The sequence below is a fragment of the Pieris napi genome, chromosome 22 (genome assembly GCF_905475465.1).
Source record: "Pieris napi chromosome 22, ilPieNapi1.2, whole genome shotgun sequence".
Lineage (NCBI taxonomy): Eukaryota > Metazoa > Arthropoda > Insecta > Lepidoptera > Pieridae > Pieris > Pieris napi.
The window spans coordinates 3656462-3800640 of NC_062255.1; the positions used below are offsets into that span (position 1 = coordinate 3656462).

At 33.2% G+C, this 144179-nt stretch overlaps 2 protein-coding genes across 2 annotated transcripts; one reads left to right on the forward strand and one right to left on the reverse strand.

Annotated features, from left to right (window-relative positions):
* Window positions 1–12449: 12449 nt before the first annotated feature.
* Window positions 12450–118497, reverse strand: LOC125060684 (transcription factor hamlet-like). The gene is made up of 3 exons (XM_047665679.1): window positions 118260–118497; window positions 80703–80775; window positions 12450–14162 (listed from the first exon to the last, which is right to left on the reverse strand). The coding sequence occupies exon 3, from the start codon at window positions 14140–14142 to the stop codon at window positions 13354–13356; it is 789 nt and encodes a 262-aa protein (XP_047521635.1). The 5' UTR covers window positions 14143–14162; window positions 80703–80775; window positions 118260–118497; the 3' UTR covers window positions 12450–13353.
* On the forward strand, window positions 41671–43567 carry LOC125060683. The gene has a single exon (XM_047665678.1). The coding sequence runs from the start codon at window positions 41868–41870 to the stop codon at window positions 43557–43559; it is 1692 nt and encodes a 563-aa protein (XP_047521634.1). The 5' UTR covers window positions 41671–41867; the 3' UTR covers window positions 43560–43567.
* Window positions 118498–144179: the final 25682 nt, after the last annotated feature.

The window sequence follows — 144179 nt, forward strand, 5'->3', positions numbered from 1 at the left end:
AATCGTCAGATTATATATTTTTAACTATTCTTGAATTATTTCCTTCAAAATAAAAAAAAAATTAGCTACGCTCGAGAATGTCGAGATGACGTTTTTTTTTTACAACTTTGTTGCCCTCTCCTTTTTTTCCGTCACTCTCAAATTGTCAGATTAGTGGAATATACACTTTTTAGGATGTAATTAACTCACCCTACCTTAATCTGACGCGCTCGGGAATTTCTGATGGTCAATTTTTTTTTACTAATCTGATCCTGTCTCCTTCACGGGCGGCCTTATATATGGGCCTCATATTTTGTGGAGGTACTTAACCGGGTACAAGGTATCCCCCTATATATTAATCTGCCGCGCTTTAGTAAACCCCGAAATCCCCTCTTGGGCTCCCCTACCATAGGTTATAATTGTAAAATAGAACAAAATTAGCTCAGGATATTTATAAAAATAAACCATAATCAAATTAGCTAGCATATTACAATAACTAAAATTAATCTAATAATTAATTTAAATAAACAAAGGCGGGCGCCAGGAGGATTTTAGTTTATCAAATCTATTATATGTGGTAATGTTTACCATATAAAACAAATTGTTATTTTATTATTCTATAATTGGACACCCAATTTGAGAGCATTTTCCAAAGCTATAGAGAAAGAAAAACATTTCAAATAGCTTCACAACAAAATAAAACTATACATTAAAATAATCATTAAAGAAAATATACCAGTGACAAAGTAATTACAAAAATCCAAATATAACAAGGAATAATTTATAACTCAAAAGCGTCCAATACACAGCAATCACCGTGCGCGTCAGTCGTTTTGCCTCTACCCTCATCCTATTATATTTATAAATATTAAAATAACTAGATCAGTCTTCTTTTTCGTTGTATTCATTTGATTCTCACTAACCTTGTGTAATTTCTGAATAGTAAATGACTTCTTTTTAAGAATAAGAAAAATGCAGGAGACTTACCTGATGTTCAGATGTGAACATGGTTTCTCAATGCGAGAGGGCTCTCGGGTGCGTTGCCGGTCTTTTGAGATGGTACGGTGGTAAGATCCTTTCTTGAAGGTCTGATTTATCTAGTTTAGCCTAGAGGTATATAAGGACCAAAGTGGCTGGAATACTTTTGAAATTCGAACACATGGTGCCGCTTCATTATGATTTAGATTTAGTTAAAACAATGCTTTTAACTAGTAGAGCAGTGTTGGCCTAGTGGCTTCAGCGGGCGACTCTCATGCTTGAGGTCGTAGGTTCGATCCCCGGCTGTGTACCAATGGGCTTTCTCTCTATGTGTGCATTTAACATTTGGCTTTTGGTTTGAGGCAAACTCTCAAAAGTCGAGTCAAGTCAGGCGCAGGAGGCTAAACACTGTCAATCTAACGACAAATGATCATGAAACTGATACCGAAATCTGACGGACAGACCTAAAAAGGTTTTTGAAGTGAAACTTCTTTATCGGGGTTGGAAAAAAATTTAGTGTAAAATTTTTTCGTTACGCGTCACATTTTTCCGTTACGCGCCATCTTTTGAAGTGAAACTTCTTTATCGGCGTATGGGAGAAATTTTGGAGCAGGTTACGCGCCATGTTGCTTTTTGAAGTCAAATTCTTTATCGGTGTTGGAAAAAAATTTACACACATTTGTCACATTTTTCGGTTACGCGCCATCTTTTTCTTGTCCCTACCACGGTTGATCCGAAGAGATTCGAAGCCATTAGTAACAAAAATATATAATAACGATAACAATGATAGTAATACTAATAATTCTATTACAATTAATGAAATTCTGTAATAATCTTAGTACTACATAGTAGTACAGTAATAAGTTAAAATGAAATAATTGTATTTGTATTCATGTCTATGATAATAAAAGCCTTTTGTTAAACTTTATCTAATTTAACTTTATTTAATCAATTTCTGTAAGGTTGCATATAGTAGATCAGTTTTCCAAAAATAAGGTCATAAAGAAGTTTCACTTCTTACGTGTGTACACCTAGTACACGCACACATTTTTTTAAATGCCCACAAACCTTATATAGCAAACCATTTAGACAATGGCTGAGCTTAGTTTTACCGTCAAAGTGGTTCGTGTTAAAAGACAGTTCGTAGATGGCTCTCGATATATAAGGTGAATTGAAATGCGGGTGCGCATTTCGTGCATACATCGCACTAATTAATCGCGACCGCATCCGGTGAGCGATTTAAAATATTCGTGTCTTCGTTCGGAGCTCATTATTACGGAATTTGCTCTTGTTTCAATTTTCGACGTTTTTTTACTTGATGTGTGTAAAAATGCTGTTTGTGTGAAAACCAAGTTTGGTTTTGGCAAATGTTAAGTGATACCGCCGTGGACAGATAGCGGGAACACTTGCGCGGTTGCCGGCCTTTAGAATTGGTACGCTCTTTCCTGAGGACTCTTCGGAAATACATTGGGTAGGTGGTTCCCCATAACAGTGGTGACAAAAAAAGCTTTAAACAACGCTCAGTTGTGTATCTTATATGGAGGTATAGATACCGGCAAACATCTTGAACAAATATCCTTGCCTGCCCAGAAGCGAATTTTAGGTATCACTGGGCGGCGGGAGAGTGACGTGTCGATCGCGTTATTGGTAAATCAGTTGACGTTTGTGTGTGTGTATGTGTACGATGCGCAAACTTTCCCCCACTCCCTTGTCTAATGCTCAAGAAGTTTGCCGGTATCTGTAGGTAACAGCAAACTGTATGTCATTAAGGTACTGGATATTGACATACAGGAGTCAGTGCTCCCTAAAAATAAGATTCATAAACGAAACTTAAAGCTAAGTCCGACTCCCGTACGTCACAAATGTATTGGATTTTGACATACGGGAGTCATGACTCACTAAGGATAAGATTCATAAACGAGACTTAACGCTAAGTGCGACTCCCGTACGTCACAAATGTATTGGATTTTGACATACAGGATTCATGACTCACTAAGGATAAGATTCATAAACGAGACTTAACGCTAAGTCCGACTCCCGTACGTCACAAATGTATTGGATTTTGACATACGGGAGTCATAGCAGCTGCATCTCGTGTCTAAATATCATCCTAAGTCTGGACTATGACTTACGCTAATAATTATATTTCAATTTAAAAGCAAGTTTCGAAATGCTTTAAAGATTTCTTAAATAATATCAGGGCGGTGCAGATTAATTTGAAGCGGCAAAAGTATGTGAATAAATCGAGTGCGATCGAGTTTATTACGAAAAACTCGACCAGAATTAGTCGTTGATTTACATCTGGTTTATTCCATTTTGCACTTTTAACACTATACGTATGTAAGTACTGTTTTAAAATCACAAAACTCAAAATTAAAATTCGACCTTCAAGAAATGATCATAACATATTTAAAAGGCCGGCAACGTACGTAGAAATGTGTATCCATGGACGGCGGTTATTCTTAACATCAGATGAGCCTCCTGCCCGTTACCCCCCTTGCCAAAAAATCTCTCAATATCCGTAGCGCTGATGTCGCATCCAGCAATCGCGGTGAACAAATCTTATTTTTAGGATCGGGATTGCCGTCAATTTTCAAATCAAATCAAAATCATTTATTTATATAGGTATCACAATGTATACTTATAATCGTCAAAAAATAAATACATATTAAATAATTATTATAAATAATTTTACATTTACCTACTGCCAGTTCTCAAATCAAGGGCGTAGAACGGAAGTGAAGAACTGGCAAAAAACTCTCCGCCATTCTTTTTAATCGCCAAGTGTTAGGGTTTACACAATGTTTGTAAGGAGCTGCAACCATTACAGCATTTTCCCCACTACATCTTAAGTAATTAATAATAATAAAATTTAAAAACAAAGATTTATCCTCTATCAGGATATACATTCTCGTGGGAACAACACGCAATTGTTGCTATTAGAAGTTACAGAGAAAGAAAGAGATTAGTGACCGAGGTATATAAAACCTGTGCCAGCGAGTTATTATTAATCCATGATAAATATATAAAAATCTATTGGAGACCCAAGTGAAATAAATCTATTCGGTCGGTTGAATTTATAATGTGACAAGCTGACGGGCGACGTCGACCCGTCAAGCCATCTAGATTGCGTCTTTTGAGTTCAGTACACTCTTTCGCTTAACGAAAAATTCGTAAGTATGAACTGCCATAATTCTTTAAGGCACAGTATTTTTTAGAACATTTGCGACATTACCCTCATGAATACCATCTCCGTGAAACCACTTCGAATATCTATGTACGGATACCAACGCTGGATCCTGGAGTATGTATATATAGCAGTCGTTAATATACAGGGTGGTCCAACTAGTGACGTCAATTTTTTTTTTATGCATTTGTTTTTGTGCATTTTTGATATTTAGGAATAGGTAGGTAATAATTTTGCACGAATTGCTTTAATTATCATTATGAAAGTACTATCATTTATGTGGTAGAATAGAATATTTATTTATTGCGCTATCGTACACAAACATGACAATTTATATTACATTAAATACGCCGCGCCAGCTGTCTACTCTCCATCCGTCTTACGAGTTTTCGATCAGATCACGTGTCCTGACGCGAGTTTAACATTTTTTACCCATTCCAAAAAAAGTGTAGCCGCTAAAGAAGTTTTCACTTCAAAAAAAATCTCAGCTTCCTAAAATTAGTTAAAGCTACTCAAAAAAGGTTTTAAAGTTAGAAGTTTAGTTTTTAATAGAGATAGAATATATTTGATATACTTTTGATTTTGTTATAGATTTTTATAGGGTTTTTTTTAGTCACGCAACACGCTTATGCATGGTCAGGGCAACGATAATCATGGACTCAATAACAATTCAAAACCAAAAAGTGATAACAAGGGAGAGTTTCTTACCAGCTATTCTCGCCCTACACGCTTGATTTGGGAACTGGTAGTAAATGTAAATCATAGCTACAATATAAAAAAAAATCGTGTGTACACGCGCTAGAAGTTATACTTCTTTGGCATAACAAGATAAAAATCTTTTCAAAAATTTTAGCTTTCGCCTTATAGAATACGGAAGTTTATTTCACTTGTAGAAAAACGACACTAACAATAGAAAAAAATTACTCTCATCACTTTTCCCTATCGCGCGAAAAGAAGTATTGACTAAAGTGTAAAAAGACCAAAAACTAAAGTGTTGACTATAGCTAACTTCAGGGTGTCGGAATTTTGTGACGGTGTGCGCGCGCATCATAAAAATTTACTCTCATCATTTTTCCCTAACGCGCCCTAATTGTCAACTGTTTCCGTGTACGTTCCCTACACAGTAAAACGTTTACAGTAACTTTTAAAAGCTTTACGAAACGTCCAAAATATCATGTTTGTGCATAATTATAGTCTTCGATACTTCGAGTTGTTTGTTCGTGATCATGTTTTGATTAAATTACCACCGGATGTTATTTATATTATAGTAATGAAAGCAATTTAGAAAACACATAAACAAGAGAAAATGGATTGTAAAATATTATCGTCTCATCATATAGAAAGTAAGCGTCTAGGGTTTTTCATATTCATTGAATTAATCTTTATTCTCACTAACAAAACAGTGAATTTTGTCAATTTAGGCCCAGAATCTTTAAAATTAATTGAATAATAAAATACCCTCATTGAATTAATAATAAAATTCCAACTCCCATTCTTAAGAACTAAATTAGCCTTATTACTGTTTGAACACTATCTGTGTATTTCTGTCAAATTGTTTTGATGGTGCTATGAAAAATATATTATTTTTATAGGTTATTATTTCCTTATACACATTTAATTTTAATGACAATGTTCAAACAACCTCCTCCAGATCCTTCCATTTCTCTCTCTCTCTTCACTCTTGACCGAACCTTGCCTGCAACCAGTTCTATATCGTCTTCTCATATCTTGGACTGTCTGCTTTCATCTTATTATATTTTGCTCCACTTCTCAGGTTGCCTGTGTGTCATGTCCATCTCCTTGTCCTTTTTTTTATCTAACTCTTGGATAACCAACGACAATTCGTTTACTTCATTGGATAGTAGGAATATGTCGTCCGAGAATCTGAGATATATAAGTTTTTTTTATATTTATTCTAATTATTCCTGGGATCTCCTTGTCATACACCTCGACTGTTACTTCTCCCTTTCTTCTTTCTTTTTCCTATCATAGATTTACTACAATTTATCCCCCCTCCCTTCCAGCTTTCAGCTTTCTCTAAAATAATAGTAGGTACATAAACGTATTAATTTTTCTAGGAATCCTCGAAAATGCATTTCGTTTTAAAGCATAGACACACTGTCTAGTGTGTCTGTGAGTAATATGTGTAAAAAAATAAACAATTACTGTTGATACATAAAAAAAGAAAATCAAAGACCCCCCTCCCCCCTAGAGTGCTTACGTAATACTTGAACGGGCCCAAATACATGGCTCTCGTGTCAATATTTTCGTAAAAAAATAATCTAAAATGTGTAAATGATGAAGCTATAACGAACATACCTGTCGTATCATATGTGACTTAAAATGGAGTCGTGTTAACCAAAATAAGTAGTAATTAAATTGAAGTTCTTCGTTGGCATACCGATTCTAAAAGGTAGTGTTAAACCTTCAGGTTTATTGATTTGCATTTGATTAATAATTAAATTCTATCCTTTTCATATATCAATTCTATGCTTGAGACCAAACGTCAATGGCGTGTCTCAAGGCTGATCCCCTCTTGTCTATCTTAATATATATAAATTACGCGTCACGTTGTTCGTCCACTTGGACTCATAAACTACTAAACCGATTTCAATAAAATTTGCCCACCGTGTGCAGTTTGATCTAACTTAAAAGATAGAATAGCTTACATATCAATTTATACCTGCGATATAATTTGATTGCAAATTATTTGTTTATTATTTGACAATAACAATTCTAACAGATGGCGATGTGTTGAAAGTACCAACTTTTCACATAAGCTACAATTTAATAACATAACCACCAAGCATGGTGGCCCTCATGACTGGTGTTCTCCTACCGTTTCCCTTGAATAGTTTACTACTATGTAATATAACAAAAAACTAAGCCACAGCAACGCTTGGCCGAGTCTGCTAGTTTATTATAAAAAAAACATGTAATCTGACGCCACCAATTAAATTGAAATATTTCTTGGTATTTAGAGAAAGTTGCTTAAAAGGCGTCTTCAAACACTGAGGATGTTGAACATCTTAATCAAAAATTATTTACGTAATGACAACATTGAATTAGACACGACCTTATTAATTACTTGATTGATCGATCTCTTATGAGTTGACGATATGTTGATTAATTAAATTTATATACATTTGCAAAAGTGATGCTTTTAACAGCCTCTATATATTCCTGATTGACACGCGAATAACATAAAGGCCTGGTTACATCAATATTGTATAGCACCGTGTACAGTTCTCTGCCTTGCGATTCTGTAACTCACTTTTCGAACTCACACAGCGGTTTTCGCATCAGCAGTCGCTCTCAAATCAGTCGTGAAGCAGTCATTTTATGATTTGGCATTCTGATTAGGTGGGAACTTGTAGTTTATTGTTTATCAGAATACCAAATCATAAAATGACTGCTGTGTGAGTTCGAAAAGTGAGTTACAGAATCGCAAGGCAGATCTCAAGAGAATGCTCGCTGATGAAGTGGTTATCGCCGAAACTGAACCCTATTTTGAGCGTAAAGACAAATCGTAGTATAAGAATGGCATCGAAAAGTTGTATGACCGATATAATTGGTGTATCACTTGAAGGCACATAAAATGATCAAATCAAATTATTAAAAAAATATTTTTTCTATGTTAGCCTACGAACTTTTTAGCCCAGTTATTATAGTTAGGTTATTAGTAAAGTAAGTTAAAGGAAATTATTTTTATATGCATTTGTCGCGCTCCTAAACAAGACTCTAACTGTTACATTAATACAAACCGCAGTGGTTTTCAAAACATAATAATTTAGATTACATTATTCTGTAAATAAAAAGTGCATGCGTACAAAGTACACATGTCAGAAGTGAAACTTCTTTGGCAAACTAATTTTTAAGTCCTGTTCATATTTATACAAATCTAAAACTTTAGATTTCCGGAAAAAGGAAGATATGTTTGGAATTTAATTGTAATTAAAATATTAAAAGTGTCGAAAATTAATACAAATTATAATTTTTTTTTCGATAATAAAAACACTTGGCAATTTAATTTACAATTCGTCATTTGAGATTTCAATAAACTATTTTGCATGAAATAAAAAAATACTAATATTTCATAAATTCTCTTTACGAAATTTTAAAAATAGAATTTCTAAAAGGTTCCTGCCGCCCTGTTCACTCTCTCTCAATCGGTCTTAATCTCTCTCTCCCTTTTCTTCGACAAAACGCTGCACATCGTGACGCTTTTATTATTATTGCTTTTCATCCGTAAAAATACTACCCTCATGCGCCGAGAGTTTGCCGAGAGTTATGCAAGAAGTTTGACTTCAAAAAATATTTTTACAAAACAAGAGTTTCTGCCCCAATAGTAGTGCTTTCGACAAAAATACACGTATTAACCTTCAAAAATTTATTTATTTAAACTGTTACCGCTTTAAAAACTTCCCACCTTATCAGTGTTTATAGTCAGTCTCATTAAATTAATGTAAACAGTTTCATAACCTTTAAAATAAATGTCATTAAACATTACAATATGCGTACTTTCATTTCAGAAGATTTCTTAGAAACGCTATTACCAAACAATGTAAAAAATAGATTGACCACAATAATCATAATTGTGCGAAAGTGAGCGCGGTTTTTCAATAAGCAATAAATAATGTAACGCAACCCAACAGTGGCGCGCACGCGCCGACCGCTAACAAGCGCCCGGCCGTGTCATCGTGGTGCAATCTGCCCCACCCAGCATTGGAACTCAATTCGCCGCTAGTCACTAGCTGTAGCGGTGTCTAGTTAGACCAGAGTTCCCGAAACTTTTTTGTGTCGTAGACCCCTTAACATGTTTTTCCGTGTTGGGTAGACCCCCTACTTACCTGATTGATTTCTTGTATATTTCTAACTGTAGTGAAGTTTAGTGTTAAAAACTTAAAGTAAAAACACATGTTAATCTATACGTTTATTAATTGAATTTAAATTAAAACCATACAAAATAATTTTTTTTATCTGATATGTAGGTACTTTTATAAATAATGTATATGTTTTGATATTATAAGATAGTATGATGTAAGTAAATAGGTACAATCAGTGTATGTGTTGAGATCCACTACCGTGGACCCCATTTTCATTTCATGGACCCCCAAATTTTTTTTCGCTGACGTAGACCCCTTTCAGGTTGTCATAGACCCCTAGGGGTCGATATAGACCACTTTAGGAATCACTGAGTTAGACCTACTCTTCCGCAGGGTTCTTTAACTTACAACACAGGGAATCCTAGTGTGGGAGCTTGTGTACTTTCTCTTTTAACTAAACATCCTTTTTTTATTATGTATAATAAAGTTTTGCCTTTATTTCTTTTTGTATTGACGTTGACAAGTTTTACTGCAATCTAAAGAACGAATCTAATACTACTAACCCTAAATAAAAATTAATCAATTTCACCGTTTTAACAACTTCTATCTCTTTTTATAGCAGCATAACACAATTTGACAAAAAGAGACGAATGTATGCTTTTTTTTTAATTGGCCGTATATTTCCCCAACTATGGGCTAAACGAACCAGTAATTAAAAAAAAATAGTTTGTACCATTGGAGCTGATTTTCCTACGCTCTTTGTTCACGTGAATGATACTGTTTAAAATACCTTTACTCAAAAATGGACCACTTACACGCTATTCATAACACCGTTTATTATATAACAGATCGCTTTCGCTCATAACTTAATAGTTTCATTAGAGTCAGGTAGGTATAACAGATACTTATACATAATGGAATTTAGTCTTAGTTGCTCGATATGAACGAGAAAGGATCGTTTAAATGTTTAATCGTATCTTACTTATATAATAATATTAAATGTATGTATTTAATTTCATCTACAGAAGCTACTTTTTCTAATATGCCATCTTTGTACTAGATTTCCTAAAAATATTTTGTATAATTGTTCGCTTCACTTTTAATAAAATTTAGTTATTTTTTTCTTTGAAATATTTATAGTCAAATAACTATGTATATTAAATCTATTTGAACTACTTTCTTATTTATATTAATCAATAATCTATAATAATTCTGATCGGATGTTTTAATTAAGCTTCAGAAGTTAATTATAAAATATAGGATACTGAAACTATTAATTGGTTTTATAATCTATCTAATATAGCAACATGGCTGCCTGTTGGGCGGTTTCGTTTGTCGCAAATTAATGGCTATGAAATGTAATCATATCCTAAGCTCGCTGGTGAGGCGGGCCTCACGACATCGGTCCAACCTGCCCTTCGGTTAAAATGGCTATAGCTTTTAATTATCTAAATACAAACGCTTGTTCAACCACAGATAAAGATACTGCGCTAGTCTATTATCTGTATAACACATTGAGAAATAAAAAATAAAAAGGAGACATTTATAAATATAGTAACCATAACCAATACTGTATTAATATTCTATTTTAGTATAACAAATATAGTCTGTGTATTGTAGATATTTGTCTTGATTGTCTATGCTTCCTTTATGTTCAATTAAGTCGAAATGACAGGACGCCATAGGTATTTTAGAAATGGCGGGAAAGTGGAAATAATTCAATTATAAAGAAGGCGTTTTTGTTAACACTTTTCGTTAAAGTTAATAGAATATAATTGTATATTAAATGCACTTTTTATTCTCATTAAATCACATTAAAAATATCCATGTTGTTCAACAATAATTAGTGAAGTGTTTTGTAGAATCTGATAAGCTGTCTCAAGGTGTGACTAGCTGCACACGACCGCGACGTAGGGATTTCTAGTGTTAGGTTAGCATAAATTATTTTTTATTTAATATGAAGTTATTTTATTTCTTCCTAAAAATAATTAAATAATCTGCTCTGGGTAGCTTGGCTCTTTAAGCTCTAGTGGCGGTTAAAATAAATACACAAATAAATTTAAAATTATTTATTTCATTTTGACAAGGTAATTGGTGACCTTTGAACGACTAATAGGTATGAAAAGTACAAAATGAAGTAATCTCTATTTCTTATACTACATAAGTTAAATAGCATCTCATAAAAAAATAATTTTGGTACGAGTATTAACATAGTAAGGCACACGTATTCTATATTACAGGGTAACGTCTTGTTAAGGAAAATGCGGTTATTATATTTTACTTACGGATGATAGTCGGTAGGCTTATATGTATGTGGGATTGTAAAACAGAAGATAAGTCGGTTTCGTTTGATTGTGATTGGTCAGCGGTATCTCTAGACCAATCACAGAGTCGCGTCATGCGTCTTGCCATTTGACCAATCATAATCAATCGCAGCATCGCTTCGATTTTTGTTTTACATTCCCAATCCTATGTTTTGTGACAGAAAGAATTATAAACTGTGTTATTTGAAACAAAAGAACTTCGAAAAATTATGTATTTTTAAAATATGTATCGAGACTTTTTTACTGAATTAAGAATAAATTTGTTTTTAATCAACAGTAAGGAATTTCAAATATATTAGAAGAAATTATTCTTATTACAATATAGAATTTCATACTCGTAACATTTAATAGAGATCTATCTATACTTAGAGGAACGTTTAAATTAGTTCTTCGAGAGGCATCGTCCTAAAATTGTTCCGAATAAATCAAAAATTTCAAAAGTAAATAAATAAAATCACAGATTCATATTACTTAATTTAGTAAAATTTGGATAATAAACGTTACAACAGTTTTTATATAGAATTTTATATACAATGTGATTTTGAATAATAATTTGAAACTTAACAACGTTGGGCTCTGTAACATTTGTATCGATTGTCTAGACTCTTCAAACTTAAGGTGACATTCAGAACGGAGACTTAGCGTTAAGTGTAACTTCTGCATGTCTGTATTATTGAATTTTGAGTTCGCTCTAAGTCTCGTTTCTGAATCTTACTCAGATGGGATTTATTTACACGAAGATGACTAAAACTGTCGCCTTTATAGGTACACGTAAATAGTAGAAAACAAGACCTTGTATACCAAAATTTACGGCAGAAATTAGCAAAGTGTTAAAGGGAATCAAACCGTTAAGATACTCACAATTTAACTTTTTTTTTATTGAACTTTTTTTTATACTTCTTTAGGCGCGTTATGAAAAATTGATGAGAGTGAAATTTAACGATGCGCGCGCACCGTGACATAATTAACAGAATGAAGTTGTCCACGGAAGATGCTATGGCATTGGACATAATTTAAAAACAACATTTGAATAATAGTAGAATTTATGTTACACTGAATGTAAGAGAATAATAATAAATATTTATTTATTTAATTTTTCAAATGCAAACTGAACTTTATTGACTCCTTTTCCAGTCTTTGATTATTTACTTGTAATTAATTATTTGCATGCAATCAAAAACTATTTTTAATAATGCCAAAGAAGTATAGCTTCTTACGCGCGTACATAAGTACACGCACCCTTTTTTTTTCGTTTAGTGTGTATATTCGATATAACGTACAGTTGAAGAAGTAAACAATAACAATCTTAATATATTTTTGACAACTCGATACAAATGCTTTAATTATCAGACCCTTCCGTGACATCTGCAATTAAATACAGATATAAAATAATTTATCCAACGTAAAGATAAAATTCCCTGATTACATTTTCTAACACACAATAAAAATATTTATAATATCTTCAATAAGCAACAAGTTATAATGTTTATTGGTAACCGGCGTTTTCTCTCAGACTAAATTATTAATATAACATCATACAAAGCAAAATTTACAAAATAATACAAAAGAACTACTTACACATACAATACTAAATTTATACTAACATAGCGAACACTCTGAACACGTAGAATATTTGATTGTCTTGCTAGGTATAACCAAGCTCATAAAAATTTATTACATCACTATCTAAAGAACTATATTCAATAGCTATATTTACAATAAGTACATCAAAGTTTATGATAAGATACGATATCACGTCTTGCAACTTATTACCTTAAACGACCTACTTTTTATGTGTCTTATCTGCGCCGAAGGGTACAGAACAATAGCGGTAACAGCTGTTAGGAATTATCTTACAACTAAATATATAGAGAATCAGTTAAAATTTTAACATGACACAAATAAAGTAAGAACAGAAAAATGAGGCAAGGGATACCTTGGCGCTAATACTAATCGATCACAAGTCATGAAGCCCGAGGCAGAGAATATACAACACTATTGAGTCATTTGGAAGCATCGACCAGATTTTTGTAGCGATGATTGATTTAGCAAATCACTATCAAGTGTGATCTGCAGCGCTCGCAGCAGCGGCGGCTGTCGTTCGCCGTGCGGGTGCAACTCTACCCATAAACGATCTAATCTCTTCGAAGTACGTCTCTTCTGGGGATCTCCTGCGACTGTCGTCCCCGTTCTCGGCCTCATGTTTCTTCAGATGCCTGTCTAAATTCGTCTGTTGGCCGAAACATCTGTCACAGTGACGACAGCGAAACGGTCTCTCCTTATTGTGGATATTTCTCACATGCCGTTGTAAGTTTGACGATATTGAAAACGACCTTTCACAGTATTTGCACCGGTACGGCTGTTCACCAGTATGCGTCCGTAAGTGTCTGGTTAGGTTAGCACTACGAGGGAATGCTTTGCCACAGTAAGAGCACGTGTAGCGGTCCCGCGCTCTGTTCACACCAGGGTTTTGGGGCAACGGAGGCGGTCTAGGGGCTCCAGGGGTGAGGAGTGTCGCAGCTGCTGCTGGAAGAAAGGGGTAACGTCCGAATGACGCTGGCAATGCTAGGGGTAGCCTTCTGCAGAATTGCAGGAGCGCTGGGTGCGCTGGATGAGCTGGATGTGCTGGGTGTGTGGGGTGTGGTGGCGGTGACGGTGTAATCAGGTTGCAGTTTTCATCTTCGAGTCGCTGGGGGCGCTTGTGAGTGACTCTGAGGTCGAGCGGCTCGTCGGCCCGTGGTGAGCCAAGTGGGCTGGGGTGGTGATCTAGAGGCGATGATGGCGGGGATGCCAGGCGGCGCGGTGCCGCGTGCTTTTCGCGCATGGCGGCCACTGCGCACGCGCTCATCGGGCTCGTGCGCCACCGACCTGTAACAAAGAATCCCATTTTTAACAAATTCAAAGTTGTCTTTAAAATTTAACGACGTAGATACTTTATCACAAATGTAAAGTAGTCCAAAACAATAGGAAATTGATTCGAATGTAGAGAAACTAAGCAGTGGCTGTCTAGAATATATTAAAACAATTACAAAGATATAAAAAAGAACCTAAAATAGCCATAGAAGAGGAATAACTTTTTTACGTGTTTTAAGGTAAGATACAACTCATCATCATTAAGTTGTCATTAATTGAAAATTGTCTAACATTTAAGGTCACATCGTTAATTTATTTCATCACCCGAGCTTTCGTTCAGCAAACTTCCATATTCGCAACAAAATACATAAATCCGCTCAAACGAACTCGTTATACCAATTAAAGTGTACCAATTTGATATGCGAATAACAACTTTTACATACTCCAATTCGAATGATAGGTAACACTAATGATGAATATCCTAGAAACGTCAGTATGGTAAAATATTGCGAAATGTTGGTGGGGTTGCCATCTGATCGATGCGACCTACGCGAGTACTTGCCTTCCCGCCCACCGGCTTGCGACATCGAAACTGGAGCATTTGAAATTTTAATAACCATACGTAATATCAATGCTATGACAAAAATATAAAATCCGAGCGATTTATACGAATTGTCTTGGGCTCAATTTGCGTAACGATTTTTTAGTCCCCTTTAGATTAAAACGTTGTCGTGAGTTGTGCTTTCAAAAATAAATCTTGTATTAAGTAAAAAAACATGTGTTTGTACTTATGTACACGCGTTAGAAGTTATACTTCTTTGGCGTAACAAGATAAAAATCTTTTTAAAAATTTATTCTACGTTTGTAGAAAAACGACACTAACAATAGAAAAAAGGTATTTAATACTAGTTAATAACGTTTATTGAAATATCACAAAAAATAATTCTACATAATTAAAGAAATGGACATTTTTATTTTAAAATGTTGACTATGCTTACTTCAGGGTGTCAGTTTTTTGTGACGGTGTTCGTGCGCATCGTAAAAATTTACTCTCAAAACTTCAAAAATATTCAGGAATTAAATTTATAGTCTTTAAACATAAATTCATCGTTCTTCTCTGACATAGATATTTATAGTTGAGTGCAAAAGTCCCTTTATACAATGACACATCAGACAATCTTTCCATTGAGGGGTGCCGGGTGAACAAATTTGTTAGCTCACGCCTACGTACTGACACGTTGCTAATTTGCACCAAAAGCAGCCGACATAAATCCTTTGTACACGCCGGGCATCGACATCCGGATCCTTATTAGGTGAGCTCGTGAGCAACGCGGCTAGCTTATGATTTGTTACTGGACACTGATTGTATTGCGAGAGTTTCCTTTATGGCGTTTGGAGCAAAATTCGAAATTCGAATTGCTAAGTTCTTATTCACTTAATACTTTTGGTAACAGAAGTTTCTTTCATTTTTGATTTATTTGAAGATACGATAAATTAGGCAGATGATTCTTTGAGGGTTTTTCTACAAAGCTACTTGACTGAACTTTTCATCTTGAAAAATATGCCCTAGCTTATCAAGACTATAATTTAAATACACTCATATCATTGAGACGATATAAATTTTATTCATAACTTATTATTGATATTATCCTATGTGGTTCATGTATAAAACATAGGAACAGCTACAGCGAGATTCCACCAAGCCTTGATCTCTACTTCCTCGATGCCTATTTCTGTAGATCCCACAGCTTATTACAACCAATAAGATTAAGAAAATTATCTAACTGACTACTACTCTACGTAAAGTTATGATAAACGTCGCAATTTGTTCTAGAAAATTTTAGTTTTCTGATTATTTCTCGTTGCAAAGCAATTATTAACCGATTAGCGCTTTGGCACGTTGCCGTGTCAATATTTTCACGTAGACGATAAAAGGTGCTTAGAAATTAATTAGTCGGCGATTTATAAAGAATCTCGAGCGTTCTCTATGAAGTTAGTACATCACGATTCGTGCAATTATCACGTAATTAACGTGAGACATGATGTGTTACGTGGTAGGCGGGGCGACAGCGTTTATGTATGTTAATCTAAAGACCGTGGCCAATGAGCGCTATGACGCCGCGCCGCCTTGTGATATATTAGCATTTGAAGCGGTATTTATGCCGCTACCAAGCCATTCCGAAGCGACTTTTGTGGGCTTTGTGTCGAATTCTATAATAGTATAAGAGCTATTTATTATCGCTATTTATGTGGGTCATATAAATTGGTATCTAGGTAATAATGTAAGCAGGATATTGGGCGCGAGGCGCGAATTGAAATAAGACGTTATTTTATCTCAGATCGTTTTATATAGAATTGATTATAGTTTCATAATAGAGTTTATGTTTGCATACGATTCTGAATTGCATATATTAATAGAACATAAGTTGTATTACTTTATGTAATGCTTCGTCGTAAATGGTCACGAATCAACGCCAAGTATATAATGATTATGGTATATATATGAAGATTATGTATGCTATTATAACACTTATTTGAATACGATAAATGCTAAAATGGCGTGTTATAGTCCAGTCATCGTGCATGCTTTGTTCTGTAAGATAGTTGTGCTTGGTTTGTAGTGCGTAACAAATATATGTAAGGTTCATTTTGGCGTTTTACTTTATATTTTGTAGATGTAAAGTATTACTTTTAGTAACTTTAATCACAATATTTATCTATCTTATACCTACCTTTCTATCTTTTATCTTATATATATCTTAAGACACTTTACGCTAATAAATACACAATTATAAATTCATATAATATGTGTATTAACGTTATTAAAACACAACAGATTAATTAGAGCTCAGAACTATGTAATACATAAAGCAATAAATCATATACAAAAACATAAAACGCTTTAAATCACTTCATTTCTGATATAGTATCCTAAAAAGGATGTATGAATTATCCATTTAATATCTTGCAATATGACATTCCGATAAAGTCTCATAGAAACTCGGTCGGAGGAGATTCACACAGGTTTTTTAGATTTATTTAATGCTGTTTTAGGAAAAGAGTCGCGACGATTGCCAAGTTATGATATCGAACGTCAGTGGGGAAAAACTATAGTACGCATGTGTTGGGAAGTAGGATTATAATCTGTGGCAGACGCTGTGACAGATGTATCATTAAGAAATAGAAATAATAAATTTGACTTAGAAAATTCTTTCAAGCTAATTTTGCTGTCAATGTTTTTTTTTAGTTAGAGCTGTACTTTCGACAAGCGAATAATAGAAAAAAAAAGATTAAAAATTGTATGCAGTTTTTATATAGTTTCGTTTGAAATTGCAAATTCTATGTATGGTCTATACAAGTCTGTGTTTAAATATTAACAGATTATTAGACAACTTTGAACAAACCCATGACAGTTGAAGGTCAAAGATTATGAGTAGTACATTATACTCGTATATTAATATACAGTTAAATGTTCAATGTCTCTAACGTTCCATTAAAAATATTCAAATGAACATATTTTTGTATATAACGGGGCAAACGAGCAAGAGGCTCATCTGATGTTATGTACATGGACACTCATTGCAGAAGATTCGCAAGTTTTTATCTTGTTGTTTATTTGATTTTATTGTATACATATATATTGTATCTATGAAGCCATTACTAAAAAGCAACATTATATTAAATTTTAGGGTTTATCTTATAGTTGGAGATCGAAAATCCATTTTAGGAAATTAATGCGATGATAATATTTCTTTTTACTAAAGTACTTGAAGAAGAATGTAAGAAATGTATAGGGCCGGCCAAGTTAGGGCGCGCATTCCGGCCAATTGCAAGTGATTTGTCACGCAGGCGCATTACGTACCTATATAAAGTATAAAATGTACTGAATGTGAGAATCAGGTTGACGTTCATCGTGAGAAAATACAGAAATCGGGATCTTTTTTTGTCAAAGTTAGCCCATAGCATTGCAGTGATCTTTTTCTGTATATTTTGTAATATACCGATGGGAAAACGATCTTTCTCATTTGGATTTTGTTGTTACAGATAGACTATTGAAAATTTTCTCACCATGCTAATAGATACATATATGTCAAATACGGATTGGTAAACATTGTTTTTTCTATGCCTTCATAATTTTCCAGATTAATTTTGTGTAAGTATTCTTTTTGCATTGCAGAGCAGTGTTGGCCTAGTGGCTTAAGCGTGCGACTCTCATACCATCAGGTCGTAGGTTCGATCCCCGGCTGACATTCGCTCGAACATTGCACGAAAACATCGTGAGGAAACCGACATGTCTTAGACCCATAAAGTCGACGGCGTGTGTCAGGCACTGGAGGCTGATCACCTACTTGCCTATTAGATTTAAAAATGATCATGAAACAGATTCAGAAATCTGAGGCCAATAAATAAAGAGGTTGTAGCGCCACTGATTTATTTTTTATTTAAGTATTCTTTGTAAGTCCGTTGAACTATTTTAAAGCCGCATTTATCATGTGCCTTGTTATAATTTAAATAATAAAAACTTGATATAAACTCAATTCGTTGCACAATTTTGTAATGTAATGTTTCTTTTTTAAGATCATTTATTTTAAATAAATAATTGTGAGAGATTGAACAGTGTTGGCCTAGTGGCTTCCGCATGCGACTCATCTCGATGGTTCGATCTCCGGCTGTGCACCGACTTTCTTTCTATGTGCGCATTTAAAATTCGCGCGACCGGTCAAAACATGGTCAGGAAACCGGCCTGCTTTAGATCCAAATAGTCGGCGTGTGTCACGGGAGGCTGATCATCTACTTGTCTATTAGATTGACAAAAGATCATGAAAAATTTACAGAAATCTGAGGCCCAGACCTTAGAGTTGCAGTGCCACTGATTTACTTTTATTTCTTGATAGATAATTGAACGCATTTTCAAAGATATGAATCAACTGTATTAAAATATGTGAACTCAAACTGATGCCGATCTTGTAATAAATACGATCCAAGTTTTATAATATAACCACAGGTGTTTAGAATCCTTTATGAATCGTTGGATTACCACTTTATGATGGAAAATGGTGCCGTTTCCTCGTTTTACGGGCATTTATCTAGTTATGACCGGTTCAGATCTAATTACAAACCTCTATCTAAGCACACGCCAAATTGCGACATTTTGAAAACTGGTTGTTTGCAAATCGCGTGATGTTCTAGGTGCCTGGTACTTGCGAATAAATTAGTGTAGGCTTCGATTTGATTAAATATTTACATAGCCTATGAATTATTAATGTTTCAAATGCCTTTGATGTTAGAACCGTGGTCAAGCTCTGCCCTGCGATTCTGTAACTCACTTTTCGAACTCACACAGCGGTTTTCGCGTCGACGGTCGCTCTCAAGTCAGTCGTGAAGCAGTCATTTTATGATTTGGCATTCTGAAAAGGTGGGAGCTTGTAGTTTATTGTTTATTAGAATGCCAAATCATAAAATGACTGCTTCATGACTGATTTGAGAGCGACCGCCGATGCGAAAACCGCTGTGTGAGTTCGAAAAGTGAGTAACAGAATCGCAGGGCTGTGTTTGATACCCGGCGAATATAATATTTTTGCATATTCGTAATAAAATGTGCTACGTAAATATATATGCATAGCTTTCTAAAGACGAAAAGTATTATTTCGTTATTAAGTCTTATTTCTAGAAACTGTCTTAAATCAAATATCTTTACAACATCTGCCTGATTGCGTGCCTGATAGGCTATGATGTAGTGGTCCCTGTTTTATTTAAAAAAAAAGTGTGTGCTTATGTACACACATTAGAAGTTTTACTTCTTTGGCGTAAATAAAAATATGTTAAATTTTTTTATTTTTCGCCTTATTCTACATTTTTAGAAAAAACTACACTAAAAATAGAAAAAAAAATACTCTCATCATTTGTCCTTTGTCATCATCTCTCATTTTGTGTTTGTATATGGGAACATCAAAAGATACTAAATTTGTAAGATAATGTTTTGTCACGTTTTTAATTTCACATTTACACGAGAGCGATAGGGACAAAACATTCCATAGTTGAGGATATAAGGAGTTGGTGTTTATATTTAATGTCTAAACTATGTACAAGGATAGATAACAGAGTATGTTGTTGTATAATTTATGGGGCACCATTAGGTCGAACTTGGCAAACTTGCATTTCATTTACATTGCTGGTGACAAGTCGGTATTAAAATGATGTATTGCCCGCTGATTGGGGTATTTATATTTCAAAAACCTATTAAAATCCCTTTTTCAATTACTGATAGTTGGCGAAAATGCTAGATTTAAATCTATGAACACGAAAAGTTGAGGCGTTATCTACAAAGAGACAAACATATATCTGTAGGACTGAACGTGTAAAAGAATGAGATGGAATACATTACACAGACTTTTCTATTTTGAATTCACGTTTTGACAGCCACGTTACAACATTGTCAGTGTTGACAGGTGTAAAAAATAAAAGTAGATTGTCTAGCGTGCCATAGAGTTTTGTCAATAGTAATGGTGCAATTAAAACTAGGTAACTTTGGTCACAGAAAGAAAATCATATTTGGGCATAAATGATGTCGGTACGTTTTATTACTACTACAAACATTTATATTATAAAAACATATATTCTTACCACCTTTAGTATGAAAATATGGTCGACAGCCATAGAACATTATCGCCATTTTATCGTTCGTAAGGAGTAAACTCCAATCGTGCGTCGTAGCTGACACACACACACTTTTTTTTAATTTAAGATGATCAGCCATGGACCAACCATTGCCCTCATAGTCTGATGGTTCTATAATGTTTTAATAAATAAGAAACCATTATTATCCGGGAACGGACCATTAAACAGTAATTAATATTCAGAAATTAATTAAGGACCCTCTCAGTTTGTACGTAATTAATTCATTGTAACGGTACAATAGCATACCAAAGCACAGTGAAAACCTAACACGACATTGCGCCAACGCATACGTAGGTGGCCTTTATCACTCGGCGTTTTATTATAGGAATCCCTAATAAATTATGGGGACTCAAGCATCATATTTCACTGTTGTTTTAAGTTGTTTGACTGCGAAATACAGCTCTTGGGAGTTAAGAAGTGATTCACTGAAAATAAATTAAATTTATTCATATATTTCCCGAATGCCCGTACGTCGTTTCCGTGATTTTTTGAATTTCGAATAGAGATTCATTACGACTGTTTAATACCCGAAATTTGAAAAACAATTTTTTAAATTTCGAATAGAGATTTTTTTGAGTTTTATTGACATAATATGAAGATATGATATTACAATCGTGTCATCATCGGACGTCAAGGCAAAATATAAAATACCATCCGTATCACCTCGAGGTCCGTCGTTCTACAACTGAGCGTTTTCTAAGGCAGTTTTTGCCGCGCACTACCACTATGTGGAACCAGCTGCCCACTATTTCCGAACCAATTCGACTTAGGGTCCTTCAAAACAAGAGCGTACCAAAGCGTTGAAAGGCCGGCAACGCACTTGCGAGCCTTCTGGCATTGTGAGTGTCCATGGGCGGTGGTATCACTTAACACCAGGTGAGCCTCCTGCCCGTTTGCCTCCTATTACATAAAAAAAGTGTATCATGCGCTAGACTAAGCAATGTTAATTAGTAATTTTAAACAGTATGTGGGTAAAATACAGTCAATATATAAATATTTACTATACTTGATTTTATTTACCTTCTGGAATGTGTTTAGAAATACAGAATGTAAACATAACTGTCTTTAAATATATTTAGGCGGCAAACAAAACTGAAAGAACGGGTCTCGCGAGGAATTGCGCCCCGGCTCGCCCATGAATATTGTAAACAAAAATATTACCGATGTAGCCGGGGCGTATTTCGCGAGACGTGTGACATGAAGTTTAGAGATAGAAAAAGTCCCTGGACACAATGGCAGGGGAGTAGAAGTTTAGAGATAGAAAAAGTCCCTGGACACAATGGCAGGGGAGTAGAAGTTTAGAGATAGAAAAAGTCCCTGGACACAATGGCTGGGGAGTAGAAGTTTAGAGATAGAAAAAGTCCCTGGACACAATGACAGGGGAGTAGAAGTTTAGAGATAGAAAAAGTCCCTGGACACAATGGCAGGGGAGTAGAAGTTTAGAGATAGAAAAAGTCCCTGGACACAATGGCTGGGGATTAGAATAGGTATTATTTATAAAAATAAAAAAACATAAACAAGTGTCTTTCCCACTTACACTTTCAATTTAAACACATTTATTTAATGACAATTATAAAAACGCGGTTACATAATAAACAATCTAATTACAACGGTGTTTATTGGTATGGACAAAAATTAAATTGCCTCGAAGCCTTAGGCGACCGGATGTAGTTGGTGTCACAGATTATCACATACTCTACTAAACCAAATAGATCTAATACATGTTTAAGACTTTATAATTTGAAACCTTACGACTTTAATTTAAGATGTATTTTAATGTGCCGGGTTCGATTAAGTAATATATATCGTACAAAGTTCTTAAAAGTTTTTGATTGGTGAAAGTGGTCGCTGTCATATCGATTTTAGTGTAAAAATTTAATAGTGATGGGTGTTACAATTATTTGGTCATGTCACATAGACGTTTCTATGAGAGAAATTAATTTTTTAATACATCTTAGTTTGGATGATCTAGAAATTTCGGATGTGTCAGTTGGCAAGTTTGGCTCGATGATAAAAAAAGATTGTGTGTTCTTATGTACACGCGTTAGAAGTTATACTTCTTTGGCGTATGGAAAAAAAATAACTAAAATTCAGTAGTGATTAACGATAAATATTAAAATTAATCAATAAATTTATTATTAGTAAATACACCGTCGTATATGATTTAATAAAAACACCAAAGTAATATTTATTTATTCACACTGTTTAATTGTACTGTTACGAAACACGTGTTTGATCGATTTTCATCCCACCTACGCGCATCGTAAAATTTCTCTCTCATCAATTTTTCATAACGCGCCTAAAGAAGTAAAACTTCAAAAATTACCTGTGTAGCTTATAAGTAATAAGCAGGTAATCAGTACTTGAACCGGCAGAATTTGAATGCAAATCATTCGAAGATCAACGCGTATATTAGGTATGTACCGGTTTTCTGAGACTTTTCTGCATATTTTCTAATTTTCCTTACCTACTTTTAGGTGGTCTGTTTGCTTTAATTACAAAATTGCTACCCAAGACTAGTATGCCTATAAACTTTTATTATTTTTAAATTACAAACAGATACACAGTATACATTACCATAATAGAAACAGAATTAAACATAAAATATTAAGTTAAAATATTGGATGTATAAGATATCACACGAACATGACGAAATTTTTAACAATTCAAAAAGTTGATATTTTTCATAACTAAATTTTCATAATTTTTCACAAATTATACAATTGTTAAAATAAAAGTATAACAATTCTTTAACTTATGTTTAAGTTATTAAGTTTTGAAAGTTAATAGTAAGTTAATAATGATCACTCTATCTATGGTAGGTAATCAAAGCTGTGATTGTTATCTAAATGTATTTCTATCTCTTTATTGACGTTCATAAGTGTTTATTGTGTTATGTAAATGAATAAATGATTTTGAATTGGAATTAGAATTTTATTCACAGGGCCGGATTTCTACAGCCCTCGTTCCAACACAATAGAGACTTCGGAAAAAATTTTTTTGAATTCCGACTACTAAACAATAGTAAACATCTTTTCTTTTGATATATTTTTATATGTTTGTTAAATAATAATACTGGTTTCACAATAATTACTAAATAATTGAAAAACTCTGCTGATTTTTTTTTTATTTGGAAATTAAATTGGGACTCCAGACCTCTAAATCCGGACCTCTAATTCAAACTAATCCTCGTAAGCTTGACGGAAATCCACTTTTTCTAACAAAGCAATGAAACCATATAAAGCTAAAGATTATTAAAAAATTACATTAACTTTCCGGTCGTTTTTATTGTGTGATGCATTATCGACCTTCTGATTGTTCTAGATCTATTATGTTAATAAACCAGTTGGCATTGTCATAGAGGATGGTATGACCCCGTATATTATGTATGTAATGGTTTTTATAACATGTCGATTGATAACTGGTATTTAGATGAATAAAATATAGACTTTGAACGTATTTCAACATTCTTGGAGTCTGTTCTACGACTGAAAGATTCTAAAAAAAACCAGTGACGCTACCTTTTAAGTCTGGGCCTCAGATTTGTGTATCTGTTTCGTGTTTATTGGTTTTTCTAATAGGCAAGTAGGTAGCTTCTGTGCCTGACACGACCTCATATGGTTTTTTTATAGTTGGAGCGAGAGCACGTTTATACACAACGCATTATGCATATTATAATATTAATTAGCTAAAAATTTGTTTTTTATGTTACAGACAGGAGGCTCATCTGATCTTAAGGTATATCGCCGCTTATAGATATTCACACAGCAAGAGGCCGCAAGTGAGTTGCCGGCCTTTTGAGAATTGGTACTCTCTTCTCTTGAAGGACCCTAAGTAGAATTGAGGTCGATTATAGATATTTTAACAGTATTAAAATAGTTTTGTGTATATCTAGAGATACAAAACGCGTAATCGAATCCTAAACAATCGACATATATTGTATATTTACACTAAAACGTGTTTATACAGAATGTATTAAACTAATTGCGTATCAATAAAACTGATCCAGTAATGAGGACTGGAAAATAGCGAGGCGAATCGATCTCGTATGCAAATTATTGATTTCTTGTCACAAGTCATTCCTACAATGTAATTATATTGAATTAACCATCGGTTAATTCGTGAGATTATGTAAACTAGTATCGTTTTTATCAACGAAAATAAAATGCTATGCGTCCGTAACTTTAACGCTATATTTTTTTTTTACAGAATAATATAATCTAATTAACATTGTATATTATATTTGAAAACCATTGTGGTTTGTATTAATGTAACATAGTCTAGTCGACAAGTTGAAAATGGAACAAAATAGAGATACTACTCCTAAAATTATGTGCGATAGCTCATTGGATCCGGAATGACGTCTAGAAAAATGTGCTAAAAGCGTGTATTAGCACATAAAAAATTGCAAAAGTTATAGACCATTAAAGATGAAAAAATAATGGCATTTAGTTTTTTGCCAATATTTAATAAACTATTAATATTTAAGAAATTTCAAATAAAGATTCTGAAAGAAGGGGAAATTTCCAATAAAAAACTCCTGACTCCCAGAACTCTATCTCCATTATTTATAATGTTAATTTAACGCTGAAAATAGGTCTGCGGGTGACATTTTTAGGATTCGCGCGTGGCGTCAAAAGCGACTACGGCACATTAATTAATTTATTTAAGGTATTGAATATTTTTTTTTAAATTTGAAAAAATTATGGTGTGTTCTGAACACTATAATTAATTTATTCCCGTTGAAAATTTTACTTAAAGTTAATTTTTCAACAAGTTAAATAATTGTTAACTAACGAAATTTTCTCGAACGACCGTCTTAATTGTAAGTGAAAAAAAATGTTTAAATAATGGTCGTAAAAATATTTCGCTTCGTAGAGCCTTTCTTACATACATACTTGACAAGATCGTGCCATAAAAGTTAAAAAAATATTTATACTTTGTTTATAACAATTTTTTTACTTAAACAAAAACTTAAAAATCCATGTAATGATGTTAAAAAAAAATTTTTTTTTCTCAATCATCATATAATCGTTTTTTTATTAATACAAGATATTTATTAATTTGCAAAAAAAAAAATTCCCGCCATTTGTTGATAATTTTTTTTTAAACAAATTGATTAAATCAATATTCTTTAAAAAAATTTTAACACAACTTTATTACATTAAAATTTTTATGATTTTTAAAAAAAAAAATTTTCCTTAATAACAATTTTTAATTGTTTATAATCGTTTTTTTTAATTTTCTATTGTTTAAATAATTAGTTAAGAATTTTTTTTTTCTTAAAAATCATAATTGACAGTCTTCTATAAAGTAACAGAAAAAAAAATTTTTTTTATCAACAATTCTATTGTTTATTAACTTACCAATTTGTTATAAACAAATATTCAACTTTTGTTTATTTTTTTTCTAAAACTTCTAAAATTAACAAAAACAACCATATATAACAAAGTATAGAAAAATTTTTTTTTTTAATTTTTTGATTATCATGAATATTACTTTTATTTAAAATTAAAATTTTTTTTTTCTATGCTTTGTTATATATGGTTGTTTTTGTTAATTTTAGAAGTTTTAGAAAAAAAATAAACAAAAGTTGAATATTTGTTTATAACAAATTGGTAAGTTAATAAACAAAAGAATTGTTGATTAAAAAAAAATTTTTTTCTGTTACTTTATAGAAGACTGTCAATTATGATTTTTAGGAAAAAAAAAATTTCTTAACTAATTATTTAAACAATAGAAAATTAAAAAAAAACGATTATAAACAATTAAAAATTGTTATTAAGGAAATTTTTTTTTTTTTAAAATCATAAAAATTTTAATGTAATAAAGTTGTGTTAAAATTTTTTTAAAAAATATTGATTTAATCAATTTGTTTAAAAAAAAATTATCAACAAATGGCGGGAATTTTTTTTTTTGCAAATCAATAAATATCTTGTATTAATAAAAAAACGATTATATGATGATTGAGAAAAAAAAATTTTTTTTTAACATCATTACATGGATTTTTAAGTTTTTGTTTAAGTAAAAAAATTGTTATAAACAAAGTATAAATATTTTTTTAACTTTTATGGCACGATCTTGTCAAGTATGTATGTAAGAAAGGCTCTACGAAGCGAAATATTTTTACGACCATTATTTAAACATTTTTTTTCACTTACAATTAAGACGGTCGTTCGAGAAAATTTCGTTAGTTAACAATTATTTAACTTGTTGAAAAATTAACTTTAAGTAAAATTTTCAACGGGAATAAATTAATTATAGTGTTCAGAACACACCATAATTTTTTCAAATTTAAAAAAAAATATTCAATACCTTAAATAAATTAATTAATGTGCCGTAGTCGCTTTTGACGCCACGCGCGAATCCTAAAAATGTCACCCGCAGACCTATTTTCAGCGTTAAATTAACATTATAAATAATGGAGATAGAGTTCTGGGAGTCAGGAGTTTTTTATTGGAAATTTCCTCTTCTTTCAGAATCTTTATTTGAAATTTCTTAAATATTAATAGTTTATTAAATATTGGCAAAAAACTAAATGCCATTATTTTTTCATCTTTAATGGTCTATAACTTTTGCAATTTTTTATGTGCTAATACACGCTTTTAGCACATTTTTCTAGACGTCATTCCGGATCCAATGAGCTATCGCACATAATTTTAGGAGTAGTATCTCTATTTTGTTCCATTTTCAACTTGTCGACTAGACTAACAATAGCGATCTTGTTAGCGCGATAAATGCACATAAACTCTTCTATAGATGGGGCTATTAAAAGATTCTTCCGTGCTGCTTCTCCAACTTCGAGGATCAGGCCTTAGGGAGCGTTCAAGTATTACGTAACGCAATTTGGGGGGAGGGGGGAGTCTTTTGAAACGTTACAGCGCGTTTAATGGGCGGGAGGGGTGTTATTTAAACAACGCGTTACGTAACATTTTTTTATTTCAATAAAAAAACTGGGGGATTAATTGGCAACCCTTTTTTTTATGTTGTACATGATTGTGTCTTTAACGGTCACTTAAATGTTACGTAACGTTAAGGGAGAGGAGGGGGAGGGGTACAGAAAAACGTTATGGTGTGATAAATGGGGGGAAGGAGCTTCTAAAATCTTTAAAATTGCGTTACGTAATACTTGAACGCTCCCTTAACGAATCAAGAGACTCCCGGAACTACTAAAGGCATACATGTATAAAACGACAGATAATTTCTTCATTGATTGTTAATACAAAACACGAACACCCTTTTGGGTAGGCTTTTCAACGAAAAGTATGGGACTAGCAAAAAAAACATTCTAGCATCGTCAACATCTAATCCATTAATAATTACCGCAAATAATACACAAACAGAACTCAAATACACGGTAATATTAAGCATAAGTAATATCAGAGCAGACCTCTATTATAAATAATAACAAGATGCGAACCTTGATTTACGATGTCATTAGGAAACAACGTACAAGTTGACGCGCAAGGTCTAGTCGATGCTACATGTGACCTAAATATTAATTGAATATGATTTACTTTTTTAATTATTCAAAACCGGTATATAATGATATGTAATGAATTTCGTTACTGGTACAAGTTTTAGATCAATTAAAACTTGAATTTAGATAAATAAGATTAATTTATTATTCTATGTGGAGTTATGTTAATGTTGGTTTTGATTAAAGTAGCGATCTGTCTTTTTCCTTTATTATAGTATAATATGTATGTACTATAATATATATGTAATAGTAATTATATATGTACAGACAACTTAAATAGTAAACATACACAGGGCTACAATGCTTTATATGTGTGTGTGGAGTAGCTTGGATCATTTATCTTTTTAGACGTGAAGTGATCAGCTTTTAAGACCTAAATTGGTTGATTTTTGGGTTGGAAACATGCCAATTTCCTTCTACCTTTTCCAAATAACTTCACGTACTAAATGTAAGGTCTGAACTAACAATCTATTAGTTAAGAGTTCCATCACATTCTCTGTGAAAAATCTAGTTTTTCATCGTCAAATGAGGAAAATCCTGACACTTATCTGGCTTAAAGTTCGTATGACTGTTATTTAACGTAATTATTTCAAAACTACCAAGTATTTATAACTAAAAGCCACTGAGGAAAACCCAGAATTATGTCTATTAATTTTTTTTATTATACATACAGTTAAAAATCAGTCATTATCTCTCTCATTATTAACAAACACGGAAAAAATAGTGTTATTATGATTTAACTATGGAAAATGAAGCTATTTTAATAATTTCGTTTATAAATTGCGTGAACATACATTATATAATCTCACCTGTTCTTTGATTTGACCTGTGTATGACAGAATATAACAAGTCATTATGTATGAATGCGATAGATAATTGCTAGCAGCGGGTTGATTCATTATAACTTAGGGTTCTCAATGGCATTTAATACTTACTTATTGTATGGCGTTATATTTAAAAAAAAACAGAAAAAAATGTTTCATTAATAGACATTTTATCGATAAAATAAAATGGTCCATTGCAGGTTTTAGTTTTGAAATTATACTTCTTTAGGCTCGTTATGAAAAATTGATGAGAGTGAAACTTTACGATGCGCGCGCAACGTTACACAAAATTAACAGAATGAAGTTAGTTCTAGGTGGCATGAAATCGATAATAACTAAGATCAAGTTGTATATTCTAGTATTTTTTATATTTAGAACACGTGTTTCGTAACAGTACAATTAAACAGTGTGAATAAATAAATATTATTTTGGTGTTTTTATTAAATCATATAACTTAACTGTTATATATAACTTTAACTACTAATAAAGCGCGAACTACACCACGCTACTACCAAGATTCATAGTTTGAAATATAAAGTGCACTCGTATAAATCATCCTTGCGTGATACCGATCAGGTTTTGTAACGGATATCATGGATGAGGCAACAGTAACCGAAGTATCAATGGGCGAACAATGCTGCCCACTTAAGGCTTGACTGATTCCTAAAGATGATATTTGGTGCTAAATGCCAATGCTTTTCACAGGCTATGTATTGTGTAACTGTTTTTGCATTATTAATTTGTAAGCTGTAATATAGATACATGCGGGTGGGCTACTGAATGGATAATCTGTTTTGTTCGCTGTCTTTTCGTCTTCTTTCAGTACCATTTTTTTTTCGTGGGTAAATGCGTTACGCATACCCTCCCGCGGCATGGTTGACCTGGTGGGGGAGGGTTATGTGGGACTCGGTGTTGTGCATACCCACTAAAACCCCACGGCGCCACCAGCAATCGCCCGGGGCAAGACACGGTAACAGCGTAGCCTTTTCCGCATCCAGCCAAAAGTACCATACCTCTCGGCCGTACGGTAGGTGGTGGTAGAAGGAGGTCGTTATTTCCGCAATAAGAAAATTCCATGATTGAGGTGTCATGGCCAATTTTTTTAAATTTCTTATTGTTATTAGTTTAACGGCACATCACTCAACGAACATGAAATATATTTTTATAGAACAGGGGGCAAACTAGCAGGAGGCTAACCTGATGAATATGCCGCTAATGGAGAAGCGAAGAGAAAGAGAAAGAACTGCAAGAAAAAGAAGAAGGACACACACTGCCAGAAGGCTCGTTCGCCAATTCAACTTTAGGTCCTTCAAGAAAAGAGCGGGCCATTTCTTAAAAGGCTGGCACTCCTGGCACTGGCAATACTCATGGGCGGCGGAATCACTTAACATCAGATAAGCCTCTGTGCCCATTAGTCTGTTCTATAAAAAAGTGCATTACGGGCATTTCATTGTAATGTTTGATTTGGATTTGGTGGACATCAGATATTTCGATTCGAGTCTGGAATTGGCTTCACTAAAATAATATTCAAATCAACAGACATTGTGTATGTGACAAATATGAATAAGATTGTGTAAGTTTTGGCATTATGCGGCCCACGTGCTTAGATGTTGACGTGTTTATTGCTTTTGATCTCGTGAAAGTATCGCGTGAATTATTAGCTTAGACAAAAATATGTAAATACCTTTTTTGAATAAGTATCAATAAGTATTAATTCTACATTTTATCATAATAGATTGAACGGTGGTTATTTGACTTTCTTAATTAAAAAATTGTTTACTTTTTAATGAACTGAAACTACTGAAAATATATCAAACAGTTTATTTCAGTAATTAATCATTGTGTTGTTTTTTTATAAATATCTTTTACTCATTTGTTTTATTGTACATAAATTATCTATAATGTTCAACTCCCTTTTTAATAGATTTTATTGTTTGGACGCAGAGTATATTAATACACAGATCAATGTGAAAACAATTAAATGTCTGAAACTCGTGATATTTATATAAATGAGAAATAATTTTACACGTATTTTAATTGATACACTATATTTAAATTAGTGGTGTTTAATTGACGTTCCTAATTAAATATCGAGAAAAATTTTCCTTTTCAACTTGATTGCCTTAATATATTCAAGGTCTGCTAATTAACATATCAAAATAATATTATTAAAATTTATTACCTATATTAAGATTATATATAACAAATGACACAGGTTACCGCAAAAAACCCCGTTCGATTATCGGAAAAGTAGTTGGTAGTCACAAAAAGGCACACATTTTAATCGGTGTTATTAAATAAAGATAAAGCAGGCTAGGGGTGCCAGCACAAAAGCAATAAAAAAAAAATCTCGACTATAGCCCGCAATATATTTTTTATTTATCTTGTTATTAATTTTAGTTTTCCCGACTCCTTTCGACCTATGTGTGAATCGTATGTGATACTGTACATATGTAAATATGTTGCACCATGTATATACATAATGATTAAGTTATTTGCTGCATTGTTTTTTATAAAATAATGTGCCTTTTTTTAGTATAGTAGTATTTTGTTCAAGGTACAGGGTCTTCACATATAATCAAATCAAATCAATGTATACAAAATATTGTACAAACTATTTTAAAAGAGTAAGTATGGAGATTCCTGCCTATTCTTCTCCATATGAAACTACCTTTTAAAGGGGCAACTAGAGTCATTTTTTAAAAATATTTTATATGATTTGACTTAAAGCGAAAAAAATATTTTATAAATTTGACTAAACTACTATATTTAAAAACGAACTTGTACAAGTTGAAAACAAGAACTTTTTTCCTTATTCTTTCTCAAATATTATTTATTGAGATTTGGCGTAGATATGTTGCAAATAAATAAATGATAATACAACACTATGGCACGCATCCCGAAGACCGTTACATCGTTTAATTTCACATACAAAATCGAAAACCGGTGTTTTTCAGGCACCGATTATGAAGATCGATGCAAATACTGGAGCATTCATATATGGGCTTCATTAAAACATAATTGTCTTTTTAATTTATATAATCGGTCACATTGTAAAAAGCATTCAATACCTTAGAACGATAAAGAAAATCAGATTTTAATTAATTAATTTAATTGCAGCATACATGCCAAACAATAATTAAAGACTACTAACAAATTAGTTCTACTTCAGTCTTTCCAAACCAAATATATTCAGTTCTGCACCAGAACGGAACAAGCTAGATCATGAGGGGATCATCGGTAACTGCTAGTAGAGGACAGTCGGTAAAGTTAATAAAGTAACTGACGTATATCTGGGGACCATCTTTATTAGGGAACTTTGATAAACGTACCGGTCTAGATGGTTGCGCATTTAAATAAGCATAAAGTTATTCTTTACAGTATAAAAATGAGCTGAAAAATTATGGTAATGATGATGTTTTTGTCTCGTCATATCGTCAATACATTATGGGCCAAGCATTTCTTCGCTTTAATAATTGTGTTACAGATAATTCTATTCCGCTACAACCACAGAAATGAACAGAATCACCTGCTCTGTTTGAATAACTATGTATATAAACTATGTTATATGATATAGACACATAGTAGCTATAGTTTTATTAGGATTTCCAAAAATTTGATAGTCCATTTATCGAGGAAGGCTTACGTATATATAACTTTGTAATTGTTTGTGGATAAAAGTTTTTTTTAATTAGAGAAAATGCGATACCACTTTATCATACAATCGGTTTCGTAATCAAAATTACCAAGTACCACGCAACGCTTATTATGGAAATAATTCAAAATCAACATATTATAAAAATTATTGGGTTCGATAAAATGATTGTTACTTACGATCGAGTTTTATACGGATCGTTTATTAAGTGGATTCACCTTTTCCGTGACATTTTTGGAATAGCGAAATATGATGATGTTTATACTTAGACAAACGTAAAATTGTATTGAAATAACTAAAGGTTAGATTGACGTGGTAGCCTAAGTTGGTGGACTTTCTTGTATTTTTTAATTTCTTCGTCGACGTGTTTAGGGCCTTATGGATGTCGAAATTTCGGACGTTTATGTCTCAAAGTACCTCATTCTGGAATGTTTGTATAATTTTAATGTTACTTTTGCTGCACAAAAGTTCTTCCGTGTAATTCAAGCTCACCGATGTCCAGATTGAGATATAGTTGCTTCCCTCACACTTTCAAATCGGTTTTTGTTTAGTTTTTGTAATTTTAATTGTTTTGCTTAGTATTTGTTTTGTTAAATATTTGTATTATCTCTTCGTGTATATAATGTTTGCCTATAAGTGCTTGTCACATTAAAAATTGTGGTTCTTTTACCAATCAGTGTGCTGAACGTTGTCAACAATGCAGTTGAGTGTACCTGTGTTGTACACTCGACTGTTACACAACCAACATTGGGTTCCGTGAGCCTCTTCACAGGATGTGTTCCACCTTGGATTCCATCACTAACATCGACCCTTTTTCGCACTCCTCTACTGCTTCATTTAAGAATAATTTAAAACTCTTAGGGTCTGTTTCACAATTTTTTTTTTTTTTTATAAAACAGGGGGCAAACGGGCAGGAGGCTCACCTGATGTTAAGTGATACCGCCGCCCATGGACACTCCCAATGCCAGAGGGCTCGCGAGTGCGTTGCCGGCCTTTCAGGAATCGGTACGCTCTTTCGGTACACAATGTATGGATAAAGTACCAAATACCTATGCAACACATAAAATATTTGGAAGATAAATAGTGCTATTTGACACTTCATCGGACTCATAACTTATGATGGACTTTATGTGACGAATAGCGCTATCTGACAGTCGTGAAACACAACAATAGTGTTTATCCTACCAATAAGTAATAAATAACTAATTTGGAACTTATGTAGAACTTATCCGTACATTGTGAAACAGACCGTTAATGTCTTAAGCTTTGTGTCTTCCTTGTTTTTTTTATAGCTAGTTTAGTGTTAAATTTTGTGCAGTCTTGTTTTACTTTGTATTGTATTTTTATTAGTGAAACTTTTTTTGTGGATATGTCCAATGTGTCTATTTATTTTATGTTTTACATTTATTTTATTTTTTCTGTATAGTGATGTATCTGTTTAGTTTCCTAAATAAATAGATATGCAGGGGCCTCATATTATAGGTCGTGTATTTCGTTATAAAATATCTCTAATTACTGACCACGTGTTAGGGAAATTGAGTAATTAAAGCATGTCCATTAATGTCGACACATAAAACAGTTGGATATAGTCTGTAATCAATAATTTCCGCTTCTAGATCACGATCAGTATTAAATTTAGATTCACGTTGGACCGGCTCGTTTCCTGTATCACTTATAACTAAAAACAAGTAGCCTAGAATTATCTGAGTATTTAATAGGTATGAATAAAGTTTCTTACATGCCTCTTTTCTTTAAAAGACATTCGCTCATTACGCATCTGTTTTTTGAAGTTATACTTCTTTTGGCGCGTTAGGGAATATTGATGAGAGTAAATTTTTACGATGCGCGCGCACACCGTCACAAGAGACACCCTGAAGTTAGCTATAGTCAACATTTTAGTTTTTTTTTGTGATATTTTAACTTTATTTAACTAGATAAAGCGTTATAATAAAAAATTTGAAAAGATTTTTATCTTGTTACGCCAAAGAGGTATAACTTCTAATGCGTGTACAAAGTACATACACGTTTTTTATTTATCGAATATATTTATAGAACAATAAGCAAAAGGGCACAGGGCTTACTCGATGTAAAGTGGCATGCCTATGTGACGCTCTCAATGCCAGAGGGCTCGCAATGAGTTGCCGGTCTTTTAAGAATTGCTCATTTATTGATGGAAAAATTAAATTTAAGCGCAGTGTGCGGGGGGGCCCGGAATGGAAAAAGTCAGCCTGTGCATTCTCCACCGAATGCTGAATGTTCTGACGGTGGACGCCCAGAGGGGCTTCTCCACATCAGAAGCATGTGGTACCCCCTAGTTTAATCTCTGTTCAACCTGCTCCTTCATTTTGTGGTGGGTCTGGGAGTATCTGGGCGATAACTAAGTAACTGTTTTTACTCCTTACACAGTATTATCTATCACATCTGTATTACATATTAGTATAGATAAAGATTTCGTTATTGTAAGAAGAAAAGCAGAACACCTCCTCCAACTTACAATACACACACACACAGTATGAATTATGACAAACATGCCTCAACCACTTACGCCTGAGACAAGACTAGTTTGAAACAGATAAAACAGTAATATAAATGATTAATTGTTTATAAATGTTAATTTATTTGTTAAAAGACGACTAACAATGACGTCAGTTATGTTTGGACGGAATTTATATCCATTTTATTAGCGAGAACTCTTACAAAAACTAAAATAGTTCAATTATACTGTTGCTTATTAGAGCATTCAGCTGTCTCATTTCATCACAGGGTAAGAATTAGAAAGAAAGAGATATCATGTTATAACAATGTTCGAAACTTGATTTTTTTATATACATTGATAACTAACTACACTTACATTAAGGATATAGAGAAATTTTTAGAAAAAAAATAAAACTGAAATGTACCTTCAAATAGGCACATATTTCATCACTAAATAACATCCTGATTACACACAATTTCTAAACCAATAGAGAATGAACAATGGCCACAATATTGAATAGCATTTCATAATGCAACGAAAATGGGCTACTGCTTAATTAAGCGAGCGGCTTTCTCTTCCAAAGCTCCTGAAACGTCAAGCTATTATGCCTTGTATGGCACATGCCGACATATCTGCTTTACATACTCATCTTGCTATGTGAACTAATTAAATGACCGCAAGTTGTATCCTTTTAATATATTAGATGGGTTTCCTTCGGAGTACAAAGCAAATATGGTATTAAATCTGAAGAGTGATATTCTAGATCCTTGTAAAGATGAAGATACTATCTGCTGTTCAGCAAAACAAATTCAACTTAGGGTCCTTCTTAAAAGAGCGTAACAATTCCTAATAGGCCGGCAACGCACTCGCACCCGCACTCCTACCCGTTTGCCCCTTGTTATAAATAAAAAAAGCTCTACTTCCACACTCAGAGGCATTTAGATTTACTTTTACATTTTCCCGGGGCTATTTCAAGTGATTTGGTGTGATTGGCTAAAAGTCCAATCGGACCCCATGCACCAATGGATTTTAAATTCTATAGAACGGTGTCAAGTCTTAAAAAATAAATGACCTTATTATTTTTCCCACCAATATTCAAATAGCTAATAAATACTTGTCACACGCACGGCAGCCCATTCAAGCTGCGTAAAATTCAAATAATATAAATTAAATTTGTGAATATTATCATTATCATATCACTCAAGAACTAGATTTAGTAGATCACTTTACAAGTCCGATGATGGATTTGCACATCATTCCAACATTTTTGGCGCGTTTACGTAAATTGTTGATAGGAAATTAGATCGTTTAGATGCAAATGGATCTCTTTTGCTAATTTTATGCATAAGAATGCTAAATAGCATACGTATGTTAAGCAGATCCATAGTTGACTACATAACTTAAACTTAGGCTAGGACTTAGAGACCAGTTTAAGACCTAATTATATGTTAAAATTTAATGAGTTCTCCACAGATTGGATGTACAGCGTAAGTGTTTTGGTTATGAAGGTTAATTGTCAAAGTGACAAGTGACGTATCACGCAAGTTTGAAGAACACACATCAACCTGGTAAAAACAATAATGAAGTTATCTACCGCAGTAATTTTTAGATAACCAGGTAACTTGGACACGCTGGATGTGGGCAAGGAAGGCAAAACGCCACCCTTCTGGGAACCAAGTCAGTTCTCTCGGGCCTGCCCATAATAGCTGCGCTAAGGGAAGCTATGCACCAAATAAAGTGGAGAGATATCTCTAGCAGGGCAGCAGGCACCTTCAGCAATCTTGAAATTGAAAATAATTTTATCAATTGAACATACTTCTTCATAATCGCAATCGCAACATGAAAATAGCCATGAATTGGAGTAAAATAACATCGATATTAATTTCTGACCGCCTAAGCAATTTATTTACGCTTAAGAACAAAAATTATTTGGCAAATAACATAGATATAGTATACCACTGTATATAGATAACTATGTGTTATAATACTAATAAATTTACGAATAGAAAATTAACAAAAATTTAAAAAGTTTGGTCTCTGTGGCAGTGTATCTTTGACGCTGGAAGCATTTCTTCGCTGTAAATAACATACGTCATACATACATAAATTATGTCTTGTTTTCATCGAACTTCTTCAAGATTCGAAGCAACAATATTTAATCAAAGCAAGTTACGATCTTAATAATTCAAATACACTAATAATAAAACCATTTATCAAACGTTCGTTTTATGTCAACATAAAGTAATAACTTCATAAATTCAATCAATATTAAACTTGAGTGATGATTGCGAAATGATTTGTAGACATAATTCGATTTCACGGTTTAGTATCGTTAATTATGTTTATCGTATCGTCTTCTGGTTATGGTGAAACTGATGTGGTTGACAACAATTTAGAACAGGTGTAAAATATATATAAATACATATATTTACTGTAAAATACTGAAGGCCGTTAAAGCTTCTAGACGAATGAAGGTCAAATATACTATTTTGACACTCAAATCCCAATAAGTTCAACCTACATAAAAAGCTAATTAATTTTAACCTATTTTTTTACCATCACAGTAACCTATCATTTCAATTAGTATTCGATAGAAAATAAATTCTAACCCAAACCTTTTGATAACAAATAATAGATAATGTGACACTTCTCAATTCTGTCAATGTCAAGACTGAATATGTCACTCTGTCAACAGTAAATATTGATAGAACTCTCACATGAAAAAGCGCGGGAAACTTCGTTCATGGTAGACGTATTTTTCACGGTGTTGAATATTTAATTTAATTTTACTAGTTAAAACGCAGAGGATAAGCTGGTAGTTTTAATTTTTGTATTATATGTAATCTTTATATCATATTTGTGTATAGTGTCATCGTGTAGTCGGTAAGTTTTTGTAATTTCTGTAAATATTGTATGAACAAGCCCCCCGATCTAGGTCGGGGGGATGATGGCCTTGTTGGCTTGAATCTCCCTGTGGGATCAAATGTATCTGTTGGTTCACAAGATGAATTTGACAAAATGGATACCGATTGTTCGGTATCATCTCAAACAGGTGAAGGAAGTCGTAAACGAACACGTTATTTGCGCCTTTGTCGCCAATGTACGAAAATTAAGAAAAAGAAAGGTAGTGGTTCTAGCGGTGATTACTGTCAGTGCGAAAGCTTATGCAATGTAGAAGATGAGTCAATTTTAATTAAAAAGGTTACTTCAAAACCTATATCTCAATCCACGTCATCTCCACACTTGCAAAATAATAATAATTCACATAGCACATCCTCTCGACCATCAACATCTTACACGGAAAATTCAAATATCTCTCAAGACTCTAACGCGGGAAATTTAAACAACACCACAACTTCAGTAACCAATACGGACCCCCGTTCGATTGGCCGTGCTGAATATGTTTCTACCGATGTTTCCCCTTATTTTTTACATGTTCAACGTATTCAAAGTTCACCTGACGATGGGACTATTCTCCATCCAATAACATTTGGCAATTTTTTAAAGCAGAACAAATTTAATAATATTATTCCCGGAAGTGTAAAGCGTATAGGAAGAAACAGGTGCGTAGTTGGCTTTTCCGATTATAAAGACGCCAATAATTTTCTTAACTGCAATCTTTTGGAAACGAAAAAGTTAAAAGCCTTCATTCCCACTTTCAGCGTAACAAGAATGGGTCTAGTTCGCGGGGTCCCTGTAGATTGGAGTGTAGAGGAAGTTCAACAAAATGTATCCGTACCTATAGGCTGCGGCAAAATACTTAAAATAAGACGTTTGAATCGCAAGGTAAAAATTAATGACTCGGTTTCTTGGAAACCCTCTGAATCAGTTGTATTAACATTTGATGGGCAAGTTTTACCAAAAAGGATTTTCATGTGTTATAATGCTCTTCCAGTAGAAATATATATTTATCCTACCATACAATGCTATAAATGCTGCCGTTATGGTCATACCAAAGTTCAATGTCGTTCTAAGACTCCAATATGTTATAACTGTGGAGGTCAACATGCAGGTGTATCATGTGACAGGTCAGATAAAGATCCTCTGTACTGTGTAATGTGTGAAGTCGAAGGGTCCCATTCAGCGATAGATAAGTCATGTCCAGAATTTGTGAGACAGACAGAAATCAAAGTTAAAATGGCTCAGAGCTGCATGTCTTATGCCGAAGCCAGTAAATATTTTTCTTCTATTAAGCCTTCATACGCAGATGCATTAAGTTCAACAATTCCGGAAGTACCAAAACCCGTATATTCTTCCGCATCGAAGTCTGTATCTCGTGATAATTCTACTAATGCCTCAAATAAAAAGACAATATTCTTAAAACCTCGCTCTCCTCGTAAACCACAACATGGTTATGATCGTGTTGCTCATTATAATGTTTTAAAAGATTTCCAAGTTCCAGAGCCTAAAAATGGCAGTGCTCTGGTTGGACACAAAAATAAAGAAGAAGAAAAATCTGATGTATTAGAAATGATACTAGCATTATTAACTAGTTTAATAAACTCAAACTTATTGAAACCGTCCCACGTTGCCTCTATTAATGAAAAAATTAAATCAGTTAATGTTATTAAAAATAATGGATTCCAAGATAATTCAATGGAATTGCAGGAGTGTTGTTCCAAAGAAACATGATTTGATATATTTGATAAATAAACATTCTCCCGTTGTTGTTGCGTTATCTGAAACGTGGTTGAAGCCAGGGTACCTATTAAGGATCCCAGGATATACCTGCTTGCGTGATGATAGATTTGATGGCCATGGTGGCGTAGCGTTACTTGTCAGGAACTCAATTAATTTTTCTGAAATAGCGTTTTCTTCATTAATCTCTAATGATGCCATTAATATTGTCGGCATAAAAATTGATAATATTTCTATAGTTTCCATTTACCTAGCTCGTTCCTCTTTTGTTATTCTCAATAGCGTTAATAATTTACTTTCTTCACTTAGTCGTCCATTCCTTCTATTGGGTGACTTTAACTCTCATCACCAAATGTTTGGTTGTGGCACTACTGACTCCAATGGTGTACGTTTAGTTGAAATATTAGATTTACATAATTTGTGTTTACTTAATACTGGCTCACCAACCAGACGTACAAAGCCTAATGAAAAGCTTAGCGCGGTTGACTTATCAATTTGTACTCCAGATCTTGCTTCTTCTCGTTCTTGGTACACTTCATCATCTACTTTTGGCAGTGATCATTTCCCGATTATCATATCCTCACCTATTAGACGCTCTCCTTATCAAAAACGACAACCTCGTGTGAAATATAAATTAAATAATGCTGATTGGCTTGCATTTAAAATCCTTGTCGAATCTAAAATAAATGATTTGCCTGAATTAGTTAGCGGTGGTGAGACCAATTCCTCTAAAGCTTTGGCTACATGTTTAATAGAATCTGCCGATCAGATTTTTTCTGTCAAACGAAATCCGTCTAATAAGATTCCTTTTCCTCCATGGTGGGATAGAGAATGTATGGTTGCTGTAAGCAGAAGAAAGGAAGCTGAGAGAGTCTATGCTGAGGACATGTCCAATGAAAATTTAGATATTCTCAATGAAGTTATTAGTACCACACGTAAATTCCTCAGAGATAAAAAGCAGGCAGGCTGGAAAAATTTTTGTACTTCTTTATCTCCTTCTACGTGCCCTTCAGAAGTTTGGACAAGTATTAAACGTTTTCGATCTGCTTTCAAAGAATCTTTATCATCGTCTTCACTTCCCCCTTTTTTAACAAATGCCTTTTTAGACAGATTAGCTCCTCCATCAGCTGCTGAATCGATCTACTTTCCTTTGGAATCGTCTTTGATAGATGACACTTCCTCTTTAAACTCTCCTTTTTCATTACATGAATTGAAAGGTGTGCTTTCACATGTTAAAGATTCATCTCCTGGTCAGGATGGTATTATGTACTCATTTTTATCTCATCTTGGTGATACTGCCTTAATGTATTTTTTAAATTTAATAAACTCCGTCATGGTCACAGGTAATATTCCTGAAACATGGAAGTCTCAAGAAGTTATAGCGATTAAAAAACCTAACAAACCTACCAATGATGTTGCCTCATATAGGCCTATTGCGTTGTCCTCCGTTTTAACTAAAATTGCTGAACATCTTGTGAAGAATCGTTTGGAATGGTTTATAGAAAACAATAATTTAATAGCCAATAGTCAATACGGTTTTCGGAAGTCAAAATCTACAATAGACAATTTAGCTATATTGACCACAGATATTCGCATAGCTTTTTCGCGTGATGAAGATATTGTTGCTGCCTTTTTGGACATCTCTGCCGCCTATGATAATGTGAACATTTCTATTCTACAACGCAAATTATTAGAGCTACAGGTTCCTACGTTATTAATACGTTTTATCATCAATTTACTATCATGCAGATACATATCATTAATCATTCAGAAAGATGGTAATATTACCGAGTTAAAGCGTACAGTTTTTAAAGGCCTTCCCCAAGGTTCGGTACTAAGCCCACTTTTATATAATATTTACACGTATGATTTAGAATTATCTATAAATTCCCATATAAATGTGCTACAATATGCAGATGATCTTCTTTTTTATTCCGTTGATAAATCTGTGGTTAAGGCTTGCAATTCCATGTCTAGTTCACTTAATTGTCTTAATATCTGGTTAGTTAAAAATGGCCTAGATCTATCAGTTTCCAAAAGTTCTATAGTCGTATTTTCCAAAAAACGCACAACTCCTATAATAAATGTGACCTTCAATGGTCAATCTTTGCCACTCCAAACAAAAATTAAATTTTTAGGAGTTATATTGGATTCAAAATTGTCTGGACTTGCCCATTATGAACATGTTGTTATGAAATGTGCACAGCTGCTTAACATCATGAAATGCCTTTCAGGTGTATGGTGGGGTGCTCATCCGTTTTCTATGAAACTTGTGTATAACGCGCTTATAAGATCTGTTTTAGATTATGGCACATTTCTCTTAGATGGAGGAAGTGTCTTGGGAAGTAAAAAACTTGATGTCATTCAGTCAAAAGCTTTGAGAATTGTGACAGGAGTAATGAAATCAAGCCCATCCAATGCTTTACAAGTAGAATGCTGCGATCCTCCTTTAAAATTAAGAAGGCAATTTTTAAGTGATCGATTCTTGTTCAAATCTATGCAGTTTTCTAACCACCCTCTACATGGAAGGCTGCATGAATTGAACAATATTATTTATACATCCCGTTACTGGCGTCACAAATCATTACCATGTCTAATAATAAGCTTTCGTAAATTTTTAACATTACACAGCCGCATTCATCGATCTCCATCATTACCCATATTTATGACACAATTCAATTCTTTAATTCTTGATCCGGATATAAGATATAATATAGGCGTCCGTAAGCAAGATATTCTGGAAACAAATATTCGTTTCATGAGTAGCGTTGAGGAACAAAATTGGGAAGGTTGGGATTATATTTTTACAGATGCCTCTAAAATCTCTGTTGATGATTGTGTTGGAGTTGGTCTAATTCATTGGCAACATAAAATAATTCAAAAGATTAAACTTCCTCCTGAATCCTCGGTTTTTACTGGAGAGTGTTTTGCTCTTTTAAAAGCTTTAGAACTAGTTATTTTATTAAAATCTAAAAGTACAATCATATTTTCAGACTCAAAAAGTGCACTACAATCTCTTGAAAAATTTCCTTTCCAAATGAAACTTTGTTATCCTATTATTTGCGAAATACGTGATAAGCTTTTAATATGTTCTCAAAGAAATTACACCGTTATCTTTGCATGGATTCCAAGTCACAGTGGAATTAAAGGAAACGAGAAAGCCGATGAGCTTGCTAAAGAAGCTATAAAGGATGGAGACATAGTCCCATACATTAATTATTGTCATGATTTAGCTGCTCTCCCGAAAACCCATCTTTGGGAGTCATGGAATGATGTTTGGTTGAGAAGCAGCAAGTTCAAAGGCAAACATTATGCTGAAATTCAACCCAGGATCCCCAGTAGACCATGGTTCTTTGAGATTAAAAGTTCTAAAACTGTCACTTCTATCATTTCCAGAATGCGTTTAGGACATGTTTGTACACCTCATCATTTAGCAAGGCTTCGTATTATTGATAGTAATATTTGTGAGTGTGGAGAAGATATTGGTGACCTTGACCATATTTTCTTTTCTTGTTCCCAATATGACCGTACCTCCTTTCTGAATTCTTTACAATCACTTCATGTTCCGTTTCCGACTAAAATCTCCTGCCTTTTGCTTTATCCTTTATTGTATTATAATGTATTATCTTCTTTCATAATCTATAATAATATTAAGATGTAATATGTTTATGTACATATTTTATTTTTAACCAGCTTATCCCTTTATTTCCTTCTGATGTCTTTGTTTATTTTTTTTTCGCGTGTAGTTTCCCAACCTTTTACTTGAAACTGGCATAAAGTTGAAGCTGTTGCCATAATATTAAAAAAAAAAAAAAAAAAAAAAACTCTCACATAAAAGAAGTGGCTTTGACGTCCATATGATCTTTATAATATTATATAAGAATTAAGTCTTAAGTGTGCGTAGTATAAATTTAATTAAAAACTAGATTTAATTTATCTCGATTGAAATTTGAACGGAAAGGGAAGACGACATATTATATGTCACTTGATCGTTGAGTGGTTTGATTAGTTATTAAAAGATATTTTATGATACTGAATTTAAATAGATAACAGTTAATAATTAAAAAGGGCAACACAGCGAAATGTCCGTAAACATAATCACAATTTGACAGCTGACAGTTTTGACATTTATACAGATGTGTTAGTGAATGCACAATATAATTTTCGAATAATTATTAATTCATTCGCTTTAAAACGATGGCATAATGATAAAATTCACAATTTACTAATGAAAGTTAATTGTCACAGTGACAAATGACGGCTGATGTTTGACGAACTGACATTGAAGTTTGTGTATAGACCTACCATCGCGGGAAAAACAATTATGAGGTTTAAATATATTTATTAACTTCTTAATTATTTAGCTACACTTGTAATAATGCTAACAAGTTCTCTAAAATATAATTTAATTATTTATTAAAAAAACATATTGTGAGTATCGCAATAGATTGACAATAGCTGTAATTTCTCCGATGGACGTTGTCGTGTTTTTGCTAGCCGACAACTGACGGCTGATGTTTGACGAACTGACATTGAAGTTTGTCTATAGACCTACCAACGCGGGAAAAACAATTATGAGGATTAAATATATTTATTAACTTCTTAATTATTTAGCTACACTTGTAATAATGCTAACTAGTTCTCTAAAATATAATTTATTTATTTATTAAAAAAACATATTGTGAGTATCGCAATAGATTGACAATAGCTGTAATTTCTCCGATGGACGTTGTCGTGTTCTTGCTCAATATATTCTATATTCCCTTGTTAGCCGACATTTTACGCGTTTACAGTTTGCTCAATCTGATATAGTTTTACATAAACGCTTCTATAACCATGAGGAAGTGTATGAAAACGAGTTGGAAGTTTTTATTAGCGTATTCACTGCTGAATTTTATAGTCATGCTAAGGAGAAAAAATACATTTATTCATAATTTAAAGGTTTGTTTTTCACATTGCCATATTTTGTATTTTTAGCTTGTTTGGGCCTGTTTACAGCCTCTGAAGTGTATGTAACTTATATAAGCTGTTATAAAAATTAAAACATAAATATGAAATTATATTATTCCATATAATTAATATTTATTTAGAAAATATGAATCTATTGCCATATCGGGCAATTGCTTAATAGATCTTTTTTTAAAGCTTTTTCTGCCTAATTCGTGACGTCATTTTTGTACGAGACATTCAATTTCCGACGATGTCTATTTATTAAGAGGTAATTTTGCATATAGAAAATTGATTAAACACATAACTTTAGGAAGTTTTCTTGCGTACTGCCACTATGTGGAACCAACTTTTCTCTGTATTTCCGAATCAATTTTACTTACGATTCTTCCAGAAAAGAGCGTTCTAATTCTCAAAAAGCAACATTTAGGCGTTATTAACGTCCATGGGCAGCGGTATGAATTGATATTAGGTCCTACGAAAGTAATTAATTGAAACTAGATACGGTTTAACATATTATATCTATATATATAAAAAATTTATATTGGTTTGAGTACGCTTCAAAAACTCAAAAAGTTCTGCACCGATCGAGAAAATTTTAGCATGATATATACTCCACACCGAGGATTGTTTTTATAATATTTTTTTCTTGATTTTTTTTTATTTTTTCATTTTTGTTCCACAAGTATTGCAAAATTAAACTTATATGAGATGTATTCTTTGTTTTGTTTCGCATTTCTCAACCATTCAATCACAATGTGCCATAGAAAGCGTGGCAGGGAACAGCTTATATATTATAAATACGGTAATTTACGGTATGCAAGTGTCTTAAAAGTGTAATGTAAAACTTTCGTTGGCGCAAGATTGCGATTTTGTTTATAGCTGGATTATAATTAGAACAATTTTCCGAGTTAGATTATTATGTTTCAGGTGTCCACATTAATGGGCTTATAAATGAAGCAAAACGTGGCCGGTAGATAACGACGTAATTGCGCTCCCCGAACGTATATTTATATAGTCGGCTAATGCACTATGAATTACCATGATTAACTTATTTTATGGTGGTTATGCTTGTATCAAAATTAATTTTGAGTTGCGCGATATCAAATGACACACTGGATAGACGATATCTATTGATTCTGTAACACTTTTAAGCATATTAAAGCATGGAATCAAGTGGATCATTTGCATAGCATGGGTCTCTTAGGCCAAAAAAATGAATATGCCATATTATTATCCGTCTTTACCGACCCGGGATTTCTAGGTTCTACTATGACCTTGAGCAGCTTTTAAACTCCTTGCTTTGCTCAATGCTTGCTTGTTTTTTGAAGTATGGTACAGTATGGCATGGTATCCAAATTAAATATAAATGATATAAAACCCTTATCTATGTGCTAGATAATACATTGATGGATAAGCAGGCGAATCAATTCGTTTTCTAACCCCCCGATTACGTAAACACAATTAAATAATGTAGGGTAAGTAAACAAGTTTGGTAATTAGCATAATTGATGCGAGATGTCAATTAAATTGAAATGTTCATCTCTAATAAACCTTGTTAAGACGATTATAAAGAGGCACTCATTGCCGTTGGGTATAATATATTTTTCTTCAAGGATAATAATTGATAACGTAACGTAATGATGGTTTAAATTAGGCTACAAATATTGTTTTCGTGAAAATGATGAACTTTTATAGGGCAAACGGACAATAACTTAGCCAGAAGGCAAGTTACCCGCCATTTAAGAATTGGTACGCTTTTTTCTGGAAAGATCGTAAGTTGAATTGCTTCGCTAAAATACCTTGACAGGCAGCTGGTGCCACATAGTGGTGGTACGCAGCAGTAACTTCCTAAAGTTGTAAAGATACGGGCGGTCTTATCGCTTATGAGCGATATCTTCCAAGCAACAGTTAAAGTGCAAGAAATACATAACTTAATAACCAAAATAAAACTACAAATAACAATGAAAAATTAAGTACAAAACTAAAGTCCAAAATAATAATTTACCTTTCAGTATAATGCCTGCAAAAAAACGTCTTAAAACCATTGATTTACTAAATAAAACCGCAAAGTAGTCCCATTACAGCACGATAATTTAATTAATCGTAAACATAACGGTTTCTTTGCACTTGGCACATGTTGATTAAAAGGGAGAATGTGATTTAAAAGGGCAATTATGTCTACGTGCATAATATGCAATTAAACTGGTTGTGATGCGGAGGTGAAATTCGCAGAGCCCTGATCGCATAACTGGTCCCATCAATATAGATACATCCGGAGACCAGTCATCGTCACCGGATGAATTCAAGATCGGAAACCATTGCGGTAAAAACGCAGTTCAATGATTTGTGTGTTTGTCATTTGTTTTAGTGGAGGGTTATTCATAATTTACAGTCTACATATATATCCTATTCTCTCTCTTCAGTTGGTAGCTCATGTCGTGGTCAGCAAGGAAACACATGGAGTGGACAATCTGTTTCCATCGGTTTCTGTCCAGCGCCTCTCATATAACCTGATTCTAAACTATCAAAATACTCCTCCAGGCAAATTCTTGTACATATAATCAACTATTTTTACTTATTTTTTATATATATAATGTATTCACAAATGTATTACAGAATGTTAATTTATAAGGACTAAACTTAAAATTTTATATTATAAAAGGAACTATATGTAGTTACTAATTTGTTTGTCCGACATTCTTTTAAATACAAATTTAAAAATCATTTAATCATTTAGGTAACACAATGTACACTTATGATCGTCAAAAAAAATTAATGTATATGAAATGCTTCTAACATTACATTTAGTGCCAGTTCTCAAATCAAGGGCGTAGAACGGAAGAGAAGAACTGGCAATAAACTCTCCGCCACTCTTTTTAATCGCCATGTTTTTTTACGCAACGTTTGTAAGGAATATTCAGCACCAAACATCTGTATACTTCGTTTTAAATCTCGGCGAAGATTCATTTGATATTGAGTGTTCGTTACATCTCGACACTAAAAGTGATTAATATCAAAATGGATATAAATAAAAGCAATCATATTTTAAATAAACACTCACAGGTGACTTACACTGATGTACATACAGTTAATTGCTATACACGATAATGATCAACATTGTATTTAATGTGCAGCCGAGCATCTGACGATTAATTAACAAATGGGAATACATTTCCAGTTCAATAAAGTATAAAATCAATACATCATCAATCATGTTCAGCGAATTTTGAAGTTAAAACTCGAATAAGGGCATGAATGAAAGGTTAATTTATATTTTGAAAGACTTTCTGTGGTCTTGAAGTTCAAAGTTCAAATTTATAGAAATAAAAAAAGCCTTTAAGGCTTTATATAGTTGTGCTAAATTAAACGAATTTAGTTGTAACAAATTTGTGTTTAAGTTATAAATGTAAAAGGGGTAATTAAATATGTTTATATATGTGTATATCTTCCTCTATTACTATTATTTAAATAACTTTGATTTTTAAAGTGTTTTCCAACTCTCGACGCTGGATATTGCAAAATTAGAGGCCGTTTCTATTTTAAAAGTTAGAATCAGTATGTATGTTTCGGTAAACATATATATATTGCATTTTAATATAATGTTCAAATAAATTTTGCATTAATAGCGCCGGAAGTCATATCTAGTTTCTATTTGAGAAGCATAAATCAATAAATAAAGTTGTAAGATTGATTGACGTATAGCGTCTTGTTCGAATTGAAATATATTTGCTGATAAGTCATAAAAACACCAATAAAACACTTTTTTAAATTTGCATATGCAATCGTAGTCTAATGAACGTCGGTATTCTTTTTATTTACAATTAATAAATAATGACTGATTTTGCTATTTATGTTATGAAATACTTTCGAAGCTTTACTAGCGTATTAATTATATTGATTGATTTGACAAGACTTTTCACAATATTTGTTTAAACCATATTGAAACCTAAACCTCTTGTTCTCTGTAAACACATTTCCTACTTTGGTAGCTTTTGCGGCTAGAGATAGTCGTGGCCGAGGACTTCTTTTGATATGGAAGCTATGGTACTATATAGAAACAGCAGAAGTATTTCCGAACCAATTCGACATTGGGTCCATCAAGAAAAGAGCGTACCAACTTTAAAATTCGGCAAGGCACTCTGGCATTGAGTGTGTCCATAGGCTCACTCATCACTTAATCCTGCTTGTTTGCTCCGTATAAAAAAAAAACAAAACACTATTAGGCTATTAAATTTAAAAATTAACCGTCGCCCTTGTTCATTAAAATTTAATGTATATATGTATCTATACTATGACGAAACGATATAGTGTGATTGGAGATTTTATGGATGGATTTTTTTAAATCATAAATCTGTTTGGTAAAGATGTAATTTAGCTACTGGCTTAGTGCCTTATTATTCGTAAATCATATAATCGTATTTATTTATTTATACAAAAACATACATTTAAAAAAAAAACGTAATGGACCATCAATTGCAAAAGTATAAAAAAATAACTACTGTTTTTTATTCTACGTTGTAAATATAAATAAAATATCAACAATAATATACGAAACTTATTGAATTTAAGACTATGAATTGAACGCAACAATTAAAAATACAATTTATTTGATATCGAACGAAGTGACTTTCGAAGTACGAACATCGAGCTGTCAATGAATTTAAAATAATTATTTCCAAAATTGCGATAACCATAATAATGAAAGCAAATGATAATGGCCGGTAAGAAGGAATTTAACGACAGTGATAAGATAAATACAGTAAAAAGTTTATCAATTTACAAATTTTGTGACAAATACGCTTCCGTTATATGTATCCCGTGACTCCTAACAGGTCCGTGTATTTTTTTTTTTTTATTTTTTTTTTATGGATTTTATTTGTGCCAACTGGGCACAAGGTACTTCGCCAGTGTCGTGTAGATGGAGAATGCATGGAGATTGATCGGTGAAAATAATAATTAAGTTAATTTTGAATATGCACCTAAACAAAAAAAAATAGTTGCAATTCCTAGATTGTTAGTTTTAAGACGGCGCAGACAACATGAGTGAGTAATAATAACATTATTAAATACTGTTTCCTATTTATTTTTATATGACGCTTTAATTTTATTGCTTTCTATATATTTAAATAAAAATCTACAATATGGACTAAACACAAACATTAACAAACATTTAACACTTAAAGGACGGGGGATTTTACGGGGAAGAACGTCATAGAGAGGATAGCTTAGTTTGGGACAATTAAATAGAATGTGAGATACAATGCCTTCATCCAGTGTATTTGTTTATAAGATGTCATGTGGAACATGGTGTAATGGTTGCAGCTCCTTACAAACGTTGTGTAAAAAAAAAAAAAACATGGCGATTAAAAAGAGTGGCGGAGAGTTTATTGCCAGTTCTTCTCTTCCGTTCTACGCCCTTGATCTGAGAACTGGCAGTAAATGTAAAATTAGAAGCATTAATATGTATTTCTTAAATGACGCATCACAAGTGTACATTGTGTTACCTACGTGAATTTGATGATTTTTAATTTTTTTTTTTTTATAGGTAGCCTTTAATGCTATAAACTGACAACTTTTTGATCTACACTTGACAGTTTCTCAGGTATCTTCGAGCATTAATCACGTACAATAAAACTGTTGTACTACCCTCACCCTCTTTTCTAATGTTTTAATAATAATTACGAAAACAACAAATTATTATACACAGCTTAGATTATTTTACATTTTTTTTCTTTTACTTGTTATTCTATATTCTAGCTTCCTTCAGTACCGTCGATCGGAAGCCCTTCACGGGTAAAGGCCTCCTCCAGCTTTTTCCAACTGACTCTGTCAATTGCTCTCTTTCTCCATTCGTTTCCTGCTACCGTTTCTATTCCTTCTATCCACCTTTTTTTTGAGCGACCTCTCCTCCTTCTTCCTCTTGGTCCTTTCCATATAGTTGTCTTTAAGGTCATTTAATTGTTTTAATATAAGCAGTTAGTTGGAGACATAGAAGAGACCAGGGCATCCTCTGGCTTGAGGCTAAACAGTAGGTTACTTATGATAATGTGTATTGTGTAATACATTAAAGTTCTGATTTAAGTTTAAATTTTATTGAAATTTTGAACGTTTTTTGTATTTTGCTTAATTATAACAATTATAAGTAACATTACCATACATTTTTCGTATATTGTAAATATGTTTATCATTTTTGTAGTATCTATATATATCTTACGTTTAAAAACAAAAATCGTTTTATTTGTCGAGCTATATATAGCAGTATATTTGGCATTGAGTATGTTTTTAATAAATCAGGTTCATATATATCTGTGTCACTTAAATAATTATGTAATTAAAAATGTTTTTTTTTATTCTTTAATGTATTATCATATATACAAAAATTAATTGCAAAATATGTTGTAAGCGCAAACCTCGAAACGGCTGGATCGATTCGATTAATTTCTTTTTGATTTGTTTATTGAACTCTGTGGTTTATGGTAAATTTAGTACTCTCGGACACACGAACATAGTGTCAAAACCTTATAGAACACTAAGATTGTTAATGAACATTACTTTAGTTTAAAGTAATCACTAGTATTGTAGAAAATTAAGTCAACATAATATTACTTGTTCGCCATAAAGGCTAGAATTACATTCATGAAAACTCGCACTCTCTTTTGTGAACTTTATTGTTAGGAACAAAAATGGAGTAGGTGCTTAGGTTTTATTTCGGAAAAGCGAAGTTTCTATGCTTAGCAAAATGTTCCATATTGTATGTAAGATCTTAAAGAGTAGGCTTCCTGGGGGCTAGTTGATAATTAATTTGTGCAATACAGTTTCATAATGACAATTAATGGTGGTTAACCGGCTTTATAGTTAACATGACGTTGATTTGAACTCGTATTACTTGCCCGACTGGCGATTGTCCGAAGTGAACGTTTTAATACTGTCATAAACTGTAATGAAAGCGAAAAAAATAACGAGAATCGAGATATTTTCGAGGTTCCGTTGTGATTTACATATTTTTTTGCAAGAATGTTTTTAAGAGTACATTTTTTTATCTCAGCCCTGCGATTCTGTAACTCACTTTTCGAACTCACACAGCGGTTTTCGGCGGCATCGGCGGTCGCTCTCAAATCAGTCGTGAAGCAGAATCGCAGGGCTGTTTTTCTATTCGAAAGTCTGTTGATTCAAATTGTATACTCCAAAGAGTTCCTGTTACAGTATAAGGCTTTAACATTAACTTTACCTACTATTAGAATAATTTAATTCTAGAAACCGCTTATATATATGTATTTTTTTTAATGGCTCTGGCACGATTTGTGCATTAGCCAGCGTCAAGTATAGGATTTTTTATAATTCGTGCTTGTCGAAATTCGACCATGTCCTCCATGTACGGTTTGGGCACTCGCCCGGTACCGCACAACCCTCCCAAAGGCCGAGAACAAATTTAAATTAAATTAAAACTTGCCCTCGAACCGGGAATCGAACCCGGTACCCCTCACCTAGATGCCACTTAATAAGACCGCTAGGCTATGAGGCCCTTCTGCTTATATATTACAGAATACAATATATTATAAACACAACTATTTGATCGGGATTCTATCCAGAGTAAATATAAAAACGTTCTTAATTTAAAATGAGCGTATTTTGTTTATAACAAACGTATAACCGGCTGTTCTATATTTAAAATTCAGTTCATTTTTTACCGAAAAGGTTTTAAGTCGAACGGCGTAAAACATACGTTTTACAGTACTGCGATGATATTATTTTTGAATTTTACGGATAATGTCGAAATTGTTTACGTAACTTGACCTGTCCAACGTCCTGACAGATTACATCGCATGAAACGTTTACAGTTCAGTAATGAAATATGACGCTTGCGCAACAACCTGCTCTGGAAATGTCGTATTATAATTAATGAGTATAAAATAATTATAGATCTTATTGAGAAACGATTGGACTATACAATGAATGTCATTGAATAAGGATCTTTTTGTATGTGTGTAACACCAAGCGATGGTGGGATGACCAGAAGAAGCCATAATAATGATAATCATATTTTTTTTGTTAGAATATGGTACAAATATATTACGTTGGTACAATCTTAACTTCGTATATTTTGCCACACATAATGGCGTGCAAATTTGTTTTACATAATTAAAATGTAGAATTTTACACAGTTACATGCTACATTATCAATCATACTATCATAGTAAATTTTTGTACTATTTTATCACTACATATCAGAATATATTTTATATATTATAACATTATCAAATTAATATTAATTATAATGTTTCACTAATATTGCATTTCGCTCAGGGCAGAAATTACTGTAGACCGTCTTTTGTTTTTTGAAACGTAGCTTATCACGAGTTTGTCAAGATTTACCTTAAGGTCAAAAAAAAATCTTATAGCGATCTCGAACCCAGAGATGCATGTGATAATAATCAATAATAATATTTGAAAACTTGAATTAATACATTATCGAAATGGTAAAAAATCTCTCCCACAAAGTATTTGTATAGTAAAACTACAATTTATAAAAAATTGAAATTCTTATATACCAGCCCTTTGTTACGCAAATTAAATAAATAAAATTCGCGGTTTGAACGCGTTTTATTCAAAGGAATAAGCTATATAAAACAGATTACACGTACAAACATTATACACAGTCATAAAATATTAAAAACAAATGAGGAAACAATTTGCTATCGGAGATTTGTGATCTAGTTTGAGTAAATTGGCTCGAGAGAAAATAAAGATACCTCGGAGGCATTTGTATTCCATCAATAAGTGTTACATGGAGCGTTTACACACACTTGCTTTATATAGTAATCATACATCTAGTATATTATACTATACATCTAGTATATGTATATAATTATTTTGTACGTGTGTATATCACTGAACTCCTATTAAACGGCTGGACCGATTTAATTGATTTTTTTTTGTATGCGCCCTGGATGGTTTAGATTCACAAAACAGCCCGGCAGATGGCGCTGCAGTCGGTACTTCCATACTTTGTTTAATATCCTAATCGCTTGAAATATCATACAGTACGTCTGTCGGGTCCGCAAGTGATATATATGTCTTTGTATTTAGTGATAGCTAAAGTTTCTTTCAATTTAAACGTTAATAATATTGGTGCAAAGGGTTTTTGAATGTGTGTTTAGAACCGCATTGCGCTAAACAAGTGGCCTGGTAATTAATTTATTTTTAGTTACGTTGCATAACAAAAACAGCAACAACAAGTGGCCTTACACTTACAACAGATATCTTCCACGCAAAGCCTTATAACTATACATTAGATTGTAATTGAATGTTTTATTAGCGGAAATTTCTAAATTATTATTAGCACTCCATTAGATTGTTTATACTACAATACTTTCGAAAATATTAAATTAATAATTACAATTAACTATTAATTAAGTGTTGGAGTTAGTAGTTTTATTTATTATTTATCCTAGTAGCGTAAAAATGTGTTTAATTAAAACTTTAAAAGACTTAACCACTAAATATCATATCATATAAAATGTGTTCCCAAATTAAATAAATGCTAGCCGTGAATTATTAATATCGACCACAAATGCACCGAACGTTTTTCATTCAATTTATTTACAATAAAGTTAAATGGACATATAAAAGGAAGCGAGCGGTGAAAGTATGCAAACAGGGCACGAAGCTGCGACACTGCCCTCTGTCCACTCCACTTACCGTACTTCCTTGTTCTCTATTGTCTATGCTATTTATGCCCTCAATATTGTGTTCTTTTTAATTGGGACGCAAGTTATCTGTGAAATGTTTAAATTTAGAACATTCTTCGATACTAGATAAAAGCATTTACGAGTTTTCATAATAATGATTGTTCTGAATTTGAAAATCGTATGTTATCGTTTTTGTAAGTTGAAAAACAATTGAATAATTTTAGATCGATCTAGAATAGAAGTAATAATTAAATCGAAATGAATAATTTTGTATTTCTATCATTTTCATTTTCTTATCAAAAATAAAACTTTCGCATACATTTACTTAGTGGCTGTTGTTATCGTTTTTTTATAGTAACGGCAAACGGGCACTCTTAATGCCAGAGGGCTCAAGAGTGCGTTGCCGGCCTTTTAAGAATTGGTACGCACGTTATCGTAAAATATATAAGTTGTCCTAATTTCAAGTTTCTAAGTATGTTATTAACAGTCAACGTTGAATTAAGATTTAAGTAAAAACACTAAAATCTCCCTCAAAAAGTTTAAGTAAAATACACTTATCATTAAATTACTTTAATCAATCAAACAACACAAATTTAGATATTAAAACGTGTAAGTACTTAATTTTATTACCTTAAAGTAAGTTAAAAATCCGAATATAAAAATGATATAACAAAAATGTTTTCGGTAATTTCGCACCCAATATGCAAATCCAACGGTACACTTATTTCTCAATATTGCAACGTGTGAAAAGATTCACTCTGACCGTAATGATGGCCGAATGCACTTCAAAAGAATATGATATATTACATGAACTCTTTTGTACAAAATTCGGACACCCACTCACGATCAGCCTGGAGGTGGATGAAGATATTCTTCCATAAATCAACTCATGAGTTCTAGTTGAAATATCGCCCAGATTACTGTTTTGGTAATTTACTATCGGGTTTATAATGACATCAGCGGATAGGGCTGCCTCTAATTTAATAAATCAACCTACAACTTTTTTAGGCCTCAGATTTCTGTGTCTGTGTCATGATCATTTGTCAATCTAATAGGCGAGTAGGTGATCAGCCTCCTGTGTCTGACACACGCCGGGACTGTTTGCTAGACCCAAACTTGTCTAAAGGCAAGCCGGTTTCCTCACGATGACTTCTTTCACCGTAAATACGCACTTATAAAAGTGCTGTGTAGACCAAAATCACGCGTTAGAAATTTTACTTCTTTAGCGTTATAAAGATAAAAATCTTTTCAAAAAATTTATTCTACGTTTGTAGAAATAACGATACTAACAATTTAAAAAAATAAAATGTTGACTATACCTAACTTCAGGGTGTCGGTTTTTTGTGACGGTGTGCGTGCATAAAAATTTACTCTCATCATTTTTCCCTAACGCGTGTGCAGAAGGAAGATCACCTACTCGCCTGTTAGCAAAGAATTTTTTTTTTAAAGACAATTCACACCAATTGACCTAGCCCCATGCTAAGCTGGTGAAGCTTGTGTTATGGGTACTAGGCAACATATATACATACATATTATAGATAGATAGACATATAAATACATATTTAAACACCCAAGACCTAAGCACAACACCAAATGCTCATCACATCGATGTTCGTCTCAGCCGGGGATCGAACCCGGGACCCATAGATTCGCAGTCAGGGGTACTAACCACTAGACCAATGAGTCGTCAAATGACCAGATACAGACTGTGGCTAAGACCAAGGCGTTTAGTGGGTTTTATTTATGACTTTGGGCAACTTTCAGAATGTCACAGCCCTATCCCGGACAATCAAATTAAGATATAACTGGTGATATTCATGGTTGCATCTTGCCCGAGGCACTGTAAAATGCCACCATTACATCAACATCAATTATTCGGCGACACATTTGGGACGATGATAACTTTTTTATCCATACATCTGTATAAAACATGACACGCCAAGGATGATGGGATTCGCGAGAATTGACGTCGTTAATCGATTTTTGGTTTGATGGATTAATGTATGGAATATTGCTTTAAACTGGCTTTTAATACTTCTGGTTAAATAAAGGAATGTTAAGGTATACATTGAAATTTAAGATAGATATTTAGATATAGATAGATAGTTATATTAGTATATATAAGGTATAATAACGTTTTTCTTTTCTCTGTTTGTTGTCATGTTTTCAATTCGTTTTTGTATTATTTGTTCTTTTTTAAACTATTTTGTTCATAAGGAATTTAAAATTGTACTGTGATGTAGCCCTTCATGCACCAAGGATAAACTGTATATATATATATATATATATATATATATATATATGAAGCTATAAAAAAAGCTTAAATCGTTGGAAGTTCGATTTTGTATACTATAAAAGGGAGATTTTTGGGGTTAATAAATTGGTTACTTTTTTTTAAATACTTACAGGTCACCCCAATGCGGCATATACGATTATTATATAAGCTATACAATATATAAATTTCTTAGGTCTTAGTGTTTGTAATAATTATTAATGTAATTCATCTGTAATGGCTTGATCGATTTTTTGTATTGTTTTGTCTACTTTTCTCTTAATAGGGCAACTATTTTCTTTATTATTTATAATGGCCCGTAACAGTCAATTGACATAATTTTCACAAATCGAACCCAGAGCTTTATAACCACTAAATAAGAGGATAACCACTGAGCTAAAACACATCTAAATATTGCGTAAATTTACAATGTGGTGTTTACGATAACATTGGTCAGGGAGGTTACCATGAGCGTCAAAGCAAGACAAATATTTAAATATTCATTCATTCTAAAATACACCTTATTTTAAAGAAATAAAGACGATATTAGAAGTCATGAGAAATTAAACATACAATGAAACAATTTAGCTAATAGTGTTCTATAGGTCACAGGACGGAATGATGCCTCCCGCCCACACAGGACTTTTAGAGTTTACGATAAATACCAGCTTTGGCAGTATTTAGTTTCAAATTGTACATGGCTAGACGATGCCAATGAGATTTTACGAGGTCCAGATGAAAAGTTATTATGCTGTAGAGAAATAAACGTTTATAATCTCATAAATTGTTATATGTACAATGACCATGCTTTTGAATTAATACTTCGATTCACATTCCTACACTTTTACAAGGCGGTCTTTCGATTTAGGTCTAAACTTTTAGCGTTAACACTGTACTGGTAACAATAGCGTATATGATATAATTCCCTCAATTTGATGACAAGCTGATGTCTTGGAATCGTGCGTAGCAAAAACTTAACTTCGGCATCGTAATTACATTTGGTAGTGACGCCGTGTCTTATTTACTTTAAAATAAACGAAACTACGACTGTTTATTCGCATCATGATCTATATATTTATTAAAGTTCACCACATCATATATATTGGTTTATCTACAGTATATGTTACAAGCTGTCTATTCTTAAATATACGTATATGACAATTATGGTAAATAAATGATAAAAAAAAACAAATTAAGATTTTGCTTAACAACGTGGATTAGGTATCAGATAGATAATGTTTTTTTTTTAAATTCATCAGCCTACTACCGAGTATATAGGTAAAGCTTTGGATAAGTAGTGTTTATAATTTTATATTTGCGAAGAATTCGAATGAGTGGTGTCTGAACTCCTAGGTTGGTTTTTTGAAACCGAAAATTCTGCTGATTTCGAATGATTGACCTTGGGAATGAATAATGAACGATAATTTTAATGTTCTGTAAGAGGTTACTTATATTAAGATACCTATAACTTAATCTACAGAATTATAATTTCTCAATAAAAATCATATTGTTTTTTATGTAAAGAATTTTTCAGCCTTTTTCCGTTACACAATAGAAACAAAAACAGACAATTTTAATTTTAATTTATGTCAAACAATTCTTTGACATAAAATAAAAATATAACAAATTTAAATACACAAAGGTCATATAACTATGGAATTTTACTAACTTAGATAAGCGTTACGTGTTTAAAGTTAGCGTCGAGAATAGGATTTACATAATGGTCTCTCAATCGAAACTTAGCCGGTTATTATCTGCACGATCCTATCATACATCACAATCAGCTACATAGCACAAGTACTCTTTAGAATCGTCACAAGCGGCCTTTGGGGCGTGGAACAGGTTGTAAGATATGGCGTTATAATTATAATTTTAGAACACCTACGCGTATGCTTTAGCGAAGATCCTAGATTTTAAAAAAATATTTTAATGGTAAGACCTACTTGCTTAAGATCTATGAAGTAGACAAAATATCTATGACATATCATGAGTTCAATTCTAGAAGAATCCAGACTATCTGAAGTGTCAAAAAACTTCATTGCAATAACACGTTAAGTTCACCGCTGTGCTTGTTTTTCTTTTTTATGGAATAGGAGGTGAACTGGCAGGATATTTGATGTTAAGTGATACCGTCGCCCATGGACACTATCAATGCCAGGGGGCTCAGGACTGTGTTGTAGTATTACTTTTGAGCAGGCCAATGGTACGCTCTTTTCTTGAAGGACCCTAAGTCGGATTGGAAATACTTCAGTGAGTAGCTGGTTTCACATAAGGGTGCGCAGCAAAAACTCAGTTATCCGACGGACCGAGGTGATACAGGGGGAATTCCGTATTTCGCCTCATCGTCCGCTGTAAAGCTGCAGGTATTATTTATTGCTTGTTTAAAATGTCATTCTTTCCATTTTTTTCATTATTTATTTATTTATTATATACATGATATTCAGTAGAAAATAAGTTGGTATAGTGGAAACACAAACTGGACACAGTTTAACAAAGACAAAAATTATAACAATTAAAAAAACGCAACCTCTCCCACCTTAAGCCGTTAAAATCAAGCGCATGTCTTGCAAAACAGTAAATCTTGGTTTTGCGGCTAAGCTGAAACTGATGCGGTACTACATCAATGCGGTAAACGTCTTAGTGTCCACTAGAACGCTCGTTTTATTGCCCGCTTGCATTTCGTTGCGTGCGCGCAAGTTAAATATGATCTTGGCGGGTTTATAAAATAGTCTGTCATAGACTATTTCATATTTGAACTATGATGATCATGTATGTAGAAAGTCAGTACAGGCATGAAGCACGTAGATTAAAAATGGATTTATTTCATTTATAAATATATTCCGTCAGTTCAAAAGTTGTTAAAGCTAAGCTATAAGATAAATGATTATATATTTTTTTAATTAATAGTATTAATAGATAAATGAAAATATAAATTAATGAGACGAATTTAAAATTACTCGGATTTTTTAGCATAGAATATTATTTATATTCACAAAAATCACCTCGACAAACAAAACAAAACGTAATTAAAACGAGTCGTTTTCTAAAGAATAGATTGGCTGTCAACAGTCACAACTCGTGTCAAGAATTTGTTTTATATTTAGAAACTAAAAAAATACTTACGATGAAAAAATACTATTGTCATAAAACTAAAACAAAATAAGTCAAACGTCATTTTCTCTATGATTAAAGCCGTCAAAAATGTAGAAGCATTATTTGTGAGTCACGCGAGCCGCAGGCGCAGTTCTTAATTACATAGCTTCTTCAGATGTATGCATTAGTATTTATTAAGCACTCTAGGAGCGCTCAAACAAGATCGTTATCTCTATGTGGCCGTGGCAAAAAGTTTTTGAAATTGGATTCTTAATTTAATAGTATTTTGGAACTAGTAACATATGAGGTATTTTTTGTTGCACATTTTGTAATTATAGAAGTAAATTAATCCCAAAATATCGTTAAACAGTAAAAATAATAATTACACCTCTTCGTCGGTACGTATAACCTGGTACATTATTAATGAAAGTTTGAATATGCGCTTCAAATATAATGTGAGTTTCTTCTTCTTTTACTGCCTCTCCATCACTGGAGGTTGCCTGTCAGTTGTGTGCTGTGACAGATGCAGCAACTCTTCCAGTACCACCACATAATTGTTTCCTTCTATACGCCGTTTACTCTGGATTTTACTCATTATAAGTAATTGAAGGTAGTTGCGGGCAACACGTGGCCCAGGCATGTGTGATAAAAGTGTTTATTTCAAATTTCGAATTCACTTACCTACTAGCACCAACGACTGTATAACCAATAATGTTTGAAACAAAAGACGCAGAAATATATAAGTGTTGTTAAAATAAAATTGCTTTAAGGCTAAATTCTCGTTTGACTAAGCTCTGATTTAAATATTTGATATTGAGACCACAAATGAAAGCAAACAGCGATTAAAGATTATTAAAAAGATTGATGGGCGTGCGAGGCCTTCAGTACTTAATGATATCGACATAGTCCAACTATTTATTTAAGATAATAGTTTGTATGATGAAACTGGATTCAATTTTAGATATATTACCTACAGCGAAGATTGAGATGAGACACACTGTGATTAATTTTTATGAAACTTTTGTCGATTAATTGGGTAAAATTTGAAAATAGAATACACTTGTTGATACACCTTTTGGATTGCACGTAATATTTTTTTATTAAACACGAGAAATATTTGTTGCAGTAATTGCCCAGCTTAAACGACTCTCATCCCTGAGGTCCTAGTTTCGAATCACGGCTGTTCACTAATGGAATTTTCTTTCTTTGTACGCAATTGCTACTACAATGAAGGCAAACATCGTGGGGAAACTGACATATATCACACCCAAAAATTGATGACATGTGTCAGACACAGGCACCTACTTGTTTATAAAATAAAAATGATCGATCGGATGTAAAGCCAAGGCCCATTTAGTGTTGTGGGCTGTAGCACCATTTCATTATTATTAATCAAATATTCCAATAAACAACGATATATTAAATGCTTCAGAAATATCCGACAAAAATCTATAGAACAAGGTTAAATAACCATCCAGTTACAATGTTTAATATGAGTGGCGTAACTAACAGCGGAATCGGCCCGTGGATCATTAGAGACGCGTGCGCAGCGCGTGCGATGCGCCATTAAATTCAAAACAGTACAAGCAACACAAGATTAACGCTTCATACATTTGTTTAAAATTTAATTGAGCAATGTTTTTGGTTTCACCGGTAATAAATTACTCTGCCGTTGTATGTTAGGTGCTTTGTTACTGGACCTAAAATGTTATTCGTATGAAATTTATTTTGTAAGTAGAGCATGATTTTTAGACTTTTAGTAAAGGACTACAAAATCATTGTTCTTGGCCTAGATTTTATATGGTTCATTGATTTTAGGTGATACGATTCTACAGGACATGCCATTGATTTTTTGTCTTTGATCGGTGGTTTCCTAACAATGTTTTTCTTCTGAACAAGAACAAGCTGGTTCGAACACACGACCTCAGGGTTGAACTACTAACTAAAATTGTACATAGTTTCAAGAAATCATGGCTCCTATTTTGTTTACACACATGCATACTTAAGCCATGCAAGTATCTAAGTAATATTATTCAATCACAATTGACACAGCACTGTAATTTCGTGATTATTTTCAGCGAACGCGTGGGCGTATACGCGTCCTAACACCATCAATCACTTCGCAAGCCATTCTTTATCACATGACATACTAATGTACATTTCGCAATAGGGCTAGCATTTGACCGTACATTGTCTAAGATTATGCACAACTCTTTGTTTTCGTTGCGTGGCTACTTGTTTCGTAATATTGCTTAATTGTACCGGTTCAGTGCGCTTTTTAGCTCTCGATAATTAAACTAAAAAGAAGAGTTTCACGAAATTTGTATCCCGGGGTTTACAATGATTGGAAATATAATATTCTATCACTGCTCCTTTACGGTGCTCCTGCTGTGGAACTTCTCTTGATATCAGACGAGCTCTGTCTTTAAATTTATTAAAGAATCTTCTTTTTGAGTATTTATTTTCTACCTCGTAGCTACTTATATGACGGCGCATTCCTAGCGCCATGTTAAGAAATACTGCAAATATTGGAACGAGATTTGACAGTTGTCAAGTCTGGCGGAGCGTCGTATCGATGGTCAGCGCGGCCATGTTGAATCGTTTGGAGTTTTTTCGAACGTCAACGGCGAGCGCACCACGTCTGCGACGAATCGCTTTTGTTCTAAATAATCTGGTGTCTTTTTGTTACAAAACTAATTGAAAGTGCTTGTTTAAGAGATTTCCTAATTAATAGTAAATAGATTTTGAGTTTGGTGACCAACATTAAAATTATTAAGATATGGCTGATTCTAATAATGAAGGGCATCCGCCCATATCAGAAGTGGGATCCCATGCGCTACTGACCGTGCAAAAACAACCACCTGACTAAAATTGCGCCTTGAAGTTGTTAAGTAATATGGAAATTTTACTTACTCGGATGTTAGCGACAACGCAACCACCGGTGGCAACTGCTAACGCCCAGTATATTTCAGTGAAATTTGTAGAGTTTAATCCGGTAGACGCAGACGCGGATATAGAAGGTTGGTCTTAATTACAGAGCTTAAAGTACTGACTAAACATTTAGAGGGCGTAGATTTCTCTAGCTCTTAGCAGTGTACTGAAAGGGCGCGCAGCTTTCTTGAGCAAGTTAAATTTGTATGAGCAGACATGGGAGAATGTAAAACAAAGTTTAATGGCTAGATTTTGTAAACCAAAATTATTTCAAGACTTCTTTGATGAAATATTGCGTTTTCAAATTGGAACAAAATAAACTGCAGCAGAGAGGCCTGCGCTTATGGAATATGATCGAAACTATACCTAAAACCCGAATGTCAAGATTTTATAACTGGATACGTCATATCGGTCTTATGTCAGAAGGATGATTTGATATGCCGTGAGCTAAACGCATATACTGTCACTATTAAACCTCAGTTGTTTAGAATCTTAAGAGGCATTTCCCTAAAGCGAAGATCGGGTGTTACTGAAATCCAAGAGCCTGATTTCAAGCGACCTAGAATTGTGGACGCAAGATTTCCTGGTAAATATCATTTTTGTGGAATCCTCGGACACCGGCAAGCGTCTTCGAGAAGATTCTTCTTGGATGACTAAGCAGCAAGATCCGTCAACTGCAACACGTGCCCCCGAGAAAACTTCTACCGTAACCTGTTATATATGCGGTCAAGTTGGACATAGCAACAAGTTGACACATAGCAACAATTTGTAAAGAAAAGGAAAAAGGTGGTGGATCTACTGCAAGGTAATAGGTCAATATCTGCGAACAGTGGCTGTCGAGGGGCACCTTGAGGATGTCATCTGGTGAGTCAGTCTCCTTTCTTTTTGTTTGATAGCGGATCGTCTTGCTCGTTGATAAAAGAGAGCTATTATACTAAGTTCCCAAGTACTGTGCTCAATGATCTTGTGTATCTTGCGGGCATTGGTGGTGATGAAATAAAATCTACGTCACAGATTTCGAGTGAGGTTAATTTTGAAAATTTTATAAAACTCTTGACATTTCATGTAGTACCAGACTCATGTCTTACGGACCCTGTTATAATAGGTAGGGACATTTTAGAAAACGGTGTGAGCGTCAAAATTAATAATGATAATTTGAAGTTAATGTTTGTGAGGCGATTGTTACCCAGCCATACTTTACTCGGATAGATACGGATTTGGCAGCTGATGATAGAGATGCCCTTATTAGACTATTAGACAAATATGCTAGCAGTTTCGTGGATAGTGTTCCCCGTAAACGCGTGAACACAGAAGAGTTAGAAATTGATTGATAGGGGTCTACCCCATAAAACTGTTCAACGACGCCCATATTCGTAATACCATTATACAGATGCTTACCTCCGAACCAGTTCTGATGATCTTTAACCCGGACTTACCCGTTGAATTGCATTGCGACGCTAGCTCGGAGGGATATGGGGCGATCTTAATACAGAAAAAGAAAGACCTGCCCCGTGTTGTAGAATACTTTAGCCGACGAACCTCTGAAGTAGAGTTCCGCTACCACTCATACGAACTGGAAACGCTGGCAGTTGTACTTGCGGTAGAACACTTCCGGCATTATTTATACGGCCGACGTTTCAAGGTTTTCACGGACTGTAACTCATTAAAAGCATCGAAATCTAAAACTGACCTAACCCCACGTGTTCATCGCTGGTGGGCATTTTTACAAGCCTACGATTTCGATATCATATATCGCGAAGGTCGTGGCATGGAACACGCGGATTACCTTTCTAGAAATCCCCTGCCGGACCCCAATAGCTTAATTTCCGAGTCACAAGTCTCTTCAAAACCTACAATTCAGATAGTAAATTTTGCAGAATTACATCAGGGTTGGCTTTCTGTAGAATAGAAACGTGATGCAGAGGTCCAAGACTTGATCAACAAGCACAATAATAACGATTTTCCTGAAACGGTTGGTCAGACATATGACGTTAGGAATGGCATTCTTTATAGGAAGGTTGTAAGAAACAAGATTATATCATGGCTGCCAGTCGTCCCTCGCTCCCTAATATGGACTTTGATTAATCACGTTCATAACGAGTTACAACATCTGGGTGGTGACAAAACACTGGACAAACTGTACGAACAGTACTGGTTCCCTCAGATGTCCAAGTGCGTTAGAAAATTTATTGACTCTTGCATTGTCTGCAAGGCATCAAAAGGTCCCTCAGGTGCTCAGCCTGTGCAGCTACATTCTATTCCAAAAGCTCCGGTACCGTGGCACACGATTCATATAGACTTCACCGGCAAACTAAGTGGAAAAAGTGACCGTAAGGAATATTGTTCAGTAATTATTGATGCGTTCACTAAATACGGATTATTAGAGCACACCTCATCATTAGACGCAGCTAGTGCGGTTCAAGCCGTTAAAAGTGCCGTTTGCCTTTTTGGAGCACCTACGCGCATAATAGCTGATCAAGGCAGGTGTTACGTTAGCCAGGATTTCAAGAACTTTTGTTCAGAACATAACATTAAGCTGCATTTTATAGCAACTGGCTCCAGCAAGGCAAACGGGCAAGTCGAGCGTGTGATGCGCACTTTGAAAAGTTTGCTAACGATTATCGAAAACGATCCCAATAAAGCGTGGCGTGACGAGTTAGGTAATGTGCAATTAGCGCTTAATAGTACTAGGTCTACAGTCACCAAATTTACGCCAACTGAACTCATGTTCGGTATCCGTTCTCAATCTCTAGGTATGTCGAGAATTAGGTGTTCAAGTCCAGATTCAGAACAAGAATAGCGAATTGACGTAGAGTCAGCTAGGCAAGATGCGTCAAAAGTTGTGAACGCAACCAAACCAAGTTAGATAGGAAGTTTAGGGGTCCTTATGTAATAATCGCAGTATTAGATAATGACCGTTACGAGTTAAAAAACATAACCGGTTCACATCGTACTTTCAAATACGCGCACGAGAACTTGCGTCCAGTACCTCGGGGTCATGACGGGTTAGTTGAAATATCTACTAGTTTGATGACTGAAGAAGAGGCCATGACGGCGCCGAACGATGTTGAACTCGATAATAGTCACCTCGACAGACCGAATGTTTGTGATATATATTGACTGCAGGCTCCGATACTGTCCGCAGGATCAGACACGCTTACAGCGGAGTCTGATACCCTAAGTAACATTTCAGATCGCGAAATCTTTGAGCATGAGTTCCGAATTCACAATCTCTTCATTCAGAGCAAGACAGTCCGTAACTTATAGGTATGTGTAATCTGTAAGCGCTGAAGTTTACTTAACTATGTTGGCACGATTAGTGAGATGAGTCATTGAATAACGTGGTGTGTGTGTGTGTGTGTGAAGGTGGTCGAAAGGATAATGTCGTCCGGGCCATGCAGCTGATAGCGGCTGGTCGTAGGGACACATTCATCCGGTCCAACCTTAAGTGTTCGTTGGTCGAAAGGATAATGTCGTCCGGGCCACGCAGCTGATAGCGGCTGGTCGAAGGGACACATTCATCCGGTCCAACCGTAAGTGTTCATTGGTCGAAAGGATAATGTCGTCCGGGCCACGCAGCTGATAGCGGCTGGTCGAAGGGACACATTCATCCGGTCCAATCTTAGGTGTTAATTGGTCGAAGGGACAGTGTCGTCCGGTCCATGCACGAGTGGCTGGTCGAAAGGACACACTCGTCCGGTCCAATCTTAGGTGTTAATTGGTCGAAGGGACAGTGTCGTCCGGTCCATGCACGAGTGGCTGGTCGAAAGGACACACTCGTCCGGTCCAAATTGATACTGTGAGTATGTTTGTTAGGTAAAGAGTGTAATGTTTGTTAAGTGATTAGAAAAAGGTGCCGTCCGGTCCATGAGTGGTCGAAAGGACACACGCTTTTTTTATTCTGATAGTCAAAGTTGTATGACAGTAGCATTACGTCTAGTAGTCATAGCTTGTCAGGTTGGGCGAGCGGGTAGATTTACTGACACCTGTCCGATTGATTGTGTCACTGTTACAGGACTGCAATCTGATGCGCCCGAGGACGGTCGAAAGTCAGTCCGGCCGTGACGGCGCATTCCTAGCGCCATGTTAAGAAATACTGCAAATATTGGAACGAGATTTGACAGTTGTCAAGTCTGGCGGAGCGTCGTATCGATGGTCAGCGCGGCCATGTTGAATCGTTTGGAGTTTTTTCGAACGTCAACGGCGAGCGCACCACGTCTGCGACGAATCGCTTTTGTTCTAAATAATCTGGTGTCTTTTTGTTACAAAACTAATTGAAAGTGCTTGTTTAAGAGATTTCCTAATTAATAGTAAATAGATTTTGAGTTTGGTGACCAACATTAAAATTATTAAGATATGGCTGATTCTAATAATGAAGGGCATCCGCCCATATATATATTAATTGTGACTTATCAACCCTAAGATTAGGATTTACATTTTTACTAAAAAAAATTTTCGGATTTTAGTTTAGTTTTAGTTAGTGTTACATGTAATTTTATTATTAATTTTATATGTTTTTTGTGTGTTTTTTTATTTTTCCATACTAGGATTATTTCCATACTGGAAGAAATCGCTTGTAAGCGCTAAGGCCGCCCGTTTCCCTGTTTTACTGTATATATGTTAAGGTTTAACAAAGTGTTAATAAATAAATAAAATAATACCGATTGTCTATTTTCTTTTAAATTAATAATTTTCTGTTATTAAATAACTTTTTAAAGTTATAAAAACTGTTACGTATTTATTATTTATAGGTTCAAAAATGGCATTATTCTGCGCCATCTATGCCATCTGAGAGGTCATATATCAAGTACAATAATAACATAAAGTTAATGTAATCCTTATTATAGTACTCGAACATAGGCTATTTTTGTTTTCGTAGCAGTTTTACAGACAGTGACATCACGTGGGAAATCTTCCAGAGATTGTACGAGGCTGTCATCAGCTCTACAAACCAGGGGAATAAACCGATAGCTGAGCCAAGGTCCATCCCACATCTATGCTAATGGGGTGGCGGGATGTAGACAAGGCTACGCTGTTACCGTGTTCTGCCTCGGGTGACTGATGGTGGTTATGGGGTTTAATCACAGTAGCGAGTCCCACATAACCCTTCACCAGATGGCAGCCACGCCACGGAAAAAAAAAACCGTATCGCTGATGTCGCAACATTGGTCAAGTCCCAAAGACCAAAACTCCTTATTATGGAGCTGGCATCCTAAACAATAGTCAAAATAAATGATAACATTTCGTGGGTTATATGTAAATCGCGATCTTTCGTAACATGTCTGGTGGAGACCGATTCATCATAGAAATGTGGACGGAATCGCCCACGCGCTGCATTAATGCAACACATTTATGCATTATTGCACACCTAGATAGCATTTTGAACCATACTAAAATGAAAAGCGATTTCTAAGTGCGCTTCGTGCCTGCTTTTGCTATGATAATGTTTTCATTTAGGACTCTTGAAACTGTTATTGTACTTGATATTCTGTAAATAACTGGGTGAGATTTCAATGTGTTTGACGCTGCGCGCGACTTTTTAGATTATATGACTAAGCTTTCATCGGGGATAAAATAGTTAACATAATATGCCTTAGTACTGTAAAGACGCACGCGTCGCTCGTGTCATTATTCGATGTCTTTTATTCTTCCAGAGTGGAGTAAAATGTTATAAAGAGATCTTCAAACAAAAGTCTCATATTTTACCTTAGCTTAACAGACCACAGAGTTTTCAGAAATATTTCTTCATTCTTGTTTTGTTTGTAAGTAATAAGGTCTTTTACTCTCGTTTCTAAAAAAAGAAAGAGTGACGGAGAGTTTACTGCCAGTTCTTCTCATCTTCGTCCTTGATTTGAAAACTGGCAGTAAATGTAAATTTAGAAGTTTTTATTTTTGTGACGTACAATAAAATTATACTTTGATTTTTGATTGTTCAAAGGCAAAAATTGAATCAATTCTACAGCCCACTAATTTATTTGTCTATGTGGTTAGCGGCATAGCTAAAACAGAATCAAGATTTCCCAGTATCAACCATCTAGATCGTTAACTATTGACGGCAATTTGAGAATGTCGATGGAAATAGGCCGCCTGCATATTCTGCATTGTTACATATAAATAGCCAATAAATCGCTGAAGTATGTAGATTTCTATTAACAGGTGAATGACTAGGCCGTGTTCACTTAATACTTATGTGTTCATAAGTAAATGCTTTGACAATTATTTGAAATTCGAATTGGTTATTGACTTCTTGTTGATTGTTAGTAATAATCCTACTTAACTTTCAAATTATTGTTTCAGATTGATTGATTTGATAATTTTTTTATAGCTATAGTGATCAACTTTTTATGCCTAACACGCGTTATTTTTCAGAGATAGAGCAGTCTTAATGATTCATAAGCAAACATGTGTATATAAAATATGTATCAGTCCATAACCGAATTAGAATCCACTACCCCGGGGTTGGGAGTCGGTGAAACACTGAAGATAAGATAAATTGTCCAATGTTTATATATTCATACTGAAACCAAAAGATATTCAAGAACAAATTTATAATCTTTCTAAGCGAATATAATCGCTTTAAAATGTGACCATAGGTTTTAAGATCAAACTGTACCGATTTTAATAGTATAGATTACATTTTCAAAAAGAAAAATGGCATTCCAAATTCAAATGTTTAATTTTTTTCCCAATATTCACCTGTATCATGTTGACGATACTATGATTTTATTTCAGAAACTGTTCTTGTACGGCTCTCAAAAACCAAAAAAAACATACGTAACTTAAAAAGCTTAGCTTAACTTTTGTACCGTTTAATTCCAATTACAAAGAGGAATTCTTGGAGATGACTGTCATGTCGGTGGGACGAATGCAGAACGCGATATTGTATTGCTGAAGGCTATGCGGCTTAGCTTTGAGTAAACATGGCTCTTGTTCGTAGCGAAACCATAAAGCTTTATTACCGGTTTACTGCATATTTCTATAACATTGGTTAAAAAGTATATGTAGGAGACTAACGGGTAGGAAGCTCATCTGATATAAAGTGATACGGCGGCCAATGGAGATACATTACCCGAGGGCTCGCAAGTACGTTGCCGGCCTTTTTAGTATCGCTACATTTTTAATAGTGGGCAACTGATACCGTGCGTGGTAAAAACTGCATTAAATAACACTCAGTTGTGGAACAACGGACGTCGAGGTGATATGGGTGGAATCAAACTTAGATTTGTTTTTCTTTATTTTTGCATTCTGCAAACGAAAGATTTAAATTTAGAATGGCATTATTTTTGAAAATTAAATCTATTCTGTTAAAATCAGTATATTTTATAGCGATAATTTACAGTCAGCCTTCAGTTGTTTATGATTTAAAAGCTCGATAGATCATTTGTGGTCGTAAAAATTGCCTTTTATGCAAAAGCAGCGCGTGCGCATCGTAGCATCAGTTATTCACTTCCTCAGTTGATCGGTGCCCGCGGCGCGCGCCGGTCGTGCCCTCTTGTAATGGGTTCACCGATCCCTTCTAACTGTCGTTTCATCGGGAACTCGTCACGAAAATTTTATACTTCTGTTATATATTTTCTAAAGCAGTATAAATAAAATATGTATTATTTTATTATTATGCTTACACGTATACTTTGCACTAGAAAAATGCAATTAAATCCATAAGGAAACATTGCATTTTGCGTAGATATTTTATCATACAAGAACTAGTTAAGTTTCTTTATCCAATCACAATTTAATTCTATTCAAAACAACAACGTACCCTGAGGCGGTATAATATGAATGACTAGCCCAATAATAAACAAGCAAGTACACAAGCAATTAACTAACAACATTTTCTACTTAAAGTAGTGGACTCTGCAAATTAATCCCCAGTATCTGACAAGCAAACAGGATGACATTATACGGTTTCTATTTAACAGCCGTCAGTATCTTCAGCATCACGCAATGGCGCGTAACGAGCAGTGAAAACTTACAAATAGTAGGCTATTACCGCCCCGGGCCAATTTCACCCTGATACCTATTATCAATGTAAGAAAATGTTCCCACATTTCACTGGCCACCCGTAATTTGATAGAACATCATTGAAAACGACAGTGTCAGCTAGTGAGTGCACGAGAAAACTCGATCGAAGGAAAGTTGTTGGGCTCCTTTTAGATTCTGTTTATGTCATGTCGGGGCGGTGTTGATTTGTTATCTGATATCCAAATAGGGATCGCCGGCCGGCTAGAGTTCGATCCGAGTTTCATTACAGGTTGTTTTAATGTGACGTATATCATTTATTGATTGGAGTTGATAAGACTCTGCTGAAATACATTTCGTAATGGATTGCGATAAAGATATTGGAGGCATTACAAAGTATTAACATTATTTTAAAGAATCAACGAGATTATTTAAATAATTAGACTGATATGAAATTTATATAAAATAAAATAATCATTTACAACCTTTTTAGGTAGGCCTCAGATTAATGTATCTGTTTCATGATCATTTGTCAATCTAATAGGTATTTACTAGCCTCCTGTGCCTGACACACGACGTTGACTTTTTGGGTCTCAGGCAAGCCGGTTTCCTCACGATGTTTTTCTTCACCGTTCGAGCGAATGTTAAATGCGCACAGAGAAAGAAAGTCCATTGGTACACAGCCGGGATAGAACCTACGTTCTTAGGGATGAGAATCGCACGCTGAAGCCACTAGACCAACACTGCTAAAACAAAAGCTGCATAAAAACAGTGTAATGTAGAACAGAACTGCACGATACATGTCTATAACTTTTAATTTTGTATTTAAAATTAACTACGACTAAAACAACATGGTCATCAAATTTCTCTACGAACAATTTTCTCTACGAAAGTAGCCATCAAATGCTACTATTTTATGCTACGAGGTCATAAATATAACGCTAGTACGGTAATAGTGTGACAACAAGTGCCACATTTCTCTCTATAACGACCATAGAGATAACCATGACTGCTCTAATTACAAACCAAGTAAATAAAAGTAAAACCATAAAACAAGTAACATACAAAAAATTTATTTTTATTTTTTATACACATTTAAATAAAGACATTCACAATAATATTATCGTTCAATAGTTTCGTAAGTGCATTGATCTGAAATGGTATCGTAAAAGAAAATGGACGAAATACTTTTATGCGTAATTCGATAGCCAGTGCGATGACCTCGATTCGGGGAATATCTGCGGCATCTTTTATGTTTAATTTCTTAATCCTAATTGAATTTGTTTGTTTCGGGTATCGGCACAGATAAGACGCCCGGGAGGTACGTCCGTTGATTGTTTCGAATTGACCTACTGTATTATAATAGCGATGGTTCATTAGCTGTGTTCGATTTAAAATTCGAACATGTGTGTGTATGTTATAACTTTTATTGTTACGTATTCAATAAATATCCTTATGCGTTTTATTTTTGCATTGCATGGTATTTAGAGGCCGAGTTTAGTATAGTTTTATTTAAAAAAAAAATTGAATTGCTTGTAATTTATTTTCTGTAACATATAGTAAAACCCACTTACCCCCTAAACGTATGCTTATACATTATGTCATTATCTTTGTACAAAAGATCGCAACACATCAACAGTTTTTTCAAAGATGGCCTGGAAAAAATATCAACAGTAGACAAATCATAACAAACAATACGCCATTAGTTTTTTTAATGATTACTAATCTGTGGATTCCCTGTGCCTAACAAAGGAGGTTTTAATTAATATAAGTGAAATCTCGTTTCGCGTAAGGGCTGGGTGTCGTCACTTAGCTGTAACGAGGAAGCGAAAGCGAATCGAAAACTATCCGTGACCAAGGCTATTGTTGCTAAAGATAGGCAATTGAAAAAAGGGACGATTAGGTGATGGTTGATCTAATTGGCTTTGATTGTGTAACTGTCTCGAAATCCGATTTAATTTTTTTAATTCATTAACTTGTGACGTAACAATAGTTGGTATAGAATTGATTTTTGGTTCTGGACAAGTAACATTTTGACATCACTAACGTATAGGGTGTAGACGAGTTCTATCTGAAATGTTTTTGTACATGTATACTAATCATTAACGTATATGAATCATGGAAGAGTCTTTGGTAACCCACAACAGGGATGTTCCTAGTGTGGGGACTACTGTCTGTATTACATACTATATAAGTTTTATTAATAAACAAATATCCATGAAAATAAATTTGTCCCTTTCTATTGCAGGGTATAAAATATGACAGCCATATTGGTTTTGATTCCTTTTTTTAAATTACTGGCGGACGAATACTTTGTAGTTCGTCTATAGCTCCAATGAGGTTTTATTTAGTTAAGCAATTTCGTTGTTATATAGCAAACTTGATTTTATAATTGTAGAAGAAATAATAATTATATTTCTTAGATTAGATTCTTTAGATTATTAATTATCTATTATGTGTTAACTGATACTTCATTTAATTATTTTGTCAGTCTGTGGAGAAGATTGTGGTAAATTTTTTTGTTAGAACTTTTTGCATTATAAAAGAACTGTTTTTTTAAAATACATATTTCAGCAACACAATTGAGTTTCATTCATCATCAATTAACTCAACGTTTGACGTTTGACTAGTGTTCTTTTTTCAAAACCGCGCCTATGTAATTTGTTTTTACAGTATTGCCATATGAGCGAAATATAAATATAATATGTTAGATATTTACGTCGCACGTGCTTAGTAGTGTCACGATTCCATAGAAGTTTAAAAGCAATTCCGAACGCTTATTTCAATTGGCCGAAGCCTATTTGTTACTTAAAGGCAATTCAATTACGATATTTACTTAGTCGTGATATTTTTGTGTCGCTTTTACATTTATTTAATGTTGGAATGTGAACGGTAATATTATATCAATAAAGCATTTTTTTAAATTTAGAATTTCAGAACGTCTATCAATGCTTAGGTACTTAAAGATTTTATTGTAAGAGCTTTATTTAGAGTAACTATCTATTGTTTTGTTGAATTCAATATTTATTTAAACATTAAAAGAAAAACAAATAACATAAATTTATAAGGGATGCAACGGGCGGCCTTGACTCCTTGATCTCTTCCAGGCAACCCTTTGACAAACGGGATTTGTATTATCATTATATGAACAATGATTTATGGCTCTAATAATCGCGTATATCAATACAATTTTACTAAAATATATTGTATTATTATAGATATACACTATGTATATCAATTTATGTACATCATGTACGGGTATTCATAAAATAGTTAACTTTATTAGGGTACTCCGTGACCCATTCCAGTTACACTAGCTGGCGTGGCATACGACCAGTTTATTTATACCCCTTGCGCAGAAGCAATCACGACCTAATAATTGATGTACTCGTGCGCACGGGCCACCGTTATAAGTGCTGGATTTGTTCCGTCAGCACCCGTCAAACGCTTATTATTATAAAACTGTAAAAAAATTATTTTATTATTATTTTACTTTTAGTGTTAAGAGAGGTTTTATTTCTGGCAACTATGGTTTCTTTCTTAAATACACGACACTTTTTTCTGACTACTTGTAAAGTTTAAATTTTGAAATTGGAACTCTGTTATACGAAATTAAATCGATCTGTTTTCTTTAATTTAAGAGTACATGCCATCAATTCTAAATTTGTTTACGGTTTTAAAAATAGATAGGTTATATATATTTCTTTACAGGCAAGAAGTATCCGTGTTCTGTGGGCCCTTGATTTTTGAGTTACACATGCAGTTTTTCTCATCATGACATTACCCTACATTAAATTTAACATGGCTTTTCGAGTACTTATAATTAATTATATATCTAGGCGCCCCCGCGAACTTTATTTCGCCTTAATATGGTTGTTTACGTATCATACATAGTAACTACTGTATACCAACATATGGGACGTTTTGCTATGCTACCTTGTTGATAGTGTTGGCTTGTCTGGAATAAAAACCTAAATACTAAATAAAACCTTTTTCAATTATTTTTAAAACTTTTCACTTCTTCAGAGTTATTAGAATAAATATTTAAAAAAATACTTTAATTGGTCCAGTCGCCAAATTATTGTTATTTATACTAAAGATTTTATTGAAAAACTAGTAAATATGAAACCTCCTTTAGTTTAAATAATATTTATTTGCAATATGGTCGGCTCTTTTGTACTTAACACAGACCCAAGTATTAACTAATTTATCACATAGCCCGTCGAAACGTCAAACGACGCATAGAGCCACTAACATACATGTCCCTTTATAGATTAACAACTCATTGAAAACTAACATTCAGTCTTAACTAATGGTCATATAAATTGTATCTTTTCATTATTTATTAGTCCCGTTTTCGAGACATGGAAGCTTTTTATTAATACAATTGCGACAGCGATTTAAAAATAAAATAATTAACAATTTATAGGAAATTCGACATTTTGTTAGCAAACATATTAAACAGTTTCGCATCTATTGTTATATGTTCGATTTTAAAGCGTTTATAATGATATAGACTTTAGAAAATTACTGTCACGCTTATAAAGAAAAACTTTGTCTAATTAATGTCCCACTAAATATCTTAATTAATGTCCCAATTCTCAGAGGTAAGTTTATAAGAATTCAAAGTCTTTTTGAAGTTATTTTTCATACGAGTTGCTTGACTGTAACTGTTACTAACTTTCGCTGTAATTCGTTGATACAAAAAAAAAAACAGTTTCGCTATAACCTCTTTAGGTCTTGGCCTCAGATTTATAAATCTGTTTCATTATCATTTTTAAATCTAATAGGCAAGATCAGCCTCCAGTGCCTGACACACGCCGTCGACGTTTTGGGTCTAAGACATGTTGGTTTCCTCACGATGTTTTCCTTCACCGTTTCCAGCAAATGGTAAATGCGCACATAGAAAGAAAGTCCATTGGTGCACAGCCGGGGATCGAACCTACGACCTCAGGTATGAAAGTCGCACGCTGAAGCCACTAGGCCAACACTGCTCTCTCACAATTCGTTGATACACACTCATATATTTTATAAAATTCTTCCTTAACAACCTCAATCAGTTTAAAGTGAAAATTTTTCGAAATTTAAAAAATGTACGCAATTCTATGCACAGATTATTCAATGGCATCTTTATGAAATTCGTGTATTTATAACTTAATCTTGTTCTCGTGTTTATAATAATTGGACGAGAATTATTTTGTAATTTTATAGGCTTTGATGGCGAGATAACGAATTAGTGTTGGCTTTCGTTGAAGTCATTTTGATAGTTCTAGTCACGTTTTGCGATAATAAGCATATTTGTATGCGTAGACGACGGTTTGTGTGACAATTATCACCTAAATAAACACCTTATAGATTGATACGAATATTGTGACAATAAATATATTGTACGGTTTATTGGCATGCAAAATCAGGATCAACAACAATAAAAATTAATAAGCAAAAAGACGTATAAAAATCATGATTGTATTGCAAATTCAAAACAACCTTGGACCGATTTTCATGAAATTTTGTGTGTTTTTAAGTGAATTTGAGAATTGGATTTACAATTAGTTGATTTTTTTTGGTACCTAGAAAATGTGTACACGACAACGTCTTTCGGGTAGCTATATATTATATAGAAAATAATAAATAATATGAAATAAAAATAAAATTTAGAATTCAGTGGCGCTACAACCTCTTTAGGTCTAGGCCTCAGATTTATAAGTTCAGATTAGTTCCTGACACACGCTGTGGACTTTTTGGGTCTGAGACATGTCGGTTTCCTCACGATGTTTTCCTTCACCGTTTGATTGAATGTTAAATGCGCACATATAAAGAAAATCCATTGGTGCACAGCCGGGGATCGAACCTACGACCTCAGGGAAGAGAGTCGCACGCTGAAGCCACTAGGCCAACACATCAATAAAAAGTACGCTTGCCTAGATGAAAATCACATATACTAGAATGGTAGCTTCTAAATTTTAAATGTTATTTAAAAATAATTCTTGTGTGTACAGAACTCTAAGTTAGAGACGGATGTGTTTTCAATTACACAGCGGAAGACTATTGCATCTGTGGTCTATTTTATGTCTTGGCAGTCTAGATTTAGTAACGTTATATGTAACGATTGCAAATACAATAAGGTAATTCTCAATACAACGAAGTAGGAAATAGCAACAATTTCATTTAAAATATTACAGCTTTTTAATGCCGAGACTTCAGTCATATGGCCTCATTTATTTTTAAGGTTTTGTGTATTTTTATTATTGGATTTATCACAATCCATAGACACCACACATGCCTTTTATGAAGGAGTATACTATCTACTACTATATTAAACAATTGGAGGTCGTATTTTTTATATATAATAGGAGGCAAACGGGCAGGAGGCTCAACTTTTGTTAAGTGATACCACGGCCCGTGGATACTCACATTTACAGAAGGCTCGCAAGTGCGTTGCCGGCCTTTTAAGACTCGGTATGCTCTCTTCTTGAGGGACCCTAAGTCGAATTGGTTCGGAAATACAGTCAAAATCTTTTAAAACGACATCGAACGGACTACTCATATTTGGTCGTAAAAACCGATAGTCGTAACAGTCGATGATGTTGTTATTAAGGACCTAATACATAGAATTCAGCCGGGACCTTTGAATATCAATATAACCAGTATGTTGTACTATGTCGTCGTAAACGGTTTTGACTGTACTTCAGTGGGCAACTAGTGGTGGTGCGCGGCAAAAACTGCCTTAAAAACGCTCAGTTGTGGAACGACGTCGAGGGAAAAGGGAAGACCCGCACTGGGAGTCGATTCCACAGTTTGCTAGTTCGCAAAAGTGTCTTGTAAACCGTGGAAGACTTCCATCCATCAAGGTGATGCAGAAGAAATAAATATTATGTTGACAACATCGTGAGCATATTGCTATGATGATTTGCTATTTTAAAAGAGTACATACCGAGAGTTTTTTACGCCGGCTTTTTCTCTCGGCCTACACCCTCTGTCTTCATTGCCGATGAGTAGGGATGCCTACAAATTCAAATTTAATGACGTGGAATAAGTGATACATGTATCTTATGTTCCATAATAAACATATTTTATTTTATTTTCATAAGTTTGATGCCCAGCTAATAAAAAAAAAACTCGTGCAACATGCCTCATACCCGATTTCAACGTAATACCACTTTCTTCAAATTAAGTTTAGATAATCGCAAAGTTAAAATTCCCTACACAATCACGCGTTAAATTTTATTTATTTGTACTTTTACTTTACTTGAAAGTCGAAATAAGTGTTGTTGATTTGACCTACTTATCGCATCAATTGAGCGAATTCAATATTTTGTTTTTTTTTTAGTGGTTTGGTCGTTTGAGCATTTGTACTCGTTAAATGGAGTCTGGATAGACTAGGCCTAGGTTCCCCTGGATCCACTGTGAAGGAAGGCCCAGGCGGCTGAAAGCCTGCAATTGGTGGGAGATGACACTGGAAGTTTCTCATTTCGGAGGGTTTTTGAGACGCAAAGCCGGAGTAAGTAAGTAATAAATGGAGACTGAATATTAATTATTTGGAAATAATTTATTTAAATTTAATATCTATCGATGTATACGCGTATTAATTATTAAATTATGTAAATAATTGTAACCTATTTTTATTACCATTAACTAACGAACAATCACAGATATTCGAAACAGACACAGAAATATATCTCCGATGGGACTTCGTGAACTTCTCCATTACTCTTCTGTTATATTAGGTCTTCGTTCTTATCTCCAATACTTTTTAAGTATTTGAATACAGTGTAAACTCTGTATAACGCTATTTGTTATAACGAAACTCTATAACGTAAAAACGTTAAATTTGTTTGGTTTAACTCAAAACCCATACATTAATTCTTCCTATAACGAAACCTCTCTATAACGAATAAAATGCTTGGTCCCTTGAAATTCGTTATAAAGAGTTTACACAGTACTTGTGTTTGATATTAAATGTTATTGTATCTCGAGAGGAGAGTAGAAAACTGCGAACTATTCAATTGTAGGAAACCGCAGAGATCCGTTGCTTTCGATATATCAACTCGCTACGGGAAAGTCGCCCGCAATGTTGTTTGATAAGCGCTGCAGTTAATACTTAGTAGTATTCCGTAAATATTTTAAACAAATTTCCAAATTTTTTTTTATGATTGGACAATTCACACACCAATTGACCTAGTCCCATGCTAAGCTGGTGAAGCTTGTGTTATGGGTACAAGGCAACGGATATACATATTATAGATAGATAGACCTAACACATATAAATTCATATTTAAACACCCAAGACCTAAGCACAAAACCAAATGCTCATCACATCGATGTTTGCCTCAGCCGGGGATTGAACCCGGGACCCATGGATTCGCAGTCAGGGGTACTAACCACTAGACCAATGAGCCGTCAAACTGAATATCTAAAGTTTGCCAAAAGATTGACTTTGACACGTTTGACACATTGAATGCCTCAGCAGAGGGCATTCAGCGTAGAAGACTTGCCTAATGGACCACGGGTTTCAACTTCATACCACGACATTCTAGCTTCTTTCGCCCCTGCAATGATCTATTGCTGTCATGTTTTAGGCGACCGCGTTGGCTTGCTTGTTTGGCAATGTGACCAAAATCCTATTGAATGAAAGTTGAGTCCCTTTAAAGTTCCCCGTTAGTATTAATTAAATTTCAATTATACTATTTCGGAGAACTACCGACGGTATTGAGCGAAAACGAATTTGGGTTGTGTCCAAGCCGCATAGTCATCCTTTTAGGATATCCCCAGTACAAGCTGATAAGTGAGAATGTCGTATAAATTAGCTTTATTTGCATAAGTTTAAGGCAGAATATGTTTGGAATAGCGAAGGAATTTCCAAGTTACGCTTATTCTGCACGCTGTGTCAAAGCGTGCGATGCGTGTAGTTCGAGTACTGGCTGCAAATAAACTGTTCCTTTTTTGAATATTTTGATTTTCTATCATAATCCTTTGTGGTTTGGAAATGATTTATGAATGTAGTCTGTGGAAAACATTCGAAATTTAAATATTTGTTTTTAATTTAGTTAACAAATTTTTTTTAATAAATACTTTTTCAAATCGACTAACGGTAAAACGGCTCGTTTAAGAATCATTTTTTGAAACCTTATCAAATAGGTCTATATTAGATCACTTATCGGTTTTAATATTAATATTTAATTTATATTCTTAAATTTGTTCTGCTTAAAGTATAAAGCATTTATGAAGTATTACAGTACGATAATATTTATTAAATGCAACGAGGGCGCTATCCCTCCCTAAGGCCTAGTAGCATAGACTATATAGTCTACATAGTACAACTAGTAGCCGACTAATCGCCTGAGGTCAGACCATGTAGTGCTCGGACCACGTTTTATTATAATAAGCTACCATTATAAAGTTTAGCCATCTCCCGGCGTGTATCTATGATAGAATTAATTTTAGCTCTTGCTTATCCTGTTACAGTTATGTTCATTTTACATCTTAATTTATGCAATGCACTATCTGTAATGTGCTAATGATAGAGAAAATACATAAAGTTATATTCTTAGTACGGGTGATGACTTTGTATTCCAAATTTAAATAAATATAAAGGCAAAAACCTTTATATTTATTTAAATTTGGATTACCGGAAATTGTATAGCGTTCCATATTTAAATGTTCATAATTTAAAATTTTGAGATGTTGAATACACCATTATTCCAATTTTAAATATATGTATTCTTTGATATCATATTTGACCTCAGTAATTTCATACGTAATTTCGTAGTGTTATCATTTGTATACGTTTTGACAAATTGGTACGCACAGGTAATGATTAAAAGGTAGGTTGAACCTAATTCCGAGTATGTTTAACTCGAAATTTAAGGTTTATACAATAATATATTTCAACATAGTCCTTATGACTTACCTATTAGCGCTTCCACGTGGTAGTTGAGAATAATTTCATTTGCGGTAGACAGTTTGGCGGCGGTTTTCGTACGCTGCAACAAAAACATATTATTAACAATAATAGTCAAAATTAAAATATTATCTGCATACATTTACGTTAAATAAATTATAATCCAATAAAAAATATATAAATAATATTGTATATCTAATTATCCAATTATGAACCGCAATTGATTAGCAAATTAATCAAGATTTCGATTACTCAACCCCGAATTCAATGTTTCGTTGCGACAATTCTATATTTCAAAATGTCAATCACATCGTGACAGAGTCCCATAGATTAAGTTCAAGAAATCGACCAAAGAAATTAATAGTGCGATCTTTGACCTGTTGCCGAATGATCTCTGCATTGATATAGATACCATAGATAATTAAATGATGAAATGTTGAAATAAATTTGATGTTGTAGTCATTGGGATCGGGACAACAACAACAACAGCAGCAGCAACAAACGAATATCAATTAAAATGTAGATTTTTGGGTCTACGACATGATTTCTTTTCGATGTCTTGTTCTTCATCGTACAAGAAGCTTTAAAGGCCGGCAACGCACCCACTAAAAATGGGTGTCTATGGGATGCGAAGACTGCGCTTTTTGGTCGTCCCGCAAGCTCGTTTGCCCCCCTATTATATAAAAAAAGCAAGTGTTGACTGCATATATAAAGAAATGAATTGATGCACAGTTAGGATTCAAATGGTGGACCTTAGGATTGAGAGTCATCGGAACTTCAATTATGACGCTCCGCTTCATCACGTCCCAGCATCAATATTTCCCTTTCCAAATACCAGTGTTTCGCACTTGAATAGTACCAGTATTAATTAATATGGGGTATTAAACTTAAATCAAAACAACTATTTTGTTGATACATACTTAAATGAACTTAATAACGGTGGTTAATAAAAAAATCTACTAGGATAGTGAGAAAATAGAGAAGTGTTTTCGATTTCGGATTCTTTCAAAATTATTTTATTAAAAAAAATTGCAGAAAATCTCGAAAAATACGCATCTGTAAGAACAGTACAGAAAAACAAAAGAACACGAAAAAAAATTATTCCAAAAAAATTTAATTACGCCGAAGTATTTACTCATGCACATTATATTTATGATTTAATTTTAAGCAATATTAAACGTGAGAAACGTGTATTTCCCACGATTTACAGAAATCAGATCATGAAGAAATCCTCGATCAATTAAAAAACTTTCCAACTGAGTAATTTTAGTACATAACATTCAATATTTTGATAAGGCCGTAATAAAACGGAATATTAACAGATCTATATATCACGGGCATTGCAAAAACTTTTACGAGTGCCGGTGAACCGTACTTTTTTATTACATTCGAAAGTTTTTGTTACACAACACGTTAATTGTGAGATCCGTTTATAGCATTAATCTATTTTATCTTGACATTTCTTATGCGAAGGACTCTTAAGTTATGTAAAGGAGATAAGATTCGGATTGGGTTTTAATTATTCAGGCAATTTAACAAAACAGGAATCACGTCATAATCGACCTATACTCATATACATTTTTATATACTATTTTATTTTTATATTTGACGACTCATTGGTCTAGTGGTTAGTACCCCTGACTGCGAATCCATTTGTCCCGGGTTCGATCCCCGGCTGAGACAAACATCGATGTGATGAGCATTTGGTGTTGTGCTTAGGTCTTGGGTGTTTAAATATGTATTTATATGTCTATCTATCTATAATATGTATGTATATCCGTTGCCTAGTACCCATAACACAAGCTTCACCAGCTTAGCATGGGACTAGGTCAATTGGTGTGAATTGTCTTTAAAATAAATAAATATATAACAGGGTGAAAACGAGTAGGACGCTATTCTTAAGTGATATGCCTATGGACTCACATTGCCAGAAGGGTCGCAAGTGCGTTGTCGGCCTTTTTAAAAATTGCTACGCTCTTTTCCTTTTTTTAAGTAGTGGAGGTAAAAGGGCAGGAGGCTTCCATGTTGTTTGGTGATACACACTCACATGGACACTCATATTGCCAGAAGGATCGCAAAATGCGTTGCCGGCCTTTAATGGTACGCTCTTTTCTTGAACGACCCCAAGTCAAATTGGTTTGGAAATACTTCAATAATACAAGTGGGCAGCTGGTTCCATAGTGGTTTTTCAAAACTTTCTTAAAAAATGCTCAGTTGTGTCTAAAATACTATAAATATATTATTAGATGTATATATAAACATATATAACTATTCCTTTTGGTTCAATTAAAGTGTTCTGTTTGTTTATTCTTAATAAAGAAATATATTCCTATTGCTTGCTGCATAATAGAATTAATGTTCGTGAATGTTCTGAGTTGTACCCCTTATAATACAATAATACGAGAACATTCGGTTGTCAGTTCTAGAGGTTTTAAAATTGGAACACATAGGCAACAATGTTCTATCCTAATGAAAATTTATGGTCAATAATTTTTCAATGTAATCCATCAACAGATTAAAAATATTTGGTTTCGTTGCATACAGCCACAGATTATATCTTTTGTATATGCAGCATAATGCTTCCGAGACCAATTTGGTCGCTATGAATTTTAAAGACAATTAAAATACTTATGAAGACAACTATTATAATTATGCCATTCAATATGTGGTCTTGGTGGAGAATCTAGAAGTCCATTCTTAACCAACTAAAGATCACCTATAATTTCCAAACGGCTTAGCTACTATGATCATATTACCAGAGAACCGGATAGTCCCGACTAACTGGTAATGTTAGGGAGGAGTGATGGCAGGAGAATTCAGAATTCACCAACCCGTTGGTAAGACCAAATTGAGACAGTGAGGGGTCATAACATCCCTAACGTTCTGAAACAAGTGGATAGAACGGTGTGGAGGTAGCAAGTCGACGTATCAGTTGGGTTTTTTAAGACTGTCAAACCATTGACACATACATAAATAGAAGGGATAGTGAAAATGTATCCCAGACGAAATCAGGTTCTTCTCAGAAATATTGCCAGCAATGAATCATTTTTAATTTACTGAGTTTTTGACTATAATGTTGCCATTCTATTTGACCTCATGTTTTAAGTGCTTCTTTGTAAAGTTTCTCACATAAGGAAGGCAATAACAAGTGTCAGTTAATATAAAATACTCGTAGTTTATATGTTATGGATGTTTGCGTTTATAATATGCGTTGGAGGAAATGTTTGTCAGCGGGGTCGTAAATGTTAATATTGTAATGTAAACCATCATACTCCAAATTAAGACTTTATATTGACTTCTTGATATAAAATGTAGCATTTATTGTTAATAAAATTATAAGTCGAAATGTAATGATTACTACTCTTCTTAAATTTAATTTTTTTGTTAAATTTGCAGCCTTCAGTTTGAGGATAGGTGAGTCATACATAATAACCGCCTAGTCAACTATATCACACGGGAAAAATTAGTACATTTCTTAGGATCCATAGAATCTGTTATTCATTATCGGATATCCTCACACGGCAACTTGCACGGCCTATTTGATTAAAATTAAATTAATTCAAGTAACATTTTTCGCTAATAAGCGAAGCAATGTAAATTATCTTTTAATAATAAATTATATTTTCTATTCATGATGGTACGCTGGTGACTTGTTAACTACCACAAGTCCCATTCCTAAGCATTTCACAAAGATAGCCTATATATTATTTATAAACTTGTAAATATGAAAAATTGTGAAGTATTTAAAAAAAGCATTGTTAAGTGCCTATCTGATACCTAATGAGCTATTTTAATTTAACTAACTAGTAAAATCTAAAAGTGCAATTGTATTTTTATTTTCTCGTTATCATAATGTTCATGTATTTGATAAAAGATAGCTTGTACCATAAACTGTTGATATAGCATTATATATGTGGTGTACTTTAATAAATAAAGAGGCAAATAAACTTAGAGACAAAAAATAGTTTTTTTGATATATACAAATACACATATAAAATAAATACTTTAATCAAAACGTTACTATTACTTTCATTTTTAAGGATATTCCTATAAAAATACATTAAAAACAATTCGTTAGTATCACTAACCGCTTCGACAATTGCTGTATCATATGATAATACAAACAATACTAAATTATTATCTATAACTAAACAGCAAAGGAACATGGTCTCACGATCAGCTCCTCCTTATTATGCGCATGAATAATTTGTAGCCTTAATGATTTATATATGATAAATACACGAATCCTATCATAACATGATTTAGGAGCTTCTTAATATTCTTCCATTTCTAGAAACATCGCTCCTGGTTATGCGTACTGAGATTTATAATACAAAGTTGCGTTATGGAATCCGAAAACTAGACGAAAAGAAACTATTCGAACTCTGTTTATTTATGTACACTTCGTTGCAAGTATACATAAATATAGTACAATTAAAAACTTTAAATAAATATGAGGGCAACTAGCAGCCTTATCGCTTTCTAGTGATCTCTTCCAGGCAACCTATGAGACAAAACTAATGGAACAAAGCAAAGAAAATAAAATATGTATACAATCAAAGGGGCAATAATAAAAAAAGGACACACCGACCATCGATCGTATTAATCACAGTTTCTTCGATTGTGTCATGAGATCTGGATCCAATGCAAAAATTGTACTAATATTCGTGTTTAAAGTACTAACGTATTTTAAAGTTTTTATTATTTACCAATCCACCTGGCTTTGCACGGGAAATGACCCGTAAACCTTGAAAAATTATACAATATGTACTTAAACCCCTAACGAATCGCTCTATTTATTTGTTAAGGCAGTCTTGGCTACAAACTTTTTAGTTAAACCGTCTTTTCATATACGGGTTACTATATGTATAGCCAATATACGATACTCACTAATAACGGGGCTTTTTATTGGTAGAATATTTTTTCAGAACCAGTTCAGTAGATCTAAAGGTTACCGCCTATATTTAATACTTTGTGAAAAGTAAAGTACTATATTGCTACATATTTTTCTTGAAAAACTTTAACTTAAGATTAAAAACCATCGTTTTTATTAACTATGACAGCGTTCTCGTTGACATTTTTAGAATTTACCTTATGTTACAACTTTCCTTATGACTGTGAATATTGTGACAGCAATATAAGACTTTATTACTATGGGAATTAAGTCTAATTTCAGATGCAATACGCAAGGTTATTGCGAAAATCGCGAAAAATTGCGTATTTAAAGATCAAAAATTAAATGAATATTGACAGGGTTGTCAATTAAACTGTTTTTTTTTCTTGTATGTCCAATGTTAATTAAACTCAAGAAAACTTTTAAATAAAAACATATATGAAATGTGTTCTGTTGCGTAGTGAATGGAACAGAATTCAGATTATAATCATTCGGGTTTGATACTGTGAAAATAATAACACATTGAATTATTACCTACATTAATTACAGATATATTATATCTTTGGTCGTACATTATTTGACCTTATGTCGTATATGAAATTGGTATTAAAGGAAAAACTCCAAACGCCACCAATATCCATATACTGATAAGCTAGGTCTGGATACAAAGATGCTCCTCACACACTTTGAAATAAATTTTCCTTTAGTTTTTATAAATTTTTCCTCGTGTAAAATAAGCGTTTGTCACATTAAATCTTGTAATTTATTTTTCTTATGTATAAATGTATCAGTTTTTTTTCTCTTCATGCTTTTTATGTTTGCTTATAAGTGCTTGTCACTTTAAATCTTGTAGTTTATTTATATGTATCAGTGTGCCGAGCGTTGGCAAGTTTTTGTAAATAATTAAATTTAGAAAGGACTCATACTCTACATACTCATAAAAAAAAAACTATTAATATCCTAATCCTTGTATCTTTCTTCTTTGTTGTAGCTGTTAGTATGTTTGTCGTTCTCCGGATTTATACATTTTGTGCTGTCATGTTTTATTTACTTTGCTCTGTATCATATTTTTGAAGTTATACTTCTTTAGGCGCGTTAAGAAAAATTGATGAGAGTGAAATTTTACGATGCGCGCGCACCGTGACCCAAAATTAACAGAATGAAGTTGCCCACGGAAGATGCTACGGCATTGGACATAATTTAAAAACAACATTCGAATAATAATAGAATTTTTGTTACACTTAATTTAAGAGAATAATAATAAATATTTATTTATTAAATTTTTCAAATGTAAACTGAACTTTATTGACTATAATGACTCCTTTTCCAGTCTTTGATTATTTAATTGTAATTAATTATTTGCATGCAATCAAAAACTATTTTTAATAATGCCAAAGAAGTATAACTTCTTACGCGCGTACATAAGTACACGCACCCTTTTGTTTAGTGAAACTTTTTGTGGATACATCCAATGTGTTTATTGTATAGAGATGTATCTGTTTTGTTTCCCAAATAAATAAATAAATACAAAAATACCGTAGGTACATTTATTATGTACTAATTCCTGTATTACTAAACATATTATTAAATCAACGGACAGCCCTTACACATTCTGACCTCCATTAAAATGCATTAATGTTGGCCTTGCTCTTTGTCGAACGCCATCTTTCGGCCGTTTTATTACGACGACTCATCTCCTCCGTTAGTCAGAACTGGTCTTGCTTCCTATGAGCACAGGATGTTGCTCCACATACATAAGTTTAATGGCTACTGATTATTACGACATGTCGATTTTAATTCACGAGAGAATTATATTATGAAATTATTACGTTGTTGGAGTAGTGATTTAAAATATATTTCGACTCCTGTGTTAAGAGTATATGTACAAGTAGGTTTGTTTAATTCAATTTTGAATGTTAGCTTTTTGGTTATATTTTAGTGCGGGTTATATGTGTTTTTAATGCAAATAATAATAAAAAACTTTAGAGGTGTCAAGGGACACCCGGATGGAACGAAATTCATTTCGATTAATTTATATGTTAATTGGTATCATAACAGTATGATAGATTATCTCGACACCAATCTTACGACGAAAAAAAAAAGCCAACATCACGAGGTATTCTCAGGCGGTCACCCATCCAAGTACTGACCTCGCCCGACGTTGCTTAACTTCGGTGATCGGACGAGAACCGGTGTATAATAGCAAATAGCAAAAAAGTGTCGTAACAACTTTTCGTAAGAATTTTTTCCGTCTAGCCCCCTTTCACAACGCGCGATAAGGAACTTCGTTCCAAAAACTATATTCATGACAGTAGTAGACTGTAACCGCTATAGCTCCATGCTAGGGAGTCTTATTTAGGATTATTACTGTGGAGGTTAAAAAAAATTGTAATTACTGTATATTTCTATACTATATGTAAAAAGACGTTTGTTTAGAAATATACATAGGTAGAACGCTTTATCAAAGTTTAACAAAGCTAAAAATTTAATATAGTTAATATAAAAATATCTACTAAATAAGTACGCGCATCATTGAGTACTTAGTTATTCTACCGAACCATTGATCAGACAGATAACACTTTAACATGTAATCAGTAGTTAAAATGCCAGATTGTTAACATACAACATATCAAAGGCTCCGCTAACTATAACTACATTAAGCAAATATAGAGTTTATGCAAATGTAATAAGGGTTATTATTTCTTAATGATAATTATAAAAATCGTGCTCACGGTAGCCGAAATCAAGGGTCAGGGATCAAACGTGATCGAAAGCTGATATTAGATAGGCGAATGACGCATGCGTGAATGAGATATTAGTTAAGTAAACTGACTATGATGAAACGCTTGTCATGTATGGCCATTTGCATCTGATAACAGTATGATAAATGCGATTTAAATATTGTTAAATGATACATTTAGTTCCGAGAAATTGGATGACACGACTATCCAAATGATCGTGTCACCCAGGTTTTCAGAGCCTTGAGAGATCTCTTCGAACAGCGCAAATGCTAGTTGATATTAAATGGAAATTGATGAGATTTAAATTAATACAACAAATAAATTTTTATGTCATTTTAAGGAGAGTGAAGTTAGTTTTAAAACGATCTTGTCTTTTGTTATAAAGAGTTCAACGCTGCTACTTGATGTACGTACTAGATTAAGTATACGTTAATCTTTACTATAATGCGTTTAATATAAAAATAAAACGCTTTATATCGAGAATTTTGTAAAAAAACGATGTATCATATGAAATTACTCAGAATAAGCACCCCGCCCTAATAAATCACGCAAGTTAAAATAATAAGCAATATAAATGAAGGTACAACACTTTCTACACGGTGAAAGCCTGAAATCGCCGTACATCAAGCGTGAATCTGCCAGTATCAGTTGGACCATTAAAATTATCTCGGCGACCACGTCAAGTCTAATCTCTTCAAGGTTTTGTAGTTGTCGTCCAGTTATAGTGATAATGTGAAATATTACAACTACTGTAGGTAAAAAATTCTTAAATGTTGCGCGTTGCGATTGAATGATAAATGATTAACATTTAGTTGGGGATAGATAAAAGTTGAAGAAAAATAGATTTCTTTTTCTACAAATTTGCCAACCCATCCTACCAACTATGTATATATATATGAAAAAAAAAAAGGGTGCGTGTACTTATGTACGCGCGTAAGAAGTTATACTTCTTTGTCATTATTAAAAATAGTTTTTGATTGCATGCAAATAATTAATTACAATTAAATAATCAAAGACTGGAAAAGGAGTCATTATAGTCAATAAAGTTCAGTTTACAATTGAAAAATTTAATAAATAAATATTTATTATTATTCTCTTACATTAAGTGTAACATAAATTCTATTATTATTCGAATGTTGTTTTTAAATTATGTCCAATGCCGTAGCATCTTCCGTGGACAACTTCATTCTGTTAATTTTGTGTCACGGTGCGCGCACATCGTAAAATTTCACTCTCAATTAATTTATTCATCTACTTTAGCATAAGGGGTATGTCGGAATAATCGGGAAATTAAGTGTTTCTGTCCAAATAAAATATACTAGGAATTTCATTATATGATAAAGGGGCAAAGGAGCCTACAGAACAGTCATAAAGCTACAGCAACCCGATACTGGACTCCCTTTTTATGCCAGCCTCTTTTCTTCTTTGTAATTTCAGAATAGTAATGTTACTTTAGATTCGCGATACTATAAAATTTTAAATCGCTTTAACATTGTTTGTGGAAGTACAGCCTTACCATGCTGTCAGACACAATAAATAAACAAGTGCTTTGAACTTGCCGCCTCAGTTAATTTAAAGTCCACTCATTTGGGCACCCAATTAAGTGAATATTGCACTCACGAAAAACATTCTTAGTTCTTCAAAATTTTTCATTTCTACTGTCCACTTTTTGCAGTCATGATACTGGCTGTTAAATATTTTTGTGTTTTGTTGGGGTCGTCATATATTTAAATATTATTTGTTTTATGGTGCCAATACGGGCCACCCCAAAGCAGCGAGTACATTTATATTACATACATAACAATATATGTAATATAGAAAGGTAAATTCAACAAAAAATCTTCATTTAACGGTAAAAGATAATATTTACAAAATAATAAACTGTAATATAACGGTATGTAGATGTTAATAATTAAACTTTTAAGAGATTTAATTGATAATTTAATTTATTATAATTAAAAATACATACGTGTTCCGAGATTGGTGTTTAGTACACTCATTTATCATTGAATTATGACGATAAATTAAGTTAAAATATCAGGAAGTAACCTTTAAAACAGAGCAGTGTTGGCCTAGCGGCTTCAGCGTGCGACTCTCATCCCTGAGGTCGTAGGTTCGACCAGCTGTGCATCGTAGATGTGCGCATTTAACATTTGCTCGAACGGTGAAGGAAAACATCGTGAGGAAACCGGCCTCAGACCCAAAAAGTCGACGGCGTGTGTCAGGCACAGGAGGCTGATCACCTTCTTGCCCATCACGTTGAGAAATGATCAGGAAACAGATACATATACTGAGGCCCAACCTAAAAAAGTTGTAGCGCGACTGATTTATTCATTTTATTTAACAGATAAAAATAGGGGTCGGCTAGTATTATCCCGTATATAATATAAATGAACAATATGTAATACTTCAAGAACAATAATTTGAATGTTGTAAAAAATTCTTGGTTTTAAAACTCTTTGTGCCACATTGTGTGAACAGTGTAAAATATAACTTGTGTTTTATGAGGAATACTTTAAATGATTTAACCTATATCGTAACTGATTTATGAATATTGCTCTACAAAGGAATCACTTATTTACTTCAGGTTTCTAGTTTTGATGTTTATGTTAATTAAATAAATAATTTAAGGTATGAATTCCTGTAAATATAGATACAAGGAGATAACATACTTCTGGAGCAGTGAAAATTTTTGGGAATTTCAACACCAACCCGAAAGAATAATTGTTTAGCTGAGCGTCGAACTCAGGATCTCTTGAGAATTGAGCCTGTCATTACTGACCAAAAGAGGATAAGATTATAGATATTTTAAGACATATATATCCTATTTTGCTTTAAAAATAAGCTTAGGAGTCCTTGTTTTCCTATTAAACCTTTTGACAATTCCTTTGCAGGACCATCCTAGGTTCTAGAATGTGTAAGTAAAGTCATTAATTTACCCCTGTAATTGATGATGATTGGGAATGTATTAATTTTTTCTAATTTTACGAATAAAAAAATTTATTTCGTAAAATTGTCCCTACCCACATAGTTCCTAAGAACTAAATACTTTGTAATAATGTGGGTAGACAACAACAAAAATGACGTTAATCAGATGGTGACATCCAGAACTTCGTGAGTAGTGACAGCTGATTTGATGGACCTAATTTGAACTATAAATTTAAATATTAAGGTTTGAATTTCATTAATTTATCACAAGTGTGGCATCATATGTGCGGGAATTAATACCATCTTAGGTACGCATCCGCGCACGCATTATGTTAAATATCGTTATTGAATTTAATACGCATGTGTTATTGTACTACACTTAAGTACACTATCACAGACACTACAATTATTAATCAGTCTAGCATCTCTACTCATCTCTCATTTTTTCTGTTCCTCTGACAAGATAATGAGCTTTCTGTCCCTGACATATATATATATATTGTGTCTTAAACATTCCGGTTATCTTATTATGTTTAATGTCATGTTTTATACAAACACTGCTTAAAATGTACTGGTTGTTTAAACAGGTACAATATATGTTTCCGATGTTATCGTAACCTATAAATTAATAAAGAAGTATCGTTAATTACACACAACAAAGTCTTAAACTGCTAATAAATGCATCAACTTATATGACTGAGTCTAAATTAGTGGCTCGAATTTATGTTGGTCTAACGTTTTATAGTTTATAAGTGCTATTAGTTGTGGAAGAGTAATTTATGATCTAAAGATATTTATGTCTAAAACACATGAGACTATTGCATTGACTGTTTTTTGTGTCTGATGTTTATCGTCGAGTTTTTGGCAATACCCTAATTTCCTTTACGAACAACTTACAAGGGCACAAGAGAGTTCAAACACACGCCATTTTCCCGAAGTGGTAAGCATAGGTTGCTTTGCTACAGTCCTGACATACCAGCTATCGCTTCATGACACCATGCATGCTCTTCTGTTATGGTTGCTTTTAACTTGTCTCTTCTCTAGTAGGTCCTAGATTTGGTCCAGGTATGTATGACAAGGCGTACCCAAGTCGTCTCTTTATATGATATGTATTTTTAAAATATTGGTAATAGTTAATACTCGGAACAAACGCAGGCTGCAATTTCCCCGTACTAGTAGACTATATAAAGTAGTAATTCTTTTTGGGAAAAGGGATACTCTTCTTCAATAAAATCCCAGAGGCTCTTTTATCTCTGCCTTTTAAATTTAAGAAATGTATTAAAGACAAGCTGTGTAAAAAGGCTCACTATAAAGTTAACGATTATCTAGTTGATAAAAGAGCCTGGGACTAGTGCTAGACAGGCTTCTTCTAATTAATTTGCGATATTTGTTTTAAAATAAGTGTTGTTTGATGATTTGCTATTTTAAAAGAGTAACGAGAGTTTTTTACTGTCTTCTTTGCCGATGAGTAGGGATGTCTACAGATTCAAATTTAATGACGTGGAATAAGTGATACCTGTATCTTATATTCCATAATAAACATATTTAATTTTATTTATTTTTATTTATTTAGTTGAAGACATATGACGTGCTCCCATCACCAAGCGAAAGCACCGAGACTTTTATTTATTCAAAATAATAGCATTGTAGCCATTGTTAATAATAATGATAAGTAACGTAAGTTTACCTTAAAGTAAGTTTAAAGTAAGTTTGTCTTTGAATATGAACTCACGTGTGAAGGTACCTTACAATAGAAGAAAGCTGATCGAATGGACCAGTTATGGAATCTAACTATGAAATTTCATTGAAACAAAAAACAAGTCAGTATCAGTTTCACTGACACGCCTTGTTAGGGATACTACACATATGTTCTAATTCCGGATTAACCATAAACTTCGACTTTTCTTCGTGAGCCTTAAACATATTATAAGTTACAACTTGTTGTTTGAGGCCTCATTCTATATAAACGGTATTTTAATATTAGAAAGCGTTCTTTGCTTTAAAAAAATACTGTTTCGGCTGGAATCGAACCCGGGTAATACGCAATCAGTATCAGTAATGCTTACAGACTTACAATAATCGAACCATTTCTTTTTATTTCATACCCCAGGAAGACTACCATTGTTATAAGCAAAATATATACCAATTCTTGAAAGGCCGACAACGCACTTGCGAGCCATCTGTCAGTTTGAAATGTGAGTGTCCATGGGCGGCGGTATCAGGTGAGCCTCCTGCCCGTTTGCCTCCTATTACATTAAAAAAAAAGTTGCTACAGACTCAACCTTGCTTCATACAACGCTGCTAATAAAAACATTTCTAATCTATTATGTATGTTGGCCGTAAAAGAAACAATTTTTTGCGAAGGAATATAAAAGGAATGACTTTTCCGTTTGGTTGACACTGTCATAAAACTTGTATTGTCTATGTTTCAATAGAACTCGATTTGAAAGTTACATCCGTAACATAGATTTGATTTTTAACTTCCGGCGAGCTTTCATACCATAAATACAGCTAAAAAGTTTTAAATGTATATGGGATACTTTTTTATCTATCAACTAACTGACATTTTCCTGAAACAAACAGATAACTAAACGTTTTTCCTCTTAGAAAATCTTGAATAACATTTTTTCTTGTTACATTATTTAATTCATTAATTACTCGCTATGCCTTTTGGTTTCACTGTGGTCATAGCGTAATGTAATAGCTTTATTCGAAAATATAAAATGTGACAAAAAGTAATTTAGATATTTATTTTTCAGTATCAAAATGAAAACTGCAAAAATGTAATTCATAATCATTTTAAATTGAAGACTTGTCTTAAGTAGCTTGTATTATGAATTCATATCATAAGATCAATAAAACCGAAATTCGTCTTTGTTACGTAAATATCGAAACGATCAGATAACGGGTAACGGCTCGTTGGAGAGTGCGATTTTGTTACTGTCATACGGGTTGGTCATGCATGAGTTGAAATGCCACTTACGATTTAACTAATTTTTTACACCTCGACTCTTCGGTGGATATGACGAAATATTAAATGATTGCACGAGGCAAATTAGGACAATGAAGCGGCGGAAACAAAGAAAATTTGGTATATTTTTTAAATCTATAGATTACTAGCTGATCCGGCAAACGTCGGTTTGCCATGTTTATCATTTATAATAAAAAATAGGGGTTGATCGTAGAGGGGTGCAAATTAAGTGTTGTATGTATTTTTTAATGTTGTATCATAAAAAAATAAAAAATACTAAAAATTTATCTAAGAATTTAAAAAAAAATCAGGGGTAGACTAACCTTGACATTTAGGGGGATAAAAAATAGATGTTGTCCGATTCTCAGTTATACCCAATATGCACATAAAATTTCATGAGAATCGGTCAAGCCGTTTCGGAGGAGTTTAACCACAAACACCGCGTCACGAGAATTATAGATATTATATATTAGATTAGGTATAAATCTTAAATAGTTTTACGTCTTAAGTAAAAGCAATATGTATTGCATTCTTTGATTAGTTATTTAGGAATTTGCAATTCAATGGTAGAAGAAACAATACCAGATTTCCAGTGGCTTTTTAGGTCTGGGCCTCAGATTTATGTATCTGTATCATGATAATTTGTAGGCAAGTAGGTGATCACTGATCAGCCTCCTGTGCTTGACCCCCGCCGTCGACTTTTAGGGTCTACGGCAAGCCGGTTTCCTCACGATGTTTTCCTGCGCCGTTCGAGTGAATGTTAAATGCGCACACAGACAAAAAGTCCGTTGGTGCACAGCCGGGGTTCGAACCTAAGAACTTCAGGATGAGAGTCGCACTGTGAAGCCACTAGGCTAAATGCACTGCAGAAGAAACATTATTTTTAGATAAACAAAATATCTGAACAATTATTTAAATAATAAAACAGTTCCAACTATCTTTTATCTTGTTTGTTTTCGCGTGCGAATAACAGTGCCATGTAAAATATTGTTAATAATAAATGTTTAAAGGTAAATGCGATTTCGGCGTCTTTTGAAATATTTTTAATTTTATAATTGTTGTTGATATTATTAAATTTGATTGACCTATAAGTATTTGTTTTAAATTAAGAATAATTGTAAAATGGGATTCATTTATAAAAGTTATGACAAGACAATCTGTAAGTTGGATTTCCGTACGTGCACTAATTGTTATATATTACTAGCTGCCCCCGCGAACTTCATTTCTCCTTAATGCCTAGCCTACCTTTTTAGTACATACCAACATGGAACATTTTGCTATGCCGGAATGAAAACTTTTTACGTTTTTCTGTGATTTTTCTCTATATAAACCTCAGAGTTCAAGTTATTAGTTCTTAACTAACAAATAAAAAAAGAGGTTGATCGTAGAGGGTAGATAAAAATGTGGGGTTGTTTGTATTTCTGCTGTATCTTAAAAAAATTAAAACAAAAAAAAATTGTCAAAAAAGTAACAATTTTTTTTGGAATGGACACCCCTTATCACTTAGGGGTTTGAAAGATAGATAGTAGCCGATTCTCAGACTTACTGAATATTAATAAAAAAATCATAAGAATCGGTCGAGCCGTTTCGGAAGAGTATGGGAACGAACATTGTGACACGAGAATTTTATATATATAGAGATACTAGTGGACCCCACAGACGTTGTCCTGCATGATATTTCAACCGATTAAGATATTGAACAAAGTATGAAAGTACCGACTGCAGCGCCATCTGTCGGGCTGATTTGTGAATCTAAACCATTTCCAGATCCCCTTGAAGACACACAAAAAATTTCATCAAAATTGGTCCAGTCGTTTAGGAGGAGTTCAGTCACATACACACGCACACAAGAAATATATATATTAAGATATATAGAGATATATAATCTTTAAAATGACACAAGTCATATTAATCAGTTCCTGAAGAGCCTTGAAAAACTTTTAAGCCTCAATCAATCGAACAATATATATTCGTTATTACTTTTGCAATAATAAATCTGTGGAGTAATTGCAATTAATGAGACCATTTCTGAGTCACCAGCGGGGGTCTGATTCTTCAATGGCCTTATCATATCGTAAGGTCATTTCAACCTGCCAAAAATTACAAAATTACTTAAGGATCTTTTAGTATCAGATTTTATGCGACCACTCATAGTTTTGGAGTGTGAAAACCAGCATCTATTGGATTACACCACGATACTAAAATCCATCCATAAATAACCAGGCTTTCCAAATCTGTCTCAAATGTCTTGTTCTATTACGGAATAGAGAAAATTGTTTATGACTGAATCAATTCGGTGCCTTTTAATTTCATATAACAGAGGTGATTCCCGTAAACCAGAAGAGTGACGGATCCAGAGTATAATTATGATATTACCATGCTGGTTTCCTCACAATTCCTTCATATCAAGGGCGAAATTCGCATTTCCATCACAGTATAACTTGCTACACTAAGCTTGTGTTAATGAAAGCATAGTATTGTCTTTTATTGACATAACTTATACACATTTAAAGAAAACAGATTTACCGGATTGAAGTTTTGTCTTACGGTGCTTGTCACCGTGACCACGCACGCTATAAAGCACGCGAAACGTCGGAAAAAATTATGTAAAATAATTGTAAATTTATAATAATACATAACTTCAATCCGGTAAAAGTGTTTTCTTTAAATGTGTTAAAGTTATGTCAATAAAAGACAATAGTATGCTTTCATTAACACAAGCTTAGTGTAGCAAGTTATACTGCGATGGAAATGCAAATTTCGCCCTTGACATGAAGGAATTGTGGGGAAACCAGCATGTTAATATCATATACTCTGGATCCGTCGCTTCGTCAATTAAAAGGCAAGGTTTTCTTTTAATGAAAGCAGCTAGGTCTGTCCAAGTGACTAAATTATGTTAAGACTTAAAATCAGATGCTTCAATGTCATCGAAAGTAAGGTCATAGGGACAGGTCAAGGGGTACCTTCACCTCGCCTTGATCAATCACAAAACCATTCAGGCATATTGTTATAGATCCTAACGATTGCATTCTTTAATTATAGCTTTGCCTAATAGTAGGCTTGTTCTAAGCGTGAATTGATCGTTATCTATTCATGGTCGAACATGGATTAGGACACTGTTATAACAGATTATAAATAATCTGTATTAATTTTTGACATATTAACATTTCGTTGGATTGAGTACAAAGGTGACATATGATATGAAAGGCAACGGGCGACCTTATCGCTATAAGCAATATCTTCCAGGCCACTTTTCATTCAAAAAATACACAAAAAGATTGATATCTATAGATGCGAATTTCATATCTTAAAGTATAGAAAATTTATATTTTTTATTTCACGTTTCACGTTTGGCCACAATTCCACCTGATGTTTACTGAGTTGGAGAGTACGCCTATCCAGGAGAAGCCTCTTTGATTGCCGCTTAAACGAACCCATATTAAACTGTCTAGGGAAGTTGGACGGCAAGGAGTTCCACTCCATTGCTGCAGAAGAAACGACGACCCAAATCGTGCAGTGCATCTGGAGATATCAACAACGAAGGGGTGAAACTTCGGCAACTAGAAATACGAGCGTTGTTTGAAAGGGGATGACGGAATATTATTCCGTTTAGATGAAACATTTACTCGGAATTTCGTAATTGTATTGATAGAAATGATTCCATGCCGTAATCTATATCATAAGAGCTTTAAAATATCTGTACCATCACTTTGAGTAGTTCATGTCAAGTTGACACAATCGGAATCAATCGAATCGAAAGTAAAATCGATTCAGTGAAGGTCAACGACGCGTAATGTATATTGGGTACCGATCATTGATGTATTAATGATTAAATTGTTATTACCATATAACGTAACAATTTAAAGTAGTTTCCAATTAATTCGTTCATTAAATTGCTCAAATTGTGTTTTAGTAGGAAAATTCTGACTGAATTTGTTTAACTGAAAGCATAAATATAACTTTTGGTTTGATTAATACTGAGTTTCAACATCGGACGATAACGTAGAATACGAAATTCCACCCGTATCACCCCGACGTTCCATAACTGAGCGTCTTATAAGGCAGTTTTGCAGCACACCACCACTATGCGGAACCAGCTGTCTACTGAAGTATTTCTGAAGTAATTCGACTTAGGGTCCTTCAAGAAAAGAGCGTACCAATTCTTAAAAGGCTGGCAACGCACTCGCGAGCCCTCTGGCATTGAGAGTGTCCGTGGGTGACGGTATCACTTAACATCAGGTGAGCCTGATGCCGTTTGCCCTGTTCTACAAAAAAAAAATTGCAATACATATGTAAAGTAAGAAGAGAAGAAGAACTAGCCGGCAACGCACTTGTGAGCCCTTTGGCAATGTGAGTATGGCCGGCTGTATCACTTAACATCAAATGAGCCTCCCGTTTGAACCCTGTTAAAAAGAAATGTTTTAAGTACATTCATAATAAGTTTTTAAGGCCATAACAACTGTGTCAAAATATTTTAAGGTTTAGTTAACATGTTCACAGACAACAAACAATGAATGAAAACAAAACATTTTAAAGATGCATATCATCAGCGATCTTTAGTAAGTATATTATTTTGGCTAAAGGTCATCTGTAGCCAGATGTTCATTGTAATATCAAAAAACAAAGAGCGGTCATCGCTGCGCACGCGCAGATTTTATCTTGGCCGCTAGAGGGCGTTACGAAAACCACTTACCTATCGGATGCCATCGCCGAACTATGTTATCTTGGCTATTAATTTAAATGCGGTTCACATTAAGAACCTATACTCATATTTGGCCTTTATATATAAAACTAATGTATCTTACGAAATACGTGGTATGCTAATAACTTTCAATATAATTGTGCTGAAATTATAATTTCAAAACTTCCCACTTTTAAAACAATTGAACATACTATCGACGTTCTCAATTTGAATTTGTGACTACAGATCTCTTGCTAACACGTGTTTTCTAATATAGATGTTACTATAAAAACAATACGTAAATTTTGACTACAAAAATGGGTATAATTTTCTCTACTACCAGTGAGAAGCCTGGATGAGTCGCTAATATGAAACGTGGGGTATGTCGTTAAACTGCGTTAAACTATTGATTTGAATTTAATTAATATTTTTATTTATTTATTCACACTTTATTGCGCAATATAAAACATTTATCAAATAAAAATATGATAAAAACAGTACATTATTTTTGTGTAGGAATTCAAATATATACCTACGTTAAAATAAAATAAAAAAAATAAAAAATAACGTCGACGCAAATAATTAAACACACACTTTTAAATATATCTTAATATACATTAATGTGTTATGGAATGGTTAATGCCACGTTCACAATCTTCTTCTTCTTCTGTGAACTGTTGAGAAAATCATTGAATCATTAAATGTCTGTTAAAATTCACAAAATAATGATAACATTTGAATAATGAAATGAACTAAATCTATTTAACAAACAGATCATATTTCTATCCAACTATGGAATCTATGAATGAATAATTTCTGATGACACCAAAAGCCTATAAATCAAGTACTTAAGTCCACCTCTTAACCTTAATGTTAGTTGTCATTTATTTTCTTGTCTCTATTCCTCTTAGGCTATTCAAATAGAGCCATAAATAGCTTCAAATCAAAGAGATCGTAAATTATTAGCATTAGCGGTATTTAGCATGCTATATGCTAAATACGTCATAGTGATTGACATAGTATGAGAAATTTTATGGGTAAAATGATTACTGAGTTAGAATTAGGTTTATTTATGAACTGAGAATAACTTCGGCTTAAACAAGTATTTATTCGTGTTTCATAGACACTGTTTATTGAACAGAACAAAATAAGAGCATGTTGACACTGGGGGAAGAAAATACTAGAGCTAGACTTGCGTACCCATAACTGATATATAGCAAAATTTTTTAATAAAAAAAAAGGGTGCGTGTACTTATGTACGCGCGTAAGAAGTTATACTTCTTTGGCATTATTAAAAATAGTTTTTGATTGCATGCAAATAATTAATTACAATTAAATAATCAAAGACTGGAAAAGGAGTCATTATAGTCAATAAGTTTACATTTGAAAAATTAATAAATAAATATTTATTATTATTCTCTTACATTAAGTGTAACATAAATTCTATTATTATTCGAATGTTGTTTTTAAATTATGTCCAATGCCGTAACATCTTCCGTGGGCAACTTCATTCTGTTAATTTTGTGTCACGGTACGCTCTCATCGTAAAATTTCACTCTCATCAATTTTTCATAGCGCGCCTAAAGAAGTATAACTAAAAAAAAACAAAATTTGTGGCAGCTTTATATTTTACGCTACTTTGGATGGATTTATGTTACATATATTGTCGTCACTGCTAAGGCAGTAATTAAGGAATATATATAATAGTTACACACTATTAGATGACATTAAAAAACATTGATTACGTAATCTGAACCAATAAAACATGAATAATAATTAATACAAATGCAGAAAGAGATCAAATACTAGATTGTAAATATCAGATGCTATCTGTATTATCTATTTGCTGTGCATTCTAGACCTGTACAAACATTGTATGGGCCGCATTCCTTCAAACTTCTCGCTACAGCTCATCAATTTAGTGTATCTTTGACAAATCGCCAAGTATCAGACATGGGATGTTTCCATTAGTTACAGTAGTTTTGAAACTTAACTCTTAATAATAAAATGATAAACATGGATTAGTTTTAATATTACATTCTGTTTATATAAAAATCATTGTTTTATACATTATTCACGGAAGAGAATTCGGTTGTACAACACAGGGATGCCCTAGGGACTATAATATCATTAGTAACTATAAAATTTTGTCGTGTTTAAATAAAAAAATAAAAAAAGGTGTTACATTACGTGAGTTAACACGATCTGATGAATGAATTTTATAATTTGTTTTAAAATGACAATACGGTAAGGATTTAGTAGCTGTTAATAAAAAATCATAAATGTCTTATAATCGTGAATTACTAGAAATGTTTTGTCACGTTCACTAAGGTTAGGATAAAAATCAATTACTATTTGATGTTTTTATTATTAATAAATTAAATTACGTGTAGTCAATGTTAATTTTAATATGTTATTATATTACTTATATTACTTCTATAACGTATATTACTTATATTAATTATATTACTTATATAACTTATATTACTTATTGCGAGCGATTTTTTATTACTAGTAATTTCTTTGCGGCAATCTAGAAGTCGAATTTTCAGGAAATCCTTTGCTACGTTAATATAGAATTAAGAGACAAAAACACAAAATTATTACCAATGTAAATGTCTTACAAAAACATTAATCAAACTGTATTCTCGGAAATGAATTTTGAAAATGATTTCTCAATGCACCTATGAGTAATACACAAAACAGATAAAAATTAACTGTATTCTCTGCCAGACGTGAAAAAAAAGACAATTGAAACTGTCACATCCATACGATGTTGGTGGATGATAAATACATGATGCAAATCAGTGCACTTTATTAATATATTTTATTGTCATTGTTTTAGAAGGTCAGTTAAACTCAAACTAAATGTATTGGGAATTCATACTTTTATAGTTTATGAAATTATACTTCTTTAGGCGCGTTATGAAAAATTGATGAGAGTGAAATTATACGAAGCGCGCGCACCGTGACAGAAAATTAACAGAATGAAGTTGCCCACGGAAGATGCTACGGCATTGGACATAATTTAAAAACAAAATTCGAAAAATAATAGAATTTATGTAACACTTAATGTAAGAGAATAATAATAAATATTTATTTATTAATTTTTCAAATGTAAACTGAACTTTATTGACTATTATATGATTCCTTTTCCAGTCTTTGATTATTTAATTGTAATTAATATTTTGCATGCAATCAAAAACTATTTTTAATAATGCCAAAGAAGTATAACTTCTTACGCGCGTACATAAGTACACGCACCCTTTTTTTTAAATTTAAATCGAACTTTAATTTAATTTCATTATTATGTTTAACAAAATTTTGTTGTAATTTCATTCATTACCGTAATAAACAAAACTAGAACAGTCAAAAATTTTCTGTAAATATAGAGACAAGAGAATTTGAATAAATTTGATAATGGAACAATAAAACACTTTCAAGAAATAGAGCACTATATAAAGCGCTAATACCTATATAATTCTCGTGTTTGAGCGCCAGTATTGTTGTTACGAGTTGGTTACGACAGTCATTGTATGTTAAGCGGACACTTCATCTTTCAAGCCAAGCTTTAGCGGATTTATTGTCGGGCGCGCCCCTCTTGTGACACGACCACGATAAAGGCTATCTAGCCATAAAATAGTAAAGGAATGGTTAAGCTTAATATCATTTGCCTTGTTTTTTATTATGCTACGTATACAGTCGAAATAATGTTTAGGACAATTGGTTTTCTATATCTATATTTACTATGTGTGAAGTATTTAGTTGTTATACACATACAAACAATATATTATTTAAATTAACATATTTTCGTTTCGTCGTGTTGGTGATAATTTATTTATTTAAATAAAGAATGTATCTATTTGTTATATAAAAGTAGTACGAACTGTCATGTATTCTAACATATGTATAAGTATATATTTCTAGTAGCGATAAATTGTTAAGAAATTTTTTGATACCATCATTTTTAAAAATCTTTTAAAAAGCTTATCTCTTAAAAGGCCGGCAGGCGGCAACGCACTTGCGAGCCTTCTGTACTTAACATCACGTGAGCCTCCTGCCCGTTTGCCTCCTGTTAAAAAAAACTATGGTTTTAATGTCGTTATGAATTCTTAATGAAATTATGAATTTAAATGATCTCTTGTACTTTTACGATAGCTAACAAGAGTCTTCGGGAGCGTTCAAGTAATACGTCACGCAATTTTTGGAAATTGACCCCCTCCCCTTCATGTAACGCGCCGTAACGTTTTTCTGTACCCAATAGTAAAACGTTTCGTGACTACCCAGTGACTCTTTATACATAAAAGTTACCATTTATGTGGTGTAAAGTACCGGACAGTCGTAAATAATATTAACAATAACGCGTAATTCAATCCCCGCCCCGCATCGTAACGTTTTACAAAAGGACCCCCCCTCAAATTCGTTACGTAATACTTGAACGCTCCCTTAGTCAGTAAGTCAGTTTTGTTTGTAAAATTCTTACAAATACACCCTTTACCGTGATGGGGCTATCTCCAGCTGATTGAATTAAAGCCAACGTCATTGTCGAGATAGTCGTTGTGAGGTTACGATAACAACTAACGGACTATGCCTTGACAATAAAACGGGAATTTACATTTTATCACATTGCAGATAATATAGATAAGGGAAAATGTTAACTTTCTCACCTTTGATACAAGCGACATTAGAAATATCATTTGAAGCAAAAATTTAAATTCTTATTAACTAGCTGAATATGAAAATGTAAGACTAAATTTCTTATTTAAAACGACAACGATGCTTTTCGGTGCCTGTTTTCTACTGTGGAATGCCTGTTACGTGATAGTAGTGATATCACATTTATTAGTGCAGTTATATAATTCAAATAAAGAAAGATATATCAAGACTTTTAGACGCTTAGAATTTGTACACATACAGAAATAATAAAGCTCAAGGTGATTTTAAGTATTTCCTTATTTTTTTAAAAGCCTTTACACTAGAAACTCGAACACCTCAACAAAGGTGTAATAAGTTTTAACCCAATCTAGTTAACAATGGACGATAAACTATAATTTAATAAATTCACTAGATGCTTTCATCAGTTTTTAACAATGCTCCCGCGCAGCTCACCTCTGACCTGACACGTGCGGTTTTGATTGGTTGAACGATCGTTAGGTAATACTCGATTCTGAATCATTCGTGTGCATAAAAGTTCTATGTTCAGTTATGGTTTCAACTTTTAATGTTGCTTGTTAATGATGAAAAGTCTTGTTTAATTCGATTTTAATATTTCATAAGACCCCGTTGTGGTATATTTGGTGCGACATAATACAATGTATTACGTCTTTAAGTGCTTAGTGATAATTGTCAATCTTTAATGTGTATAATTAGGCGATCGTCAAATGTTTTTTGTGTAAAAATTCTGTTTTACGACATATGATTCGTGTTATTTTTTGATAGGATTTGAGGGGGGCAAACAAGGCTACTGGCGCCCAAGAACGACACTAATCGCAGCTCACGGACACTCGTTTTAGGTTCGTAAGCAGTCTTTTAGGGAGGAATACCCTTTTTTATACACAATTGGAGGTCGATACGCCCTGGGAAGAATCCCACACATAGTCGATTCCACAGTTCGCTAGTTAGCAAAAGAAACTGTCTTGTGAAGCTTTTTAATACCTCCATCTTTTAAGCTAAACTTTGGTCTCACTTATATATTAGTTTGATATAGTTTCCTAATTTATGCTTCTACAGAAGAAACATTAACGTAAACTGAACTATCGATCGTATAATGAGGCTACGCATTCTAAAACGTATGCAAAACAAATCAAAGATTGATCGATATTAGCCAACATTATCTCAATGTGCCTCGAGATTTGAGACGTTTAATCAATTTTCATTGCGTGTTTTCATTGCAATGAATGCAAGTAATGCACAACACATTAAATAAAATATTCAATGTATTGGATTTAAAAATGCTTCGTTGATTTAAAGTTATATCTATGTGATATAACAAATATGACACAAACAACGGCCATTGATGCACAATTTATTTAATTTTATTTAGGTAGCTTTTATAAAAATTTCAATACCCAATGTATAATAATTAACAAAGAATTATCATGAACCCTGGTATAATATAATACTTATACATTATGGTGTGTCTGTATGTGTGTGCGTGTTTGTGAGTGTTCTATTAACAACAAGTAAGCCCTGTGCATATATATCAAGATTTTACTCAATTCGACAAAAAATTACACAATTGTTACTCGTAGTGATATTCATTAATACAGGAATAATATGTATACATATACATTATACACTATATATGTATACAATATTATGCATTACCCTCAACAAAATTTATAAAATAAGTACCTATCTATTACGAACTTTGGCATATTTAAACATAATAATCATTGAATTTTTTATTTAGTTTGAATAAATAAAGTATCATTTTAAATTACCAGGTGGTGTGTTCAGAGGTTGAATGTGAACGTTGGCTGTGTTACATTGTGCTCTATATTTTGACCCTTAATCGAAATCCTATATTGACCAGAGGCTGATCATCTGAGATTAATGAAACAGATTTTTTTTATATAGAACAGGGGGCAAACGGGCAGGAGGCTGAAGTAATGATAATAAATGATACCCCCGCCGGACACTCTCAATTTCACCAGGGCTCGCGAGTGCGTTGCCGGCCTTTTAAGAATTGGTACGCTCATTTCTTGAAGGAGCATAAGTCGAATTGGACCGGAAATACAAAAACTAAAGGCAATCTATAAAGTGCTGGCGCCATTGTTGCCTAGAACATCCCCCGATATACACCAAGCTATATGTCATGTATAATAGGAAATGCGCTCACGTGCGGCCTTCGACCGACAAGCATTGTTCCGTGACATTTTAGCCTTGCTAATGACAAGCAATTTCGATTTTGAAACTGAGCACATTAGATGAATTTATATTGTGTTTTAATTTGATCTAAATAGCTCAGATGTTGAATAGAGAATTCCTGAGATAAACGTGATTGCGTATGCAATTAAAGTTGTTTTGATTGGTGTATTCTGTCTAAACAACAATAAGAATATACAGATAAAGAAAAACCATACTTCACATTTGTGTATTAAATAAAAATGAAAGTACCCACAAGGATCTCAATGTGGATACTCAACGGTCTACATACCCTACACCAATTATAAATAACTTAACTAATTATTATGACATTATGTTATTGTTCTTATTATAATTGACATTGTGAAAATTAAAAATTTATATGATATTTGCATACCTATTTATGTATGGCTGATTGTGCGGATTTTTGAAGTTGATCGATCTAATTGTATCACATCTTGGAAAATAAACGATTTATTATTACATATTATTATTACATAACCATGTGAATGCTGAGGCAATTTAACTTCTTGACACGCCTAGAGAGAACTAAACTATTTGAGTTATTAAACCTAGTGTAGTGAATATGGTGCGGTATCTCGTACACACGTCGAAACATTATAGAACACTAAAACTGTTAATGAACATTACCTTAGTTTAAGCTATTCACTAGTATTGTAAAAAATTAAGTCAACATAATATTACTTATTAGCCATTAATTATTGTACAGGATTTTAATTCATGTAAAGTCGAACTCGCTTTTGTGAACTTTATTCTAGAAAAAATCTCCACGATTCGGTAAATCTGTTGGGGTAAAGGGTAGAATTGAAAAGAAAATAGCATAATAACAATTAAATATACGGTAATATTATGGAACAGATTCGTCTATACAGCTTGTATTATAATTATTTTCAGCCTAAAATTTGCGTCTTTATCGTTCTTAAAGTTCTTTGCTATCAGACAAAAGTGACTTGACAATACTTCTTCTCTGAAGGATGGTGTAGATAAAAAGTGAAGGTGTGGTTAAAATTGAACATATAATTAAAATACCTTCATATTATTTATTCGTATAAAAAACTAGCTAACTCTGCAAATATTGTTTTACAGTACATATATCGCTATTAAAAATGAGTAAGTATCGGTGAAAAATCAAATTAAAAAAAAACAAAAAATTACTGATTCTGAGACGATAAAATATATAGAAATCAAGGTCACGTCAAGCTCGGAGGTTTTAGTTACAAACACTGACACGAGAATGTTATATACATTATACATAGATAATAAACTGCCTAAAACGGCACAACGTTTTGTCGATTTGAGTGTAGTACAAACTGGGCGTCTTTATTACACACGCATCAACTCAAGGTCGTGCATCTATGACAGTGCACAGATACAACCGCCTTCGAAGGTAACGGTAACATCTCTGATGTTAATCTCGTCATCGCGGGCTAAGTGTCAGGCTGGCTGTCAAACGGCATGTCACAAAACGTGCTATGACAATGACAGCAACAGAATGTCAACATTGTCGTGTATTGATGAAACTATTTTTGTTCATAGGATTTCTATTGATCAGTATACATAAATACATATACGTATAAATGTGATATGGTATAATAATACAAAATTAGAACCATAACGACAATACGAATCGATTGCTCTATAGGCTCTCAAAGTCGGTCAACACAACTGGGCATAGAATTTTTTATACTATATGTAAATTAGTAATATATAAACGTGTTTTAAAAGGAGACTAGTTCTTAGTTCTTTCAAACAGTCATATATTTGTGCGTGGTAACTTTCGTGCCTTAAATCTTCAATATTTATAAGCAATTAGCAGATTAATTCCAGTTCAATTAACGCATATCTAATTAACTATAAAAAGCATTCAATCAGAGCCATTAAGTCAGAGGAAGTCTCTAATGCGCTTTCGGTAGCCGACTTGAAGATGGTGTTAAGAAATAATTACCAAACGACACGCCCCTTTTGATTGCTTTCTGTGAGTGCTCATAAATCTACATTGATTTGCTGCGTAATTTCAAAACTTGCTCAAGTTCAAAGTAGTGATTGTTAGCATTCGGAATTCGAATTTGGATTGTAGTCATTGATAACGTTCGAAATTTAAATTGCGTTTAGATTATTAGTTAGTATGGAATGTTAACTAATATTACAAATTGTGCATTTTAATTTTCACGAAATTATTAAAATAAAACCCGTTTGATTAAAATCTTATACATGTTTCTATAAGTAGTACACATTAAAAGCCTTGTGGAGTAACTTCTTTTTTAAAGTACACAAATAAAGATTTAAATACTAAGAATTAATTAATTTATTAGACTTCTAATTGGATAGATATATTGTATCTTGGCGCATCGCGACGATAAAAATAACGGTACGAAACGTCGATATTGTGACTAAGTGCTCTAAATGTCTATCGGTTTACATCCTCAATTCGTTAAGACAGGACGTCGAGTAGAATGTTGGATACAAATCAACGATCGCCGGAAACGAAGTCGAGAACATCGTGTGAATCGCATTTATCGGATTTCCTCCGTATAACGAAATCCTGTGATTCGAAATTCGAATATCAAAGTAAATTTAAAGGTTTGGATTCCTAACGCCTAATGTTCGAAATTTGAAAATTGGAAAGGTCACGGAAGTTCGAAAGGATCTAAATTCAAAATACGGTAATTTCTGCTGGATGTTCGAAATTTGAAAATTGGAAAGGTCATGGATTGTTCCAAATGTTCTAAATTCAAAATACGGTAATTAAACATAATAAAAAATTAATTACGGCTGGAAATACAAAACGCATAGTTTTAACATATTAAATTAACATTTCTATTATAGTTCGTGTATCGTTTAATTTTTAATTCGATTAAATTGTGTATCATCGTTAAAATCGGGTCTTTTAAATATATCTCATCGTCAACGGTTGGTTGGTTTATCTTTTAGTAGCGTTTAGCCGGCTCGGTTACCACGTTATCTTAACTGGCATCGTGTGGGAACTCTTCACACGGACAGAGGATCCGAATGTCAGTTGTGTAATATGACATTTGGCCAATTTGCGTTGTACGTGTGTTCTTGACGAATATTCGCTCTTTTTTAAGGTCCGTTCCCTGCATTGTTCTATTGCTCTTGTTCAATCTGCATAATACGAATCTTTTGTTATACGCAAGTATTTTGAAATTGCTTCATTGCTGCGTCTGTGTTACTAGTATTGTAATTGGTTTGTTTAAATCCCTAATCTCGAAAAATACATCGAATTAAATAATTATTTTTGATATTCCTTTGATTCAGAATTATTATACTAATTAATGCGGTAAAATCGGGGATTACACCTAGTTTAGTAATACAGTTGCAATCTGAAAGGTCCTCTAATAGCATAGTACAAATTAAGATTAAAAATCTGTCATAGAAGAATTATAGTTCATTATCAAAATACATTTATAAAAAAAGTTTTTTTTCTGTTCCAAGGTTTATCTCAGAAGTATGTTATGTTAAAGGAGTACAAGCATATCATTTAAAGCTCATTTAAAGCTTAACCTACTTGATGAAGAGTAACAGAGCTTGCGATTCTTAGCTTTTTTGACTGGATTTAAGTGTAGAGCAACTTTAAGAAGTTGTAACTCTTACTGAAAAAAATAAGGTATTATTCTCATAAAGAAAACATTTCTTAATTTAACATTGAGTAATGAAAGGCGCGGTGCAGTGACTAAGTTGAAGAATTTATCGTGAGAAGTATGATTTTATCACCTAGACGTGTCTCCGACATATGTAAGAAATTAGGTTGTGAGCGTGTTAACTACTCAACATTTAAATTTTTACTTCCTAAATTGTGTCGTAAATATGAGTCATCCTCTGTGTGAATTTGACTTTTGAATTTTGTGACCTTCATAGTATAAACCATGTTTTACTACAGACTATTGCAGTTTCAGAATTAATACAAATTTATATTTCATCATTAAATTAAATTAAAATATCAATAATATAAATATTAACAATCCGTAATAATTTTATTAAAAACAATTACAAAGCCGTATTTTAAAAGTAGAATTTCCTTCACATTTTTCAAATTTCGAACCGTTTCGCTTTATGAAACTACAACCTTTTTTAGAAACTTCAAAGCCTAGCTTCATTATAACGCATACGATGAATGAAAACATCATATGGAAATCGGAAAATTAGGCCCTAAAATAAACTTGTCTATCACGTAAATAATAAGGCAAAGGCTGAACACCTGCTTTTGTAAAGCTTTCCCCGCCCCTTTAAAATACCTGTTACTTAAATAAAGATCACTGATTTAGCAACCCAGAATGATTTCCATCTAAATAAACTTTTGATAAGAAAGTACAGGAGGCAAACGAGCAGGTGTGTAAAGTCCCATCAGACACTTTCAAACCGCCCAAAGACACTTGCAATGCCGTGGGGCTGATATGTGTGGTAGTCCTTTAAGATAATGGTACGCTGTATAAAGCATTACAAGTGAAAATCCAAACCAAATTTCACTCTAATGATACTCTAACCATCTTTAATAACATCCAATTTATTTGTAAACAAAATCTCGTTTAAATTACACTTATTTGTCAGCCTATGTCAAGTGCTATTCATACATGTGGGAAACGTTATGAAATTGATCATATTTCTTTTAAAATACGCTATTGCAAGATTCACCTAGTTTTCGTCTATTCATTGTGTGCCGTGGGAGAGTTTGTGTTATTGCTATTGTTTGGGGTCTGATACACGCATTCCTGGGACATTGGACCTCGTATTACGCTTATCATTTGCATATGTATAACTTGCGTTTTCATTTAACGTAATCAGCGGATAACTCCAAATACTAAACTAATTTTGGATTTTCTTTACTATATGTATTATTATTGTTATTTTTGTATAATTCATAGAGGTAACCAAGTACACTTATGAACTTCAACAGAAAACATGTTAAATTGATTCTAATGTTACATTTACTACCAGTTCGCAAGTCAAGGGCGTAGAGCGGGCAAGTAGAACTGGCAAGAAACTCTCCTATTATTTATTTAGTGAATTATTACTTATATTATGAAACGTGGACTCACGATAAATATGTCATGTCATACCTAATTTTATAAGCTTTTAAATATATGGATTTGATAAAAAAATCTAATTAATTTTGTTTACAAATTGTGTACTAATTAGTATTCCACGGTAAATATGGACTATGTTTGCTTGATTAAAGAGCTTTCGAAGTACTTCTAAAAAACGTGATGAAGTTCCATTTATCCGATAAAGAACTTTTAACTAATTTAAATAAATGCAAATATATATTATACAAAATAAGCGAAAAAAAGCTTTTCCGTGCTTAAACAGCTTTAGTTAGCTTTTATTGCATCCATACTACGTCTGTATAGATTCCATAATTACTCTGCAGCCGCTGAATTTTGCTCAAGAACTACAGTGCACAATTTTTTTATCTCGCGGACATATTCGGTAATAACTAATGCATCTGTCAATACTCGTAATATTTAAATGACAATTTAATTCGTAACTTAAAAAACATTAATCTTGATGATTATGTTAATTTTCGTGAGCATTTGCATAAAAGACCCGCTTTATACTTGTAATTATGGTACATGTATTTCAATACATTAAGAATTATTGCAAGGTTAAATTGAATATTTAAACTAGATCGATCATAGTTACGCCATAATTATATTTAAGGAATTTATCATTTCCATATCAGTTGAAAATACTTGTTATATGAATATTTTTAACTTAGTTGCAGATTACTCCAGATATTTTGTATAATAATTATACATGAATTGAAACTACGCCACGGTGACAGTAAGATAAATTATAGCCAAAAAAATTGAAAATAGTTTTAAAAGGTCAATGGTCAAGATAAAAGGTCAAGAGGGAAAATAGTTTTAAAAGGTCGTAAAATATGTGTTATGTAATATTTGACAGGATTTGATTTTTTTCTAATTTACCAAATAAATATATAAAAAGACATCTATGAAGTTTTAAAATATGAATTTATATTGATTTAACTTGATTAATATTTTAAATTAATTAACTTAAATTAAATATATAAAACTAAGATACGTTTATTAAATCAAACTTAGTTCTTAAAAAAACCCATACTCATAAATACCAACTCACTTATCACTTAACATAGTAACGAATAAACTTGCACAGTAGCAAAATGATTGCTATAAAATTCATTATCTTTGACCGAGATTTACTAAAAATGGAATTGCTTCAATATTTGTATGTATTAAAATATTCCGTCAGCATTCCAGCCAATTAAAACGTAGCACCAATAACTTGAAGGTTGATTTATATTTCTCAGATTCCTTAATGAGTGAACGATAAGAGCCAAATGTATAGAAAGGTCATGTAATTAAAATTATAGCATACAAGCTTTCTTTTTAATATATCACAAGCTTTATAGACGGTAAAGACTTCTTTATATAAATCGCTTTTTATCGCTTAATTCTACTAAGTTTAGGAGTTTAATTTCATTAGGATTCATCCTGGAACTACTTAAAAAGGATCTCTTTTTGAACAAAAATAATTTCTAATCTCTCCTAATGAACGGTTAATGTTTGGTGGGCTCACATCAACGTTGCTTGTTTGCATTGGTAAGAAGGATCTCCCTGAACGTCGAACGGTTCCAGGTATTTAAGAGTTAAGTTAGAATCTTTTAGACAGGCTACATTTCCCTCTATATAACCTAGACAATTTTTAAAATACCAACAACGCATTTGCCAGCTTTCTGATGGTTTGAGCGACTATGTCACTTAGCATAAAATAAGACACCTTCACATTTGCCCCGTTTTATAAAAAAATTGCACCAAGTAAGTTGAGAAGAGAAACAAACGCCTATTAAATTATTAATAATATTGTCGAATCGCCACCATTTAAAGTCGGTTAAAATTAGGAATCTCATGCCTAATACATAATGTTTATCGGGTATAAAAACATTTTATCTCTATGTAAAAAATTAACTATATGGCTATTAACACCATATATTTAACTTAAAACTTCGTTAATTAAGTTATCCATATTGCTAGTATTGACCTTTAAGGTTGACTGGAAACTGGACAACTATTTATCACTCAATGCTTGTGCGTTATCACCCTAGTGCGTCAAAACCCATCGCGGGTTTTGACCAACCTTGTCGATAATAACAAAGAACACTTTTTGTTCATGAAATAGCTCTTAAGAATGAAAGATATTGAATATAATTTATTTTCATTACTTATAAAATACTTCAAATTTAAAAAGCCTATAATAAAATATGTCTATATGTAATAGCAATTATCCGGATTGTGGTGAGGTAATTCCAATTTTTCGCAATTTCACACGCCGATTGGATTTTTTTGGTTTTATTGTTACAAATCACGACACCTATAGCGAAACGATTTCGTTTCAATGAAATCGAGAGTGATGTCGTATTCAATCAACTTTTTGCAATTTTTATTGACTTTCATAACGTTATAATTTTAGGCTTTTTATTTATGAAATGCGTAAGATTGATATAAATACTGATGTAATAGCTGATCAATGAGGTTACAACATACCAAAATGATTGAACCGAAATATTATATGTTTAACTTTGTTGTGTGTTTAAATAAGAGAGTTAGCACATCATTGCACACAAGAAAACATAAATAAGTTTTAGTTAAAACCACCCTTATTTTTTGTATGTTTATTTAAAAATACCTATACAATGATTGTATGTATTGTCTTCGAATGGTATATACAATAATTGCAATATTCTTAACCTACATAGTAATAATAATAATTAAAAATTGATAAATATAAAAATAAAACAAATTTAAAAAGTTTGGTCCCTGTGATAGTGTACCCGTAACGCTGGCAGCATTTCCTCGCTGTATTGCGGTCCTTATTTGTTGAGCAAGGAAAGCCGGGGTTACCGGTCAATGAAAACATTTTACAATATTTGTTACATATTTAGGATAACCAATCGTTAAAAGTTTGGTTTTACGCATAGCAGTTAGTTACCCATAACTCCTTAATAAGCTTAATAAGCCGATGCAATATTTTTTGCGCATCGCAAGTGCGTGCAACACTTAATGTCTACATTCATGTATGTGAACAAGAATTAACAATTGGATTCCCATGCAATTGCAATTATGCAACGAAGACGTACGCATTGATAACGAGGTTTTTTGTAAATAAAACTCGTGAGACCTATAGCTCAATTAGATTTATGGGTTAGTAAATCTGTAGTGATTTAGTTCAATGTCCTTTTATACGAGATATCAGCTGTTGAATGAATGTGGCTGGACCAGCTCTCTCCAGGCTCTCTGACACTCTCAACCACCACCTCTCAACCTTCCAAAGAGAAGCGTCAGCTTTCGCAGTTTAGTGTGGTCCTGACGGCATGGCCATCTAGATCCTATCCTCTTAAATAACGCCTGTTTCATCTGATGCAATCAAAAACAAAATCTTCAGCAAAACTCGCCACACAGCGCCAAGAAGTCCAATACTAGGATTATATTATTTGTATAGTAAAATGCGCTTATATATATATAATAATAATATTAAAGAGAAAAAAGCAAATGAAAATATCTCAAGGCTTATTAAAGATGTATCAATAAAAATTTGTACTAAAAATAATTTTGCCGTGTCCTTTATTTTTGCGTTTCGGTTTTTGTCGCCCATCAAATATAAATTGTTATATGTACGAAGTTGACCTCAGACGTTCGACTGCACATTATGAAAATGAATCTAAAAATTATGCGTCTCGGTCTATATCGTTGTCTATGCATTTTTTTACAATCTGAGTGATGTACTTGAGTGCAGACTATTTCGAATTTCCTTGAATTTTTATCGGAAACTTATCCTAGGCATTCAGAGCGCGCAGAGGAGATTCGCCTGAGTTGCTTTACATTTATGAAGATTTAGGCTGATATTCGTGTGCATTCAAACTTGTATATGTCGCAAATTCATCCCCAGTGAATACAAATATGATGCAGTCATCGTGATTCATGTGTCTGCTGCAGTAATGAATAAATTATATCGCATAGAAACATGTTTTTTCGTTCAATAAATTGTGCAAAAAATATTTTGCGCATTGGTTTTCAGGTAAAGATAACAAAACTTCGGCATTCATTTGTCATTGGAAAGTACAAAATACCGAATAATGGTACAGGCTTCCGACTATATTTAAATATGTCAGTTTTAAATGTTTTAATGATGTTCCATTTATATCTATAAAATAAGAAACAAAGTTGCCAAACTGAACTGACGCCTATGGTATCGAAAAATTGTATGACCGCTATAATAATTGTATAGCTCGAAGGCGTATATAATTACGTATTATTGAGTAATCAAATCAAATTCTATAAAAAAATGTATCTTAGCGTACGAACTTCCTAATAGGCTTAGATATTTACAATGATTTAAAAAAAGCTTTTATATGTATTAAATTGAAGTATAAAAAAGATCGCTTGCCGCTGTTTGTACAGATCTCGTGAATGGTCTGTTTCTACTTGAATTACATTAGCTATAATTCAGTATAAAAAAACAAAGTACTCTGATACTTTGAGACACTAACGAAAAACTAAGATATCGTTAATTCTCTACACAAAAGCTTTTACGTTAGTAAATGGCTAATACTATCCGAAAGTCCTGAGATAAAATCGTCGCATTGTGTCGTATACTAGGCCTATATAATTCGCTAATTTGCTGTATTTAAAGCGGTCGTATCACTGATGATCTGATATTTTCTGAATGATGGTACTTTCTCTTCATTTACGTTCGAGATTTAAATTAAAATTACTATCACTATTGTGGGTAAGGCTCTAGTAATTGCTAAGCACAGATAATACCCGACTTCTATATTTAGACTAGTCGTAATTGATTACGAGTCGTAGAAACAAAATAACTTTATAAATCATCAACGCACTAATAATTTACAAGCCAAGAAAAGCTTTTACAATTTTTATTAAATTAAATTTATATAAAAAGGAAACAAAAGGTCTAATCGGAATATTTTTTTTTTTAATTTAAAATTTTGTGCACGTCAAAATTCAATACTTTTTTGAATTAACATACTTATCGCTAAGTATAATTTCTGGCTTTTACCCTGAGCCTTAGTCCCATATATTCCTTAGCTTCATCACATAAGTGTTATCAAATATAAATTTATTCGTCCTGATGAAAAACATCAAGTTTAATAAAAACCACTTTAAAGTAAACACCAAAAATCATTAAGCTAGAATAATTATATACTTGTATATTTATATATTGTATATAACCAGTTATAGCCGCTCCAATTTCCCCATCTTGTTATAAAGGAACATTACAATTAGATAAGCTGTAATGATAGAATCGATTACAATCAATTCCATTACTACTCCGTATTCAATATTCAGCTTTTACTAACAATATGCTTGCAACTTGTATGGAAGATTGATGGTATCAAGATAAACCATCAGAATGCAAATTTAATGTGAATTAAAATGGGAACAGGTAGTTTTTATTGCTTACAGGTTATAATATAATTGCAGCATTAATTGCATTGTTTTTAGTATTTATAAAATAATTGTATAATAGTAAATATTAGCTTTGGATAAAAATAATAAATTATTACAACAAAAGTTATTGGCAATCAATTTTTTATCCCATCGTTCCTTAGTTACGTCCAAATGTTGTTTTCCTATAATCGAAATATATAATATAATAGAAAGAAACCCGCAATATAAGAAGACAAGGGTGGAGCTTAAAATGAAAACCTTTCATATATTTTCGTTAAATATATTATTAAGATATAGTTGTAAAAGTAATAACGGGATATACAATACGTCATACAGCTTTAGCTAACTGTCACGAGATTTTTAAAAAGTGAGCTTTTAAAGAAACCACGTCAAAAAATGAAAGCTATGTAAAATTGTCGCATGCACTCACTGATGCGTATAATAAACCAGTTTATCGTACACGATCGAAATTAAATCGAGCAACTGACAGTTATCTAACTACGCACAGTGAAAGCGAAATGTCTAATTATTTTTATTTTTTTTAATCACAGAGATGACACAGCGGTATTTCGATTATACTGTATTATTTACGGCACAAATTTATATAATATAGTCTGAATAATGGCGTGAGATAGACCTTTATTATATTTTTTACAAAAAAACAATACAAGTCAAACAAGCATCCTTTCTTAAATATACCCAATTCTACTATATTATTAATTATTTAGCATTTAATAAAAAAACCACATTGGTACTTTGTAGACAAAAAGTACCAAAATTTAAAAGCTTATAAAAGCTCAACCGTATTTAATAAGCTTTGGAATTCTTAACTGTCAGATAGGAAACCTTGTTTTATTGCTTTTGTAAAGTGATCGAATTTAAATTGCTCTCTATTGATATCTGATAGCATTATATTTTGTTATATCACTTCACTTTCTATACATACATACCGCAGTTTAACAGTATATTAATTTTATTTTACACAGATGATAAAATCGGTGTTAAAATTTCATGTAAATAAATTGTACAGTTATCTTCGTGTGGTGTAAATTAAGATTTTATTACTGAGTTTAATTTCACTTAAATGTTCTTGAATTTTTCTTTCGTATTTTGAAAATAGGTTTTTTGGAAAATATAACTTTATATATTGCGAAAACAGTAAAAGTTTGCTGTTTATTATACATGCAATTTAAATTATTTGTCGTGTTATTTTTGATTTTCCTACTTTGTAAAGGGTAACAAGTATCATTGGATAACAATGACTAAAACTCGAGCAAAAAAGGCGTCGGCCGGCGGCAGCGCGGTCACAACTTTCTGGTTTACTAGGTCGAGTAATTTTATTTTATTTTTCTTTTTTATCGCGTTAACAGTGAAAATTACAGTGAAAACGAGTTGTAGCTTTTTACTACATGATGTTTTATTATTGTACACAACGAAATTAAAACATAATTTTTAAAAAGTCCAGAGCAAAATGTGAGTATAAGTGAGTTAACGATGATATTATGTGTATTGTACATTGTACATGTGCTAAAATAATACTAATATAAATTAGTAAAACATATAATATTGAATCAAAGTAATTCGTAAATAATTTTCTTCATATCTGGAATATTTTTGTTGTCGTTACAGATTAGCGAGATTGGGAATTGAATTATTTTTTAATATATCAATGTTGTATCTAATGCGCCCATTAATAAAACTTCGTGATTTATGCGTGAGAATTTGTTGTTTGCATAATATTATTAGTCATATAAATTTCGAGACGCATAAAATTTTAATAATATACATATTTTTATTTATAACGTGTGCAAATGTGACTAATTTTATTTGATCAATTATGTTAATTTAACACGGTGTTTGGATGTCATTATTATTTATGAATGAACTTTTTGTTGTTTAGAGAATATGTTATTAAGATCAAAGAATAAATTCTTTGCACCAGAGAGTTTAAAATTTTATAACACAGTTTTTTGCACTTAATAAAAAAAGTCACCTACCTTTCGTAGAAAAGAGTATAAAATTCGAAAACGTAATCGCTCCAAATCACTTTAAAAAGTTATTAAAATTCTTAATATTATTAATCCAAACACTTATCACATTCAATCACAAAATCCATAGGAGTCAGTAGCACTCGATATCCATTAAGAGCAGTTGACGCTAGGCGCGTGCGCAGGTCGGCATGGCGTCGCGTTATCAGCGCGAGCGGCGCGCCGCGCGACAACAACAGAACTTGAGAGCCGATCTCAATAGTAACAAGAAAAGAAAACGGTCCAGTTTCAGCAAGGCTTCCGGATGGCTCGGACGGGGCGCGGTCTATCTCTCTCACACTCGCTCTCGCTCTAACGGTACTCGGCTTGAACGATAGCGCTAGTCGCAAATGCGACACCGCCCAGCGCGACAGCCTTCGAAAGCCTGCTCGCATTTTCCCGCCACTTGTGTTCCATTTTTAAATACTAAGCCTGATATTTTCTTAAATCAATACTGAAGTAATATTTTAGACAATTAATTAGGTTCTACAGATTCATATATAAATTCATTTAACACGTTCACTGCGCCATCACTTTTAAAGAACTCTCAGCTAGTGCTATGGAGACCTAAAAGATCTCGTAACAAGCCTATCCTCTGGTGCGTTTGAGACCTAATCAGTCTCCTAAAAATACAGTTTTGTAAATAATTTATATCTTCCAAATAAACAATGACATATATTTTGAAGTTTTTGTGGGTGAAAGACAGCTAATTGCTTTATATTTTGCTAGGTTCGCACGCAATTACGACATTTGAATAAACTACAAATACCAAAAAAAAATTAGATATCCACTGTATCTCGTACCGCAACCGAAGATAGTTCAATATGTGTAGTAAGTAGTGATGGGAATAGAATAATATCTCAGTTATCGATTCTAAAAGGTTTATTAATTATGCAAAGTGTTTTTCATTAAAACATGGTAAGCACATTGATTGCTTGCACATTACGGGCAAATGGTAACAATTCGTTTAGTTTTTTTTAGAAGCGTCAGTGCTGTTTAACTGCCTGTGCTCCAACGAAAAAGGTTCATCGTTTTCTTTGTAGGTACGTCAAATATTTCATAATTAGAATCACTATCATTATTAGCCAATGGGGGGCAATTTTAAACATTTTTGAAAGAAAATATTTTACTGGACGATGCAGCAGTATATTTAAAATCACTCATTGTTTATCAAAAATAATCAACACGCTGGTATATACGCGAGTGTTATTTCCAAAAGGTGCCCGCGACTTCCCATGTCGATTCTAGGACAACACTAAAAAGAGTTACGGAGCGCCCGGGCCGCCTATCCTCCATCTCTTGCGTCTACGAGGCCTACGATTTCACGAGTACCGACATATCTCCTAACGCAAGGAATTAAAACAATTACAGTACTGTGCGTTAGGGACCTAATCCATCTCTAATTTATTTTTTAATATCCTTGAATTCAGCTTTAAGTGGGAAGCAAATATGTATATTTGTCCTGCTCAGCCTTAAAGAACTTTACAAGTTAGACCCTCCCGCAAGGAGTGAAAAAACACGATTATGTTCAACGCACAATACAAAAGTCCTGCAAGAGATCTGATAGATCTCGTAACGCAGCGAACGTGTTAAGGGCGCGGTTAGCCTTATCTACGATTACATAAGACTAGACGGAGAAACGTTCTTATCATGCGCAGAATGATAAGCGGCTCGTTTAAGTCTTTTGTATGGGCTAATAATTCAACATTGTGTAAGACGTGATATTGTGCAGATAATTTTCGTTTTTTAATTAAAACGTGTCGTGAGAGAACATGATTACGAAACGCGAGCAATAAATTTAGGTTAACTGAGTGTTTTAAAAAAAAACGGTCTACGTGCTTGATAATTTTTTTTTATAGCAATGTGATTCAAACTCATTTTAAGATTCGGTAATTAGTTTCTTTAACGTTTTTAAAATATTTATTTGTAGTTTTATAATTAATTTTGAATACTACTAAAATAGGTGCAATTTTTTTCCAATGAAATCTATTTATCGAAAGTAAGCCGTGGATTTCTGGCTTTTTATAACATATGTCAGCGTTGCAGACTTTAATTATTATAAAGCTTTGAAGTTTACGTACAACGGTATTATGCTTTCTTATAAATATCAAATACAGAGGGAATTATGTAATAGCAAAAGTTGTATCACTCTTTTTATTTTTTTGTGAGTGTAAGTTTTAATCCTACGGTAAAAGAGGCAATATTTTTTCAATTATATTTAATTCTGTTGTTTGACTTATTGATCTAATAAGCTTGTGAGTACAATTTATCTTTACTATTACTTTAAGTAACTAAAAAAATACTACACTCAAATAAATATCACTACGAATATCGAAAAATTTCATTCAATAATTTTTATAGTCTACAAAGTACTAAAAGTAATATAGTTCTTTAATTTAACAAGTTAACAAAAATAAATATTAAAAACACATCTAAAGTATAGTAATTTGATATTCTCCGAAAACGAAACAGTTTCAAGGTGTTAAAACTGTACTTAATAGTCTAAATTGCATAAAAAGGTTCATCCGAACTCGTTATAACTCTTTCAAGAAGCTTTTACCCTAATAAGCCTTCGTTAGCGGCGTAAAAATTGCCTTATTTACTGTATGAGCTGCCATTGGACAATCAGACTTGCGTTTGTTCCTTTAATATTTTTAGGTCACCTTAAATTTTTTTTCGATAGAATTATTATTATACACACAACTTATACAACAAATAAAATTTGGTAGCAAATATCTCTAATAAAATATTTCTTCCAGACAATCCATTTTTGTTTTGATGTAATTGACAAGCAAGACTTTTAAGAATTATGTGCTTTATAGAAAATTGGGTGACTTTTGTCTTATTCCATCCGGTTTAAACCGGAAATGGAAAAACAGTTTTGTTGTGTAAAAAAAGCCTCTGGCTCTAAAAGCTCCAAAGGCATTTTCAAATAAACAAAAGTTTAAGCAAGACTGGTGGAATATTTATATAGTTATTCTTAAGAATGGTTTTTACGGAATGTTATGAGGGGCTTGGGAATACCCAATTTTAATGGTTTTGTTTTAAATACATTACTGATGATGATTTTCCTATTATTAAAGGTAATCTACAAGACTGATATTAAAGCTAAAGATAACCTGTTTCGCTTAAACAACTGATCTTATTTTGTAAATTTGTCTGTAGAGATGTGGCAATACCTTTCACTTCTTATAAATTTTATAGGTATTTTTTGTAATTTATTATACCAACTAAAAAATTGTCACCTACTACTCTTTTTACACGTTTTACTTTTCTATTGGTTTAAACAAAAAAAACCCTTTCCTCATAATAATCGAACAAAAACTGCCCGCATGTTATTCTAACATATATAAAATAAAATTGTAACAAATACCCAGTTACTATAATACATATATACAAAAAATAAAACTCTTAATTAGGTAACGCATAATAATTTAATGAAATAATCTGAATGAATTTGACTTTGGTCTAGTGATGAGTACCCCTGACTGCGAATCCATGGGTCCCGGGTTCGATCCCCGGTCTATCTATCATTTATATGTCTATCTATCTATAATATGTACATACATATATTATATCCATTGCCTAGTACCCATAACACAAGCTTCACCAGCTTAGCATGGGACTAGATCAATTGGTGTGAATTGTCTTAAAAAAAAACATAGTTTACATGTATTCCAAGTTTTTATATTAAATAAAAAGTGCTTAAACTCCAAAATAAAAATAATAATGTGGCGCAACAATCTATCATAGGTTTTCTGCATCATTCATAGATCCTCCTATCGATCTTAATAAAATGCGGAACTACAAAATATTTAATAAACCTATTCAACCAATGATTTATAACACCAAAGAGAGCCGGGGTAAACTCTAGTATTATCTACACGTTTTTCTATACACTCTATAAGGAAGATTGCAAAAACGTAGACATATTTAGTTACAACGTTAAGCCTTGCGAATTAGTTGCTCCAAATGAATTGCGCAGTCTCCATAGTAGCAGGGCGTGGTCAGGAGACCTTAGAGAACGGATGTGGCAGCCTCGCTCCGCCATTTCAGATCAGCGTTTGATGATAACCACATCTGAAGTTAATACAATAAAATATGTATCGCGGAAGTGTATACAATATCATTAAAACATATATTATGTGAATATGCGACGTAAGAGTTTATAGACACAAAATCTTCCTTTCCATCTTAAGTTCTTTTCGTTATTATTAAGTTCTTTCGTTAGAACACGTAACCACTGAATTAAAGAATCTGTAAAGCAATAAAAATAACTGAATATATACAGTATAAAAGTTATTAATACGACTTGATTTTACATAATATGACCCTTATTTTATTTTAATCAAATTACCGGGAGTGAAATGAATCTCCGACATCTTTATATAAAATCTCAAAACTTATGTACAAGTAAATATAAAATAACTAGCAGACCGGCCAAGCGTTGCTGTGGCTAAGGTTTTTGTTATATTACATAGTAGCAAACTATTCAATTGAAACGGTAGGAGAACACCAGCCATTGGGACCACTATGCTTTTTTGGTGGTTATGCCATTAAATTTTAGCTTATGTAAAACGTTGGTACTTTCAACACAGCGCCATCTGTGACTGTGACTATCAAATAATAAACAAATATTTTGCAATAAAATAATATTGCGGGAATAAATTGAGATGTAAGCTATCTTTTAAGTTAGGTCAAACTACACACGGTGTGCAAATTTGATTGATATCGGTTCGGTAGTTTAGGAGTCCATCGCGGACAAACAACGTGACACGTAATTTATATATATTAAGATTGTCGATGTTTGTACAGTAGAATTTTCCTTTCACGATAAGTGTGACAGTTGGTAGTCTGTGTCTACCATGCTTTGTCATGTCATTATCATTTCTTTCAATTGTAACTTAGATTTTAATAAAACTTCTTTTAAAAGGTATTTAAAATTTAAAATTATAAATTGGATATTGTAACGTGGCAATATTCAAAGTCGGGGCGTGTCGATATAAAAAATTACTTGAGTGAAAAGGTCAGACGGTCGAAATTAAACTTGAATCACTGTAATGAGAGCAAAATATCCAGTATTCAGTCGATTCGAGAGCCAACCGAATTTTCTTACACCAGATAATTATGATATGATAATTTATGTGCATCGCTTTTGGCGCGATCATAAACTTTTATGACTTAATTTTTGTTCTGCGAAGCGTTTTTTGATTATGGAGTAATTGTTATGTCACAATCATTAGTTTGTCATTAAATGAAGTCCCGTAAACCATCAATGTACGGGGCAGATATTTGCGTGTCAAAAGTCAAATAACATTTATTCATATAGGTAACACAATGTACACTTATGAACGTCAAAATAGAATTATACATTAAATGCTTCTAATTTTACATTTACTGCCAGTTCTCAAATCAAGGACGAACGGAAGAGAAGAACTGGCAATAAACTCTCCGCCATTTTTTTAATCGGCACGTTTTTTGTTTTACGCTTAGTTTTGTGGTTTTAGTTATCAGCAGGAAGATGTCCTTACTTTTATTTTCCTTCACCGTACTATCGTATTACGCATAACACTAATTCAAGTCAAAGTTCGTGCGTACGTCAATGATCGTAAGAACAAAGCTGTTATCAATGATATTGATTTAAGTAGATGACCTCGTAACTAATTTTAATAAGTCCGCGTGGACAACCGGAAAGGTCCACACAGATCCGTCTAAGTGGTGATCTGATTAAATAATTTATGTGTACTGCGAAGTTATTGCGGATACATTTTGTCATAATTGTTAATATTAAGTACATAGTTTTAATAGTATCCGCGTATATACCAAACTTGGTTAATTACATATGTTAATTTTACTAATACACACGTGCTATACTTAGCCGACAAGACAGGCTTTCTGGTATTGTAATGGACACTGTATGCATTAACATTACGATAAACTTTTTTCCTGTTTGTGACTCTATATAAGTTCAAAGCTTCTTTGTACCAGCGGATGGCTATATATTATTTCAATGCTATGGGCGTATGGATTTTTAAAGACCACACACAAATCTTCTGGCATTTACATGAGATGCACCCTTTATCACAGCTTCAAGTTTTATCGTACTAGTTAATTCTCGCTACTATTATTTGTGTAGCGTACAGTTAAACCAATATAATTAAAAAAAAGAGTGCGTGTACTTATGTACGCGCGTAAGAAGTTAAACTTCTTTGGCATGATTAAAAATAGTTTTTGATTGCATGCAAATAATTAATTACAATTAAATAATCAAAGACTGGAAAAGGAGTCATTATAGTCAATCAAGTTCAGTTTACATTTGAAAAATTAAATAAATAAATATTTATTATTATTCTCTTACATTAAGTGTAACATAAATTCTATTATTATTCGAATGTTGTTTTTAAATTATGTCCAATGCCGTAGCATCTTCCGTGGGCAACTTCATTCTGTTAATTTTGTGTCACGGTGCGCGCGCATCGTAAAATTTCACTCTCATCAATTTTTCATAACGCGCCTAAAGAAGTATAACTTCAATAAATAAATTTTATCAAATTAAAATGAAATCGAAATAAATTCTAATGAAATGACAGAGCATGGCATACACATACTACTACTCTATAAAGCGTATTATTAATCTATGTGTTTCATTGTCAACTGTCACACTTAACGTATATTAAATTCCGCAGAGAAATAGACCTTAGGAGTTCGTTTTCTTAAAAATTGTGCAATTATTTACATAAGAAATAACAGTAATGTTTATTACTAGCAAAACTCGCTTAAAAAAACACCTTTTGATAAAATCTACGAAATGAGACTTTAATTATTTAATTATTGTTTATAACTTTATGCAATACCCTTCGAATTCTTGCGAAAAAGTTAAAAATTAGCCGAAATCAATTAGTACGATCTGTGGTTTTAATGTTTCAGAGAGAAATAACATATAATTAATTAATAATGGATGTTATCTAGTACATACTGCCTGTAATGCCCTTTACACTAATTATATTATAAATAACTTTATATTTTATTTATCAAAAGGAATATTATTATTTAGTTAACTTACAAAATTTTTAAAAGGTTCAAAAACGATTTCAATTTAACTATTATATTTCGTAATTAGGGTTGGCGATATTTTTAAAAACAACATCGGTCGTGATTTGTTCTTTATTTGGGGTTGTGAATACAATTTTGTTAATGTAAATAATCCTTAAATGAAACTACTAAGCAAACAATTAAAAATTAAACATGACTTTTATGATCTATAATACTAAGGCAACAAGATTCGTAATGAGTAGTCGAATATTGTACGGTTTGCATAGAGCGGGTGAGTGGGGTGAGGGAAGGGGGCGCGGGCGTGGTCGGCGCCGGCCGCTCGCCTTGACTTCACCGTCAAGCATCGCATGATCTCCTGGTATACTGCGCTATTTGAGTTTTGATACTTAAAAGAGAAGTAGGTAAAAATTATTGGTATTTTATTCTGATGGCAGCTTTTTCACGTCTAACCAGTAAACAATATAGTTTAACTAGGCCAAACTCGAAATCAATTAATAATTTCTGTGGATTGTGATTGAATCTTTTGCAATGGACAATATAATAGCTTAAAAATAAAGTAGAACAATCAGAATATTTGCCTACCTTGCTAATGTCAATTATAATTCAAACTGTAATCAAATACTTTTTTCACAAATTTACAAGTATCTCAATAGATCAATAAAGAAATATGTAGAACGATGATTTTACTGATGATTTAAAAAGCGAGTGTACTCCTCCCTCAAAGGCCGGCAACGCACCCACTAAAAATGGGTGTCTATGGGCTGCGAAGACTGCCCTTTTTGGTCGTTCCGCAAGCTCGTTTGCCCCCTATTATATATATAAAAAAACTAGTTTATTGAGTTTTATCATAATAATAAACTAGTAATCGACAGGTTCTTCATTTAAAATTAATTCTTTACTCGAATCTAGTTTCGAATCGAAGGTTCGTTAAAAGCATTTTACCTTTATTAAATTTAACAAAGTACACAAATAAATTTTATTAGTTTTTGACTAACGTACGTAACGTTACGTAGGTAGCCCAATGTACCGAGTATCAAAGCATTCCGATCGCAGTACAATCCAAGTGAATGTGGCGACTGTGCAGTGCTCGGGCGCGGTGATAACGCCGTCGTTATCACAGCGAGATGTATCATACCTGCACTGAGCTTTGTTCTATATCCAGGGATACAGTTACTCGATTGGCTGACCCACTTACATTTATGCTTTCAAATTTAACGCTAACCTTGTAATGTTTTGACTATTTTCTTTTTGTGAATTATATTCGGCTTTACTCCATATATTTTATTAAAATAGAGCAGTGTTGGCCTAGTGGCTTCAGCGTGCGACTCTCATACCTGAGGTCGCAGGTTCGAACCCGGCTGTGCACCAATGGACTTTCTTTCTATGTGCACATTTAACATTTGCTCGAACGGTGAAGGAAAACATCGTGAGGAAACCGACATGTCTTAGACCCAAAAAGTCGACGGCGTGTGTCAGGCACTGGAGGCTGATCACCTCTATTAGATTTTAAAAAAATTATCGTGAAACAGATTCAGAAATCTGAGGCTAAGACTTAAGACTTGAAGCGCCACTGATTAATTTTTTATTTTATTTATTTAAATACACTTCGCTACCATAGACATATAAAAACAGATGACATAAGTTATTTGGCAATGGGCGGCCTTATCGCTAACAAACGATTTTTTCTAGGCAATCCTAGTAAATAAAAAATACTTACAGAGGTTATACTGCGAACGATGATTATAATCGTAATATTGCGACAGATAATATAAATCTAGTAGAATATAAGTTTTTTCATAAATTGTTTTCCGTTGTTTTTGTCACAGTAATGTATTAAATTGTAAGGATAATAATTAAGGTTTAATGAATTTAATTAATCAATTAGCTATCATACCTCTATTTAAGATCTAACGAGGCTGTTAAGGATATGAAACATCCGCTCCTCGTATGGAAAAGAATCCGCCATTTAAAACTTAATATAATCATTGCGTACTAATTAGTAGGGGAACATCTTAGAGGTTATGTACTTTAATAGTTAATTAGAATTTAAGAGAACTTATTCTTCTATACTTAATTATGAATTTGATACACACAACATCAATACATTTTTGACGTACCTTAGTGGAGAGAGTTCTTTTTATGTTGACAAGAGAGATGGCATGTGGCAGAGATGTTTATTTGATGGTGCTTGGAGATAGCGACCGCGCCACATAAACGAAAATATTCTTTAAATACAAGAGGCAGCATGGCCACCCGCGACTCTCACTACACTACTACGAATATGTTTTAGTTGTTTCATAGAATACTTCCAGGAGGTCTTTAATATAAGCAACATCTCCAGAGATATCCTTGTATTAATTTGTTGCTCCAAGACGCACCTGGCAGCTGCGAACACTGGACATTGTAAAATATGGTGTAATACGCTTTGTTGGACTTCGGGGTCACACATGCCAGAGCTTGTTTTTAAATGAAAGCGAAGTAGATATTCGGTAAACGCACTATGTCTATGAATTTTTGCCATGGAGGGTCTGAATCTTTTTTCTTTGAGCGTCTTTTTACATTTTTCATGAAGTGTTTTTAAACTTGCAGTTATGCCCTAACGGTACGTTCATCCCACTTATCATCTTCTGCCTTCTTCATCTTCTTAGGTACCTAAGTACATTCTACTTAGAGCTAAGTGACTTGGAATCTGAGGGTAGTCTTAGTCTGCTGATTTCTCGTAACGCTCTTTCAGCATATAAACAAATGTTCAAACACATTTTAATTTTAATTTTCAAAACTCAATAAGATTTGATGTTTTTTCTCACTTACTAGTCGAATTTTACATTCAGCGTTAGTTTACGAGAAAGTCTGAAGATTATTCGTTACATAGTAAAAATAATTTTTTAAAGCTATTAAGTGACTGGTAAATTGTATAAGAATACTAATTAGTACTTAGTACATAACATTGCATATATCACATACATTATGGGTAAATTAAAGGTTATGTTTATTGAAACTCGACGATGTGTTAGTAATATTATTTATATGGAAATAGGTCTATTAACAAGATATTATAGTCATACTTGCCATTCAGATGTCAGTTATATTATTAAAGTTTATATACCGAGCCTGCGATTGAACTATGCAATTATTTATATAGTTACTTGCTGACCGGGCAAACGTCGTTTTGCCATGTATATCATTGATAATAAAAAATAGGGGTTGATCGTAGAGGGATGAAAGTTAGGGGTAATATGTATTTTTTAATGCTGTATCATAAAAAAAAACATAAAAACACAAAAAATATCTAAAAATAAAAAAATAAATTAGGGGTGGACTACCCTTAACATTTAGAGGGATGAAAAATAGATGTAGACCGATTCTCAGACATACCCAATATGCACACAAAATTTCATGAGAATCGGTCGAGCCGTTTCGGAGGAGTTTAACCACAAACACCGCGACACGAGAATTTTATATATTAGAAGTAACTATAGATCGTTGTATTCATTTATAAGTAGAATCAATGTTTATTAATAATCATTACAATAAAATATACAGTATTTACAATATTAATAAAAAGAAAATTAAAACAAATATAGAAAGTTTGGTCCCTGTGGCAGTGTAATGCTGGCAGCATTTCCTCGCTGTATTGCGATAATTATTCGTTGAGCGAGGAAAGCACCAGCTTCATTCATTGATCATATATCAAAGACGCATATTTAGCTATTTTATTATTGTCTTGTCTTACTTCTGTATTCTTAGATAGTTTGTGTATGTGGTATCACTCATAAGCAACCAATGAGGATGTGGTGGAAATCAGAAGGCTGTACAGCGGCAATGAGGAAACTGACCAGAATATGGCAAAACAGAAAAGTGTCGAATATTATAAAGAGCAGGCTCGGAATACCTTGTTTACCATATTTTTGTACGGATTAGAGTCCTGGTCGATTCGTGTAGTGGACCTGAAATAGAGGCACTCGAGATGTGGTGTTAGAAGACATTTTTGCAAATACCATACTGCTGAAAAAGGACCATTAAGTTCATGCTCAACCAATTAAAGATCACCACAAAACTGTCAACTATCATTTACGGGTGCTTAGCTACTTTGGCCATGTTGAGGAGAGAACCGGATAGACAAACTTGTATTTTTACGGAGGAGTGATGGCAGGAGGAGTCGGGGTCGATTGATTACTCTGGTCCGACCAAGTAAGACAAATATACCCATATTATATACACAAATATACTCAACATCTCATACACACTGAGACAAGCAAAGACCTGTGTGGAGGCAGCAAATCGACATATCGGTTAAGGCTTTTCAAGACAGGCACAACAAGTCCTCAGTAATGAGGACTACGGAAAAGAAGAGAGTATAAGTTCTCAGTTAACATTAATTAATGCTATATTAATTACTATTGTGAATGATGTTTGTATGTAATAGGAGGCGCGGTTTTATGTCAACCTTTTTGTGGACTTCTTATTTCGGATACAAACTATATTGAAACTATTATTTTAAATACAAACAAAATTAAATCTTTAAACTGATATAAATATAGAGTGGATTTTTTATGAGTTGGATTAGATCCCATTAATTTTATTATGACTTTGGGAAAAATTTGATAATTTCTAAAAAAAGATTTCCCTATTGGGATTGGTAATTTAAAACATTTGTGGCTTAGTATTACCACATGGTATTATACTCAGACGCTCGATTACCCTCGATTTTATTACATACTAGCCATAAAAATGGTCAAGGATTTCAGTAATATTCCCCAAAGCCCCAGTAGGGGTTAAATTCGAACAACATCTCCATTCTACAGACGTATTTCACAGAGCAGATAGTCAAAGAGTCTCGCATATTATAAAATTAATTTATAAGTTTTTTATCGTAATAGGAGTGACTTGATACTATATTACAATTTAATATATTCAAAAAATGCTGCGTAGATATACAATGTACATAGATCATAATCGTCATTGAAATAATTAATATTATCATAACATGAACAAGAAACATCATCTGACCACTTAAATGATAATTTTGTACAGTCAAGTACAAAATAGAATCTTGATCAAATAACACCTGATTCGCGAATGCGCCCTTTAACGTCAGCATTTAAAAATATAACCAGATGGCCACTGATGTAATTTCGAATCAATTCTTAAAAGGCCGGCAACACATTTGCGAGCCTTCTGGCAATGTGAATGTCGTGGGAGGCGGTATAACTTAAGATCAGGTAAGTCTCCTGCTTTTTTGCCTCCGGTTACAATAAAAAAACATATTAATATGACCATTATATATATATATATATGTAAAGAAATAATTATATTTAGTTTAGATTGTTACTTATTATCTGTCATATGTCAAAACTGACGTTTTATTTAATAATAATGACGAAAAAAATTACGCGTGTTTTGTCTTGTCTCTTGAATTTTACAAGTTTTTTTTGTTAGAATATTTTTGGAATGTAATTAGATTTAAAATGTTTTCCGGTAAATGAATATAATATATTCTATATACAGTATTTACAATTTTCTTAACCCATAAAGTAATAATATAAATAATTAAAAATAAATAAAATGAAAATCTTTATTATGGCAATCAGTTGATGAACTAGATACGGCCTTCAATTAAACTGTCACTTGTTTATTATAAATTTATTAGATTAAAACAGTTGTTTTGTTTTAATATCTGTAACACATTGGAGTTTTATTCGTCATTCAATATTCAAGTTCCATCAATAAATCCATCAAATTGCTCTATCTAGTAAGAAAATAATTACTTTTAATGTAAAAATAGCCTTAAATGTGTGTGTGTCCACTACACATACATATAGGACAAAAACCGTATTGAGTTAAAGACATTGCGCCAATAACGAAAATGTTGAAATATTTATTTTCCACTCGCCTGTACAGAATATAGAATATTCCAAAATGTATATTCATAGTTACGTGTGATGGTTCAATTATTGTAATTCATACACGCCTTATATCTTCAAGTAATTGCGAGTGAAGACACAACATTGGACTCGACAAATAAGGACACTTCATGCAAATTCACGGTTAGTTTTCCACCAATCACCTAATATGAATATAAATTAGATATTCTATATAATACCTATTATTTTAGTTGTGTCTCAAAAACTCAGTCTTAAGACCCAGAAAGAATTGCTGTGTCAGTGTCTCGGGGTGGAATGCGGTGCGCAGTGGAGAGCTGGAGCACTGAGGCGCGCCGGCCCGTAATAACAATTAGTTATGTAAAACATTAAATTAATGTAATTTTATCGATTTTATTTTCTGAAATGGATTACTTGGCTTGCGATAAAATGTATCGTGTATATTACAAAATCATGTTCTATATACATTTTCGTCATAAAATGAATTCAAAAAGTCAAATATTGGCTATGTTTGGATTTTTTTATGAAGCGAAGTTATTTAAATCGTGTATCGATCTTTCCAAATGGATACATAAACTACTCAACTTTACTATATTTTTTCCATTCGCCCTACTTCAAGAACCGATGACGAAAAATGAAAAGAAACAATGTACTTAAAAATGGCTCTTTTGTTAGTCCAATTAATGATATATAACAAGAGAGACGATGTAATTGTTAAACTGTAATTGGGCTTATGTCGTTTATATGAATAAAATCGTCTTTATTGTCTAATTCTAATTATATTTTTTTTATAAAGCAAGGCTATGGTAGACTTGCTGTTGCATACAAAATACTCGTGATACTGGCATATTTCCTCGCTGGATTACATTGCTTGTACGCTGTGTAATAAAACGCCGACGCCGCCCAGCATCAGACGCCTAAATCTTTTTGCAGTTCAACTAAAATTAAATACATTAACTTGGGATGGCACAAAATTAATGAGAGCACAAACAATAATACTATCAAGCTATATAAGACAAAAAAATAATCAGTTATATATTATTAAAATATCATAAGTGTCATAATTTCCAGAGAGCTTCTACATGATAAATTCTTAAATCAGTTTATTCACATAATCAACAATCCTCAATCTAGTTGCTGATTTTTGACGTGACAACGTCTTATAATTCGATGGAGCCGGCTGCACGCACGAAAAAACATGACTCATGCGGCGTTACCTCGCTCTGAGGCGTTCCATTTAAGGCTTGAAGTGCAAGCGAGAGCGCGGAACGAGCGACAAAGAGGCATCTGTCTCTCTCCTACTTGAGTGAGCGATGCTTCCGCGTGGACAGCTGCTATACAAAAATACATATACATGTTTTCGTCAAGTATAATATTAAAATTTTCTTTTGAAAAATGCAGCCATGCCATCAGTATTTTCTTATGATGTTGTCACGTCCAACTATCGTCAGTAAACCGACTATACAGACAACCGATTTTTTTCTATTTATTTTGACATATTTAACAATCTATATTGTGCAGTGTTGGCCTAGTGGCTTCAGCGTGCGACTCTCATCCCTGAGGTCGGAGGTTCGATCCCCGGCTGTGCACCAATGGACTTTCTTTCTATATGCGCATTAAACACTCGTACACGGTGAAGGAACACATCGTGAGGAAACCGACATGTCTTAGACCCAAACGGTTGACGCACAGCCAGGCACAGGAGGCTGATCACCTACTTATTAGATTTAAAAATGATCATGAAATAGATTCAGAAATCTGAGGCCCAGTTGTACCGCCACTGATTTTAATTAGACCTTAGCGTAACTGTGGTTTAATAAATACCCAAACTTAAGTTTGATAATATTAGAATATAGCGTAACCTCCGGTTTGTTGTAACAACTCCTGTTATGTATAAATTAGTAATATTTGATACAGCCTCTCATTAGTCACTTCATTAATGCTAGATTACTTATCTCAAATGCCTCTTACAAACAATTTGTTGTAAAACTTTTATTTTACAATAAAATACTACTTTTTACACGCTTTATATTAGCTTCACCTGTATGTATGTATGTAACCGACTCCTTCGAACTCGATTTTGACCCACTTTAAACGGACAGATTTTATTCAAATTTTGCGCACCTGTCAAAGATCGATGACAATGCAATAATCCGAAAAAAAAAAATTTAACTAAAAATTAAAAAATAAGTAATAGTTTAAAAATCTAAAAAACACGCTTTTAAAGCGCTCTGTGCCATATTTTTCGTCTATAGAGCAACCCACGCTTTTTCACAATAATACCAGTATTTTTTGTTCATTACCATTTTCACAATAATACCAGTATTTTTTGTTCATTATTATTATATTGTACTTTGGAATAACGCAGAAAGGCAAAATCTCGTAAGTATTTCTCTGCCGTCAGTTTGTATCTAGCAGAAATTATAATTTTACACATTGCAAACATCTCTCACTATAAACGTTTATAATGACACGAATAAATAATGTATGAGGTTTAGAGATGATTGTCGTTTCACGTTAGGACGAGAATCGCCTACGCAGGTTCCTATATTGCTTTACTGTGTCTTGAATTAATAATGAGCTTGCAAACGATGTGTATGGCAAATTGAGCCATCTTATCATATTCAATTTGAATTTATTGCAATGAAACAACCTTTGTGTTTGGAATTTATTTTGAAATTATTGTTATTGGAATTTTGCCTAGTATAAATAATAATAGATAGTACTATTTATTTCACTTGGAATTAAATTTACTTGTTTTTTGTATCTCCTTTAATACTCTTCCTATTTGATTGATTCAATTCATTTTATTTTATCGTTTTATGCTGCGTTAGATTCTACAAGTAAACTGAAGAAATTGGCAAAAATTGTTGTAACGCACCAATGTAGATATGACAAACATAATGGAAAGTTTATTTTATTAAAAACTTCTTACTCACTTTTGCCGTTCAGTTTTTACGACTGTGTGACCTTTTATCCACAGACGTCAGTTTAATTCTCATATTGGTTAACTTATCATTACTAAACGAAACAAATTTGTGTCACAAACACATTTTAACTAAATTTAAATTTTGTGCACCCTCTATATATATCCCTTCATTCCATTTGTCCCTTATAGAAGAACTCGTTTTGGCCAAAATTCACCGATATCCAGATTTAGCATTCTAATAAACGAGCTAGGTGAATATATTCATAGTTGCTCCCCAAACGCTTTGAAATCAATTTTAGTTTAGTTTTTATTATGTAATTTAGTTTTTTATACCTTCGTGCTAGTTTTGTTTGCCTATAAGTGCAAGTCACATTAAATCTTGAATTTTCTTGTATCAGTATGCCAAGCTGTTCAAAATAAGTTTTTTTTTTTTTTTAAAGACAATTCACACCAATTGACCTAGTCCCATGCTAAGCTGGTGAAGCTTGTGTTATGGGTACTAGGCAACGGATATACATACATATTATAGATAGATATAAATACATAGTTAAACACCCAAGACCTAAGAACAACACCAAATGCTCATCACATCGATGTTCGCCTCAGCCGGGGATCGAACCCGGGACCCATGGATTCGCAGTCAGGGGTACTAACCACTAGACCAATGAGTCGTAAGTAATTTAACCGTTACACGTTCTCATATATTTTATACGCAATGTATAAGAGATTCAAGCGATACGCATCAGTGCAGTGTTCCGTAAGATCTCAAGGTCCGGCGCAGTACCGTCGTTCGACAGATGATCGGATGGATCGCTTTACACCGATCGACTTACCCATCGATCGGTTACAGGAATGTCAATGTACCGGTTTGGAAATGGTTTAAATGTTGGATGTAAAAGTTGCAAGGAAAGAATTCAACGCGTGTAACGCAATGCAGAGTTCATTTCAACTAAATATTTTGTTCATGAACTTGTGACTTTTTCGACAAACCTTGAATTATATGAAATTATTCATTTAATCAGTGGTTTTAACAAATTTTGATGAGTCGTGTGAAAGTCGGTGACTTAAAATTTCACACTCTTAATTACCGTATTATCAATATTTTGTCATTATCAATCTCAATATGAAATAAACCAGACAAAATAGTGAATATTTAAGAATAAAAATGTAATATATTTAAGAATGGAGGATTCATATGTGTAACTACATTCTTATCACGATGCATGTATTTCAAATCTGAAATGACACAGCCTTAATAGAAAACAATTAATATTTTTTTAAAAGTACGTTTTGTTGCCCGTGTGAGGCTTTAGCGTGCTGATCGCGTGGCGCATCCTGCCTCAAGCGACTTCTGGTGGCACCGTGGGGTTTTAGTGGGTATACACAGTAGTGAATCCCACATAACCCTTCACCACAAAGCAGTCCGCTACGGGAAGTAATGCGTAAAGCATTTACCCACTTAAAAAAGAGGCTACGAAAAAGAACTGAGCCGCAAATTGAAGTCTCGTTTCTTGACCTGTAGGTTCGATTTCCGGCTGTGCAACAATAGACTTTCTATTTCTATTTCTATATGACTTTCGAAAAAAATCGTGAAAAAACCGGCACGTTAGACCCAAAAATACGACGTTGCTGACACCGTCGTATTTTTGGGTATGTGAGCTTCTGTGCCTGATACTCCTCAACAAAGGTTGTAACACCACGTTTTCTTTATTTCAAAAGCTTAGAGTTCTATATTTAAGATTTATGTGCAAGTATGAATTCACTATAAAAGTATATGAATTCAAAAGACAAAACTACAACGATAGCCAATAAGTAAAACAGTGTGAAGAGAATTCCAAGTGCGGTTAATGGTATGCTGATACGTCCAGCGATTGTAGGGGTGCAGTACTGTTGTGTTGTGGGCGGGTGACACGCAACGTAATGCAAATGCTCGCTACAAGATATTCGGAATCCTGATTTGTGTGGGCATTGTTTGGTTAACTGTTACTTCTATTTTCAGATCCGTGCGACCTATGACAATAGTGGAATGTTTAGGCTGTATTTGGTGCAGTTTTATGTGAAATTTTAAAAAAACTTAGATTATTCATGTACGAAATATAGTGTTTCGCAAGCTTTAACAGTTATTATATACATCTAAAAGGTCTTAAATTGAAAGATAGAGTAAAACTAGAAGAAATAAAGGACATGACAAAGTTTAGAAATGCTGTTACTTCTAGTAAAAGATTAAAATGGAAATGGACGGGACACATTATGAGAGAGGAGATGCTTTCTCTATTTCCTCAGAGCATTCATCATCAATGTTTTACGGAACGTCACGAAGATGTGCAGCGTTTTTGTCGAAGGGAGGGAGAGAGCGATTGAGACCGATTGAGAGAGAGTGAAAAGGGCGAATTACGTAATAGAAAAACTATTTTTGAAATTAAAATTTCGTAAAAGAATTTATGAAATATTTGTATTTTATATTTTATGCAAAATAATGAAATCACAAATGACGAATTGTAAATTAAAATGTAGTGTTATTATCGAAAAAAATATTGGTTGTTTGTAAAGTAGGTTTACGATCGAGATGTTTACGTGATAACGTCTTATTGGTGATATAAGTTTTTGGGAAGTAAGGAATTAATGAAGATAACAATTTTTTCAAATTTTAAATTACATCTATCGTTTTATTCACACTTTTGATGATAAATTTCGGGTGTAAAATGACAAGTTTACTTATTCGACTATGATATACATTTTTCTTCATACATTCACGGAATGACTGGCAGCGCTCGAGATGAGACGGGAGATCGGTCCGTCTCTCTCTCGTTATACCTGCGATTGCGCTCGTGAGGTTTTGGTGTGACACAAGTTTCTGAACATGTCACCCGACTAAAACGATTTTAAAGACGTTATCACGTCAAAAATAAATTTACCAAAATTTATTTAAAATTTGTATTAATCTTTAATATTTTAACACTTTTAATATTTTAATGACAATTAAATTGATTCAATTCATATTTTCCTGTTTCCCTCCCTCTAAGTCTCGGAATTCTATAGTTTTAGATTTGTATAAATATGAACAAGACTTAAAAATTAGTTTACCAAAGAAGTTTAATTCTGACAAGTGTACTTTGATAGCTTTTTTTTAAATTAAATAAGATGTAGTAGAATTGTCGATTGTTTGAACTCGTTTTCTTTTGTTCGAAATTCTAAATTCAAAAACACTATAATATTCCATAACACAGAATAAAGGCGTGTTTAAACCAAGCATTTCTCGTTTATCAGTAGTTTGACGAAAGGCCCGCAGCTATGCCCCACGATAATTAAGTCTATCCAAGTGTCTGCCGACGATATCTTCTTGCTGCGGGCTTGTTCCTTGCATCACTGCTAGACCACTAGTACATGTTTCATAATGGAATAAATAATATGGATAAGCCCTTACAATTTCTTTGTTTAGACTAATACGTACACTATTCACACTAATATTATATAACTGAAACTTTTTAGCAACATTGTTGAAAAAAAATTGTTTGATAGTAATTTTTTTAAGTTAACTAAATATTAATTTTTATTAAGAAACTAGCTGGCCAAGCGAACATCGTACCGCCTTACAGTCGATTCTTAAGTTTTTTTTAATATTTATTCTGCTACTCGGGACACCGGTCTAGCTAGTAAGATAAAAAAAAGAAAGTTGATAAGACAACAAAACGGTCATAAAATGAAAATTTACCTTCCCGGAAGCCCTCCACTAACACTTGAACTTTATGATATGGTATTAAAGTTCAAATTGACTTTTAAGTATTATTACGAATATTTTGTATGGGAATATAGAAAAGTGTTGTTTTTAGACTTTTTCACTCAATTTTTTTTTATTTTTCTCGTAAGAACCATCCTCGTGCTTCAAGGAATATTATAAAAAAGAGTTGGCCAAATTGGTCCAGGCGTTGTTGAGTTATGCGCTTACCAACACATTTTGCGATTCATTGTTATATTATAGATTGCATGAAACCTGCTACAAAGGCAAAAGGTATATTTTGGGTTAAACGTATGTGTTAAAAAAATCTCATATTACTAAATACCCTCGGTATAGTCAAGTTTCAGTTTACAAAAATATTTGGTAAATTTGTCGAATTACGGCTCTACCATAAAACAGCACCAATTTTCTTTCTACATATGTTCATAATTGACAATGATGTACCATGCAATAATGTGGTGGTGCATGCTCTTTAACCCATACAAATTAATAAAAACATCATGATTTGTTGTCACAAATGCCACTTAGAATTAAAAAAAACCTAACCTAATGTAATTGGGAACTGAAACACTGGGAACTGAGACAATATCATTTACATCATGCATATCTATACTATCATTTTTTTTTTAATTTTTTAAGGGGCCGAACCCTAAACGCGCCTCTTTAATATTACTTGGGGTACTACATACTAGTCTTAATCACGATAGAAAAACGATTTGAAGCTGTTTTAAGTTGTAGCCGTGAGTCGACAAATTGACCAAATATTTTTAGTATCACAAAATACATTTCATTTTCATTCATTGTAAACGCAGCACAATCCGACGCCTGCAGACAAGTTTGACATTAGGCTGATATAAGATGGTTTGAGCCAAATAGACCCATCTAGTCGTTCCATGAATTTATTTATTGGCGCGGAAACACTTAGATTGTGAAAACTCGAGTTCAAAGCGGATTGACTATATTTTCGCTAGAAGCGATATCGAAACCTGCTTTCAATATTTTACGATTCGAGGGAAGTTTATTCCACAATTGAGGCAATGCGCGATTGGTACGATATTGTTCGTGGAACTCAAATCCACAGGTTTTAATGTAATTTCATATAGTGCTGTAACTCACTACCGACCATAGAATCCGGACATATAGTTTTTGTTAAATTTTCGTTAATCTTTGTTTGGTAATAATACGTTTTTTAATACTTGCAAGTCTGGTTAAGAAAACAAATGTGTGACAATAATTACTATAACAACAAGTAACGGGTATAGCATGTGTGAGATTATGCAAAGAGCAATATTTGTATTGCGATCATTAAGAAAATACAAACACCACCAACAGAAATTAATTTAATTTACTTCTTATGACGTTGCACGTGTATTGTGCGGTGAGGACTCTTACTCTATATTAACCACTCATGTATTACAAAAGAATAAATGCTACTTAATTACATTTTCATATGAAATAAATGATACATGCTATTTAATGTAAATACTGAAGAGAGAGCCTGCGTTTGGCTGTCGGTTTAGGTAATCGCCACGTTTTGAAAACTAACAAGCCAAAGCTTGTACATGTATATTACCGCGATTTAAAAAAAATAGTTTATACATATTTATGATACATTAGTTATAACTGCTTCAGAAAACAAGATTTGTAACATCGAAGTGTATCATTATTTTTTTGAAAATTTTTATCAACCTATCAACTAATTTTTAGCATCTCAATGAAAATGGAAATACCTATAAAAATAGGTTTATAGTTTATTAGTTGGTGCCCGCGACTTCGTCTCAGCAGGAAACGTATTTCGAGTAGCTTATACTAGTGTGACGTAGAAAAAAACTACTAAAGATATTGCCTATTTAAGATTCCCATCATACATTACATATGACGTGTATCTCTAGCGGTTTTGGCAGCGCACGACAGAATAGCTCGTAGATAGTAGATTTTTTCCTACTTACCTACCTGATATTTTAGACAATTTATAAATTGTAGCTTATATGTTATTCTGATGTATAAGCTATATTATTGCAAAGTTTCATTACAATCCATTCAGTAGTTACTAGTTTATGCGCGAAAGACTAACAAACACCCTTTCATACTTACAAACTTTCGCGTTTATGATATTAGTAGGTAAGTAATTCAGTGCTTTGGTTTCTTTAGGAAATTAAGAATTTGAAAAAGGAATTAAATCAATCATTACAAACAAATAATATAAATGATAATGCTTGGATCTATTGTCGTATTGAAGTCGAGATGGAATAGTGGTCTTTATCTAATCTTTGTTCATAAATTATGCGCAGCGCAGAGTGCTTGCTTTAGATCAATCATATTAACTTGCTTCTTGTTTAATCTATTCTCTTAATACTCTATTATTTATTTGTAGTCAATATGCCGTTATGTATTAGGTATGTACCAAATTTGCGACAGTAGATTATATTTAGAAACATACATTTCGTATTCCTTACACATAGGCGGCAATTCTATCACTGGCGGTAAGTTTTTTTTAAAACCTTCGATCTTGTGTGGCACAGAGCTTTCTCTCGAATCTTCCAGCGTATGGGCACCCCGAGAAATGGGGATTGGAGCATCAAGGACGTCATTAACGGGGCATGGTCCAACAACAAGGTTTGAGGTACCACAAAGCTATGTATTCCCCGACCCTGTTTCAGCATATCAATGATATGTTGCAACTTAGCAACATTTATTGCTATGCGGGCGATAGTATTGGGGGATACTATATACAATGGCTGATCAGATATTTCTCGGGCATCTGTCAATAAACAAACATGTCTCTGAAAAAAAAACAACTTTCGGTTAAGGAGTGCAGACTTTCTAAAAATTACTTAATAAATATTTAAATAATTAAAATAACAATAATTGTCAAACAATTGTCAAACAATTGTCAAACAATTGTCAAACAATTGTCAAACAATTGTTAAACAATTGTCAAGCAATGTCTAAGAATCGTGTAAAATTAATATATCCGACATATATTAGACGTTACGTCTCAATGAACGACTTTGAGTATCGCTATGTGGTTTGTATGTAACCTTTAATTGTAACCTTTTCTTCAGACGTCCACACGATTTAATCCTAAACTATATGTAGCAGTAAAGTGATTACTAGAAGAAATAACTATAAAGTTTTTACAGGAAGCACTATTTACGAAGGCGGTACACTCGCGAAGAACATTCTTTTTACCATATACATACTTTTATATCTAAGGATTACTCTCTTTTTGATAATATAATAGCTGGAATGAGTTTTTAAATAGCGGCCTGCCAGGCTCCATATAGCTAGACATTTTTTATTTTGAAAATAATTAAAATTTAGGATCCAGTCTTAAAATTTTGAAAAATGTTTTAAACCGGTTCAGTAGTTTTAGTCTATAATCTTAATCAATCAATTAAATTTAATAATATTTTTACGCATTTCATTTTTTTTTTTTTAAATTGTAACTCTTTTACTGTTTAACTGCATATCTTTACAAATTTTTTTTCATTATCTGTATACAGTTATTTTTTTAACTAGTAACAAGCTTCAACAATTCCACTATGAATTTTATACTAACGAAATGTCATGTTTATATATCATTCATATCATATCAATATATCATTTGTTCTCGACAGTACCTACTACACTTAAAGGCGGAAGATGTTGACTTAAATTGATTCGCTTCTCTTTGGAAGATTTTATTTAGTGAAAGTAAATCACGTAAGTGCGTGTAATGAATAATGTTACATTGAACGTTTGGTGTAGCCTGTGCGAAGAGGACAAGAGATACAAGGACATATTATTCTTATTCATCTAATTAAACCAACTGCATATAAACAAAAACATGTGATAACTGTAGAAGTTGTAGTAGATTCAGAAACTTTTAAATTTCGCTTCATAAGACATTTTCTTTTGCGAATAAGCGAACTGTAGAATCGACTCCCGGTGAGGGTCTTCCCTGCAAGATACGACTACTTGTTTAAAAAAAGAGCACACTCTTCAAAGGTCGGCAACGTACCCACTAAAATGGGCTGCCAAAAAACTAGATAAAACCACTAAATGAACGACGTTTCCGTGGTAAAATACTTACCGCAAATGTTCTGATAATGATTCCCGGCTAAATAGCGTATATAGACATGCTCTAAACAAAAATCAATATAGACACGATAATATGTTGATTTTATATCCCATCCTTTATTTATCTTGTACTAGCCGTATCCTAGAACATCAAACAACGGAAAGTTGCGTACCTGACCAGAAAATTCAGGGTTACCTTAGGGAGTGGACGAGTATTGTGACTGGGTAAGAGTCGCTGCATCTGGAACAGGACAAGACACGCTTTAAGAGAATGAAGGCCAACGTCGGAGAAGCACCAAAAGAAGAGAAGAAGCTGTCCCACCATCAAAGTGTGGTTATACCTTTTCCTAATATTATTTTAAGTATATATGGAAGTTAATGTAAAAGAAACTTACTTTATGACGTGACAACGTCTTATAATTCAATGGAGCCGGCTGCACGCACGAAAAAACATGACTCATGCGGCGTTACCTCTGAGGCGTTCAAGGCTTGAAGTGCAAGCGAGAGCACTCATTCCGCGCTCTCGCTTGCACACAAAAATTTACATAATTGTATTTATGCGTACAAATAAATGTAATTTTATCAATTCAATTGTGATTTCCATTTACTTCCTTCTCTATATCCATACAAAATATCTATCTAACAAATAAAATTAAAATTTTCTTTTGAAGAATGCAACCATTCCATCAGTATTTTCTTATGACGTTGTCACGTTCAACTATCAGTAAACCGACTACAGACAACCGATATTTTTTTGAAACAAACCAAGTCTGTGTCATCTCAGATTTATTATCTGCGTTTGCGCGTCTGACACGTCTGATTTAGACGTCCACCACTTCCTTTGACTCGCCTTGTACTTGTTCACACGATATGTCGCCATTTATTTACTTATTCTTACCCGATTCTATTAATTTACAACGATAAATGTATTCAAGTTATTTACATGCGTCATTAACAGGAATTCATAAAAATTAAATCAGTCCAACTACACTCTTAAATTAAAGTTCGTCTTTTTTAGTAATATTCAAATTGTGATTATGTATTGAAAAGATTAGTTACTTTTATTAATTGCGAGCCATTAGATGGGATTATTTTATAAATAGAGAATAATAATAAACTAAGGAGTAGGCTTAGCTTAGCTCCCTAAATCCTGTGGGATGGTTATTTTGTCCCAAAACTTATGTTATTTAATTTTTTTATATAAAACAAAGAGGCAGGTGGCCACCTATTGTTAAATGATATCGCCCATAGACTCACTGCCAGAGGGGCTCACAAGTGCGTTGCCGGCCTTTTTTGAATTAAGTACGCTCTTTTCTTGAAGGACCTTAAGACCTTATTGGTTAATTTATTTATCGGGTGACAAACACGTATTCAATGTAATTTATATATACATATAATTCTTACTTAAAACAATGATATTGTCATCATCATGTTAAAAATGTTTCTGCTACCGCAGTTTAATCGACTCCCAGTTTATTTTAACATTGCGAACTAAACCGAGAAAAAAATTCTACCATTTATAAGTGGGAATCACGGTGTTCAGCTTTTGTCCAGAAATCGACTTGTTATCAGATATTTTATTTATTTATTTATATTCTTACAGCTAACATTCATATTATAAAACAAAATACTTAGGCAGTATACAAATCCGAAACAAATTACATAGAGAAACAGTATATATATGAAACAGAAAACAACATAAGTAAGTACATTAATAGACAAAAGTAAAAAATAAAAGAAAACTGAAATTGAACATTAAATTAATAATGTTTCGTAGAAAAAACTAAATTGTTACTGCTTCACAACCTCTTTGGTGAGGTGGAAAATATCAACATCCTCATAATTAGTGCCATAGATAAAACCCGAAACATTGATGAATTATGCAGGTAATTCGTGTTCATACAAGGCACATGAAACAATTGTGAGTAAAAATAATAAAAAATAAATCAATGGCGCTACAACCTTTTTAGGTCTGGGCCTCAGGTTTCTGTATCTGTTTCAGAAGACTGATCACCTACTTGCCTATTAGATAATAGGCAAGTAGGTGATGCACGCACGCCGTTGACTTTTAGGGTCTAAGGCAAGCCGGTTTCCTCACGATGTTTTCCTTCACCGTTCGAGAGAATGTTAAATGCGCAAAGAAAGTCCATTGGTGGACAGCCGGGGATCGAACCTACGACCTCAGGGATGAGATTCGCACTCTGAAGCCACTAGGCCAACACTGCTCA

Coding starts and splice junctions, on each gene's coding strand:
- LOC125060683 (XM_047665678.1), top strand. CDS start 41,868: ATGTCTAGTTCACTTAATTGTCTTAATATCTGGTTAGTTAAAAATGGC.
- LOC125060684 (XM_047665679.1), bottom strand. CDS start 14,142: ATGAGCGCGTGCGCAGTGGCCGCCATGCGCGAAAAGCACGCGGCACCG.